General features: G+C 40.1%; 6 protein-coding genes and 1 long non-coding RNA gene across 11 annotated transcripts; 3 read left to right on the top strand and 4 right to left on the bottom strand.

Moving 5' to 3' along the window:
- Positions 1–807: 807 nt before the first annotated feature.
- Positions 808–48,242, bottom strand: LOC119499404 (sodium channel protein type 4 subunit alpha B-like). The gene is made up of 27 exons (XM_037788705.1): positions 47,850–48,242; positions 39,694–40,003; positions 37,809–37,927; positions 35,929–36,018; positions 34,087–34,215; positions 32,832–32,923; positions 32,507–32,749; positions 32,327–32,390; positions 25,430–25,571; positions 23,895–24,092; positions 23,605–23,793; positions 23,125–23,515; positions 22,904–22,975; positions 21,296–21,534; positions 19,503–19,676; positions 18,950–19,306; positions 14,695–15,105; positions 12,295–12,412; positions 12,002–12,156; positions 10,588–10,761; positions 7,878–8,000; positions 6,012–6,284; positions 5,812–5,865; positions 5,587–5,728; positions 4,560–4,660; positions 4,146–4,416; positions 808–2,770 (listed from the first exon to the last, which is right to left on the bottom strand). Exons 2-27 carry the CDS (start codon positions 39,961–39,963, stop codon positions 1,539–1,541), a joined length of 5,823 nt encoding a protein of 1,940 aa, XP_037644633.1. The 5' UTR covers positions 39,964–40,003; positions 47,850–48,242; the 3' UTR covers positions 808–1,538.
- Positions 48,243–52,874: 4,632 nt separating this feature from the next.
- On the top strand, positions 52,875–62,879 carry LOC119498392 (WD repeat-containing protein 48). Of its 2 annotated transcripts, none has more exons than XM_037787243.1 (18): positions 52,875–53,003; positions 54,885–55,025; positions 55,139–55,217; positions 55,325–55,537; positions 55,618–55,706; positions 56,103–56,204; positions 56,287–56,511; positions 57,261–57,335; positions 57,620–57,722; positions 57,805–57,902; positions 58,658–58,765; positions 58,880–58,976; positions 59,078–59,173; positions 59,321–59,426; positions 59,561–59,648; positions 60,899–60,975; positions 61,074–61,266; positions 61,367–62,879. In XM_037787243.1, exons 1-18 carry the CDS (start codon positions 52,956–52,958, stop codon positions 61,460–61,462), a joined length of 2,034 nt encoding a protein of 677 aa, XP_037643171.1. In that variant the 5' UTR covers positions 52,875–52,955; the 3' UTR covers positions 61,463–62,879. The 2 variants fall into 2 exon arrangements, with proteins under 2 accessions (XP_037643171.1, XP_037643172.1); XM_037787244.1 differs by having other exon boundaries at positions 55,142–55,217.
- A 95-nt stretch (positions 62,880–62,974) lies between these two features.
- On the bottom strand, positions 62,975–69,804 carry gorasp1a (golgi reassembly stacking protein 1a). Its single transcript, XM_037787245.1, has 9 exons — positions 69,616–69,804; positions 68,068–68,148; positions 67,383–67,586; positions 67,177–67,263; positions 66,895–67,025; positions 66,063–66,201; positions 65,423–65,531; positions 64,656–64,799; positions 62,975–64,550 (listed from the first exon to the last, which is right to left on the bottom strand). The coding sequence occupies exons 1-9, from the start codon at positions 69,676–69,678 to the stop codon at positions 64,042–64,044; spliced, it is 1,467 nt and encodes a 488-aa protein (XP_037643173.1). The 5' UTR covers positions 69,679–69,804; the 3' UTR covers positions 62,975–64,041.
- A 1,413-nt stretch (positions 69,805–71,217) lies between these two features.
- On the bottom strand, positions 71,218–80,989 carry LOC119499308 (cysteine/serine-rich nuclear protein 1-like). Its single transcript, XM_037788584.1, has 5 exons — positions 80,572–80,989; positions 76,576–76,793; positions 73,798–74,060; positions 73,410–73,712; positions 71,218–72,804 (listed from the first exon to the last, which is right to left on the bottom strand). The coding sequence occupies exons 2-5, from the start codon at positions 76,790–76,792 to the stop codon at positions 71,821–71,823; spliced, it is 1,767 nt and encodes a 588-aa protein (XP_037644512.1). The 5' UTR covers position 76,793; positions 80,572–80,989; the 3' UTR covers positions 71,218–71,820.
- LOC119499310 lies at positions 80,066–91,544 on the top strand. The gene is made up of 3 exons (XR_005209374.1): positions 80,066–80,081; positions 91,300–91,421; positions 91,503–91,544. It is a non-coding gene; the product is annotated as an uncharacterized LOC119499310 (long non-coding RNA).
- Positions 91,545–92,334: 790 nt separating this feature from the next.
- On the top strand, positions 92,335–108,002 carry xirp1 (xin actin binding repeat containing 1). Of its 4 annotated transcripts, XM_037787274.1 has the most exons (9): positions 92,335–92,388; positions 93,445–93,589; positions 93,800–93,854; positions 93,954–94,250; positions 94,466–94,544; positions 99,276–99,427; positions 99,644–99,685; positions 100,809–105,269; positions 105,694–105,831. In XM_037787274.1, the coding sequence occupies exons 2-9, from the start codon at positions 93,465–93,467 to the stop codon at positions 105,694–105,696; spliced, it is 5,214 nt and encodes a 1,737-aa protein (XP_037643202.1). In that variant the 5' UTR covers positions 92,335–92,388; positions 93,445–93,464; the 3' UTR covers positions 105,697–105,831. The 4 variants fall into 4 exon arrangements, with proteins under 4 accessions (XP_037643202.1, XP_037643199.1, XP_037643201.1 ...); XM_037787271.1 differs by lacking the exon at positions 92,335–92,388 and having other exon boundaries at positions 100,809–108,002; XM_037787273.1 differs by lacking the exons at positions 92,335–92,388; positions 93,445–93,589; positions 93,800–93,854; positions 93,954–94,250; positions 94,466–94,544 and adding exons at positions 96,541–96,825; positions 100,644–100,687 and having other exon boundaries at positions 100,809–108,002.
- A 5,352-nt stretch (positions 108,003–113,354) lies between these two features.
- LOC119498027 (solute carrier family 22 member 13-like) lies at positions 113,355–120,855 on the bottom strand. The gene is made up of 10 exons (XM_037786495.1): positions 120,434–120,855; positions 120,248–120,351; positions 119,028–119,182; positions 118,318–118,486; positions 118,113–118,233; positions 117,870–117,964; positions 116,162–116,376; positions 115,949–116,057; positions 115,135–115,341; positions 113,355–114,029 (listed from the first exon to the last, which is right to left on the bottom strand). Exons 1-10 carry the CDS (start codon positions 120,806–120,808, stop codon positions 113,972–113,974), a joined length of 1,608 nt encoding a protein of 535 aa, XP_037642423.1. The 5' UTR covers positions 120,809–120,855; the 3' UTR covers positions 113,355–113,971.
- Positions 120,856–123,406: the final 2,551 nt, after the last annotated feature.

Raw genomic sequence — 123,406 nt, forward strand, 5'->3', positions numbered from 1 at the left:
CTTATGAAAATAATTCTTTTAGAGGCTTATTTAATAACTTCCTTTTGTCTTGCAGGCCATTGTGTATGTCTGTGTCCCCTTCTGTTGTCTTGGTCAATTAAAGGGACTATTTGTAACTTTCAGAAATGCTTCTTAACAGCGACACCTGTGGCCGTGAAATCAACGAAAGTCAGCGTCGGGCTCGCGCTTGCTCGCTTTAAATATACCTGAACGAGCATCACTCAAAACAGTGAGGCGACACACGTCAGCTAAAAGCACAATATCACTCTATATTTCATCTGCTTGGCAGTAATGTTAGCTGACCAGACAAAGGTCTCTCCATGAACATGATTTAGTTGTTGTTTAGTTGTGTTGGCTTTTCCTGCCTAAGTGCAGGCTGAAGCAGCGGGGCTCTGCAGCATGTCTCCTCTGCTCTCTCCGCCCGCAGCCAGAGAGAGCAGAGGAGACACCGGCACCCGGTCGGTAACGAGAGGGTAACATAACTCTCTGAAGAGCTCCGTTACTTCACAAGACACGGGAAAGCTCTGTTGGTCTGGAGGAACTGCAGAATTTATTTCTGCACAAACGTCCACTGTGCATTCACTAGATATTCTCAGAACTACACTAACTCTTCTGCAGTGTGTAGTGAGCGCGCGTTCACGTCTAGAGGTGGAGCGAGACAGCGAGGACGCGCTCGCATTCTGAGTAAAGGAGAGCAGGCAGCGGAGACGAGGCTCCAGCAACGCGCGAGCGCGCATACGCGAACGCGCATGTGTGACGATCCGCTACATTTATGCGCGTACAAAGTTACAAATAGTCCCTTTAAGTGAACCAAATTTTATTTGTCTCTTTATTGTCTCTCCCATCCTCGACCTGGAGGTGATATTTTGCTCCAGATACCAATTTCACTGTACAAGTGCTCAAGAGTTTTTGCAACAAATATATATATATATATATATATATAATAAACTAATGTCAACTGTAGTACAATGATTTGAGTGAACGTCTGCCAGCTAGCTTTGGAGCTAATAACATTTCCAGGAGTGGCAAAATTATGAACTTGGACAAATACCAAGAAGTATGCCATTTGACTTTTCAAACGTTTTGCTGCAAGTTTTACTTAATGAAAATTATATATAAGAATTTAATATTCACAAAGTTTCCTCTGTTGGAGTTGATATTCAGTATTTACTGATATGTAAAAAAAAAACTGCAGATCATGCGGAGTGAATGTAGATAACACATGTGTTTTTCATGTTCAATATTAAAAATAGATTTTTTTTCTATCTTGATGTTAAAAATCGTCCAAATGTAAATTTTTAAGATGGTGTGAGGACAAGTTTCCTCTCATGGAGGTCCTGACTGTGTAACAAAATTGACTTCTTTGTTATTCAATATAAACACAGGCTGATTTCCTTAAAAATATTGCATATTTCCTCGGCATGTACTAATCTATAAAAAAAGGTGTCTCTCTTTGACCATGAGTTATTTTGAGCTATATTCTCTGCTGTAAACAAAACAGACAAAATCCACACAAACACTCTCCACACAATCGAGCCTCAAAGGAAAGTTTCCTCATAGTTTTCACCAGGCTCCCCGAGTTCAGAGTCTCTGGATATAGATCTGAAGACCTCCGAGAGGTCGCTGGCTGCCCTGGTCACGCTGTCGTAAGATGGTGGTGAGGACAGTAGAACGTCCTCTGTTGTCTGTACAATATCCAACTCGACAAGTCCGTAGTGCTGCATCATGGAGGCTATCAGCCCCTCCGTTTCTGGAGCGTTCTCCACATCCACTACAGTCTCGTAGTTTATTTGTCTGTAGAGGTAGGACGCCTGCTTCATCTGCCGGCGCACCAGATGCCTCCTGAAAGACCTCTGGATGATGATCGCGGACACGTCCTCCAGTTTGCGGCGCAGTGTGGAAGTGATGGGCTCGTGGGAGATCTTGGAGGGGTTGGTCATCATGAACTTCTCTTCCATCTGCTGCTTGAGGGCATCCATCTCACCCGACTCTCCCAGGACACGCTTTGTGAAGGCAAACAGGATGTCCAGGCAGTGGATCCTATCCCCGCTGACCATGGGAAGGTCCATGGAGATCAGCTTGATCCTGTTGGGCTTGGCTATGCGCAGCGGCTCCGACAAATTGTCGGCGAAGATCGACAGCATGGAAAACTCAATGAACTGCGTGGCTTCAGAATCAAACTTCTCCCAAACCTCATAAAACATTTCAAAGTCATCCTCGCTCAGTGGCTCTGTACTCTCCTCTGTGGCGACGCTGAAGTTCTCCAGAATGATAGCTATATACATATTCACCACAATGAGGAAAGAAATGATTATGTAACTGACAAAGAAAGCTATGCCCACTGAGGGGTTGCCACAGTTTCCGCGGGTGTTAGTGCCAGTGTTGACGAAGTGAACGTCGCACTCCTCTGGGGGGCTGGACATTATAGGACTCAGGAGGTTGTCCCAACCGGCCGAGGTGCTGATCTGAAAAAGGCAGATCATGCTATTCCCAAAGGTCTCAAAGTTAAACATGTCGTCGATCCCATCTTGTTTTTTCACGTAGGCAAAGTTCGCCATACCGAAGATAGCATAGATGAACATGACGAGGAAAAGCAGGAGGCCAATGTTGAACAGTGCTGGCATGGACATCATTAAGGCAAACAGTAGAGTCCTTATTCCTTTGGCTGCGCGTATAAGTCGAAGTACACGTCCTATCCTTGCCAGTCTGATGACTCGAAACAGGGTCGGAGATACAAAGTACTTCTCAATGATGTCGGCAAGAACAATCCCTGAAATGAGATAGAAAGACATGGTCAGAGTGGGTTTATCTCATTGCACAATGATGCACTTAAATATACTTAAAGCTGCACTAATCAAAATGTTTATATTAGCAATGGATCAAATAACTATGTGTAATGAGAAAGGGGTCGCTCGTAGTGACAAACCCACAAAATAATAAACCAACTGTATGAAGCCCTGTCTACTGAAAATTACATTCCCGTACAACCAAACTCATCTCACGAAGGAAACGCATTTTGCCACAGATTACGTTTGTCTTTGACGTACCACAAATACGTTAGTAAGTCGGCAGACGGCCGCAGCAAGTGACGCCGTACAACGAGCAACGCGCAGGTGACGTAGTATGTCAAGCGACCGTTAATGAAAGTTACGTGAAATAATAACGTTATTTCAAGCCAAAACATGATGTTTTTATTTACTAAACCTAACCCAGTAGTTTTGTTGCCTAAACCTAACTCAATTTGCATTTTTTTGTTTTGTTTCAATTTACGCTAACCATGTATTTAAAACTGTTTAAAACTGTTTAAAACTGCGATCGTAATCCGGAAGAAAATATGTTTCCCTCAAAACGTATTTGACAATGCAGTTTAGTTGTATGGGAACGTCACTTTGTGGGAGACAGGGTTGCTGTATGCTACCTGTCAAGCTAAACTAAATTGCAGACGAAGTTAGCTTCAAGCTGGTGAACATAGTGGAACATTAAAGAGCCAGATATTTTCCTCTGGAGTCGGTGGAGACCAAAACAGAGCTAAAAGGAGAGTGAATACTGGACTTATATTCATCAGGTGGCCAGAAACACAACAACAAATAACTGCTAATGTTGCTCCATGTCTACTTGATGCGTAAATAAGTGACTGTTTGCTAACATGTTAGCCATAACAACTTTACAAGGCGATAATATGTCTATGTTGTATTTGAAGCTTGTTCCACTGCCTCCATGTGGTAAAAAAAAATAACTTAACATATTATAATTTGTTTAACAGCAGCCAGAAGGGTATCTTTTATGACATAAAGTCACAGTCGAGAATACAGCTGATGAATACAACGAAATAATTATCATCAAAGGAACAAAGGACAAAAATGAAGAATTAACTACAAAGCTGTACACTCCTCTGTATCTGTTATTTGAATAATATAACTTCTTAGAGATTTTATTCTGCACCTGGATGTGGATACATCTGCTTTTCATTGAAGGATGTACAGTAATCCAACAGAAAATAGCAAAAATAAAAAATAGAATGTCACAATGTTAAAAAGATATTCTGCTGGTAAACAACAGATAAACCACTACTGGTACTGAAATATATAACGCCCTTGGCAGAGGCAGTAGTTAATGGTGTACTTCTTTTCTGCGTCTCTACTCACCCACAATAGAGAGAATTATCACCACAAAGTCAAAGATGTTCCATGCAACTGTGAAGAAATAACAACGGAGGGCGATGATCTTGATCAGGCATTCGGTGGTGAAGATCACGATGAACGCCAGGTTGATCTTGTTGAGGATGGTTTCCATGCGCTCGGACTGCTCGTCGGTTTCCACCATCATGGTCACCATGTTGACGATGATGAGCATCATGATCATGATGTCAAAGGCTTGCTTGGACACGAGATCGAAGAAGAAGGCTTGGAGAGCGTTCTAGGATTGGGAAATAGAAATGGCGATTATTAGTACAATATTATTGAGAATGTTAGCAGGCAGGGTTGGGGGTTATTAACACAAAATAAAATGTCTGCAAATGTCTGAAATATGTGTTACATTCGAGAATTATGTTATTTTACCGCAGGCCTTGGTATTGGCTTTTGAGGCTTTTTAGATCCTAACTTCTTCATAGCGTTGTAGTACTTCTTCTGTTCTTCAGTCATGAAGATATCCTGCCCACCTAAGTATAGGCAAAAACACCTAACATTATTTTTACAGAACAAGTTAAAAAAATGATTTGTTGGTCAACAGAAGGCGGCAAAAACAAGCTATTTCCTTCCAAATCGGGTCAGTTAGTATTTGCACAATAATAACGCGTTAACGCAAATTAGTTCTAATACCACTAATTTCTTTAACGCACCTTGCAATTTTTAGGTTGTAGCAGGCTCAGTTCCATTGGTAGATCCATTGGTACCAACCATGTCATACTAGCTTGTTGGGAAGGAGGTTAAATAATGCTCCAAACTTGTGCTAAATTTTGGCGAGGAAAAACTGGCAAGGCCATTTTCAAAGGGGTACCTTGACCTCTGACCTCCAGATAGGTGAATGAAAATGGGTTCTATGGGTACCCACGAGTCTCCCCTTTACAGACATGCACACTTTATGATAATCACATCGAGTTTGGGGCAAGTCATAGTCAAGTCAGCACACTGACACACTGGCAGCTGTTGTTGCCTGTTGGGCTTGAGTTTGCCATGTTATGATTTGAGCATATTGTTTTATGCTAAATGCAGTACCTTTGAGGGTTTCTGGAAAATATTTGTCATTGTTTTGTGTTGTTAATTGATTTCCATTAATAAATATATACATACATTTGCATAAATCAGCATATTTGCCCACTCCCATGTTGATAAGAGTATTAAATACTGGATAAATCAGATAAAACAGATAAAAAATGTGTGATTAATTTGCGATTAAATATTTTAATCGACTGACAGCCCTAATTTGCACACAATTCTTCATATTTGGTTTTGTGTATACATGTAAAATATTTATTATCTGTGTAATTCTTTGTTACTGAACTGCTAAATTTCATCTATTTTTTCCAGGTACAGAATTACTTGCAAATACCAAGTTATCCGGGCCTGACGTCAGAGTTGCCAATACTCATCTTTCTTTTCTGCTGATTGAAATTGTCGATAATGACGCCGATGAAGAGATTGAGGGTGAAGAAGGAGCCGAATATGATGAAGACGACAAAGTACAGGTACATGTAGATGTTGATTTCTCTGATGGGTTGTTCCTCCACCTGAAACCAAACAGTTTTATAAGTCAGCTGGTTACTGTAACATGTTTATGATGTAGGTCCTGGAAGGACATGGACATACTTACACCTCTTGAATCAACAGCTGCATGCATTATTTCCATCCATCCTTTAAATGTAGCCTATAATACAATAATACAAAGCATTACTGTCTTGGCACTACATTGCATTGTGAATCATTGTCTTTATCTATAAAAAAACATTATAAAAAATGTCTGATTCCTAAAAGGAAAACAAACTTCCAAACAGTGCAGCAGAAAAAACTCACCACTTGCAGAAGGGAAAGGTAGCCGAGTCCCACGTTGTCGAAGTTGACCTTCACTTTTGTCCAGTAGAACTGTGTGTCGTTCATAGAGAGGCACTCTGACTTGTTGTTGACCACAGAGACGCTGTGGATGAAGCCCGTCTTGTTCACACACTTCCCGAACTTGCCAGCAAACAGGTTGACCCCCATGATGCTGAAGATGAGCCAGAAGATGAGACACACAAGCAGCACGTTCATAATGGAGGGGATGGCTCCTATGAGAGCGTTCACGACCACCTGATGAGCAACAGGGAAGATGCAGGTTAGTCTCACAGCACCGAGGTTCTCTATTAGTCTGGTTTCACATCTCTTATTAAGCTCATGATCTGATAGTTGACTGACTAATCAGAATCAGGTTTATTGCCAAGTAGGTTTTCACATACAAGGAATTTGCCTTGGTGTTTAGTGCATACAATAAACATAGTAAGAGAAAATATAAGATAAACCTAAGTACTGCAACAGTCAAGAAACATACGTCAAATAGAAAAAAATTACAATAAAAATATGTGAAAAATATAAAATATGGACAATATATTTGTTTTAAAACTTAGTAATAATAATTTAGGTATGCAATTTGAACTTTTCAGGCAACAGATTAAAGCTGATTTAAATATCAGTGTATGTTTGTGTTCATGCCTTTAAGTTTAAATGTAACTTGTGTAACTTTTCTCAAACTTCCTAAAGAAATCTCCAATGTTTAAGGGTAAATCTAATTAAGTGGAAATAGGCTATGCCTGTACGATTTGGACTTCAGCCATATCCGTTAGTTTCATAGTTATGACTAAACAAGACAAAGAGTCTTCAGCCATGCTAGCAGCTCTGTGACGATGTATTTAGGCACGGCGATACTTTGAGATAAATGCTAATGTCAGCATGCTCACAATGACAACAGTTTAGCGTGTTAATATTTGCTGATTAGCACCACAGACTGTAAATACAGATGGACGACGCGTCTCCACTTCCTCCCACTGTACAAAAGTGAAGCCAAAATATCCCGGATACAGGAGCTGCCATCTTGAGATTTTTACGTCATTTGGTGCGCAGTAGTGATCAGGGGGCTGCAGCCGCGGTATCAAAGTCCCGCCCACACACCCGCCCGAGCCAATCACGGCTGCAACTTGCTAGCGTGAGCCACCTAGCTGCTATATAAGCACCATGGTTGCTGTTTGGCTAGAAAGACACAACAACTAACCATAATATCTCTATAACTACATTTATGATCAAACTAACACATGTTCTATTACGCAGACTCGTGACGGAAAGTTAAAGTTACATCTCCTTTCTCGTACAAAACCCGAGCCTCCGAGCTGTCAATCATGACGTCTCAGTCCCTTTTTATAGCATTAAATAACTAATTAAAACAAAACTTATCAGAAAATTAACACTTGAACATAAATCAGCGTGATAAGAACTACCTAAAATGACAGAAACCATATTTGGAAAAAAAGTATTTGACAAGTACTTTGACATTTTAGCTTGGCCCATGTCCCATCCGCTAACATGGAAGGGGCGGGGTTTCTGACCTATACTGCAACCAGCCACCAGGGGGCGATCCAGATGCTTTGGCTTCATGGGGATGCTTTTTGGGGAGCTGTCATGTCGCTGCTAGCATGGCTAAAAATCATCAAACAGTAAAATATCCATGGTCTGAAATTAACGTCACTTGCAAATGCAATGGGATTTTTTTTTATATCTTGGAAATTATCCATTTGTCAGGTAGAATAATGAACAAACTAGAGTGAAAACATAATAATCCCGAGATTCATCAGCAAGTTACTAGTCAAAAGAAACTATATGACTTCAGTGTAGTTCAGAAAACACATTTCTCACCCGCATGCCTTCAAATCTGGACAGAGCTCTGAGAGGTCTCAAAGCCCGCAGCGTCCTCAAGGACTTGATCGCAGCAAAGTCGGAATATCCCAGTGAATTTGCCACCAGGCTGATCAAGGACACCTACATGGAGCGCAGAAAGACGTGTGTACTGTCAGAATCATAAAATGGATTAAAATATGTATGTCAGTTCTTGTTCTCATGTTTTAACCTTTAAACCTGGGGGGGAAAGTAGCAATATCTGTTATATAATACAAGCGCAAGAACAAAAAACATTGTGTAAAGGACTGAATAAATAAAGGAACTGCATATATTTTTGTAGTGATTATATAACTTTCGAAGGAACAAATATAATACAATACCACAAAAAACAGGTAGAAACATTTGAAGAGCCATATTTTAGACTTTTTGTGTATTTTGGGACATTCCACAGTTAGGAACACAGTAATTTTTGAAGTTTAGATTTGGTTTGGTTGTAATCTTTTAGCAAATTTAGATCTCCACTCTATTCTACATCCAAAACAAACAAAACTAAATGGTATTCCGCTGTTGAATGACCCGTGGATGGCAGCTATGAATGAAAATGGCGTGATATAAATGAAAGAAATTCATGTCATGGTCGATGATGACAAAACACGGACAAGTATGCACATATGGACAAATAGTGTCTATGAATGCATACTCAGCTATATATGCATATACAATATGTATATATATCAAATAGAGTGAGTTTTATAAAGAATTTACATCTATCTTTGCCAAATTTGTTTCCCAATTTGAATCCAATTGATCCAATAACTTAAACTTAAAAAATAATTTAGGACTAATAACGTCCCAATGGTCTGAATTTCTTTATAAAAGTCTATTGACACGTGTGTTTGTCCAATATATCTAAAGAAGATTCTCAATTTATTCTCGGGACAAGAGAAGTCTTTGGCTCCAAGAAAGTACAGACGGAAAAATAAAATAAAACACTGTAAAAGAAAGTAAGGTGGTAGTTTTCATAGAGAGAAACGAAAGGTAGGTAGTTGCAATTTTCAACAGGATTCGTCTTTTCTTCTGAACAGACATAACTAATAACACTCAGCACATGAATTAGACACAGTTTAGACATGAGCATGCGTGCATTTTCTAAATTGACTAAAATGTCTGTTAAGCAACATTTTTGTATAGGTTTTATATGCTGTAGAAAGTACATCTTCTGTAGATAAACCTTAGAGTAAATGACACTGCATTTGTTTGTGATATAAAAGCCAAGGTCCTGAAGTAACAGATTCAAAGAACGACTGTTGAGGAACAGCCAACATTTTTTTTAAGCACATTTCATGAGAAGTGTTTGGAAACAAGACGGTGGCTTTTGATATCACGACAGAAAGCACTTACGAGTGAAGAAACACAGAAGCATTTGTGAGACAGATGTTTCCAATCCCAGAGCCCATACTCACCTGCGACCTGCTACAGTAACTACAACTTACCCTAACAATAGAGCGGTCTGTCGCAATCTGTGTAACAGCAGGTGAAATCAAAGTTGGATGACCGCTACAGAGCCACATCCATTTTACCCAACAGTTTACATGAAGAGTAACATGACTCCCATCGCTGGAGCACTACTTCTAATTTGTCTGGCAAAATCCTGGCTTAAAAGCAAATGTCAAATTGTTAGGGCTGTCAAAGTTAACGCGATAATAACGCATTAACGCAAATTAGTTTTAATGCCACTAATTTCTTTAACGCATTAATGCAAGTCAATCTTTTGGAGGTTGTAGCGGGCTCATCTTTTAAAGCTAGAGTGAAGATACTGGTATCATATAAAACTAGAAAGCCTAATGAATCCATTGGTACCAACAATGTCATAATATCTTGTCGCAAAGGAGGCTAAATAACGCTCCAAACATACACTAAATTGTTGGCGAGGAAAAACTGGCATGGACATTTTCAAAGGGGTCCCTTAACCTCTGACCTCAAGATATGTGAATGAAAATGGGTTCTATGGGTACCCACGAGTCTCCTCTTTACAGACATGCCCACTTTATGATAATCACATGCAGTTTGGGGCAAGTCATAGTCAAGTCAGCACACTGACACACTGACAGCTGTTGTTGCCTGTTGGGCTGCAGTTTGCCATGTTATGATTTGAGCATATTTTTATGCTAAATGCAGTACCTGTGAGGGTTTCTGGACAATAGTTGTCATTGTTTTGTGTTGTTAATTGATTTCTAATAATACATATATACATACATTTGCATAAAGTAAGCTTACTTGCCCACTGCCATGTTGATAAGAGCATTAAATACTTGATGACTCTCCTTTTAAGGTACATTTTGAACAGATACAAATTGTGATTAATTTGCAATTAATCACAATTAAATAATCGATTGACAGCCCTAAAAATTGTACAATGTAACAACTATTTAGTGTGTGATTTATCTGTATGTTTCTAGTAAATCGGGTCGTGAAACAGTTGTGTGGAGTTTGTTTTAAAGAGGAGTAGCTGATTGATTTCAGTCATGAAGGTGGCCAGCATGTTATGGATTGTTGAAGTGCTTTCCTGTAAATAATGATGACACTCACCAAGCTGTAAATCCCACAAACATGAAAAGCAACATTCAGAGTTACACTTCAACCTCAAATCTCAACATGTGATTTTTTTTTTTCAATTACCAGCATCCTTTCATGTAGTGCAACAAAAACATGCAAAATGTTCGCTTACATCCACGATAAGAAAGTCGAGCCAGCACCAGTAGTTGGTGAAATATTTCTTGAAGCCGTACGCAATCCACTTGAGGAACATCTCCAGCACAAAGATGTAGGAGAAGATCTTGTCGGCGTACTCCAACACCACCTTTACGACTTTCCTCTTCTCGATGTAGATATCTTCAAATGCCTGCAGCAGAAGAGAGACAGCGGTGTGAGAAAACATCACATCACCACACCACACCACACCACATGAAGAAACAAAACTATTTAATTTCAGTTGAACTTAACTATAATACGAAAACAGTTGTTTTAGATACAGGAATTTGCATTACAGTTTTTCAACCATCCTGAGAAAACATGCTGCTGGCAACCAATGTGGGAAGGATGTCATTAAACTTCAGCCTTCAGTACCACAATGGTATTATTATACTGTAATCAGGCACTAAACAGAACTGGGAGCAGACACTGAAGTGAAGAAAGCATTTTCTATTACTTGCAGCCTATTGTTTTGAATTTACATTCAGTAATTACCTCTCTAAATAGCCTAGTAAGTGGCGGAGTCCGCCATTTACGCGCTGAATTTTTTGCAGGAAATGATGCATGTATGTAATCCAGTCTCACTGTTTACTGTTCACTCTCCTACAGTTGTATCAGAGTTGTATTAAAGGAGGACCTATTATGTTTTTGTGTCTTTTCCTTTTCCTTTAATGTGTTATATAGTTTTTTGTGCATGTAAAAGGTCTGCAATGTTACAAAGTCCACACCAAGGAGAGTTACTTTCCCCCACAGAAACGCTGCTCCTGAACTGCCTGAAACGCCTTGATTGAAATCCCGCCTTTTCTTCCGTAACGTGGTGATGTCACCATGTAATACATTTACATAATACCTGCCTAGCGGCTAGTGTGGCACGCCCTCACGCAAATCTAGTTAGAGTGGAGCTTGAGCGGAGTCTGATGAGTTTGGTTCGGCTGACCAATCACAACAGAGTGGGCCAGCTGACCAATCAGAGCAGACTGGGCTTTTCTGGAGGGCGGGGTAGGGGCTCAAACAGAGCGTTTCAGACAGATGGTAAAAAGAGGTGCTGCAGCACAGCCGATATGAGAAAAATAAAGCATTTTTTGAACATTAAAGCATGTAAACATGTTCTAGTAGAAACCCAAAATACAATGAATGAACCTGGAAATGAGCACAATAGGTCCTCTTTAAGTCACTGCTGGTGCAAACCATTTCTTGCTGCTGCTGCTTCACAATAAAAGAAATGAAATGAAATGCTATGCTCATGACATGATGGAAAAAGGACAATTTTTGACTGATTTCATTAATGAAAACAATAACATTTACACACCATAACAACAAATCAGTGCTTTAAATGTATTTCTAAATAAATTGCCTTATAATAAATACATAATAAATAGCGTCTGCCGTACCAGAGCCCCACTGCTGAGCAGGATCATGAAGATGATGAAAGTCTCAAACCAGCTGTGCTCCACAATCTGGTAGCAGGTCTTCCTCAGCCTCCACCAGGCCTGGCCCAGACCACGGCTGGTATCGATCTCACAGCAATGACAGTGCCTCATGCACACTGAGCGGGAAGGCAAACACAAAACCAGCACAGATTACACCACATAAAGGAACTTATAACATGTGAAATGATTAAAACAATAGCTTTGATTGTACTTTATATTAATGGTTTTACAGGGTTACAACTCTAAATTCTCACATTCTGGGAAGCACTCCTCCGGCTCCATACTCTCTTCAGCCAGCTCTGATAAGTTGTCCATCTCTTCTCCGGGCTTCCTCAGATCCACCGTGCTGCCCTCTGATAGGCTGACCAACTCCTAAATAGTGAGAAGTCTCACCATTACCAACAAATTTCTCACTTATATTTAACAGTGTATGAACCAATACTGAGTTGTTAAACATCTGTACAGCACAGAACACAGACGGATGAATTTTGTGGGTGTTTTCCATCCGCTGTCGAAGGCTAAACACCTGCTGTGACATCACTGGTTGGGGTGTGGCCATATGTGCAACATGCTTATAAGTTTAAAACCAAACAGAGCAGCGCAGCGGCGTTTTCCTGCCTTGTATTCAGTGTGGATTCATCCCATCAAAGCTAGCTCACCTAGATGTACTGCCTTGCTTTTCAATCTCTTCTGAGCCTTAATACAATTTTGATGAGATTTCCGTTTGTTGGAACAGCAACATATTTAACGTGATTTAAAGGACAGAGATGCAGCTTCAATCCAATAAAATGGTACAAAGTGTAATCCAGCATTAAAGAGCATCCGTAGGACCTGGAGACCAGATTACCAGCATTACCAGTGTTTGAAGAAGGAGCGGAATCAATGTGCACTGATGACATTTTAAGACAATTATCGCCACATGTATCCAGTTGCGATACATACACACACAGGCTGATTGCTCTTTTAAGTGATCTACTTTAACGCTTTATAAAACTACTTAATGAGCACAATCTTGCCATTTTTAGTGTGTATTCAAAGCTGTAAAATGTATCCTTCTTTACGGCCGAGCAGCTGCTGATGTCCAGTTAAGCTGATGGAGGACTGTTTTTTTTTTTCATTTCCATTTTCCCTGATGCCTAATTCTGATGTGGTGCGGAGCGGAGCACGGCAGGGAAATAGGAATAGACAGACTGCAGCCCGCTCAGCTCAGCCTGGCCCTGCCTGGCTCTGCTCTGCTGTGTCACTTTAATCTGCTCTGCGAGGCCTGGCTCCACATCTGGCCTGCTGCTGTCTGCCTGCCAGAGAGGACGTGAGCAACACACCCTCCACCTCAGCAAATCCCCGGGCCCGACCCACAGGACACTGAGGTAGAGGAATCCAGGAGAAACAGGAAAGGAGTAAGGCAAGAGGAAGAAACAGGGAGCTTGATAGAGAGAAGCTAAGAGAGAGAGAGGGTGAGGTGGGTCAAAGGAGACAATAGTATCTTAATAAATGAAGGTTTGCGTTCCTCCGGTCTGTGAAATTTTGCAGATGCCATTAGGAGGACACAGAGGCACATGATTTTTTTCAGATTACCTGTCTCATGCATTACTGTCAGGATATAGTGACCATTCTATAAAAATAACTTTTTTTAATCATATTTTCAGCTTTAAAGGTGCTAAATGCGACATTGGGAGCATATCTATTGCCTCCGCACGGCTCTCAACATGGCGACAGCTAAACTGGCGGCTCATAAGTAACGGTCGGGACAACCGCCGTATGGGCGCAATGCAGAGCGGCGGCCGTGAGCTTGCGTGAAAGGGGCATGCTCAAATGCACGAACATGCACTAAAATCACGTGCAGCCGGCCAGGCGATGTAAAAGAAAGCATGGAGAAGCTCTGTTTACAACACACACAGAGGGAGAGTGACTTCATTCTCTGCTCAGGTAGACATTAATCCTCTATATCTTTACATAGACAATAGTTGTTTGCTGCTATATTAATGCTCTGGATGCTCGGGATAACACCGAGCTGGACTGATGAATCCTTTGAAAGAACTTTCGAGAACACTTTCTGGCAACATCTTGGGTACAGAGCCAGTAAACAACCTGCCACTAAAATCATGTCCTCCCGGTTCTAGGATCCTTTTCCATGATCTGTAACCACTTATCCTATTCAGGGTCGCGGGGGGTGGGGGGGCTGGAGCCGATCAGCCATAATGCTTTTGGTATCGTATGTCTAACAAAGTGAGAGATGTAAGGCTGCTAGCTGTATTTACATTTGCTAAAATATATTTGAAATTCATTGCAGTTTGTTGCCAGCATGGGATGCTGATGTTTCCAGACAGGAAGCATGAAAACAATCTGGATATGGTTCATTTAGATTCTCAAATCCACAGAAACCCATGTCAAACACAAGGGGGATAAGCACAACAGAAGTAGAATTAACTTGGATTCTTCTTGCTTTGACAATAATGATTCTGATGTGAAATTTCTGACTATGTTGCTTCTGGCTTCACCCAAAGCAGTGATGTAACAGCAGTAGTAGTGGTTTCCTACTAGCTGTTCATTTTATCACAAAAACTATTTTGGTAGATAATACCATCCAAAGACCACTACAATAGTAAACCATTCAGTCCAGTGTAAACACACATATCTGGAGGTGAAAAACTCACCGGTTTGTTGTCTTCATCCTCTGACGACTCCGAAATCTCCTCCTCCTCGAGGAACTCCACATCGGACTCTCCGGGCGCGATGGGAACAATGACAGTCAAGTTGGGGTTTGTCATGTAGCTGTCCCCCTCTGGTATGAGGTACTTCTCTCCGTAGCGTCCAAAAATCCCACCATTGCTTTCCACGTGATTTCCAACCAGCTTGATGGCCTGACTGACTTCTTTGGCCTTCTGCCTCCGACGCTTCAAGCCGCGGTTGAAGAGGTCGCCGATGCACGTGGAGAGCCAGCAGAAACCAGAGTGGATGCGGGCGATGGCGATCTGGATGTTGTTTAGATCGCCGTCTTCGTCCGGAGCAGAGAGGTTGTCGGAGCTGAAGGAGCTGAGCAGCAGGGCCAGAAAAAGATTCAACACCTGTTGACGAACAAATGTTTATGTTACATTGGGAGAAATATCAGAACATTGTTATAATTTTGTAGCCTTTTAGCCTGAATATGGCAGAAAATGCTGTATTGACATTGTGCTTATGTCAACATTTATCTTTCTTTACTAATCAGAGCATAGTTTAGCCTGCAAGCTAAAGCTAAGATCACCTAATGCATGACATGACCTCCTATACCCTGCATTGTAAATTCAGGAGGATATCCTACCCAGATATACTCATGCACATATGGCTTCGGCTGCTTTCAGCCACACTGAACTCAAGGTTCCATGCATCCACCTCCCAAGTAGTCTGTCTACTAGCTTAGAGAGCAGCAGCATCAAGCACATCTCTGTGCAGCAGCACCAGCAGCAGCAGCATGTGTGTGTGTGCGTACTGCCTGTGTGCATGTGTGATGTGCACAATTGGTAAGGATCATCTTTAGCCACTGAGCCAGTCAGAGATGGGGAGCATGAGCAGATGATTAGTGATGAATGCCCTCCGGCCTTCTCGCCCCAAGCATCCTGGATAATCCCTTGGATAAACAGCTTTCCCACGATTCATGTGCAGTGGAGGTTTCTGTCCATTAAACTCTATAAGAAGCGCTGTTGTGATCTTTGCCCTAACAACAGGGTCACTGAAGGAGTTTGTATCCGGTAATTGTCAAACTAGAGAAATTATTATGCGCTCTTTTAGTCTGGTTCCACCCGTTAGCTGCGAGCTGCCGGCTCAAACGTTGCCATGTTGAGAGCCATGCGGAGGCAATCCAATCTCACATTTAGCACCTTTTACACTAGAAATTCTTAGTAATTTTTTAAACAAGTCTTGTGCACAGAAATGAATAAAAACAAGCTGATAAACGTATAAAAGTAATCAGAGTAATGGTATATTATTTACTGTAGAAGCTGTCTCTTTGTTATCATGACTACAGACCACCGGAGCTTAGTTTACCGTAGTGTACCGGAGCTGAAAGACTTTCTCCTGTACCATGTAAAGACATAACTGCAGGTGGGATGATTAAAAATGCTGTGATTAATTAATATTGTCATCTGTCTACTCAAATAAAGTTTGACTGTGAAACAGAAATGTGTTGTGTTGCTTAGAGTCATTTTTACCTGTACTCTTCTACATGCATGACATCAAATATGTATAATATATAAATATCACCTGTTTAAACAGTGTAATTACATGAAGCCTTTGTGAAAGAACATGTTATATTTAGATGATGGGAGTACAGGAGCAGACTTTGCTCATATTTACGAGGTGGACTGAGAGTCAGGCTGTGGGCGGGGTCACCTCTGCAGGTTCTGCTCCTGGTTCTCTACGTTCTACCAGGAAACCCTTACATGGCTTGCAATTCCCTAATGACGTCAGAAGAGAAGGAAAAGCTGCGAAGTGATTTTCAACACCCATTTCCGGACAAACGGAGCAGGAGAAAAAGAGAGAGGATGGTCTTTTATGATACTATGGTGACTTGTAGACACTGGGGACAGATATTGATGTTTAAAAGACATGGAAAAGTGCATTTTGCACAATAGGTGAACTTTAAGTTTGAGCAGATAAACACACTGTTTAATCTATTCCTTACACATCCGCTCTTAGGTTTTTGACATTTTATTATTGTATATATTGTCAGGAAATACATAACTATGCTATTATGTGTCCGAAGATATTTTAGTTTAAATAGCCCCATCTATAGAGCTGCATGAAAAACAGTGTCAGTCATCATCCAGGCAAGGAGTTACAAAAATTGTAGAGTTAAAAAAAAAAAAAGGTTTTAAAACATTTCTGACAGATACATTTCAGAGCATAGGATTAAATGAGGAATAAACTAGCATTTAATGGCAGAGGGAACAGAGGGCATGCTGGGAACAGGTGTTTGAACCATATCCAACACACTCAAAGCCTTGCTCCATTTTTTAAAAAGCCTGTCAGGGTTTTTAAAACAGTTACGCGACAGAACTGAACTGATTGTGGTGCAGATGACGCTCGTATTTCAGTGTATAATACTATTCTAATATGTGCTTAGCAGGAGATGGAAAATCCACCAGCTTGTAGCACAGTTCTTTCTTGTGTGGACTTACATAATAGCTACAGTATCTCTTGCTAATTTATGTTAGGGTCAGGCCAGGAGTCTAAGCGTATCCTTAGTAAAACAATAGAATGGATCAGGGCAAAACTTCATGACAATAATAACAAAATTAAACTAGATTTTACTCGCTAAGGCTGATATAGTACTACAGAAACAAACTACAATGAAACCACTTTTGATGTAAAACTACGCTGACCATAAATAAATGCTGCACTGCTGGCTGGCTGCGCTTCTGGGATTTTTTTTTTTATCTGTTCTGCTCATTAACGTTAGCTTAGGACACAGCTGGACAACCGGTCACCATATGCGTGGACCAACGAATATATATACGTATCTTTGCTATTTTGCCAAGAGTGACAGCAGTTGTGTACAAACAGAGCTGTCATACAGATTAACTCCTTTCTACAGAAACAGCTGCATACAATGATGTACACGCTGCGTTTCATCCCATGTGAAACTCGATACCTGCCTCAAAAGGCTTGAGCAACAGCGAGAGCACTACGTGGCCTTGGCTGATCCTTTGTACGGCACTTAGGTCACAATTTCTCCCATAAGGCTTAGTTCATTAGCAGTGGATAAAACATTCAGCCCTGTTGGACATGAGACCGCGGTAAAGCCGCTCCTAGCGTAGAGTGTGTCGGTTGAGGCTACGGTTTGCACGACAGCATGTGCAGATAATACATATCTTACTTAGGAGGGTAAATAGATGGTTTATATGTCGTCCAGACATGATCTGTTTTGCAGCCTGCTAATGCTAATCTGCAAGACAGTTAGCATGACGCCGTGACACAACCACGCTCTCGGTGACTAGCGCATGTTCAAGAGCACTGAAAAAAAAATGCACAAACCACTGTGGCCACACAGATATCTGAATTTGCAAAAATATATCACGCCAAGGCATCAACAACTGTTCCGAGGATGTCCCATCCTCATAATATGGAATCACTAACCCTCATTGGTAATCCCTGATTACTCATGACATCATCATTTGGATTACAGTGGTTGTATTGATGTGCAATTGCATTTCTCTCTAAGCAGACTTCCTGTTATCATATGCTGTGAAAGGCTGGTGATAGTCTGTATTTTTGTTAATGTCAAACAAATCCGATAAAAAGACAAAAATGCGTTTGTTTGTCTGTCATCCCCCGGCCTGTTTTTGGCTCTCAGTCCCACTGGTTCCTCCTAAAGATGTAAATTGGTCACACACATACAATTTCACTTTAAAAAAAAGGCTAAATAATCTCCTTAAACAGCAGGGCACTGTGGATTTTAGCAAATGTTACCGCAGTAAATGGTGCTTTTGTTTGGGGCCAATTTTCAGCTGCAGACTCTGTGTGCTAGCAAGTATTTTTTTTTTAATATTGAGCTCAACAGTGATCGTCCACTTTTTGAACGGCCCGGTTACGTAAGTGAATTTCGCATTCATTCACTCCGTTGATGTTTCAGAAAATCCTTACATAAAGAGTTTTAAGCATAACCAAGCCAACCACATACGAGATGAATTGTGACCGGGCAATTTAGAGTCAACCATTAACCTAACCTGCATGTCTTTGGACTGTGGGAGCAAGCCAGGGAACCACAGTCAATACTGTTAGTGTAAAATGAGATTTGTTTTTGTGAAGATTTGTGTTCATTGAAAAAATGTACATAATAATAATAAGAAATCTTCACATTCAATGTTGGTTTTGGTGATGGGCTTTGTTGAAAGAGATTTTTAAAACATAAATATCCAATAAAATACTCACCACCAAGTTCCCTATGACCATGACTAACATGAACACCAGGATACAGAGGGGCTGCCCGGCCACTTCCATACAATCCCACATTGTCTCGATCCATTCGCCACACAGCACCCGGAACACGATCAGGAAGGAGTGGAAGAAGTCCTTCATGTGCCAGCGCGGCAGCTGACAGTCGATGGCGATCTTGCACACGCAGTCCTGGTAGTTTTTGCCAAACAGCTGCATGCCCACCACGGCGAAGATGAAGACGATGATGGCCAACACCAGCGTGAGGTTCCCCAGGGCGCCCACAGAGTTGCCGATGATCTTGATGAGAGTGTTGAGGGTGGGCCAGGATTTTGCCAGCTTGAAGACTCGTAACTGATGAAGAGAGCAGAGCGAAGAAAACGAATGACGCTGCATCTTTAAAAGAAACTGTGTTTGAATTTGATGTTGGATTATAAAATGTTCTAAACTTCAGAATTTAATCCTTTCCTTTCCTGTCAAAAAATAACAATGAAAAAGCACAATTTATAAAAAAAAATATACATGAGTGAGAGTTAAAGTTTTCTGTTACCAGTCTGAAAGATCGCAGGACAGACATCCCCCCTACATTGGAAAGACCCAACTCCATCAGGCTGAGGCAAACAATGATGCTGTCAAAGATGTTCCAGCCCTGTTGAAAGTAGTAGTAGGGGTCCATGGCGATCAGCTTCAGCACCATCTCAGCAGTAAAGATCCCTGTGAAAACCTAGAATACATACAGAGGGACATAAAACCAGTAAGATGCGGCAAAAGTAACACAAAACATCCTATTCAAGTGGAATAATACTTATTGTATTTCTTTACTTAACGCTGCACTTATTCATATTTGTACATTAACAATGGGATTATGTGAAAGGTGTCGCTTGAAGTGACCCACAGATAGTTACCACCCGACTCTGCAGTTCCCCTCAGTGTGCGTTTTAGTGTCTTTCATCTCTTTGTTTTAGTTTTTTTGGCCCGCAAATCCACAGTACTGTTTGGTTCAGTCTCACTGCTCTCATCGACCATGTTTCCAGCAGCAGGCAAGCTCTGATAAACCCACAATACACTACTGGCCCAGCATCAAACAGCAGACAGACAAAGTTAGCAACTAGCTGGTGAACATAGTGGAGCATTTAGCAGCTAAAGAGCCAGATATTTCCCTCAGGAGTTGGTGGAGACCAAAAACAGAGCAAGAAGGAGATTGAATATTGGACTTATATTCATCAAGTTGCCAGAAACATGACTCTAATTGAATGATAATGCTGCTAGATGGTTAAATAAGCAACTGTTTGCTAACACATAGCCATAAGAACTTAATAAGGTGATAATGTGCCAGTGTTGTCTTTATAGGTTGTTCCACTGCCCCCAAGTGGCCTAAAAATCAATGAATGCATATAAAAATGGTTGATTGGAGAGATATGACCCCGGGTTTCAATATAATTTTACAACGTAATGTATAAGGGCGAACAACACAAGCATTGGGACAGGATATGAACAACTCTCAAGCCTAACCATATTACTATAAGTCTAAACAAAGAGCAGTGGTTATTACCCAGACTGTGAACTGTTTCTTTTACAATTAATTCAATTCATCAGGTGAACTCTAACACGACTACAAATGAATGCTAATGTTGCTCTGTATTTGCTGGATCTATAAATAGGCAACTGTTTGCTAACAAGTTCCTCGTAACAACTGTATAAGATGAAATGTCATTGATGGTTGTTCCGCTGCCCCAAATTGGGCAAAAAAGATCAAATACGGCAGTTTTAAATGTGTTTAAGTTGAGGTTTAGCTCTGTGAGGTACAGGTCTAGTCAAGAGAGGTACAGGTCCAAGTTCAAGAGAAAATATCAAGAATATTTCACAATGTCCTTCACTTGTTCCTTAGCTACCAAATTTCATAGAAATCTTTTAAGAAGAAGAACTAGTAATAAATAAGAAAGTATTACTTCTATTTATCTTCTTTTAAGTAGGTTTTCAAACTTGAAGACACTAGCAGGCTCTATAATTTACCATTAGGGGGAGATGGCAAAATACAGATTAGGGAATCAGTTCCACCTCCTGCTAAAAATACTCCCTCTTACCAAGGATAATCGCAAATAGTCTAAAGCAGAACGTTTGACAAAGGATCAACACGACTCTATTTGACCTTAAGTCCAGCACAGCACTGGCTATAAAAAACCTGTGCCTGATTTAGAAATTCATTATCTGAATGAATGCTTTCCTCTTTACTTCCTTCTCAGTGAAGCTTTCAGTCCTCTCCACTGCTAACCCAACAGCACTTAGGAGAGAGTGTGTCAAATGCTGGAAACCTGCCCACCCCTATCATTAAAAGCCCCTTACCAGATTGCCCACGAAAAGCATTGTGTTGAACTCATCAGTCATGGGGTAGTGCTCCATGGCCATGAAGAGGGTGTTCAGCACAATGCATATGGTGATACCCAGATCCAGGAAAGGGTCCATCACCATGTACTTCACCCACTCTTTCATCTGCAGCCACCAGGGGCAGGAGTCCCATATCAGGTACTTCTTGGCGAATGTGTACCAGCAGGGATGGCACTTTTGCCTCGACACCTCCAGCTCTGCAAAGAGACATCAAGGTGAGCTATTCATTTGCAGCCTTTCGTTCAATAGGTTGTAATCGGTTGTAATCTCGGGGCTCAACGTAGTGAGAGCTAGAAGAGCGATCTTCAAAGGAAGAGTTTGGGTGTTTTGAAGTGGGGTTGTATGAGGTACTTATCTATAGTCAGTGTATTACCTACAGTAGATGACGGCCTGCATGCCCCCAGCTTGGAGAAGCAGACAGGAGTTACCGCACGGAACCAAATCAATGTACTGCTGTGGATATGTATTTCCTAAAGTTTAAGTGTACGCTATATTTGGAATATTTTCCCCATTTTACCTTGCTGTCAGACAGCTCTTTCGATGGGGAACTGAAGCTGTTATATCCATCCATGTTCTCGCCAAAACCACCAGACCCCATTGAAAAAAACCCAGTAATGTTTACCTCACAGAACACTGGAGTTGCTGGTCACACAAAGGCAGTGGTCGACCAGGAATCCCCGTGTTCTGCAAGGTTAAAATTAAGTTTTTTCCAATGGAGTCTGGTGGATTTTCCGAGAACATTGATAACGGCTTCAGTTCTCTGTTGGAAACGCAGACTGTATAGCTGTCTCATGGCAAGGTAAACCTGCAAAAATATTGTAATCATAGTGTACAGTTAAACTGATATGGATTTCTTAAGTGAGCCTTTCTTTTAGGTGGCTAAAATAAGTTTTGCTGCCGGCCTCGACTATAGCAGCACATTGCTTTGGTTCCGTGTGATAACTCTTGTCTGTTTCTCCATCTACTGTAGGTAATATACTGACTATGGATAAGTACCTCATTCAACCCCACCTCAAAACACCCAAACTATCCCTTTAAAGGAATAATTTTTAACATTTTGCTTTGCTTTAACAAGCTTAGCTTAGTAAAAAGACTGGAAACAGAGGCAATCAGTTAGCCTGGCTCTGTCCAAAGGTAATAAAATCCACATAAAGTTCACTAATTAACACGTTAAATCTTGTTTGTTTAGTCCGTGCAAAAACAGTACAAAAGTGTAAAAATGACAAATTATAGTTTTACGAGCTGTTATAGTGACAGGAATTTAATGCACCCGGCCAAGAAATAGTCTGGCCAATTTTAGACTTTAAATAATTAAACAAGCATGGTCTAACATATTAATTAGTTTTAGAGGTGGATTTTGTTGCTTTTAGACAGAGCCAGGCTAGCTGTTTCCCCTTGTTTCCAGTCTTTGTACTAAGCCAAGCTAACCAGCGGCTGGTTAGAGCTTTATAATGGTACAGACATAAAGTGGTATCGTCCTTCTCATCTAACTCTCAGCACAAAAGCAAATAAGCATATTTTCCCAAAATATCTTTCTTGTCTCCTTTAATATTCAAAAGGACTCACCACCCATGGCATCGCTGAAGAAGCTGACAGAGCTCAGCCCTCTTTTCCGTTGCACTGGAGGAGCCTCAGTCACTGTCGGGGAAGGCTGTAGGAAAAGTCTGTTAGCGGTGTCCTCCAAACTGGTGGGCTTCTGGTAGACAGAAAACACCCAAAAATGAAATACTTTCTTCTCCTTTTGTTAATTAAGATCTTTTCACTCTTGCAGGATTTTCTAATTACACACAGACTTTTATCACTCACTGTGTCTTCCCTGACCCTCTCCATGCTGTGAGCAGGCATGGAGGTGGGAGTATGTAGGCCCAGAGTGGTGACTCCGTTCTGGTCCAGGGAGATGTTGAGCCGCCCATTGATGTTGAGGCTGGGGGTGAAGATCTGGGAACAGTGGCTCCGCACGCTGCCCGTCCTCCTCTTCCAGGGCGTTGCTGTTGAACTGGTGCGACTCCTGAAGGCGTCCCCGTGAGTGCTGTACTCGTCGTCCCCGAAGTCGGCCTCCGAGTTGTTGCGCGCCCGGAAAGAGCTGAAGACGCTGACCTGGCTTCCTCTCCTGGTGCTGAGGGGGTGAGAGGAGAGCGTGGCCAGCAGAGGGTGGACCGGGAGAGGAGACAGAGGAGGCTACAGAAACACAGAAGATACATTAGCTCCTGTGGCTTTTCGTAAGAACATCAAAGATTGGGTTAGAGTGTGAATGTTGGGTGATGTACCATTGGCTCATCCAATGGGTCAATGTTCTCTTCAGCAGCTTCCTCTTCTGTTTCCTCTGACAGCGCCCTGTGCGATCTTCTTCTCCTGCTGCTGCTTCGACGTATGCTGCCTGTCTTCAGACAGAATGGAGACAACTCTGGGGACAACGCTGAGTCTGCATCCTGTGTTTGTTGTAGTCTTTTTGCTAACTTCACACAGAAAGGAATTATGTTTAGGAGATTATTTTTTGTTTGTCCTAAATTAAAAAGCACACATGAAAATCCTTGCTGACTGTCCGTGTTGCACCTACTCTTTGCTCTCTGCGAAGGTGCTCCATAGCCAGCTGAAACTCCCTCTCCTTCTGCCAGGCCTCAGCGATGGTTGCCTGATTCTGCTCCTCGTAGGCCATGGCCACTACAGCCAGGATGAGGTTGACCAGGTAGAAGGAGCCCAGGAAGATTACCAGCACGAAGAAAACCATGTATGTCTTCCCCGCTGAGCGCAGCGTCTGAGGGAGCGGACATCAAATCAATACAATCAAATTCACATGTTTAAGGAAATTTCTGGTCTTTTTAAAACCTGAGTCATGTTTTTGTAGTTTTGGCATAATGTTTGCTCATGGACAACGTTTTACTATGATTCTGTTACATAAAGACATCCAAGATAGAAAGCAACAGGCAGTCTGATAATAAGAGGTAAACAAATCCTCAGTTTTATCATTTTTATCTTAATCACTCATTCTGTCAAAAATTTCTGTAACTAAAGCCATTATAGGTGTTCATTGAATTGTAACTCTATTTTGGTCTCCACCAACTCCTGAGCTAAATTTCCGGCTCTTTAGCTGCTAAATGCTCCACTATGTTCACCTGCTAGTCGCTAACGTTTTCTGTTTGCTGTTTGGTGCTGGGCAGGTAGTGCTCAGTAAGATAATCAAAACAAAACAAGTGCTTGCATGCTGCAAATAAGATTGATGAATGAAACAATAAAGTTATTGGTCGCAGAATCAAAACAACGAGCTAAAAGATGCTGAAACTCTCCGTAGAGCTGAAGGGAACTGCAGAGTCAGATGATAATTGTCAGTGGGTTTGTCACTATGAACGACCCCTTTCACATTAAACATATTAAACACTAACCCACTGTTAATATAAAAACATAGATTTTTTATCATCACTGCAGCTTTAATCTTTTGTTTACACTTAAAGTGGTTTAGATGGTAAAAATAGAGTATTATTATTATTACTATTACTATTAACCTCTTAACAATCCGCCAGCCCGCTGGTTGGCACGGCCGCTATTCTGTCATGCAGAGGTTGTAGAAGGTTTCGTCTTAAAATTAGAGTGAAGATGAAACTAAAAAACCTAAGGAATCGATTGGTACCAACCATGTCATGTTAGCTTGTCGGGAAGAACGCTAAATAACGCTCCATGGAAAAGAAAAACTGGCATTGCCATGTTCAAATGAGTCCCTTGACCTCTCACCTCAAGATATGTGAATGAAAACTCTGAGATGAGCAGAGTGAAAACTGTATCTTATTAAATAAACAGTTATTGACAAACTGCATAATTTGCCATTGAAAAAAGTTAATATATCAGAACGTAATAATGTTTAAAATCACAATAAGATCATACCATGACTTAAGTATCGTGATAATATCGTATCGTGGGACCTCTGGTGATTCCCACCCCTAACACAAACTGAATGCTCCTTTAATCTGCATTATTTGACATTCATTGAGTAGAACTATTGTATTCTACTATGTATTTAAAAGATGGATTATTATTCACCGGGCGGAGCAAACCATCACACAATATTGGTATATTCAAAATGAGATTCAAAAACTGCACCTGGTGAAACAGTTTTTCCCAGTAGTCTTGTGTCATGAGTCGGAAGAGGGCCAGAAAAGCCCAGCCGAAGGTATCAAAACTGGTGTAGCCGTAGTTTGGATTCCTCCCTACTTTTAGGCAGTCAAATCCATCTGGACACTTCCTGTAATGCACAAACAGTTGAAAGGCAGAGGACAGATGATTATGGGACAACACTGATAAACAAAGGATGTGCACAATTAAATCAATGGCAGCTGGGAGCAGATATGGCTTTGGCAGCGTGCGGGCTGCTTTGCCGGAGTTAAAAACATCTCCAGTATCTACATGTATCCCTGTGGCCTTTGACTCCAAAGGGGAGAGGAGCGGATGAGTGAGTAAGTACATGCGCTGCTATCAACACCATTATTTCAACTGAAGAGGGCACTTGAAATTCGCTTCAGGCAGGAGCACTAAAATGCACCGCAGCAAAAGGGATTACGCTGAGCCAGATGGATATCAAATTGCAGTTCAAAAAATGTTTTCATGCCTGCATCTCTGATCTTCATTGTCATGCAGCATAGTGGCATTACAGCAAATATTTAAGTCCAGCAGCTGAGAACAAGCTGGACTGCCATGTCAATCTGAGTGCAGAATAATTTCGTAATGGCTGGGAAACAGCTGGGCGGCATAGCGCTGCTGTGAGAACAGCTGTAGATGTCACCAACCAGCCAGCTAAGCAGGACTGCTCACTAATATCCAACAGGGAGGGCAGAGGAGGCTGCGTGAGGCCAGCGACATCTTCCTGTCAGGCAGTTTTCCTTCCCTCTGCTGTACTACACTCCTCAACCTGTCAACGATCTGTTCACTGCTTATACTCAACATTGAATTGCATATTTTAGCCCTTTAACTATATCTTGTTTTATGAATTACTGTTGGCCATTTTTCAAAGCATAACATGTGTATTTTGATGCCCTACACCTCCTAACAAGGTTTCTTTTAATGAATTCCTAATAATACTAATAAAAATGTATTCCAGGACACTCTGTTGACCTTTTTAATGTAAAAGAATGACTAAATTTACATGATTTCTCAACATAGTTTGTGAGCTTGATCCAGTTATCTTTTCCTGATTTGTTCAATATATTAAATCACCCATCTAAGCAACACCCTGAAACGATGAGTCGATTAATCGAAGAATATTAACAAACAGCTATTTTCATAACCGATTAATCATTTCAGTAATTTTTCAAGCAAAAAGACCAAACATTTTCTTTTCTTTAAATTGGAAATCCTAAGATTTAGGACTGTGTGTTGTTCAACAGCTGGTTGGTTTGTTGTGTGTCAGCATTTTGTGACTTTTTATCGATACATTTTAAGCTATTAATCTGGAAACTAATCTGCAGATTAATTGATAATGAAAATAACCGCTGCAGCTCCATTTATTTACATACTATAATCTAATTAATGGAAAAAAATGGCTGCATGGAAAGTATGAAATCAGTCAGTAAACAGTGAGGAAGAGAGAGAGCAGTAATTATCGAGCGAGCTATAGAGTGAATGAAGAGAGGGAGCGGCGATTCAGTCAAAATACGAGTATGAACCTGGAAATGAGCACGATATGTCCCCTTTAAGTTTGGCTGCCTAACATGCAATGCACAAATGCTGTGGTTGCTAGCCTTATTTACCACACTGCTAGCCGATTCTGTCACTTAAACAAATATATGAATGTGAGACGTCTCTTGCAATTAGATGCTGCTGTAAAAACAAGGCACCTGTCAGGCATATGTCCCTGATGTTTCTATAGTAACTGCCCTGGAGACTGACTCTTGCATGGGTTTATCCGGCGCTAGCGTTCCTCAAGGAGAGCTGCTATATGCCACATGCACTCGCTGTGGGATCTGATCTACCTCCACACAGACATGAACAGGGAACACCAGAGTATTAACCAGTGTTCCTCTTTCTCTGTGTGCATCCTATAGTGTGTTAATTTGTACTCATTAATCACACACTTGACATCCTACAGTGCATAACTCCACAGTGATAAGTGTTAATTACATTTCTTGCGGTGTCCTTTGAGGCAACTTTGGAAGATTTCAGATTTGTGGATGTATTTTTCTTACTATTTAAAGGTGCAGTGTGTAGGATTTGGCGGCATATGGTGGTGAGGTTGCAGATTGCAACCAACTGAAACTTGTGCCAAGTGTGTAGGAGAACCACAGTGGCCGACGTGAAAACGTGAAAACGTGAAAACATGAAAACGTGAAAACGTGAAAACGTGAAAACGTGAAAACGTGAAAACGTGAATGGCCCTATCTAGAGCCAGTGTTTGGTTTGTCCGTTCTGGGCTACTGTAGAAACATGGCGGCTGGCTCCATGAAGAGGACCCGCTCCGTATGTAGATATAAACGGCTAATTTTAACGTAACGAAAACACAACAATTTGTATTTTCAAGAAAGCAAACTTATGAATATTATATTCCATTTCTGACAATAGATCCCCTAAATGCTACAAACTGTTCCTTTAAGGCAACCAATGCTTTTAATTTGTTTCTGTTTGGTGTAAAGTGTTAGCAGACTCTGTTAACACTGTTACACTGTTAAGTTTTCATTGCATTACCTCATAACTATACTGTAACACTGAAGTTTCAAGAGTCTGCTAATTGATTTCAGAGTATACAGAAATTAATGGAAATCAATGGCTTCCCGGAACGCAAGCAAAAATATAGAAAAAATACTAAGACTGACAGCATGCATTTATAAATCATACACGTCATCATACACGTTAAAGGGGAACACCATCCAAATTAAGAATTCCAATATGTTATTTCCATGGTCTCGGAAAGTTCAATCAATATTTGTGAACATGAGCTCCTCTCCCTCAAATCCAGAAACCGGAGAAGTAAGTCTGAAACTTGTGATGTCATACAGTAGACATCAGAGTAGATTATGTCTGTATGTAGAGTATATAGTCTGGATCCGCTCCTTAGACAATGAATGGGAGGCTGATTTTATGGACACACAGAATGTTTGTTTACTTTTTATACCCAAATGAGCTTTATTCTATTGTAGTGTTGTCAGTTGTGAAACAAAAAATGTTCCCATATACTCAGAACATTCCTCTGGGTGCTCTCAGTGTCATCTAGAACATCTGAATTTTGAAAATGGGCGTAGTTCCCCTTTAAAGTATAAATGATTTGTAGTTAAGGAGCAAATATTATCAAATATTATCTCATCTCATGTCACCAAAGCAACAGAGTCTCGGGCGTGTAAGAGCTCTGTGGAAGCTCTTTGCTCACATGTTTACATTATTTATAGGTACTGTCGTACTCTAGAGAGTGTACCACCAGTTCCCTGCACTTCGTGTGACAGAACAGCAGAGGAACATCTGTCAATCGCAGCAAAGTGTTTCCCTCTACGGTGGGCGGGGCTGAGGCGATGGGTCTCCATGCCCACATCAGTCCGGTCAAGGGCAAAAGTCATAATCCTTGATGCACAGTGGCTTTAAGATGTGAGGGGATAAGCGTTTGCCTGAACTCCACAGTGGGCACGACGAGAAACAGCTTGGAACTTTGAGCAAATCATTTATCACAAACTTGTTAACCATCTCGACTGAAAATATAATTTGAATATGTGTGTGCGCGCGCATGCCTGTCCGCTTGTGCCTGTGTATGCATGTGTGTGTGTCATCATAACGTATCCAAAGCTTTAATTTGGAAATCTACTCAGGGATTACTTGTTGGAATACACTCAAAAGATTAAGCATCCTCTATGTTTTACGTCCTCCATCCTGACCTGCTTAATATCTTGCCCGTCTCCACAGCCGGCCTCAGAAAGTTCCATCTAAAATGTCGAAGGAGTTTAAAGGGTGGCGATCGTTTTGACAACAGACACATATGGTTACTTTAACCTATAACCTGGCAAGTGCGTCATTCTGTCTTTGATTTAACATCAATCTAACCACAATGGACACAATAAAATACCACATTCGTGCGCTGTTAGAGCTCCGTAAATGGCAGAAACACAAACAATAAGCAACAAATCTAAAACAGCCCAATGGCGGTGACTTGTAGGTAAAGTCTGGGACAGCTGGATAGGTCATATCGGTGCTATTCTCATCTTACTGACCTACTACTCATGGGAGTTTAGTGACGTCATTTCCCTCTGAATGCCCTCAAATGTATCCTCTTTTCGCTCTGACTTGAACACGAATTACTGAATCAGATTTTACTTCTCGGGAGATTAAGCTCCTGTGTTTTTGGAGGAGAGGTTACAGAGTGAGATTAAAGCTAAAGGGTTGGCTGCGCTCTGATGCCAATAAAAATTTGTAAATACCTACACCGTGTCTATATTTTTTCTATTAACTAATTAAAATAATGTATTAATAATATTATTGGCTTAATCGCATGCATACATACACAATCTCTTATAAAAAGGAGCCCAGGGTCACCTAAATCAAAGAACCCTTTGTCATGAAAAGGCTCAATAATAGAGTTGTACAGAAAAAATAACCTTTTTCTTGCACTTTAACTGTCTCCGTTTCATATATGAGCATTTTAACATGTCAAATCATGCTCTAATGTTTCAGTTATAAGTAAACACTAAATCTGAGAATCTGAAACAAGTGAATGTTTGACATCTTTGCTTGAAAAATTACTTCAACAATAAATAATTTACCAAATTAGTTGAGCATGCTTAATATGGGCACAAGAAAATATTGTGGTAATATGTTTTGTGATACTGTATCTATTCTCAAGAACACTATAGATTTGTATCTAATATATTACATGCAAAGATGAACCCAGTCAATACTTTATTTCATTTGCAAAGAGACGCGCCTTCTCAGTGTATGTGCCCTCTCACAGTAGTGCTATAATGTTGGATTTTACATAAAAATTGCATACAAAAATAATCTTTTTTTACTCAGATTTTATACATATGGTGGTGTGTTCTTTATACTATAACCTAAAATTTAAAACCGCAATATAATTGCATTGATTACAGTATTGCAATATAGGAAAATATATTGAATCGTAGCCCCTGTATCATGATATGTATCGTATCAAAGTAATCAAAGCACTAATAATAATTTGCCTGTATCTGTGTGTTTACCAACATTATTTTGCTCTGTTAGTATTAAAAGTGATTTTGATTACATAAAGTTTTTCTTGTCAAACAAATAAAGTAAGGCTGTTAAAGTTATAATAAAGTGTTAGTGCAAATTCATTTCAACGCCACTAATTTCTTTAACGCAATCGATCTTCCTAGCTAGAGCTGAAGGCATCATATGAAACTAGAAAAACCTAAGGAATCCATCGGTACCAACCAGGTCATACTAGCTTCTCACGAAGGAGGCTAAATAACGCTCCAAACTTGCGTTAGATTTTGGCGAGGAAAAACTGGCATGGGCATATTCAAAGGGGTCCCTTGACCTCTGACCTCAACATATGTGAATGAAAATGGGTTCTATGGGTACCCACGAGTCTCCCCTTTACAGACATGCCCACTTTATGATAATCACATGCAGTTTGGGGCAAGTCATAGTCAAGTCAGCACACTGACACACTGACAGCTGTTGTTGCCTGTTGGGCTGCAGTTTGCCATGTTATGATTTGAGCATATTTTTTTATGCTAAATGCAGTACCTGTGAGGGTTTCTGGACAATATTTATCATTGTTTTGTATTGTTAATTGATTTCAAATAATAAATTTATACATACATTTGCATAAAGCAAGCTTATTTGCCCACTCCCATTTTGATAAGAGTATTAAATACTTGACAAATATCCCTTTAAGGAACATTTAGAAAAAAAAATTTGCGACAAATTTGCGATTAAATATTTTAATTGATTGACAGCCATAAATAAAATTATTATTATGTAATCAAATGGAAAAACAAATTCTTTGCTTTTAAAGAACCCCAAGGGTCCTTTAGGAGGAACTCTGTAAGATGGGTGTATACTGTAATGAATTGTTTAGGGGTGCCATATTTGTACCAAGATATCGAGCCGATAAAAGGTTCAATATAGAACCACTTATTATAAGAAAAGAAAAGAATATCGGCACCAAACTTCCCTGTTAAAATTTAATATCATTTGTTATTTGCTATCATCCATTTCCTTGTATCATTAACAAGAGCACCTAATGGAAGCCATTTGTTGAAGCTGCGGGATTTCAGATTCACACAGATGGGTATTTAGTTCACTATAACCCTTGAACTAGGCCTGGCATGGGCAGAATCTGAGTCATCCTGTTGTGCTTGTTTCAAAAGCATTTTGGATTTATAGGATTATTCAGTGCGTGGGCTGAGTAGCAATATTTGGAAGGTTTCACACTGTGCCTTTGATTGGGAACAAAGTCCACAGATGAAATATTCATCTATGCATGCACGACTACATTCATATTGGTGTTGGAAATTAAATCAAAAGGTGTGTGTGGTCCGTCACAAAGACACAAACTTCAGTACAGTATCCCCTCTCAACAATAACAGAATATCAATCCGAAGTGATCCGGTCCGCTCCGGTCGACCTAATCATGTCATAGAGCTTTTGAGATGATGAAATCTCCAAAGACCCCCCTCTCTCCAGCTGGCAACTCCATGTTTCTCTGTAAAGGGTTCCAGTGGAGCCGGGGTGATTATCCACACCACATGTCGTCTTGTGCACAGCCTCTCTCACGCTACACCCCTCCCTCTGACGGGATCATTCCTCTATACATTACGCCTATAAGTCACAGATTTAAATATGAAGCCTAAAGCACATCCACTATCGTCCTATCGGTCTTTTTTTGTTCTACTGGCACCAAGTCTGATGGCCAAGCTACTGTATCTAATTATAGACATGACGTGCATGGGATCAAAAGCCATTAGATGCTAAATATTTTTGATGTTATGTAATAGCCCGCAGATGATTAACAAGCAGTAAGCAGGACAAACAGTCACTTACCCTGCATCACTTCCGTATCCACATATTAAGGCATCCTTTGCTCCCTCAACTTTGTAAAAATTATCTAAGGAAAAGGGGAAAAAGAAGTTAAAGAAACAATTTTACTGAATGTTAATGATACTGGACAGTATTCAGAGATGCTTTCTCAACACCAGTGTTTTGTTTGTTTTTTTGGCTGACCTTCGCTGCCCAGGAAGTCCATCCTGGAGCTCCAGGTTCTGTTGTTGCAGATGAAGGATGCGTTGGGGCTGTAGGAGGAGTTGACGCAGTGCGTGAGGCTGCGGATGCACTTTTGCCGCAGCAGCCCCATGAAGAGCTGCAGGCCGATGAGGGCGAACACGCTGAGGCAGAAGACGGTCAGGATCATCACGTCCGCCAGCTTCCTCACGGACTGGATCAGAGCGCCGACGATGGTCTTCAGACCTTGACGGAGGAGAGGAGACAATATATTAGCTGCCTGGTAACACGCAGACACGTGAAGCTTTCTGTTGATGTGTCATCTTACCTGGGATGACTGAGATGGTTTTCAGTGCTCGTAGTACTCTGAAGGTTCTTAATGCTGAGACGTTTCCGAGGTCTACAAATTCTGTCACATATCTGGAAATTGATAAAAGGAAAGTTATGAACAGGAATAAAGTATTAATTCTAGTGATCTGCATGATCACTGGGGTTAATAATTAAAGTTCAGACATGCATACATACAGTTTGTATATCATGTCTTTATAGATACATTTTAATCAAATAACATTATGGGTTTGTCTTTTTATCGATTTAGCAACTTGGTTTAAATATGTAGTTCTCATAGAGTGTGTCAGTGGCTTTACTTAATCCTGCAATAACTGATTTTATGGACACCTGGGGGCAACGAAAACAAGCTGTGATCCCAACACTGACATATAGGTTGATGTGGCTAACATGTTAGCAAATAGTTGCCTATTTACACATCCAGCAGAAACGGAGCAACATTAGCATTCATTTGGAGTTTGCTCTGTTTTGGTCTCCACCAACTTTTGAGGGAAATATCTGTCTCTTTAGCTGCTAAATGCTTCACTATGTTCACCACCTAGTTGCTAACTTTGTCTTTCTAATGCTTGGTGCTAGGGACGTAGCGTACCAATGTTAATTTTGGCAGCTATTTTAGATTTAGTCTTATGGTCTAAAGACGAAAATGCCTTAAGAGCAGCAGTTGGGCGGGTTCATCACTTCAAGCTCCATTCACACACAAGTAGTCATGTGATCCATTGTTCATATAAAAACACTGATTATAGCCCTCTTAAGAGGTAAAACAACAGGAACAGCATGTGTTGAGTACCTGTGAGAGGAACTGACTGAACCATAATTAATCAAAAACAAATTAATCGCCGAAGGTGATGACAGCTTTCAGTGTGTCTACAACATGCATTAAAAGGGATTTTGTCTCGCTGTTTTCAAACAAAGCAAATGTCCTATCAGGATGATTGGTCTCGGACAATGCTGAACCGACGCATCGAGAGGTCACCTGTCTAATCTGCTACCTGCATCATGGGTAGTGAGTCATTGCACACAGATCTATGACCTTAACAATAAGCTTATCATCGTCATGATGCTTCAAATCACCACTCAGGATGACTAACTGACTACGGTCACTTTGACACTTTATCATCTGCACAAAAACTGCCCCACAAGACAGAATGGGGAATTAAGGTGGACCTTTTTAATGAGATGTTTCTGCACAATGTAGCTACTGCTATGAATGAAACATGAATGACATCGTAACTTACGCCATGACAATGACGCTGAAGTCCAGCCAGTTCCATGGATCTCTCAAGAAGGTGAACGGCATTATACAGAACCCTCTCGCTAATATCTTTATCGCCGACTCGAAAGTGTAAATGCCAGTGAAAGTATACCTGAAAAATATTCATGGGGGGAGAAGGAAATGCAGTTAGCTCTGAATCCAGTGTTGCACAACAAGATTTACAGTTCAGAATGGATTTGAGTATTAAGAAACACAATCAGTAACAATAAAGACTGAAAGACAAAGCATGAAAAATAAAAGAATGAATCATGTGTAAACGCTCTCAGCCCAAATGTCTTTGAATTCAGCTGTAGTGATGTCACTGACAGATTGTGTGCAAGATATGAAATAGCATGCCTAAGCCGTTTAAAATAACATAATGAGCACATACTGTATATTATAATATGTCTATGCAGTACACACAAGACATGCTGAAGACTTTTCAGTGGTTCATTCATATTCTAATTAGTTTCGCACTTGTAAGCAGTCTTTTAGTTCAGGTCTGCCACAGTCAAAGAGCAAAAATGAAGCTACGGTCAGCCGCTGGTTAGCTTAGCTTAGTTTAGCGTAAAGACTGGAAAGAGAGGGAAACAGCTAGACTGGCTCTGTCCGAACAAAAATGCATACTAACACTTCTTAAGTTCACACGCTATATCTCGTACAAATACCGAAGTGTCAAAACAACCAGACAGGGTTTTAAAGGGACAGTGCGTAGGATTTGGTGGCATCTAGTGGTGTGGTTGCAGATTGCAACCAACTGAGTACCCCTCCGCTCACTCCTCCCTTTCCAAGACTGCAGTAACATGAGCCGCAGAGTGCCAAACCGCGGTAATGCCGGTAGCCTCGCTCAGTGGCCATCCTTACCATAATAACACTACTTTAGGAGCAACGGAAGTCAGACGGCGGCTGGCGGTACCACAGTTTTGCACTCTGCGGCTCACGTTACCGCAGTTTCACAAGCGTGTCGGAGAACTACGGTGGCCTTCAGGTAATGTAAGAACGCGAAAGGCTCTTGCTAGAGCCAGTGTTTGGTTTGCTACTGTAGAAACATGGCGGCGCAACATGGCGGACTCTGTGAAGAGGACCCGCTCCCTATGTAGATATGAAGGGTTCATTCTAAGCTAACGAAAACACAACGATTCAGGTTGCTATACACTAATGAAAACATAGTTATGTATATTATATTCCATTTCTGCCAATAGATCCCTGAAACGTTCCACATTGTTCCTTTAATGCTGAACTATTTCTTAACTGGGGAGCAGTAAGTTCCTAAAGTCATTGTTGGTTACCTGGCAACCGCACTGTGACAAGAGGAACTCAGATTTTGTGACGTTCTTACAGAGCCAGGCTATCTGTTCCTGTCTGCTAAGATAAGCTGATCGGCTATTAGCTGTAGCATCATATTTAAAATATAGATATTCTCATCTAACTCTCAGCAACAAAGCGAACTGCTTCTCTTTTCGCATGTCTAAAGTTGCAAAAGTAAATGAACAAATTCAGTCAATACAGACAGCATGCTGCATGCTAAAAATGCCTTTGACCCACTGATAATGACAACAACTCGGACCCATCTTCCACATCATGCACATCACAATATTTCTGTAGACTTTAAAGTTTCATTCGACGCCACATGCTTTCTTTTAACATGCCTAGGGCGCGTTCTGACTGCAGTAAATATCACATGCATCATATACTTACATGTCGACTGATTCCTCTATCATCACTGACAAAACAACAAACCCCAGCAACGCTCCACATTAGAACATGTGTAGCACAGTTTCAATTTATGTCCAAGACTCAGAGTGTTATGTTAAATACTACTTACTCCAGGTACTTGGTCCATGGTGCCGGATCCGACATGGCCATGAAGAAACAGTTGGTCAGTATGGTGAACATTATGAACAAGCTGAACAACGTGGAAAAGAGGTTAAGGAAAAATGTACAGTGAAATAGTAACTTACAATCATATAAGCTTTTTGGGATAAGCCAACAATGTATCGCACAATGTTTCTTGTAATCCTATGAAATATACCCAGAAGGATAAACCATCACTTTGCGTGCCAACGGCATTAGAACTACAGTAAATGCAGATTAAGGAAAATGCCAGTAAATTTCATTTAACATTAAATCAGGGGAGTCGTATCACTCTCTCTTATGGATGAATGATACAATAATAAAGCTGCTAACTTTAAAATCATTAGAACGTAATCAGAATAATCACCTGAAACTTCAGTTTCTTTAAATAATCTAAATTATTTAATACAAATTTTTATTATAAAATAAAAAATATAAAAAAATATTTTTCTGCTCTTAAAATGAAGTTCAGAGCATGTTGTCAGTTACACTTATTCATGATTTATCAGTTGCAGAAAATCAATAACATTTGATAGATGTTCTTTAATATATAATTTGATCAATAGATGTTTTGTCATCCAGAGGAAACATTCCCTCCAGCATGTAAAGTACGAATCGGCTGTCTGAGAACTAACAGGCCGCCGTCACATGACGTGAAATCTCCTTGCTCTTATTTCATTTCAGAGATTAAAAGAGGGATATGAGGGGATTTGTTTTGCAATGCCAGAGGGGACCATTACAAAGCTGTTTCAAAAATGGGACTATGGAAAAATCCAATAGAAACATTCGGGGGGAAATCAGTAAATATTAGAAATTGGCTTATCTGCCAGTGTGAGATGGAAGGAGTGGAGTCTAGACGTTTTACAGCATAAGATTATTATTTTTGGTCAAAACTTTTCACAGTGGTTTGTTCTCAGCAGTCTGATCTTCATGTTATCACAAAAGTCAGGACTCTGACATCAACACTTTTACTTTGAAGTGAAACACTTTTTGGAGCGCAAAAGAAATACCTGAAATGATTTAATCCTGATTACTAACTAAGGCTGTCAAAGTTAACGCGTTAAAACAAATTAATTTTAATGCCACTAATGTCTTTAACGCATTAACACAACTTGTGATTTTTAGGTTGTAGTGGGCTCAGTTTAAAAGCTAGAGTGAAGATACTGGTATCATATGAAACTAGAAAACCTGAGTAATCCATTGTTGTCATACTAGTTTGTCTCAAAGGAGGCTAAATAACGCTCCATACACTAAATCTTGGCGAAGTAAAACTGAAGGTCCCTTGACCTCTGACCTCAAGATATGTGAATGAAAATGGGTTCTATGGGTACGCACGAATCTCTATTTTTCATGCTAAATGCAGTACCTGTGAGGGTTTCTGAACAATATTTGTCATTGTTTTATGTTGTTAATTGATTTCCAATAATAAATATATACATACATTTGCATAAAGCAGCATATTTGTCCTCTCCCATGTTGATAAGAGTATTACATACTTGACAAATCTCCCTTTAAGGTACATTTTGAACAGATACAAAATGTGCGATTAACTACGGACAATCATGCGATTAATCTCGATTAAATATTTTAATCGATTGACAGCCCTATTACTAACTTTTAAATTATACTCATATCACTTCTATTATCGCTATATTTTTTAAGCCAATAAGGGCGTTCACCCACCAGTGCTTTATCACAAATTTCATTGATATCAGCCTTAAACAAACAAATAAAAGTGACAGGTAATATGGTCTGACAGGAAATAACTTGGCTCGCTCTATGAAACAGTTACATGATTATTTCACATGGCAGGATGAGACACAGGCTCTGTGTAATCAAAAAAAAGGATATGAATGGACTAAAACTTTCATGGCGATTGATCTGATGAAGTGAAACGGAGTAAATATGTAAACTGCAGATGTGGCACTGAATCTGAAGATGACCTTCCCTTTGTTAAGTACCATGAAAGTCTGCAAAGAAAACAGAGAGAAAACGGAAATCATTAGTGAGAAAAATCACATTTTCCAAATCTTATTGCGTAAATTCTGTAAATAAAACAAATTGTAACAAGTCATAAGAATGTAAATACATTTCCCAAACAAATTTTCCCATCATGCGCAGGCTCCATTTTCTTCAGCTCTGTAGAGAAACACAGTTAAGCTGTTCTTTACCCCACAGCGGATGATAATATAGCTGTGTTGAATCCACCACTCAGTCTACCATATGTGTTGACTTCCACCATAAGTACTTCTGCCTCCAAGAAAGTAGCAAGTGCACACACACGCAGCCAGCGAGGCCAGTGTGAGATAATGGAGGCAACTCCAAAGCGGGTTGAACCTTCCCCCAACAGATGTGGCATTTATTTAAATATTTTTTCCGTCTTTGGATAATCCTCCCATCCAGCAGCGCATCACATGCCAAAACAAAGAGACCCTGAGAATGACTGCCACGTCCTTTTTCATCTCTCCATAAGCGGCCCATTAATGGGCAGCGGCCTGATCTACTGACTCTGCAAATCAAAACTTGCTAATCCTATTTCTACGTCCACAAAAGACGCTGCAGCTCTCGTCTCGTCTCGGCTAGCTGCTCTAAAACGCCACTCGATAAATTCAGTTTGGCTGATCAGGAGGATCACTGACATATCATGTTCACGAGTCCAGATGAGAGTTTTGTGTCAGTGAAATAGTATCATAATTGACACTACATTTTCTGAGATGAAAATGGCTGAGAGCTACTCAGAGCACCAAGTTGTACATCGCCAATAGCAGACATCACTTCTGTCTTACTTTTATGGTCCTTTAATAATGTTTCAGCCACCGCAGTCATCACCTCTATTACAATCCCGCCACAGGCGAAGGGCTTCTTGTGTTTCTTTAGGATGTGCGCCACTAAACTAAGCCTCTGTTGCTGCACTGGCCTTCTTCATCAGTTTGGTAAACTGTTGTCTTTTAAGCAAAGTTTTCAGCTCCTTTACCTTCTCTGTTCGTAAACTGCTATCAGTTGGAAAGTCCCATGAAAAGTTGCTGTGGACTTTGTTAAAGTGGAGCTTGACGGTTCATCTTTTACCGACGGTGCAAATGAGACACACACATTTGTCATTAACATTAGTGAAAAAAAAAGAACTCTGTTACCCATTCCTCATGAACACAGTATATTTTTTGCCTTTTATTGGCCTGCATGTTTTCTACGGTCGTTGTCAAATCCATTGTCAACGCTCCCGAGCTCAGCGAGCTGCGGCCGTTTGATTCTGTGCCAAACCGTGGCCAAACTAAAAGTTGGGAAAAGTTTCACTTTTAGCGGCCAGAGAGGACTCGCAGCCAATCAGTAAGCACATCCTGTGACTCCTGTGATGTGTTGACCTACTGTATGTTACAAAGAATTTCTTCCTGCCTGAAACACGTGATTACGCCTCCCGGCCGCAAAACAATTTAGTTATTGCGGCTGGGCACACTTCGCCGCTGCCTGGTGTGAATTCGGCGTAACATCACGTAATGTGTTTGGCAAATAATCCTTTTGTGTCAGAAGGGGGCGAGATGTTTGTGAATTTGATTGGATAGAAATTTAAACAGGCTTACAAAGTGACTTTGTGTTATCAAATGTATGTACATATTCTTTGAGCCATGCAGAAACCTAGAGAGTAGTTGGAGACATTTTCTAGACTAGTTATAGACTTGTTTGACCACCACTGTTTAACCCATCCTAAAACTCCCACACACAAATACACAGCAGCTCTCACCCTCTGGTTCTTGTAGTAAAACGGATCAATGTCTTCCAGTGGCACCCCGATAAGTTCTGTAGGGATGTCACCGAAGATGCGCGGCAGCTGCTTGCCTGCCTCCAGGTCGATCCTGGGCCTGGGTGGCTCTGCGTTCCTGTGAGCCTCGTGGCAATCCTTGCCACGAGTCTTGGCCTGCTCCTCCGCAATCCGCCGCTCCAGCGCAGCCAAGGATTCGCGAGTGAACCGCCGCAAGCCATCAGGACCCGTTGGTAACAGCATGGCTGCCATCTTTTCATCCTGATTCTCCTGTACAAGAATTTACTTACAGCTACAGGCAGAGGAGTGGGGAGGGAAGACATAGGAAAAGCAGAGATGGAGGAAGGTGAGAGAGAATAAGATGTCTAATTCAATCATACAGGCTTCAGAAACAACAGTTTATGAACAACATGGCTTCTTGGATGTGGCACTTCATTCAATACACAGATCAGATAAAAGTATACATATAGCAAAATTATGCTAATAGGGGCTCAAAGGAAAAAAAAGTGAGAGAACCAATTCTGTGTGATGAGAGGTTGTTTTAAGTCCAACTGCTTTAACCATTAACCACTATGTGTTGCGCATATCCTGCAGGAAGTATACTCCCAGTGTAGGAATGAGAGGAGGTCACAGTATCCAGTAGTGTAAACTGGAGTGTGTCTGCAACAAAGGTGGAGAAGTGATCACACACCACACGCTCCATGTATTTACATAGAGCACATATAACTCTATGGGCCTGTAGCCATTTCTGATCTTGGCCTTTTTTTGTTACGGGTATAATGGTGGACTTCTTCCATATGTGGGGAACAAAGCTGGAGTCCAGGAGCTGCTGAAAGACTTGGGTTATGACGTTCCTAAGCACTCTGCCTTTGAGCCTGTCTGTTTTGCTTGGATTTACTCTGGACAAGGTGGAAACCACTTTCCTCCCCTCCACGGTGACTGGTATATGTGGGGGACTGGGACTGCTGGGGCTTCAGCCTTCTTGCGGTTGTGAGCAGTTGAACCTGGGGCCAGTTGCATAAACTTAGACGGGACTAGTCTTGGCCTTAGACTGTTCTTAGATTGACAGGTTAGATTAGTCTAGAGGTAGTAGCTCTAGAGGTAGGACAGTTAGCCACCACTCCCCTGACTAAACCTGTTAGAAGGAAGTTAGCAAACTATTTCAACTCTTCCTATATTACTTTTAGCTAACTATTTAATTTGTTACCAATTACATTTATGCCCTTTACCTTTCCTGTTCTCTTCTCTCATACTTGGTGTGGTGCGTGATATCGCTTTTGCATCCTCCATTTCTTTTCTAATTTCTGATCTAAGTCAGTCTTACATTAGTCACTCATATTAGGGAAGCTTTGTGCAACAGGTCAATTTAAGAGTCTGTGGAAAGTCTGACTTATAAAGTTATATTTAAGACAAAGACTAGGTCTATTTTTAAGCTGTAGAAAATGTTTAGCTGTTCAGTAAAAGACGCAGAGTATTTGTTTGGGGCTGGCCTCTGGTCTCTGCCCATCATGGTGTTGATCCCTTTCCTCCACTTTATTGTTATAGTGGATTTTGCTTTCTGTCTGAATGCTCTCTCCAACTCACTGACACTTTTGTCACCATTTAAAAATGCCAGTTTATTTTTTATTAGGCATATTTTCAGGCTTAAAGCTGCTTTAAATCAATATATTTCCATATGGATCATATTAAGCGTATAATGTCAAAGAGATTGTGACAGAGAATTACCACCCATATCTGCATTTCCCTCAGCTCTACGGAGCGCTTTAGCCTCTTTCAGCTCATTGTTTTTCATCAGCTTCATCTACCAGCCACAGCAGGCAGCTATTTCCAGTGAAAAGGCTCTAAAAAACCCACTGTGTTCTACTTGCTCAGCATTAAACAGCAGACAGACCACGTTAGAAGCTATCTGGTGAACATAGTGGAGCGTTTATCAGCTAAAGAGCCAGACTTTTCCCTCAGGAGATGGTGGAGAGCTGCAAGAAGAGTGAATATTGGACTTCCAGGATTGTCTATTTTTTCTACAAAAAGAAGTGTATAACATCAGAATGATCAAACAAGTACTAACAATATAAAAGTGGTTCTGTAAAAATTCTAATAATCTAAAAGGTCAGATTCATGGAAAACACTATAACTCATTAACACTGCAATTAAGCAACAGGAAATAGTGACTATTCTCTTTTGCGAGGAAAGCATAACAATTCAAATAGAATATGTGATATCTAAAGGACACAGGTATGTACGTCTCCAATCACTGACCCCCTTCTCTTTTTCAAACATTGTGTAATTTCTGGATTGCCTCTGATTTTCTGATTGGAAGATGGTACTGAGGGATGTCCAGAGACACGATATAAATGTTTCAACCTTACCACTGACCAGCTCCCTGTTATCCAACTGCCTCCGTCAAACTAGGGCAGCCATAGTTGTGAGTCAAGGGGATTAAGTCCACGGTCAGCAGCTCTGACCAGAGGTTTTCTACAGCACTGATTTAGGATGGCGGTCACTTGTTGTTTGCCTGCATGGGCCTGGACATCCACCTGAAGCAACCTTAAAGATGTCATTTTTAACATCACACTACAGCACATCCCTAAAAGCCAAAATATCCTCCTCTCTAGTTTCCTAACTAAACTTTGTACCGTGTCAGGTCGAATGACAGTTGGTGAGAGTACAGTAGACTTTATGAAAAAGCTTTCTAGTAACATGTTAATAATGTCACACCTTGGCTGTGGCCAATTTTGAGTGTTTGTTTGAATTAATGCAGAAAATGACAGATTATTCAAACCGATCTCATTACAAGGACATTCCGTGTATCGTGAGAATGCATTTTAGCCTTTTTTCGACTTTCGTCATTTTTACGCTGCGCAACAAAACTACGGTAACGGCTGCAGTTAGGCTTAGGCAGCAAAAACTTTGAAGGCACCAATAGGTTTAGGAAAAGCATCATGGTTGGGCTTAAACTAAGGACGTAAACTAACTCAAATATGTAAGGAAGCAACGCAACAGAAGTAGGGAATACACAAATGTCACTAACGTAACTTCAGAATAACTCAACAACACTTTGGAATACGAACACCGGTCTCCTGGTTGAAAGTCCTGTTTTTGTTGGACCCATCCACCATGAGAAAACTCTTTCTCTCTTTTTATTCTACGTCACTAGCTCTGAGCGTAGCATATTTACACGGATGCATTTACAGTGCAGTCAACACAGACTACATGGCGTACAAATGACAAGCCAAAAGCAAGAACGGCGTTCTTAATGCACACAAAATGACTTGCGATTACCGTGTCATTCATACGCCATTTAGTGCGACCGAGCTGGATTATTTGTACCAGAGATGTTACTAAATAGAATTTGAATAGCTTGAAATGCTGCCTGTGGATGTTTAAATTCTTAATTTCCTTATTTCTTATTGGCAAACTTGGTTCCTCTGGACTTAAATAAAGCATACGGATAGTTTGCAGGTAATCTAATCAGAAACCAAAGCCACTGTCTAAATGAGGACAATACTCAAAACCTTTCCACTACCAAAAAATTCACTCCCCGAGTCTGATATTTTAATAACTGAAAAAGCTTTCCAAAGAGAGGCTTACATTTCTCTGTTCCCCCTTTGACAGAAAAATACCATTGTAACCTTTTCATATTGACTAAGCTCTGTGAGTTCTCCATCTCCGCCTGTCCTGAAATGCATTGATCCCTTCACACGTCCAGCCAGACGCTAGTTATCTGCTTTCACTTGATCTGCTTATTTGGCCCAGGTTGATCTCAGATCAGCTGGTCTCATACACTGAATCCAGCGCTCAAAAGAAATAGGTCCATTTGCAACGTCATTAATAAAGCAGATAAACGGGTTCAAAGCATATTTCTGTCAGGATGAGACGACTCATCCTGACAGAAATAGTCACAGCGTGTCCTCTGTGAAAGGTAACAAACGCTCCAGAACAGTCAGAAGCTATGTGACAATGACCTCTGCTCTGTAGTGTCAAAGTATATATGAATAATATTAATCTACAGTCAAAGAGAGAGAATATCTGCCTCTGTGCACTGCACAGAAAAAATAGTATTTTAGTTGAATGAAATTTAATTCCCATAACAGCCAGATGTGATATGGTCATCATCACTGCAAATAATTATGATAATTAGATTAGAATTAGAGCGAAGCCACGGACCGGCACGCACAAACACACAAACACTCAACGTGACATGTGTTCTGTAATACTACTGTTTTAAATTGTCATAACTGAGAGGTGCACAATAAAAATGGGTGTAAGAAAATATCGAAAAAATTGAATATCACAATATTATGTTTTGTGATACTGCATCGATTCTCAAATACACTATCGATTTTTAATCAATAGTTTACATGCAAAGAGGAACTCAGTCAACACTTTATTTCATTTGCAAAGAGATGCACCCTCTCAGTGTATGTGTCCTCTCAAAGTAGTGCTGTGATGTTGGATGTTACAGCGACTGTGATAAATGCAAATGCAGATCCCACTGTTCTGATTGCATAAAAAAGTAAACCTTACTCAGATTTGATGCATATGGTGGTGTGTTCTTTATATACTATGACAGTTTTCCTAAAATTAGATTGAAATATCGCAATATATCGCCTTAGTTACAGTATCGCAGTATACTGAATCGTAACCCCTGTATCATCATCGTATCGCCAGATTCTTACCAATACACAGCCCTGATAAACAAACAATCTTAATACGGATGCCTTCAATTTTTTTGTGACCAAGATATACTGTATAGCTACTAAGTGGGATATTTTACAGTGTAAAAGTCAACTTGTCAATGCTCTCTGGTGGACAAACTAATGGTGACACACAATGATCTCAAACCTAGTCTGGCGTGTCGGTACTATAATTCTTATCTATGTGCTGACATGTACACAATATGATATATCAGCCTGACTAGCTCTAGTTTGAACCCTTTAAGCAGCTGGGGGGAAAAATGAATGAGTAATACTCTCCTCTCTCTAATCAGCTACCACCCATGAGCAAGGCATTGATCCACCATCACAAGACCATGGTCCCACATCACATTACATCACATTACACCACATTACATCACATTACGTCATTTCACATCACTTCAACTCCTTTCAGCTTTGTGAGACTTTGTTATTTTGGTTTGACCGGCTCAATCTCTCTGGCAAATATCCAGCTTATCTTACTGTAACCATTTGAAATAATCATGATTTAACATCAAATGTACGCTGCCTCTTGAGTGATTACTAGCTCTTAAACAATATCAACTCTCTGCACAAGTATGTTATTATTTTTTCTACATCTGTCACTTTATATTAACTGGACTGCTGGCACTTTGCTCTGTCTCCATGTCTATTTCTATCAACTTATATTCCAACTTTAACAGGAAACGCATATTTTTACATGGATACTGTAGACCAGATCACCTGATCTCACTTTGACATTCTGTTGTTACTTTTTATTCTTCCTCTTGAATGTTCTCATTTAAGTAATCACAATGTGGAACAAGTTGCCTACTAGGATCACTGAAGCACCTAGCAAGGTAAGTTTAAAAAACAAATACAAAAAAATCACATTAAAAATAACCCCGGTGGCTGACCTGAAAAACGATGAATTTTTTTTATTTATTTTTTTTATCTTAGGCAGTTTTTATTTTTATTTATTTTTTTCTCTTCTTTTAATTTTTTTTATTTTATTTGTCTTGAACATGTTTTTATTGTGATTTTTTTAAATGTGTTATATGTCTTGTTATATGTTATGTTTTTGTTGTGTGTGAACCCCAGGAAGAGTAGCTGCTACCCTTGTGGCATCTAATGGGGATCCCAATAAAGAATGAAGTCACTTTTCAAGAGTAGCTCTTACAAACGACAATACGTTTTCTGTTACTCTGTCACCTGATTATCATTCAAAGTTATTAAAATACAGCTTAATCTATTCATTAACATTTTTTTCAAGGCAAAATTTTAAATTTCTGATTCGCTGTAACTGTTTTTTCTTATCAAAATTCTCTTTTCTTAATATTTGAAATGCCAGAAAACATATATTCCATGTTTCCTGTGAATTGTCTGCATTCAATATTACAGATTGTTTCTTTGAAATAGAACAAGTGGGATCACCTTGTTGTCGTTATGGTCATTATGTAATATGTACTTCACTGGCTGTACTATAAAACTTTTGCCAAATATAATAAAGGATATTTATGAAAACAAACAATTATATAACAGTTTATGTAGTAAAAAGAATGTCGTTGTGCTTTTCTCTTACTTTTACTCTTATGTATTTACTTATATTCGGGTTTTATGTTTCTCTGGATTTATGGAGTTGAAAGAAGCTCCTTTCAGAATAGAAGGATAACACAACAAGCATTTCTTTGTTCACTCATGGTGATTGATTATATATAATCTCAAATTAGTGGTTTCATTTAGGATTACTTTGTTTACATTGCAAAGGCCTGTACACTGTGAATGAATCGGTTGTCGCAATATACCGGTATTGATGATAACCGTGATAATTTAAAAATTAAACATTAATATCATGTTAATAATACACATATGATATGATGATGATCACACTTTTGTACAGTTATGATTACAGACTCTCTCTCTCTCTCTTCACCGCTCTACAGTCATATTTTGTGCATAATTAATTTGCCAAAAAAGAGACTAAACGTACAATAAACAAAGTTAAAGATGAATTTGACCGATGGCATTATTATATTATTTGTTTTCTTTCTTAAAATCTTCTATAGATATCGCAATAATATCGTTAATATCGTGAATTCTTTAGGCCACGATAATCGTGTAGTTAATATCTGATATCGTGATTCCAAGTATTTATATGTTTTTAATTTTTATTTCTGGCTATATTATAGGTCTGTTAAGAGTTTTTTCTTTCTTGCATCTTTTCTTTCTTGATCAAGACTTGTTAACTATCTTATAAAAACAAGCACCACATGTGGAATTGTTGACAGAGGGATTTACCATCAAATGAAACTATCTGATTACAAAGTTCCAGCCCAGACTGGGAGTCAGACTGCACACTTATTCTTTAGTGGGCCATGTTACGTGTCTGTGTCCTCTCAGAGCTTCATACTGTGATCCTAGATGCAGCAGACTGAACTGATGACCTACTTCTTCTTCTGCTGCTGCAAAAAAAAGCCTTTCAATGTAATTGCATCACATAGCTTAAATACGTAGGTTACAGAAGGTATAGATCTACAAAACAAGACATTACCAATAGGGGGGATGAATTGATGACAATTACTTTTACATGAGCTGTATAGACGCTTATATGCTGAACTGAATCCCACTCCAAAAACAGGGACATCTTCAAACTTATCATGAGTTACACATCAGTTATACATTTGACAAGAAGATGAAGGTGTGTGATGTCACCAAAAGAGGAAAATAGATCTCAAATGTGCCTCACATTGAGCATTATGTAATGTGTCACAGAAGCCACAAAATTTTGCACCAGAAATGTATGTCATCCCTGTAAGTAAGTAAGTAAGTGTAAGCCTTTAATGCTCAACATTGCATATTAAAACATTACATTTATATTTTGCATTATGCACTTTCTGGTACTGTATAAAATAATGCAATGTTGGTATTGTTTTAAATGATAGATTAATCCAAACACCAGACTTTAAAATATTTTTTTGTTTGTTTATTTTTTTTTTATTATTATTTTATGGAGAATTACTCCATTAACCCATCATAGAAAAACAAAGGAAAGCAGAGGACTAAATTGTTAACAGATGACTCTTTAAGAAGTAATTTACTTTTCTGTCAAGATGAATGCATGCTCAATATTAATTCCAAAAAAATCTGAATACTTACATATGAAACTCTGAGATTTACAGCATCATTTCAAGAATTGAGTTTCTGGTATATCTACTGTATAACATATGCAATGTTGGTATTGTTTGAAATGATAGATTAACCCTAACACCAGACTTTAAAAGAAATAATATCTTTTATTTTTTGTATTATTATTTTATGGAGAATTACTCCTTTAACCCATCATAGAAAAGAAAAGAAAAACAGAGGACTAAATTGTTAACAGACCACTCTTTAAGAAGTAATTTACTTTTCTGTCAAGATGAATGCATGCTCAATATTAATTCCAAAAAAAAATGAAATACTTACATATGAAACTCTGAGATTTACAGCATCATTTCCAGAGTTGAGTTCTTCGGGTTTTAGAAGAAGAAACAGCCAAACTCTCCGCGCAAAATCCATGTCGTCTTCTCCTCAACATTTTATTCTTCATGATGGACAACAAAACTCCAATCAGAGAAAAGTGCGTCTTATCACCACAATCCAAAGAAGAAAAAAAAGTCTTCTATACAAAAGCCGGTCGTCTAATCACCTTTTATGTTGGACATCTTGAAACCTGCGACAGGTGCGTCGTCGTGCCAGCTGTCCTCTTTTCTTCCATCCAGAGTGGCTCTTCCGTATTCATCCCACAGAGGAAGAACAAGGTCCCGAGCGTCAGAGGAGCGTGGAGAGGATGCTGCGCTGCTCTGTCGTCTTCCTCAGACGCGCACCTCGGTTTGCCCTTGAGAGCCAGAAGAGCGTGATGGGAGGGAGGATGCTGGATGCTGCTGGACCTGCAGGGGATTACTGCTCCTACATGGCACACTGAACATGGGACAGAGATATATAGTGAGGCGGTTTAACACATTACCAGATCGCAAAAAAACATACAGTAGCCTATAAGGGACATTGTGAACTTGAACTTTGTTTACCCAAAATTCTGTGCGAGAAAAACTCCCAGGCTTACATAAAATAGGCTGCTTTCATTTTCCAAACTTTTCCAGGACCCCTAAACTGACACGAATTACACCAAGGACCCCCATTTGATTTGTCAAAAATTGCATAATGTAAATGGACTTGCTTTTATAAAGCGCTTGTCTAGTCTTCCGACCACTCAAAGCTCTTTACACTACATGTCAGCATTCACCCATTCACACACACATTCACACACACATTCATACACTGATGGCAGAGACTGCTGAGGTGCCAACTTTTCCCATCTGGATCTAATCTAAATACTCATTCACACACCGATGGCTATGCCTTCAGGAGCAATTTGGGGTTAAGTGTCTTGCTCAAGGACACATCAACATGTAACCTGGAGCAGCCGGGGATTGAATCACCGACCTTCCGATTGGTGGACGACCTGCTCTCTGCCGCCATAGTGTCCAGTGTTGCATAATGTAATATTTCATCGGAAATAGTATGCAATTCGCGTGCTGTTGGTTTCATACTAAGGTTTCAGACATACTAAAATATCTCACATACTGTTTTAGCGTACTAGCATGTTAGTATGGTATTTCGGACACAACCTTTGTCTCAGGGTCCCCCATCTGATAGGATAATAGTCATGAATTCTGTCATTGTATGACTATTTTTCTCACTTATGGATGGAGTTATAGTGAAAATATATTCCCCTTCCTGCTGGGGACCCCATGGAACCCCCTCAAGGACCCCTGGGGGTCCCTGGACCCCACTTTGAAAACCACAGTGGTAGATTTATGGAAAACACTGGGCTAAGTAACCTAATGTCATCATTGAGTTTCTGAGGATATGGACCATATAGGCTGTTGTTTCTTGAACGTAGACTATGATCATAGAATAGGATATTTAATTTTGCAATTGACATAACATTGCATTTCAGAGACAGGCTGCCATGTGTTAACCAAGACCTAGGCCTACAACAACTGAATTCACCTTCAACTACAGAGAGGAATTAATCAATAAAATCATCTGCTGACTCAAATGAACTGTAAAGGGACATGGTTTAACATAAACTGTCAGCATATTGTGTGTTTCCAATGGGCTGAGCCTGGGGTGGTGGTATGGCCTCTTATTGCGCCCTCTAGTGGCCAACAATAGACTTTCTGTGAATAGGATAGTCTGGGAAATGCAGTATGTGCTCTGCTAGATGACCAACCTCTCAAAGACAAGAAAGGCTGGGAATTTTTGCAACCTGGGGGAGTTTATGTTCTACTGTACAATTAAAAATGAACCGATTTTGGGGGCTGGTTCTAGTATTTACAGACCCATTAGATTTATTGTTCCACTGAGACTTGAGATTTCTTCAACAACATTTTATTCCCAGCAGCGTAGAGGGCCTTAAAGGGGAACACTGCCTAAATTAAGAATTCCAATATGTTATTTCCATGGCCGAGGAAAGTTCAATCAATATTTGTGTGAACATGAGCTCCTCTCTCTCAAAGCCAGAAACCAGAAAAGTAAGTCTCAAACTTGTGATGTCATATAGGGTATAAAGTCTGGAGCTGCTCCATAGACGATGAATGGGAGACTGATTTTATGAACCCACAGAATGTTTTTTTTACTTTTTTATACCCAAACAAGCTTTATTCTATTGTAGTGTTGTCAGTTGTGAAACAGAAAATGTTCCCATATACTCAGAACATTCCCCTGGGTGCTCTCAGTGTCTTCTAGAACAATAAATATGTACGGTACACATATATTTCCCATTTGAATTTTGCCATGAATCACACATATGATGTTTGTCAATTTAAAAGATACTTTTGTAAGTCAAGAAAGTCACAGTTTATCGGTTTGTCGTAGTATCATTTAGTTTAGTGTGAAATTGTTCAGTGAACTACATCTCTCGTCTCGCACACTATACGTCGCCAACACTAGCTAGCTAGCTAAATTATATGATCCTCGCACAAATGAAACATTATCTTACCTGATGTATTTTATCCAGCGACTCCTGGTCTTTTTTTATCAGCCGGAAAGCGAAAGAACGATCAGACCGGTTGCTCGTGTGAGTAAATCCCAGTACGAAACACACAGACATCGTAGCTCCAGCAAGAGAGACGTCACTTATGCGACTTTTGTGTGTGTAGTCTTTCCTATTATGCATTTTACTTTCTTGACTTGCAAAATGATCTTTTTAATTGAAAAAACATCATAGGTGTGATTCATGGCGTAATTCAACCTGGATCAAAAAAGTATTTGTCTCTCACCGTTGACTACCGTTCATATTTTAGAAATAAGGTCCCATAGTGGTCCACTGGAAGACTTCGGCTCTCTGTAAGTCTTTACCTATCCATTGTATGTGGAGCAGTTCCACACTTTATACCTTATAGACATCACAAATTTGAGTTTTAGCACTTTTGTTTTTGGATTTGGGAAAGAGTTGTTCATATTTTCTAATATTTTTTGGACTGTCTTAGACCATAGGAATAACACGTATGAATATTATGATGGGAAATAAAATGGTAACACTTGATTTTGACTCATGACCTCAATATTTCCTGGATACAGCCCAGGTTAATGATGTAATATGTATGTTTTGACAGGGAAAGGCTAAAATGATGCACAAGATTGTATATCGAGGTTGAACACTGGGTCAGCATTCGTATTGCACATCCGTGTTGCGTATTAATCGTGGTAGGCTGTAAAAGGAGACCATATGAGAAATTATCCTCTGATATATTCTAAGCCGTTCTTTAAAGGATTAAAGGCCTGCTTGGTGTTTGCTGCCTGCGTGTGTTTGACTTTGCAGGGGCAGATGTAGCACTGATGGTGATAAAAGAAGCACCTTGATTGCAATTTATAAGTTATCGGAGAGTATAAATACATGTTAGAATGCAATTTATATGGTTTAAAGCAGCAGTGGGTAGAAATGGAGCAAATATGATTAAAAAAAGTTATTTTAATAAAATGTTCACTATACCCGGGCAGTAGTGCATGAGACAGATAATTAAAAAAAAATCATGTGCCTCTGTGTCCTCCGGTGCTCCTAAAGGTATCTGCAAGATTTTAGAGACCGGAGGAAAACAACCAATCAGAGCCAAGCTGGAGCCTGCCGTCTCTGAGCAGCTGTCAATCACTCGCGAACTCCGATCAAACGGTCAAACTAGGCAGCGCTGATCAAATATGAATCAATATTCTGTTACCGTAATGCCTATTTCTCGCATAAAATCTCTTCAGAAACATCTTGTAGTGTACTGTTTAGCTGTAAAATGAGAAAGTTTGTGACCCGGCAGCCATGTTGAGATCAATTGAGGAAATACCAAGCACCGCCCACCAGCCGGAGCACAGCCAATAGGAACGCTCTCTCTCTCTGAAATGACCTGTGATCGGCCAAAGTCTCCTGTCACAGGCTGGATTTTTTTAAAGCCTGAAAACAGATCCATGAGGAGGTGAAAAATGGAAATGAATAACTTTTTAAAAACTGTTTTTTGTTTACATTTTCATTTTTATTTATCATTATTGTAGGTCTATGGTACGACATAGTATTAGGGCCACATTGACGAAAAAAAAAAAAATCTGAGGTTTCGAGAATAAAATCATAAGTTTATGAGAAAGAAATTGTAATATTATGATAATAAAGTCATACGTTTACGAGAAAAAAAGTCATAATATTATGAGAATAACGTCATAAGTTTAAGAGAAAAAAGTCGTAGTATTATGTGAATAAAGTCATAATATTAGAAAGCAGTAATTTTACGTGTGATTTTTTTTTTTCTCGTAAAGTTATGACTTTATTCTCGTAATATTACGTCTTTCTTTCTCGTAAAGTTATGACTTTATTTTCGTAATATTACGACTTTTTTTCTCGTTAAGTTATGTCTTTATTCTCGTAATATTACGACTTTTTTTCTCGTTAAGTTATGTCTTTATTCTCGCAATATTACGACTTTTTTTCTCGTTAAGTTACGTCTTTATTACTCGTAATATTACGACTTTTTTTCTCGTTAAGTTAAGTCTTTATTCTCGTAATATTACGACTTTGTTTCTCGTTAAGTTATGTCTTTATTCTCGTAATATTACGACTTTTTTTCTCGTTAAGTTATGTCTTTATTCTCGTAATATTACGACTTTTTTTCTCGTTAAGTTATGTCTTTATTCTCGTAATATTACGACTTTTTTTCTCGTTAAGTTATGTCTTTATTCTCGTAATATTACGACTTTTTTTCTCGTAAAGTTCTGACTTTTTTCAGAAAAGTATATATATGTATATATATGAAAAAAGAAAAAAACAAGAAAAGAAAAAAAAAAAAAGAAAAACTCCTCAACTGGCCGTGATGTGTCTATGTTAAGATGCCTTCTTCTTAACATTTCTCTGGTCTCCCAGGCTCCTTCGTACAGAGTGAAATAAGAAGACCAGTGTAAAAAAAAAACTACATTACCCATAATGCTCTAGTGCTTAGTGTTTTCTTTTTTTTCCGGAAGTAGCATCACATGAATTGACTGTCAACATGCAAGATGGCCACGCATCACAGGCAAAACGCTGCTGGGCGGAGAAAAGTACAGGTACATTATCACAGTTACATTACTACTGAGTGTGTGGCAACAACCAAGCTATGATCTTCATCTTTACAAAGAGCCTCACGGATACTAAACGGGCAGTAAAACCCGTCTGTGAACGAGCAGCGTTACTGTTTATGAGTCATGACTCGAGCCGGCTAACAGAGCTAGCTTAGCTTAGCTTAGCGTCCGTTAGCCTCTCCTGCTAACGGTTGACGTCTAAATTATTACACATTTCTGTAAATAATGATCATATAAATACGTGATAAATGTGTTATAACGTAACTGCAGAGCTCTTATTGTAACACAAATGATGAATGAGTTGTCTTTGCTGTGTTTTATGCTATTAAAGCGTTTAACGGTTAGCTTAGCTTAGCGTAGCTTCACTGTGTCTGGGCTCGGTCTAATTGCTGGTTCGTGTCTTCGCTGGTTCTGTCGTGCACCCTGCTCGTATACACTGATACTAGCACATCAAAACACCCTATTATAAGTAATGCATTTGTGCATTTTTAATGTGACTCAATGGGGGGAATTTAATGTTATTAACCAAATATATATGTGTCATTTACCTTTGGCTATGTGGCTCTGCATGTCCTTGCAATGAAGAGCATGAGACTTGCAGGCGTTGCAGCCTCGGCGTGTGCACAAGGAAGTGGGTGTGTTTGTGGGAAAGCTAGATAGATACATAGATGGATATATGGATAGATAGATAGATAGATAGATAGTTGTATAGATACATAGATACACAGATTGATAGATGGATAGATACACAGATAGATAGATACACAGATAGATATATACATAGATACACAGATAGATAGATACATACATAGATACATAGATACATAGATACACAGATAGATAGATAGATAGATAAACAGATAGATAGATACATAGATACATAGATACATACATAGATAGATAGATACATAGATAGACAGATACATAGAAACATAGATACATAGATAGATAGATACATAGATACATAGATGGATAGATAGATACATAGATACATAGATAGATAGATACATAAATGGATATATGGACATATGGATAGATACATAGAAACATAGATAGACAGATACATAGAAACATAGATAGATAGATACATAGATGGATAGATACATAGAGACATAGATACATAGAAACATAGATAGATAGATAGATAGATAGATAGATACATAGATAGATACATAGATACATAGATAGACAGATACATAGAGACATAGATACATAGAAACATAGATAGATAGATACATAGATACATAGATGGATAGATAGTAACTTTATAGATCCCGGGGGAAATTCAAGTTTCCAGCATCACAGTTCCATAGTGTAAAAAGGCAGTAAAAAAAGTTAGTGCAAAGTACAAAAAAAATATACCAGATATAAAAATACAAGGAGATGAAGAAAACTGTTAAAACTGAATATAGTGCAGGGTAACAGCTGTGATACATGACTATTAAAAAAGTGAATATAGTGCAGAAGAGACTGTTAAAAATGAGTATAGTGCATTATAATCTGTCCTGCAGACCGTCCTCCTTTGTCCACCCCCCTCCCTAGAGAGGTGTTGTAGAGTTTGATGGCTTGGGGGACAGAAGATTTCCTGAGTCTGTCTGTGGAGCACTTGGGGAGCAGCAGTCTGCCGCTAAACGAGCTCCTCTGTTTGGTGATGACGGCGTGCAGAGGATGGCTGGCGTTGTCCAGTATGGCCAGCAGTCTGTTGAGTGTTCTTTCCTCTGCCACCGTCACCAGAGAGTCAAGCTCCATGCCGACCACAGAGCAGGCCTGCCTGATCAGCTTGTTCAGCCTTGAGGTGTCCCTCTTAGTTGTGCTGCAGAAGAAGAAGAAGACCTCAGTGCTCACACTCCCCTCTTTGTGTTGCAGGTGTCCTATGTCATTAGAGATGAGGTGGAGAAGTACAACCGAAATGGGGTGAATGCACTCCAGCTAGACCCTGCGCTCAACCGGCTCTTCACTGCTGGAAGAGACTCCATCATCCGGATATGGAGTGTCTACCAGCATAAGGTAGGACTCTTAATTAAAAAAATACACTCTCAATGTGATCAACTGTCACATGCATCATTTTTTCTTATTCTCAATAGTGTAAGTGCCTTAATTTCTGTTCTCGTTCTTTGTAGCAGGATCCTTACATTGCCTCAATGGAGCATCATACAGACTGGGTTAATGACATAGTTCTCTGTTGCAACGGCAAAACATGTGAGTGTGATTAAGATTTTATTTAGGGTTGTTTAGCATCTAATACTGCTTTTTTATTCTACTATTCTGACTGACTTACCTGATACACTTTCACTCTCTATTTTCAGTGATATCTGCCTCATCAGACACAACAGTCAAAGTATGGAACGCGCACAAAGGCTTCTGTATGTCGACGTTACGAACACACAAGGACTACGTGAAAGCTCTGGCCTACGCTAAGGACAAGGAGCTTGTGGCATCAGCAGGTCTCGACCGACAGATCTTTCTTTGGGATGTGAACACACTAACAGCACTCACTGCTTCCAACAACACTGTCACCAGTAAGTATTGTTTCTGTGTGACAGTTGTGCCCATATATTCTGTACCTTCTGTTGACTCACTGTAATATGTCTCCCAACAGCCTCGTCACTCAGTGGGAACAAGGACTCTATCTACAGTCTGGCTATGAACCAGATGGGCACAGTCATTGTATCTGGATCCACAGAAAAGGTTTGTGTTTTCATCACTGTGACACACACATATGCACACTATTAGTTCAGTGAAACTAGACTAAAACAACTGATTATTTCACCTGACATTTAAACATCTTATCTGGGTTTTTTATAACATTTTTAACCTGAAACTAGATTGGGAATGTACTACACTTGCCTTTCTTATGATATATTCATAAGATGTTTCCTGTAGGCTACCACACATCTGTGTGGACATTAATTAGTGTACAAACTGAGTTTACAGGAGGTGTTCAGTTACTTTGAAACCATGTGAATGCTTCAATTGAACTGTTATCTTACTTTGTTTAGTCACAGTAATCTGGTTCTAGCGTGCATGTAAATATAGTAAAGAAGTGCCCGTCTTCACGCCCTCCATTTTTCTTTCTTCCTTCAGGTTCTGAGGGTGTGGGATCCTCGCACATGTGCAAAACTGATGAAGCTAAAAGGTCACACAGACAACGTCAAGTCGTTGCTGCTGAATCGCGATGGCACTCAAGTGAGTTAAAATATACAGCGATAGGCAGCAGCTGTTACACTAGAGGGATTTAAAAATCTAAACCCGCCGTCCTTCTCCACAGTGCCTGTCGGGCAGCTCGGACGGGACCATCCGGCTGTGGTCACTCGGCCAGCAGAGGTGCATCGCCACCTACCGGGTGCACGACGAAGGTGTCTGGGCGCTGCAGGTCAATGAGGCCTTTACACACGTCTACTCTGGAGGCAGAGACAAAAAGATCTACTGCACCGACCTGCGTAACCCGGACATCCGTGTGCTCATCTGTGAGGAGAAGGCCCCGGTGCTCAAAGTAAGAAGCCAGTTAACCTGGAACTAATTTTCTGTTGTGCAGTAATGGTGTAATTCTGTGACGCACTACAGTATTTGTTGGACAATTTAATTCATTTGAAAAGTTTGTTATTGAGCAGTGACGATCTTTTCTGAATGCTGACCTTTGTTTTCACCTGGTGTCTGCTTGCAGTGTAGATGTAAATACTGGGTGTAGTACTTTGTGTTTAATGGTTCTTTTATTTTACCTGCGTTTGGTGTTTCTATTGCATGTATAATACAGTACAAGTTACGTTGCTAACTGTCTTACAGAGAGAAAAAAACTAAGATTTCTTTAGTCAATTAGTCGTTGTTTATGCTTTTTTCATGCTGAATGACTTATTTCTAAGAAACGTATGAGCACATCTCTCAAGATTCAAAGTGGAGCTTTTGTGTGATTCTTTGTGGAGGAACAGATCACAGATCTGTATTAAATCAACTACTCGATTAGTCGTCAAAATCGTATGAGTGTTAGTCGACTAAGAATTTCTTTGGTGGAGGACAGCCCTACTGTACAGACATTATTGTCACTTGCATGCTCTATTTATTTATAGGCTTGTCTTTTCTGTTCTTTGTTAGCAGCGGCAGAGCTTATTTTAAGAAACGTTGTACTGTATTGTATTTTCAAATGGTAAAAAGAAGTTTAAAATCCATGAATGAAATGAATAATGGCCCTCAGTCATTCCTGCGCTCATAGCTAACCATTTGGAGCCGTCTTTCTCTTTTGCTCAGATGGAACTGGACAGATCTGCTGACCCACCTCCAGCAATCTGGGTCTCCACCACCAAGTCATCCGTTAATAAATGGGTAAGCATGCGTGACACCTCTGAGATCACTGCTCGACCGTCAGCATAATTAAATACAGTGTAGATAGACTTGTGCATGTGGCCACGCCACGCTTAATGCTATTCAGCAATAATCCTGCTGTAATTTCTGTAAGAATTTAAACCAGCTTTGTGACGATATGGGCGATACACAAAAGATAATTGCATTACATTAATCACCGCTATTGCTGCTGGCGAGAGTTAGGAAGCGATTATTTAAATCCAGGACAAGCTCTAATGATAATTATTGTCTGTATGTATGTGCAGTCTCTAAAGGGAATGCACAACTTCCGATCATCAGGGGAGTATGACAATGACTGCACCACCCCTCTGACACCACTGTGTACTCAGCCAGAACAAGTCATCAAGGGTAAACATGGTTATTTATCTGCAGTATTTTTGACATCCTTCTCCTGGACATTTTATAAAGTAGCATTGTGTTGTGTTTGCAGGAGGTGCCAGTATCATACAGTGCCACATTCTGAATGACAAGAGACACATACTCACCAAAGACACCAACAACAACGTGGCTTTCTGGGATGTCCTGAAGGTAAACTCCACGCTGTAGTAGGTTTGAGTGTGATTGAAGTTAACGTTCTTTCGTCCGAGCCTTGAGCCTCATTTCCGCTGCATTGTTCGACTTGATTCGACTCACTTTTGGTACCAGGTCCTTTTCTACATTTCCTTTTTCCACTGGGAATAGTAGTGTAGGCGGGATTCTCAGCTGATCGCCATAGAGACGCCACATGACACTGCCATCATCTTTACCACAGCACTTGCTGGATCCTTTCATCGTCAACCAAACAGAAGAACGTCTGCACTTCGTCAATTGTACGGCGTTGTTTTAATTTAACAGAAATCTGGGTCAAGTGAATAAAAAAATTGTGGTCGCTATTGACGTTAGCGTGGCTATATAAAAATGGCGGTTTGTGCAGGATGTCCCGCGTCGCACAAGTTACGATTCTCTCTGATCAAATCAGTGGTCTGCAGTGTTTTAACTTCACCTTCTTGTATCGAGTTCAGATCGCTTGGAACCTCGACTGAGGTGGTACCAAAAAATTACTATCCACAGTACTATCCACAAGTACTATCCTACTAATGGAAAACGAAAAAAGAGTTGAGTAGAGCCGTGCCGTAACATGCAGTGGAAACGTGGCACTAGTGAATCAAGTGGTTCTCTGGGAAGAGGAAGTTATGATTATTTGATACTCACCTGCCCTCATGATCTACGACCCATGACATGAATCCCTCCAGTTTAAAGAAGACCAGTGGTTTGAATTGACTTCATGTATATATTTACTTCAGGCTTGCAAGGGTGAGGACTTGGGGAAAGTGGAGTTCGACGAAGAGATCAAAAAGCGCTTCAAGATGGTCTACGTGCCAAACTGGTTCTCTGTCGATCTGAAAACTGGGGTGAGTCACAATCCTGGTAATACGAGAGCATTTCATCTGTGAATTTTTCAAACCCAGAAGTCTCTCCTGAGCCCAGCTAGTGGTCTCATAGTCGTGCGTTCTCTTTTTTAACAGATGCTCACTATCACATTGGACGAGAGCGACTGCTTCGCTGCCTGGGTGTCCGCAAAGGACGCTGGGTTTTCAAGCTCCGATGGATCCGACCCGAAGCGTAAGATACATTTTATATACAAATAACCGTTAAATCACGCAGAACTGAAGCTAACTTTATATTGCACCCCTACTAACATGCTAACTTCATCATCCCCGCAGTGAACCTGGGTGGACTGCTGCTCCAGGCCCTGCTGGAGTTCTGGCCCAGAACTCGCATCAACCCCATGGACGAGGAAGAGAACGAGGTGAACCACGGTAAGGAGGTGGTAAACTGCCAAATCATTATGAAACCAAATCATGGCTGCACACACCACATCATTTCCTGCTGCTGTCAGAGAGCGTTCGGCGTCCAAAGCCTCATTCAGTGTGTCTTACAGTAGGATTGTGTTCTGGTGCCCACAGTGAACGGCGAGCAGGAGACCAGGGTCCAGAAAGGAAATGGATATTTCCAAGTGCCACCACACACGCCAGTCATCTTCGGGGAAGCAGGAGGCAGAACTCTATTTAGGTAATGTTTCACTACCGTCCTTATCAACACAGGTGAAATGTTAAATCTTTGTAATGTCATCAGTTTATAGTTGTCTTAAACAGAAATGTTGACTTATTTATTGCACCTCTGATGTGCTGCGTTATGTGTTGCAGGTTGCTATGTAGAGATTCGGGCGGAGAGACCGAGTCGATGCTGCTGAACGAGACCGTTCCACAGTGGGTTATTGATATAACTGTAGATGTGAGTACTATTATGTTACCATCTTGCGTTCATTTTTGTGTTTAAGCACTGTTTGCATATTGGTATGTGTATATCTAAAGCTCTTTCATTCAGAGAAGCCAACAAAATCCATTTTTGTCAATGTTACACTGGGGGTTCCAAACCCACTCTCACTCGCTTTTGGCAAACCATCAGTTTGGCAGCTTGTTGTAGCCTAACACAGGAAATCATGACTGCTGAGCTGAGCAACACAAAATGCTAACAGGCATTCTTTACTCTTATCTAATGTTAACGACGTCATTAACTATAGAGGACGTTACATTATGTTTTTTTTAGTGTGGGAAGGCAACACACGTAGTTCCTGACCTTCCTCACAGCAGACTTGACTTTTCATAGTAGGAAAAGCACAGGTGTTAATGATGGCTCCATTCTATAGAAGTGTCTGAGTAAGCCGTGACATTGACTACATTTACCAATATTCCACTGTAACGAATATGACAATATTGTGAGTTTGATACGGGTCATGTAAACAGCATATTCTGTTTGGATATTCTGAATTAAGCCGTGTTCCGAAAGGAGCATTTTCCGATTAAGACATGTGGGATATGCCGATATTGTTCAGGCTTTAGGAGCGTTCTTTGGACATGTATACAGCGCATTCGGATTTCGGAATATGCATTTCAAATTGGGGTTTTTACCGCAGTTTGCGGCACACGGCCTCTTGCCTGTTTATGGCGTCAGAGTCTGATCTCGTGCATAAATAAATTGCTTGTCTTGATGGTGACAACGACGGCACACCACGGAAGCGACATGAATGCAGTTAGAAAAGGGGGGAAATTAAAGTTATTTAAAGGGCGTAGCCGTAGGACGTACGTCATGGGGGCGTTTTTACGTTAATCGGAGAATGCGCGGCTGCATGTAAACAGGGATATTAGTGGAATATTCATTTTCATTAGCCATGTAAAGTAAGTAATATTGTCTTTTTTGGAATAAGGCCAAAAAACGTAATATTTTGTGCATGTAAACGTAGTCAGTAAGTCAGCAGGCACAATATCAGGACACTAAAACCGGAGCAACTAAATGGGATTCAGTCATCCTTAATGTTATTTACACCTTTTATTTTCTACTGAAAATCAGAATTTAGACTTGAAAGTCTATGTCACTGTTTTTCCAATAGGAAATCTTTAGCATCTGTATAATACAGCATGTGCATTAGCTCCTGTCATTATTTGATGTGTTTGATTTGTATTATCTTTCCTCTTCTCTTCCAGAAAAATATGCCCAAGTTCAACAAAATCCCGTTCTACCTCCAGCCCCACTCTTCCTCTGGTGCAAAAACTCTAAAGAAGTATGTCTCTCGTCTACTCTGGGCTTGTGTTTCCTTTAATAACCAGTACGTCTATACAGACACGGATGCTGACTTTTACCCGCTGTGTGTTTCTGCAGGGACCGCCTGTCGGCCAGCGACATGCTCCAGGTGAGGAAGGTGATGGAGCACGTTTACGAGAAGATCATCAACCTGGACAACGAGTCGCAGACCACCAGCTCCTCGGCCAACGATAAGCCGGGGGAGCAGGAGAAGGAGGAGGACATGGCCATGCTAGCCGAGGAGAAGATCGAACTAATGTGTCAAGACCAGGTGGGGCGTCTTTCTTTGCTTGTATTATTTTGACATCTTGTGCATCCTCATTCATTGTACATTTATTAACCTTTTACTTTTTTTTTCATCTTTTAACCAGGTTCTAGATCCCAACATGGACCTGAGAACAGTTAAACATTTTATCTGGAAGAGCGGAGGGGACTTGACGCTTCACTATAGGCAGAAGTCCACGTGAAAATCCTAATTTTTAAAAACAAGAACTCTTCGTCATTTGCCAATCACCACCCACCTCCGACATGTAGTACCCTTAACCCCATTGTGTGGTCAAGAGTCGCAGTATCAATGAGAATCCAGTAAAATTTGTGAGGACGAGGCTCACGGTGTATCATAGGGAACTGACCAGAACAGGCCGGATCAGCCAAGAGACACCTGGGAAATATAAGTGGTCCGTAGTTAAATTTTTTTTCAGTTTGAAGAAAGGACTGTTTTCTCCAGCACTCACCAATTTCTTTCTTTTTCTTTTTTTTTACTTTGTTTCTTTCCTTCTGATTGGCATTTTATTTCAAAGCGACAGAAGTTGCAGTACGTGTTTGTGTTCGAGTGTGTGTGTGTATAACGCACATGGATGTAGTAGACTGTTTGTTTGTTCTAGTACATTCCAGAAACTGTCCTTGTTCCACAAACACTCCACAACCTGTCTCAGCAGCGTCACCAGTTTAGGGGTACACTCTGTCTGCGGGTAGCGTCGCGGGCCCTCAAAGCAATCCTCCTCCGTTCTGCTGTCATCTTAACTTGAACTTAACTTTAGACATCTAATTATTGCAGAGCTTGAACCTCATTGACAGAAGCACTCGTCTTTGTCATTTATTTTTTAGCTGTGCTGTTCTCAATGGACTGAATGTTCTTTGTTTTTGTAAATATATGTACAACATCTTTTTGATTTAAGTGGCTTTTGTTTTTCTTTTTGGTTTTGCAGCAGTTTTATTTTGTCGTTGTACAGTTTAAACCGACAATTATTTTCTCCAAATCCCTAGAGCACATTCATGGTCATGAAGGTAATTTGACTTGGATGTTATAAAAAGTTGTTGTATTCACTACAACCCCGAAATTGCATTTTAGTCTTAAGAATGTTAGTAGTCGTCCAAGTCATTTTAGCAATCGGGAAATTATATATAAGGTATATATCTTTATTAACTCATGCTTCCCCACTCTGTGCTTGGGTCATGAGCAGTGACTTTGATGACAGTGAGGGCTGTTCCTAATGTATATTTCATTTAGATTTAATAGTTCAAATGAATCATGAATATAACTTGAAGGGGAATCTCATCCAAGAGAATATCTGAATATTCAACCACTGTTGGGAATTCACCAAAGTAAAAAATAAACGGGGAATACCCAGTTCTCTTGGTGTGTCGCCCAAGCAGAACGACAGATCTTTTCATTGTAAATTTTCTGCAGTTAATTTTTGCCAGGAAGAGTGTGTGTGTGTGTATTGCCATAGCGAGGGACGCATCGAGTGAGCTCTAATTGGCCAAAAACATGATGGGTACCATAATTAGGCCACGACACTGCAATATCCCTTGTTGTAATAATTTGTGAAATATGTATATTTTAGGCATTCGAAGAAATAAATTGGAATGGTTTAACAATGACAGATTTATGGGAATTATAAATGGATGTTTCTTGAGTTGTAACGTGTTCAGGTGATGAAATAAGAAAAAACGAGGGACAACTTCTTTCTTTTTCTTTTTTTTTAAAGTCAAGTGATATGATTGTTTAACCATGAAAGATTCACCCATTTCACATTCATCAAAAGACTCACTCATTCCTAATAAAACATACAATTAATTGATAAAATATCTGAAAAAATACTTTTCCTTATTTTACACGCTAGCACCTACTCTGACAGTGAAAAACTTTTAAGAAGCCCCCTAGAAAGACAGAAAACAATTACTCAACGGCAGCGTCACTGTTAACCAGACTTCTTAACATACTTGTCTACTGTTGCATAGATCACAAAAAAAAATTACAAAGTAAGAATAGTGTTGAATGAGACATGGGGGCATGATTCCAGTGATACAAATCGTAAAAATAGTTTTCAAACAGATCACAGACTGCGTGTCTGATTTAATCACATTAAAGACACTGTTTAAAACAAACTGACCTCATCAAATGTGGACTAAAAACGTGTACGGACTAGTATACAAATATTTCCCTCATACCAACACTTAAAAATCCAATGGGCCATAAACTACTGTAAAAGTGTCCCTCTTATAAGCAAGCAATTTTTTTAAAAGTTCTATTTTGGGAATCAAAATGCACCACAGCACTGTGACGACTCAATCTGAGCTGCCAACAGTCTGGTAGCTTCAAAAACTTGGATAGTGTTATGAATATTAAGGTGCAGCTGTGCTTCGCTGTAATAAATGCATGCGTTTGTCTTTGGAAATGTTCAAGTATTCATCACATTAGTGTACTAGAAGCAAAATCTTGTCACCCGTATAATCAGATTTTTGAACCAAGCATGGATAAAAATGTAACCTTGTTGGTATACAAGTTAGCAGTAACTTAAAATTCCCACGTTTTCCCACAAATATAAAACAAATACGATATTCCTACAGTGCCTCTAAGTATTTTTCTATATATATGCTAACGCTTTAGCTGGATTCTGTAGTGTAACTAACTTGATGAAGTAGCCAAACGCTTATTGTAAGACAGCTTTTCCCTCCGTCTGTCCTGTATTTCCTATACAGTGTAAAAAGCCCCAGTGATTGTCAACTTCACTTCGTGTTTTTTGTACGTTCTGGTGCAAGCTTACTCAAGAGGCTCCTCTTCTTCTGGTTCTTCTGGTTCTTCTGGTTCTTCTGGTTCTTCTGGTTCTTCCTCGTCACTCTCGTGGCTGCAGTGGTGAGCTGGAGCCACATCTAGAGGCTGTGCAGGCTCCTCCGCTGGCTCATCCTCGACGGCCTGAGCAGGAGAATCGTCAGCCATCGACTCATCAACAGCAGCATCAGAGGATTGGAGGAGATCAATGGGAGACGGGCAGGGAGGGTCTTCGGCTGGGACAGAGGGCTCAGCAGCAGGAGGATCTAGGGACTCTATAGGGGGACTTGGGCTAACGCTAGGTTCACACGGAGAGCCGGGTAGGTCTGTGGACTCTGCGACCAGGTGAGATGGTTCAGCCGGTGGGACGCCTGAATCTGACGAAGTGTCATTGGAAGCGAGAGCAGAGGTGAGGTCGGCGGCGGCCTGGTAGCTCAGCTCTTGTGGGTCCGCCTGGCTGTCAGCTGACGACGAAAGCAGCACGCTGTCCTCCAGCTCCTCTGCGCAACAAGAAATACAAACATTCAGTCTCTGTTCCTTTTGCCAAATCTATAATCATTAAAGCTCTGGAAACATTTGTATAAACTGCTGCTGTCCTAACTCACCAACTCCAGAGACTTCACCGTCCTTCTCCTCGTGCATAGCCAGTGAGGTGTTGGTCATGTCGATGGACGACACGGACAGATCCAGTCTGTCTGCCAAATCTGCAGGTTCGGGGTTCATCGCCGCCACTTCAGAGTCTGTGAAACCTGAACAAAAAAACACAAAACACTTGATAAGTAAATTATTATGAACCCAATTAGATGCCAAGGACACCTAAGGAATCCATTGGTACAAACCATGTCATACTAGCTTGTCTCGAAGGAGGATAAATAACGCTCCAAACTTATGATAGATTTTGATGAGGAAAAACTGACATGGCCATTTTCAAAGGGGTCCCTTGACCTCCGACCTCAAGATATGTGAAGGAAAATGGGTTCTCTGGGTACCCACGACGACTGTCCCTTTTATAGACATGCCCACTTTATGATAATCACATGCAATTTTGGGCAAGTCATAGTCAAGTCAGTTTGCCATGTTATGATTTGAGCAGATTTTTTATGTTAAATGCAGTACCTGTGAGGGTTTCTGGACAATATTTTGTGTTGTTAATTGATTTCCAATAATAAATATATACATATATTTGCATAAAAGAAGCATTTATCCACTCCCATGTTGATGAATATTAAAAACTTGACAAATCTCCCTTTAAGGTACATTTTGAACAAATAAAAAATTTGCGATTAATCGCAATTAACTACGGACAATCATGCAATTAAATATTTTAATCGATTGACAGCCCTATCTAACACCTCTGCGTATCTGAACTGACCAGGGTCCATGACCCTCTGGATGGGTGGAGGTAGAGGATCTTCCTGGAGGGTCAGCTGCTCCAGGTCTAACACATCTTCACTTTGACTTGACGGTGCCATCAAAGGTGCCTGGAAAACAGGTAACAGAAATAAGCTCTACCGCTACTACACGACTTATAGTTTGACATCATGTAACATTATCAGGAAATCGTTGTGGTTTGTTCCTCAAATCTAAATGTTTACTTGTGTTGGACAAACAATTTGTGGACTGTGAAAACAATGTTTTTTTCTGATCTTGGTAAGAGTGCGCTCGACTGCTTGTAAAATGTTCTCTTACGTAAGAGAAGAGCAAAAATATGAAAACACTGGTGAATTCCAGAAATCAATAACTAATAACAAAATAAGAACAAATCGTGGATACGTACAAAAATAAGAGGACATTTGTTCGTATAACGCTTCCAGCATGAGCCCCAATGTTTGTTAACCATAGTCATTTAAGCAATCTAAACAGCAGACATACTAAACATTTGTTGATTTCAGCTTCTCAAATGTGACTTTTAACCATTTGTTTTACATTTTATAGACTAAACAATTAATCACTTAATTGAAAACATAACCAATCGATTAGTCAACAATGAATAAATGTGCATTTAGATTTACCTCTGTGAACCCATGGGTAGGGGTAGGCAGCTCTGGAGCGGGGTCCTCCTCAGGAACAGGGGTGGGAGGCTTCGCCGGCGATACGTCAGGAAGTGCTGGGATTCGGTGCAAGTAGCCGTAACCAATGCCACAACCCAAACTAAGAGCAAACATTTTAAATGCTTCAAGACACATTTTAAAACATAGAATAATGCTGTATAATCTGAAAAGGCCTAAATGAATGGTAACAACATGACGGCCTGCTCGTAAACTTTCTGTTATTCCATCTAAACAATCAACCAAAATCTACTTCTGAAAACATTTTAAGCGGGAAATAGGCGATACCACTGCTGAATCTTGTATCATTTTAGAACGAGATCACCTAGTTTCACAGCTTGCTCAAAGTTTCGTGAGCCGGACACGTCGCGCTGGAAGGGCTGAAGAGTCTGTATTTACATAAAGTTGAAAAATCGCAACATTATGCAAATACAGACCCTCTCTAACTTGCCGCAACACTCCCACCATGCACTGGGCGACTGCTTCTCCTGCTTTCCATAGGACATTAATGATGGAAATGTGCCGAAAGAGGAGCATTCGTGCCTGTGAGTGAAACCGTTGACACGCCTCCCTGAAAACGTAAACAAAGGACTGTTCCCGCCTTTTCATTTTAAAAGAGCAACGACCAATGAGGAAACTCAAACACTCGGCCGACCAATCGTGTAACTTCATCACTGCGTTTGTAGGGCTGGCCCTCTGCGGTCCAGCCAAGTAGATCAGCTGATTAAAGGTGAGCTGCAGTGGTATACTCCAGTAAGTCACTCTGAATAACTCGTATCTGTGTGTTGTCACGTACCTGCCCTCTCCGCCCCACGCTCCATTGGGTGTGACCACCACCTCTCTGCAGTTGTCTGTCTCTGTGTTGTACACCAGCAGCTTCAGGGGCTTCCCTTCATGGGCCTCAATCAGCGAGAAGAAGTCTTCTGACTGGAAATCAGCAACTCATGAGTTAACTACGAGTCATCTTTCAAAGATTTGGTTAAAAGATATAATTTTGGAAAAATCTCACAAATGATCAAAACAAAATATATCAGAGCCAAACGTTTGCAATCAAGCATTATATGAAAATGAGTCTTACGTCTTGCAACACTTGATCTGCTCCGACAATGTAGTCACTGTGAGGCTCAAGCTGTGCCAGTGCAGCAGGTGAACTGGCCTCCACGTCCTACGGGAAAGCAATAGGAGTTAGCGAGCTAAGGGTGGAGCTGTAAAGGGGGTATAGAAGTTCAAATCAGTGTTAGGTCAGTCGATTTAGTTCTTCTAGTTCCTGATGAAGAGGCTCACCAGTACATGCCAGACATTCTCGTTGGCTCCTTGGTAGCTGCAGAAGCGAACACTGGCACCCAGCAGGCCCTGTCCTCCCCACATGTTATTGGGCATCACCTCCAGCTCACGGACCCTCGTGGTTTTAGTGCTGTACACCTCCATCCTCACCGCTCTCTCCACGTTGGCTTTCAGGAGCTCCTTCAGCATGTCGTTTTCCTCATTCTGGTGAACAGTGAGGGGAGGAGTCAAAACAGTAGGAGTGGGAGGTAGCTCTACTTTTATGTTCCTGTGTCTGTGCACTCTTTGTTTATGACCTGTTTATGACCAAACTGTAGTCAATGACTAATGACTTAAAGGGATAGTCCAGGTGTTTTGAAGTGGGGTTGTATGAGGTACTTATCCATCGTAGGTGTATTACTTACAGTAGGTAGCGTACACTTAAACGGATATACATTTTTTTTTAGGTGAGCCTTTCTTTTAGGTAGCTAAAATATGTTTTTCTACCGGCCCCCTTCCACAACACCGTTTTGTTTTGCTCCGGTGCCTCCTGTCTATTTCTCGATGCTGGGGGCACACCAACCGTCATCTACTGTAGGTAATATACCTACTATGTATAAGTACATCATATAACCGCACTTCAAATCACCCAAACTATCCCTTTAACTACTTACAATACTTACAATAGGACACTCAATACACTTACAAGTCTTTTGTTGTCCAGAGACAGAATGAAGTCAAAGAATGGCTGCAGTCCGGCCACATCTGCAGGGGAATTTGGCTGCACCTGTCAAAACCGACACAAGCATTTTGATAACTTTACCTTCACCAAAATTATTAGTTATTAGAATATTATTTGGGAAATTAATCTTAAAAATTATTAAAATGAATTAACAGCTTGAGTAAGCTGTTTTGGAGCATCTAAATCATAGCCTCTTTAAACAACTAAGGATTATTTTTATTATGGACCAATTTAGATATATTTTGAATATTCAATTAATCATGTAGTCTTTTTAAATTGCTTTTTTTCTCCGACCAACAGTCCAAAACTAAAAAAACATTAATTTAATAACAATATAAAACAGAGAGAAGCAGCAAAGCTTGGACCACTGGCATTTTCACTTGATCTCTCTCAATCGATTCATCAGTTAGCTATTAGCATTAAAGTGGCAGCAGGCAGAATATTTTTGGCATCATTGGGCAAAAATTCCATAATAACCTTTCAGCATGTTATAATTCAAGTGTTCTGAGAGAAAACTAGACTTCTGCTCCTCCTCATGGCTCTGTTATCAGGCTTTAGAAAATCTAACCCGTGACGGGAGACTTTGACCAATCACAGCTCATTTCAGAGAGAGAGCGTTCCTATTGGCTGTTCATTCAACGGAGGCAGCTCTCGATCACTCGGGAACTCCGATCAAACGGTCAAACTAGGCAGCGCTGATCAATTATGAATCAATATTTGGTTACTGTAATGCCTATTTCTCTCCTCAGATGTTTTCAGATTCATCTTGTAGTGTACTGTTTAGCTGTAATCAGCTGCTCAGAGACGGCAAGGCTCCAGCTCGGCTCTGATTGGTTGTTTTCCTCCAGTCTGTGAAATCTTGCAGATGCCTTTAGGAGCACCGGAGGACACAGAGGCACATGATGTTTTTTCTGATTATCTGTCTCATGCACTACTGTCAGGTTATAGAGACCGTTTTATAAAAATAATAATCATTATTTGCTCCATTTCTACCTACTGCTGCTTTAACAGTTAATGAAATGATGTACAATTACTATTTTTTTTTGCAAAGGAATGAAAAAAATGAAGATATGCAATTCATTGGAGGCCAATAGATTAATCATCTTCTTCATTTGCCATGAAGCTGAAAACCATTATCTAACATTAGTCCATAGCAGTAGCTCATATCTAGCCACTATTATGATTCAAATCAATCCTATAAATCACTGGAACAGCTCAGTGGACTATGAGACACGTTACAAGACTCAATTCAAGCCTATTTCTTAAATAATTACACAAGTAAATACCAGTTTCTGTCGCATTGTGTCAGCTAGGAATAAAGGAGAACATGTAAACTGGTAACCAGGTAACCCGGTAACCAGGTAACCCGGTAACCAGGTAACCAGTGCCAGCTCATCGGGTTCTACCGGCTAGCTGTTAGCTCCCTGTTAGCATCCAGTAGCCGTTGGTGATAAGCTGGACAAGCTGTTCTAACAGTCAAAGACAGCTAAATCATCATAATAACAGTCTTACTGCGTGGACATGGTATCCATACGTTCCTCCTTCGGACACTTCTGAACTCTGTGTTAACCCCATGTCGTCTAGGAAGCTTTAAATAAGAGCTAATGAGCAGAAAGATCATCAGAAAACAACAAGAGAGAGAGAGAGTTATTACGGCTGACAGTCCGAGGCCATGTTGTCTGCACTCCAAATCAATCGAGCATCGCTGGTATCGAACAGCACACACTGCGCATGCGCAAACACTTCTATCAGAGCTGCTTCATGTCCCAGCATTGATGCTCATTATTGAAATTGTGTTACTGAGGCCACTACTGGGCAACTAAAATTTAAGGTAAAATATGTATATTAAATTATATATAATATACATATCTAATAATTCATCTTCACCTGCCTTTTTACAAAACAAAACATGGCCAGTACTCCCTCAGATATCGTGGTGTACAAATATGGAACACCAAAATACATGTTATCAAGAGCTCGTTATCCTTAGAACATTTTAAAAGGAAATTATCATTACATTTAATTCATGATGTCTAATTATCTTTTGATATGTTTAGATATATTTTCTTTTCTTCTGTACTGTTTTTTGTATTTCATTGTTTTTATTGGATTGTTTTCCACTTTTTGGTTAGGTTTTTCTGCAAATTTTGTGTACTTCTTGTTGTTGTTTAACTTTTTTAGAAGAAAGAAAGATCTTGTTTAGATCTTTCTTCCTTTTTTGTTATTGTTTTTTTTTCTCCTGGGGTTGGAGGGGAGGTCCTTTGTATAAGCCTGTGGCTTCTTGACTGCTCCTGACACATTTCTCGTTTGTTTGTTTTTTCATTGACTGGATTTTGTGCAGTTTTATATATGTGCAAATAAATAAATAAATAAAAAAATAAAAAAATTATAGTTAGACATATTTAGGAAAGTTTAATTTGAGTATATGTATGGCTCAATAAGGAAACTGGTTAATAATTAACAATTGATTTTTGGAGAAGGGGTGGGATTTAATAAGTTTATACTTCTTCTCACTCCTTTTCGAATATGTAAATCATATTCAATAAATCAATCTATTTTTCTTATGCGTTTCATTGTATGTAAATACTACTTGTTTCTGACTGTCCACTTGTTGGTATGATCATTCTTTTCCTATTTTATTTATTTTATTTTTTTGTATTCTACATGTTCGAAATACATTTTATAGTAAAATTATTATTGAGTATTTAATCATGAAATGGTAATGCAAAGCCCTAGTTCACTAGTAGCAGTAGTAGGCTACATTAAAAACAACCAGGAGAACAGACCCTCAGACAGTTTGACCTGTAAGGTCTCTTGCAGCAATTTGCAAACCATTAGACTGAGTTAGATATCTGAGATTGTACTGAATTAATTCATAATTCTAGTGTATGATAACAGAAGTCAAAAGAAAACTTTTAAGAGGTTCTTCTTCTCAGCTTTGCTTTAGAAGAATCATGAACCACCGTCATTACACCAATACATTAAGCCAAACACTGAAGTGTCATTATCATTATTGCTCCTATAACTTGACGAGTGCCCAGTCTTGGTTTCTTCACATGTACTGGAGATGAATAGACAAACACCACTCATTAAATACATCTGAAATGAAGTGAATAAATTAAAAACAAGTTTATTATATTACTCCAATACAGAAATATTTTAAACATATTGTTTAACAATATATGGGATAATCCACGATCAACCAGGCAGTAGAAAATAATTCACAAATCTATTTCTTTCATTACTGCATGCTTCAAAGTGGATTATCCTGCTCATACCACGGCCAGCTACCTGCAAAATATGCATACTTTTGTGGATTCCTGGGGCGATACTTTTTTTAAATGGGAACTCTTTATTGCCTCAACCTTTGTGATCATTGTAATAAATATTACTTAAAACAACAATGATTCTGCAGCATCAGAGCTGAGTCTAAATATTCTTTGTGGCCGTGGTATAAGAAATTAAATAACATGTCTGAGAGATCATTATATAGGTTCAGGAAATAAAAAATTAAAAAACAAGTCATATATTAATTACTCAAGTGTCTCTTCTTTGACATAAAGGCAAAATTATTTTTAAGCAATAGAAAAAATATCCAGCTAGGAAAAAATATTTAAAAAATCATTCTTTGTACATTGAAATATTCTTACAAATACATAAAAGCAGTGCTTTATACATTTAATTCTCTTGATACGTCACTAGAATGCCTTGAATGAGCTATAAAAGCTGGGCATCGCTGACTGCACGACCCGGCTCTGGGCTCGGCTCAGCCAGGCCGATCAGAGACTCCAGGAGGTAGGTGCTCGACTCGTACTGTGGCAAACTGACAGAGCTGAACAGCTGGAGGTGGCACAAGCTGTCTGGCTGTCTGTGTACTTTGAAAGAGCTGTGCAGAGGTCCGGAGGAGTAGTCGCTGTCGAAGAACTCGATGTCGGTGTCAGACGACAGGCTCAGGTCTATGTACCTGCCTGAGAAATAGTCCATGGTGGGCGAGGGGGTGCTGGGGAAGCCCTCGAGAGAGTCGCTGTCGAAGAAGTCTCTGGCTTGGTTTGCATTCTCGTCGAGGTAATCCGTCAGCGAGGTCCTGCTTATGTTGTCTGTGAATGCGTTGGCTGGAAGTGGTCCTGTACTGTCAGTAGGTGTGCTGTAAGTGGCAGAGTTGCTGCTGTGCTGCGTCAGTGGTTCTCCTATGTGCCTCGAGTAGTTATCGTTTTCAGAGTCGCAGATGCTGAGGGCACGGGACAACTCTCCGTCGACATCAGGGAGGAGATTCTGACTCCCGTTAAGGCATCCCCCCGCATCAGAGTCAGAGGAGGAGCAAGAGGACTCGGTCATGTCGCTGCTGCAGCTGTTCTCCTCCACCACTATCCGGTCCGGGGTGAAATGAAAGGAAGGCGTGGCGGGCATGGTGAGAGGAAGACCGTCCTCCTCCATGGTGAACCCGAAGGGGCAGCTCTTGTCCTGCACACTCTGCTGCACTGGATCGGCCTCATCCCGGTCCGCGTACTCTTGGAGGTCTTCTGGAAGCCCTGTCTGGTCCTCTTGGCTCAGGGTTTCACCTTGCAGTCGCCTCTCCAGTTCGAGTTTCATGACGGTGTGGATGTAATGAGTCTGCACGCGTGTGGAGTTGAACTCGACGCGGCCCTGAGTGTTTCCACAGCCGTCCTTAGTGCAGCCACATGGGAAGTTGAGGCGGTCCACCTGTTGGCAAAACATAGCAGAAAGAGAGACTCAGTGCTGTGGGTACTCAAAAACAGTTCAGTGTTGACACCAGGATCTGAAGTTAACAACCACTAATGGATGGGTGAAATGATCAAAAGGCTATCTGCACGATTCCAATACAGTTATTGTAATAAAAAATGTTTACATCATAGAGTAAACAAGCTCTACATGATGTCAGATTCATCATCATGATGTCATATTCATCATCACATATATCAGAAAATATATCACCTACATTTAAAAATATTAAATTAAGTTAGAGTTAAAAGGAAAGAAGAAATCTTAAATACATCTTCAGAAATAGGGTTTACAAAGTTATTTATATCAAATCTTTTCATCCTGTTAGTACATTTGTGTGAAATTGTCATAATTAGCAAATGAATTCTTGAGGTATGGCCAAAAAACATGTTTTGTGAGGTCAGTGACCTTTGACCTCGAAAATCGAATCAGTTCATCCTCGAGTCTGAGTGGACGTTTGAGCCAAACTTGAAGAAATTCTCGTCATGACCAAATCAAGCTCATAATCAGCCCTTATGCAGGTTAGAGGTTGAAGTAATGTTTGTTTATGTATATAAGTGTCGTACCTGGCACTTGATTCCTGCCAGACTGCATGCGCAGGTCTCCGGCTCACAGAAGCCTTGGCAGTCACATCCACAGTCCTCTCTGGAGACACGCAGGGCGTGAAGCTGCCTCTTCTCCTCCCTGTCGACACGCTTCACCCCCGCCGCCTGGAGGAGAGCCTGCCGCTGTTTGGAGGAGTACGGTTGAAGGAAACCTCCGTCTTCCAGCTCAGCATCGCTGATGTGGACGTCGGCGTCTTCATCCGGGATGTGATCCACCGTGAGCCTGTCTGCCTCTCTCTGGTCAACGGCCCCGCTGGTGATCAACTGGAACCAGCACAGATAAAGTTAAGGACACCGTCGGCGTAGACGAGCGACGCAGCAATTAATGTAGAAAATGAAGTGCACTCACTTTGTGTTTCAGCGACTCCAACCTCTCTTTCCTCCGTCTCTCTCGGAGCCTCTCTCTGCGTCCGTGCCGCCGCTCCAGTGCGTGCTCTGCCACTGTGTATCTTTGGAGGGCGCTGTGCCTCTGCATCATGCCCAGGGTGGCACCTCCGCGACTGGGCACACTGGTGAAGCCCTGGCAGCGAGGGAAACTGAACACCGTCACTTGGTCAAAGCGCACGCTGCTCTGTGCTCCTGCGAGCCTGGGCCTCTTCAGGATGGACCGAACTGTTAGAAAGAGACAAAAACATGGGAAAAAGTGAGGCACTGTCGGGTCGGGTTTTACAGTGAGCATCTGGTGCTTTAACAAGTAGGACCATAACGATATACTGGGAAACATCGGCACGTTTGTCAGAGCAGTCCAGTTCTAGGCCCATATTCATCAAGAGTAGAAAATCAAATCATTCTTCAATCATTTTTTAAAATTAATTCTTTTTTTTCTCCCTTGTTTTTATCTCTATTACTACCTTATTTATTCCTTTATTGTTTTTCTAATTTTCAATCAATTTTACTTTTTCACTATAAAATAAATAAACATTGTAGGAATGATATAAGTTAGAACAACATCAGATGTAAGCAAATGTAAATTTATGTTGTCACTGTCCCCTCATTTATCAATTTAAATCCCAATTTGTATATGACTGTCTGAAGATAATATGCAAGATAAAGATATCGTTTGTTTTTCATGAACGACAGAATGGCGCGTCGCTTTAAATGTTGCGGCCGCAAGGAATTGTGGGATGTTATTATCTCCTTTCCTCTGGGGAAGGATGGTCCAGTGAATCCTTTGCTAATTGAGATAAGAAAGGAAGCATTGAAGCATCTTTCCTTAGCATTTAGAGAATTCAAACAGCTCTCATCATTGCTGCTACTTAGATATTTCCGGGTCATTTCACTCCGTTAGGAACCTTCCTCAGCAGAAAAGACTTTTTGACCTCAGCCCTGGACACTTAATAAATACAGGCCTTGAACTTTGACACAGGCTTTGTCTCCTGCAGGTCCGTAAGTGGCCACTAGGTGTCACTCTGCAGGTGCTTCACTGCAGTGGCCTGGGTCACATCAGTTTAACATACATGTGGAGAGGAAATACCAAGCAAAGGGTCTACGGCAGCAGTGGACACATTAATAGTACAGAGAGAAGAAGAAGAAGTAAACCAGGGTCTGTTCTTTGGAGGTTTACCAGAACATAGTCAGACTCTTTCTGTTCAGTTTAGTCTTCAACATCCATCAGGTTACTGTTGTTTACAGTTTGGCTTCAACAAACTGTCTAACCTTCACACATAACTGAGGCTGAACTCCAGCTCCAAAAGTCAGTAAACAACCGAGACCAGCTGACTAAGCTCGTCTCAGCCGCTCTGTCCGTCTGAAAAGCTCCACACTGGGGCACTGTTTACACTGTGACTTTAAATAACAAATCTGAAACTGTTATACATGTGTGTTTCTGCAACTACGGTCACTTTTCACTCTATTAATTGTAATTTGAACTATCAGAGTATGTAATACACATAAACAGGTACACAAAATTACATATAGTGGTTAAGATTTTAATATCTTGCATGTTTATTTTTTATAGATTTTGTCACTTGTTCTTACAAAATGTCCTTATCACGACATTACAATAACGTTCATTTTAGATATTTTGCTTTTTAATTTCTATAATATTTTTTAAGACACTTAAATTCATTTTCATCAAGCTTTCTGCATCACTGTAGATATTGATATAAACAATTTTTGTTTTTCATGTTTCAGTAACTGTAGATGTCAGTGTTCATGCACAAAAGAAATATAAAACATGTTGTTTTATATGACGGATATTGCAATTTTAATGTCTAACGTCTTTACCGCAACACCTAAAGCGGCTGCGGTGAAGACACGTTGCGGACATTTTTGCTGATATTGTAGATAAATGGCAGCAAGCGAGGTCTGCTACGTTTGCTTTGACTCTTAGCATCTAATATGCATGAATTCAATAGTAATATTAAGTTATTTTCAAAATGTAGTTCAAAATACATAAATACGTTTGTTTTGGTTGACGGACACGTTACTCAGACTACAACAATAAAACTTCCTTCTACTTCCACATACACTCAAATGAAGCAAATATATCGATTCTGGCATTTAAAAAATCGTAAAAAATAAATCGGTATACATGTGTGAATCGATTTTTCTTCCCCTAAATAATGACATATTGTAATTTAATTAGCTCATTATCTAATCATTGAGATTTAGGGACATGAAGAAAAGTGGTCTTTGGACCCATAAAATGCTTCAGAAATCATATTATTTAGTAATTGTTTTTATGTCAACATGGGTAATAGCACTGTGTATATGTTTATCAAGCATTGAACTGCAAAATTGAACATAAATTTCATTGCTGGGACTTAGTTGCAGGACATAAGGTTTAATAGACTGCACAACAATAACTGCAGAACATCCCCCCTTGTGCAGCTCTGTGATATCTTAATAAGGCCATTTGATGTGACTCGTTTAAAGGGACCTTGCTATTCAAATTGATTCCACAACATCCTATTGCTCAGGCAAATGATCTTCCACTCCAGCGGACGGCCGGACGGTCCAGAGGCGAGTCATTCACTGTGCATTATCTAAAGGTTGGCGTTTTCATATTGACCGCTGGTGCGGGCTGATAACAGACACTCCTATAAAACGCCAATAGGGGGGGTAAAAAAAAAAGAAAAGCCAGATAAGGAGGTGGTTTGCATTATTTGAAAGTGGTTAGACTTACTGGGTAAACTGGTGGGTGAAGGAGGATCGTGAGGTGTGAAATCCGGGCTGTCGGAGGGGCCGCTCTCCCCGTCCGACTCCCACTCTGAGGAGGCGGGGGAGGAGAGGGAGGACGGAGAAGAGGAGGAGGAGGAGGAGTAGCAGGGGTTGTCATCTATCTCTGCAAACTTTCTCTTAAGGATGCCTCTCATTGTTTGGCCGTGGTGGTTGAATGACATTCTGCATGAACACAAAGAGAAAAAGGGCACATTGGTTTAGTATCAGTAAATATACAGATCAGTCATTGTGCTGCTTTATCCACTCGTTTCAGCATTCATAACCCCGCAACACAAAACCAAACGTTATGTAAATCAGTAGTGGAACGACAATGATGCGTTTCCTCCTCTGTTTGAGAGACCCACAGTCAAATGATACGTCTTTTGAACATGACAACCGGAGGAATGAGAGCTCCTTCCTGTCGAGAGCTGCCGGTCGAGCCGGTTTCAGGGCCCCGAGTTTGTTTAGGCTAATTACATCTTGATAGTGATTATCTGACAAACTGGTGTGTACAATTGTGAACCGCAATCCTACTTTCGCTTGCAAACCAGCTGAGTACTTGAGAGAGTTTAAAAAAAAAAGAAAAAAAAGAGGCTCTTTTCCCTGCAGAGTGATTAACATTCCAATGATTCCTCAAGTTTTTTTGTGAAGAATACGTGGAAACGGACCGTCCAATGGCTGCATGTTGAGGACTGGCAGGGTGGTGGTGGTGGGGTGGGGGGGGGGGGTGAAATGGTTCAAGTGGCTGCTATTTTTGGATGTGAACATGGAAAATAAGTCCAAACACGAGTAATTTCAGGGTTACAAACCTTAGCGGGGCTGCTCAAAGCTGCTGAGTGAAAAAGAGAAAATCTAAGCAGAGCGGTGTTAAAGTAAAGAAACGCTGTTATCAGTCTGTTAGACAGTTAGCAGTATGTGTGTGTTTGGACACTAAGGGAGCCTATATGACCTATTGGATGCCAGGTCAACTGCTAGGTTTGGTTTAAGGCTACAACAAACAATTACTTTTATATAGATTCGGAAGCAATTTGGTCCATAAAAATACTGAAAACGTACATTACAATTTCCCTAAAGCCGAATTCAAATTTTGTCTGTGCAACAATCCCAAACTATTTTAAGTTAAATATCATTCAATATCATGAAAGAAAACCAGCAAATATTCACAATTGCACTCTGAATATTCACTTAAACCTGCAGTAGGCAGAATATTTTTGACATCATTGGGCTAAAAAAATCCATAATAACCTTTCAGCATATTGTAATTGAAGCGTTCTGAGAGAAAACTAGACTTCTGCACCTCCTCATGGCTCTGTTTTCAGGCTTTAAAACATCTAGCCTGTGATGGGAGACTTCGGCCAATCACAGGTCATTTCAGAGAGAGAGAGAGCGTTCCTATTGGCTGTTCATTAAACGGAGGCAGCTGTCAATCACTCGTGAACTCAGATCAAACGGTCAAACGAGGCAGCGCTGATCAAATATGAATCATGTTTTCAGAAACATCTCGTAGTGTACCGTTTAGCTGTAAAATGAGAAAGTTTGCTCCGGCTGGTGGGCGGTGCTTGGTATTTCCTCAACCTGATCTCAACATGGCTGCCGGGTCACAAACTGTCTCATTTTACAGCTAAACAGTACACTACAAGATGTTTCTGAAAGCATTTTTAAGGCGAGAAATAGGCATTACAGTAACAGAATATTGATTCATATTTGATCAGCGCTGCCTAGTTTGACCGTTTGATCGGAGTTTGCGAGTGATTGACAGCTGCTCAGAGACGGCAAGGCTCCAGCTCGGCTTTTGCAGATGCCATTAGGAGCACCGGAGGACACAGAGGCACATGATGTTTTTTCAGATTACCTGTCTCATGCACTACTGTCAGGATATAGTGACCGTTGTATAAAAATAATAAATCATATTTCTACCTACTGAAGCTTTAATATAAAACTTGAACTCTTCTTTATGGCTCCAAACAATCAGAAGTATTTGACCTCAAAGTGCTTTAAACTCCATCCTGGTCGGATAAGTGACAGTAATACAAGCAGCTGACCAGGATTTAGACTGACCCCCCCCCCCCCCCCCCCCCCCCCCCCCCCCCCCCTCCCTCCTCCTCCTCCTCTCCAAGTCCCAGAGAGAAAGGAAGGGAGCGTTCAACTTAACACGAGCCACTGAAAACAGAACAACATCTGTGTTTTCTAAAAGAGAGAGAGAGTGCACCACGGTAAAACAGTAACACTGCTTCTGGTCAGGCAAAAAGCAACGTAAACCTCTCCACTGACTGACAAGTAAAGGAGCTTCTGATTGTCTGTAGTAAGCAAATAGTTAAACCAGTCAGCGTGTGTGTGTGTGTGTGTGTGTGTGTGTGTGTGTGTGTGTGTGTGCACTCGGAGTGAGCAACTTCCTGGATCCATCAGCAAATAAGAGGTGAAACAAGAGACAACTTCTTGCGCCATTACACTGTTTACACAGTAGAACGCTGCGCTGCATAAGCAGTTGGGTGTAAAGGGATTTAGCTCTGCTGAAATACATCTGCATGACTGTTTAATAAAGAAATTCCAATTAATGCTGCATTGCAGTATTATTATTATTATAGCTGTCTCTTGTCCCAAATGATTTCACATTTATTACATTTAATATCTGACAGAGTGGAGAGACGTTCTACTGTACACGTGGGCATCCACTGAGACCATATCAATAATTTAAAGGTTCAAAGCAGCAGAAGCACATAGTGCATGTGAGCGTCAGTGTGAAACAGGAGGTGGGGGGGGGGACTATACTGTATTACTCTAATGTACTAGATGGTTAAGAATAGGCTGCAGGGCATACTACCATGATGCAGAATGAGCTCACAATAATTACATTATTGTTTTCAGACACTTTAAAACAGCAATGGGTAGAAAAGGAGCAAATATGATTTATGAAACGGTCACTATATCCTGACAGTAGTGCATGAGACAGGTAATCTGAAAAACAATCATGTGTCTCTGTGTCCTCCGGTGCTCCTAATGGCATCTGCAAGATTTCACAGACCAGGAAAACAACCAATCAGAGCCGAGCTGGAGCCTTTACGTCTCTGAGCAGCTGTCAATCACTTACAAACTCTGATCAAACGGTGAAACTAGGCAGCGCTGATCAAATATGAATCAATATTCTGTTACTGTAATGCCTATTTCTCTCCTCAAATGTCTTCAGAAACATCTTGTAGTGTACTGTTTAGCTGTAAAATGAGAAAGTTTGTGACCCGGCAGCCATGTTGAGATTAGTTGAGGAAAAAACCAAGTTGCCTCCGTTGAATGAACAGCCAATAGGAACGCTCTCTCTCTCTCTGAAATGACCTCTGATTGGTCAAAGTCTCCCGTCACGGGCTACATTCTTTAAAGCCTGAAAACAGCCATGAAGAGGAGCAGAAGTCTAGAATTACAACATGCTGAAAGGTTATTATGGAATTTTTTAGCCCAATGATGCAAAAAAAATATTCTGTCTACTGCAGGTTTAAACTCCTACAGGAGTGCAGGAGTCGTTTCCTGTTTGGCATAATAACAGTTATTAGACAGCTGACCTCTTCACCCCTCATGTCGGCTACAATGCCAACACTGTCCCCCCTCCTCTGTCTGTCTCTACAGCAGAGACACCAGCAGTCCCATTCAAACCAGAGCAAACTTCCTCTGCTGGAGCTGCCTCCGAGCAGCACAGACACACAGAGAGAGAGGAGTCCTTCTCATAGGAAGTTTCTTTAAACATTTAGTAATAGTACTACAACAGATACTACTTTTAGGCTGTTTGGGTCTCCATAAAACACAGTAACATTAACAATAACAGTGTAGAAACTAACCACATTTCACAGAATTATACTCTAGATAAACAAGTGATAAATAGGATATGGTCACCATATATATAAACCACTATAATTAGTGACAGAAACCCTACAGGAGTAATAAGACAGTGATTTGTTTTCAGTCAGTTACTCACCAGGAAGTAAAATGCAGCATAATAACAAACAAAAAAACAAAAGCTGGAATTGACACGAAGTTATGGGTCCAGCCAGCTGAGCATTGTGAGACTCTCTGTGTTTATGTGAAGCTTCACTGTGTAGTATACCAGTGTGAACATGAGAGGGCTGGCTGGCAGCTACCAAAGAGTACAATCAAAAAACAAGATAGTACACCCCCCTTGGAATTTCCTGCTCAGAGCTTGCACATGCGTACATCTGTCAGGATAAGCTAACAACTCCCTTATTTAGCTTGATATGGAATATACTTTCTGTGAATTAGAAGAATAAACATTGTTTTCTAAATGTATGTAGAATATTTTGGGTGGATGCTGAACATTATTTAAGAAGGAAAACTGGCCAAACAATTACATTTAAGGACATTTGTATGTGTTTTGAAGGTGAATGAGAACAATAAAAGATATTATATGTTCTTTGTACAGTTTATTCTATTTTTGGGAAAATTCCACATTCACAAGAAGAGATGGTTGGACTCCAAACCTCTTAATTTAGATTTTTTTTTATCAAGAACTGAGACAGTATTGCACCACAATTAAAAACATTAGGAATAATAAGGCAATCAGAACTAACTATGTCTATTTTGATTTTGTATTTTTCTCTATATAGATGTATATCTTTCTATTGTTTATTGTATTTTATTTTTTTATTTTTATTTTTCTACTTTTTTAATGTACCCCTGGAAGTTATGTATGCACATATTATTATTGTACTTATATTTTGTAAGATAAAAAAATAAATAAAAAAACCTCCCTTATTTAGGTAGGAAAAGTCAGACTATTAAGATAAGATAAGATAAGATAAGATAAGATAGAACTTTATTAATTCTTGTGCCAGAGTTTGCTCAAAAATACAACACAAATTACAACAAGTTCAAGTGTATAAAATAAAAAAGTACTAATTCTAGCACCAGTGCCTAAAAGAATAACAATTAAGTAAGATCAGATGAAATTAGTAAATAAGATAAGTAAAATAAAGTATAGTATAATAGGTCCTCAGGACATTACATGCATAAATGAATCTGTATAAAACATTATATTATCAAGCAAAGTGTCCTATTTGCTATTTGAAGATACGTCACGTAAAACCTTAATTAAAAACTACCTCGAACACTGGAAAAAAAAGAAAAGGTTTTTAACCACTAACACTTCATGTCACCATGAAATATAATGATTAGAATCCTTCAGATATATTATTTATTTTTTTACTTTTGTATTATTGTGTGACTCCATTTCCAATTTAGACATAAAATACATTTTTTCATCAGAAATGTATAAAATGTTGTTAAAAATACACATTATTGTTGCAACTAAATATAATATTATATAATATTAAAATATATATAAATTACAACAAAACGTGATACACGCTAACTTAAATAAAACGAAGTAATTTTTACATTTATACCTCAGCTTAAAGTAGCTAAAACTCAAAGTTAACCGGCTATGAGTTCTTCTGCCAAACGTAACCGGAAGTGGTCGGAAGCGGTGTATCATCTCGCTTCACATCCATCCTCTCTGAGGCTCCCCGGCTGTCTTGACGCAGACGGTGACACACGCAGACGCAGGAGACGCTCTCGTCACTGCTGCTGCTGCTGCCCACAGACTCACTCCTCTGTCTGTCTGTCACAGGTCCAACCAGTGATGTGGTAAATAAATAACTGATAAACCTCCAGCATTATCTCTTTCAATATCTTTATTTTCAACATGCTAAAATGACACAATACAAAGACCTACAATTAGGACAAGACAAAAACACACCCAGGTACACACACTAATAAACAAAAACAAACACAACAAATAAATAAAAATAAAAATTAAATGAGCCTGATATATTCGTTAACCCCATACTTAATATATTTGTATGTATATTTTAATACCAAATTGTAAATTTTTACCACTACCGAAAAATGAATGTGGGAATTTAAACACAACTGAATTTATATAATTGAAATCTTTTTATTTTGATCGGAACTTGTGTGCTGAGTTCCCCTCTGAAAATTGAATTTAAGAAGGCAATTAAATAAATAATTTAATTAACTAATAAATAAATACTGAAAAAAAAAAAAAAAATATATATATATATATATATATATATATATATATATATATATATATATATTTTTCCCTGATTGACAAATTCAACATTATTGTAAATATGTAGTGGTTAAATAAAAAAACGAAACACGCATTGAGTTTCTGATAAGATTCAAATCCTTATGGCCTTCCTTTGCATCATAGACTGTCTGGTCTTTTGAATCATGTGTAAATGTCCCTCTGATTAGACTTCTATTAAAGGTGACACATGCTGCCAGGTATTCATCGTACATTACTGTAACATGACTCACTGGCATTCCTCTGAGATGGTGATTTAAGTCAGACACTCCTAAACTCCAGGAAGCTCCCTGCAGTGAAGAGAAGCTGCAGGATTATGGATTTGGCTGTAAAATCCTCTCCCTGTTATATTCTATTTCTTGTTAACAGATGTTGGCATTAGTTAGAAATTGAAAATTTCCTTTTGCGCAAACATGCACACGCTCATTTTGAACTGTTCAAAACTGTTAATTCAGTGTTTTTTGGGAAGTGAGAAAAACGTAAATGGACTGGATTAACATTCCAGCTTCTCTCTGCTTTTTAAAGATAATCACAGTTTACTCTGCATGTGTCCCCGACTGGGAGGAAAATGAAGCTCAGAGAGGCGGACAAACAGAGCGACAGATTAACAGATGAACGGAAAGAGTCCAAACACTCTTGAACTTTGACCCCGTGTTGATACACAACAGTGCTTCAGTTTGAAGAAAAAAAACTGCAGTAATACCTAAATAGCCTGTTGGTCCAAATACTCAGGTCAGAGGACGGGCTGCTCGTCCTCCCCTGTCCTCAGCGCTCGGTAGAAGTGTGTTACGAGTAGTGTGATCCATTTTGGCTGGGATCACTCTAGTGCATGTTTCTTTTCCACTGACCTGCGTGGGGAGTAAACACCGAGCCGACAGTGCTGCAAGAGAGGAAGGAAGTACTGATATAGTTAAACAGCACAGGTTTGTGAATAAGTGTGTAAGTATTTGATGTACGGCACATTTAGGTACGTCCAGTCTGTGTATCCTCTCGGTGTGACATCTACTCATAACACATGATCAAAGTGCTACGCCAGGCTACGTGGCTATTTATAGTGCAATCACGCAGCCTGTCCAGAAATACATTTATGCAATACAGTTGGAGTTTCCTGTTCCTTTTGTGATTTTTTCACATGTTTCAATGTGTTATTCTCAGACCACACCAGTGCAGCACTAACAGAGTCATGGAAGAAAATTAAAGAGGACCTATTACACTTTTGTGCTTTCCCCCTTTCCTTTAGTGTGTTAGATAGTTTTTTGTGCATGTCAAAGGTCTGCAAAGTTACAAAGTCCACGCCAAAGAGAGTTACTCTCCCCCACAGAAACACTGCTCCTGAACTGCCTGAAACGCTGTTGAGTTAACGTGGTGATGTCACCAAGTAAGACATTTGCGTAAATACCTGTCTAGCGGCTAGTTTGACACTAGGCTTGCCGCGGTAGCCGGTGTTACCGGTGTTACACGATGGTCGGGCACCAGCGATTAGATTACTTTGACCACCGCCCCCACCGTCGTTTTTTCCAATGAATAAAACCCATTTAATTCATTTTCGCGTATCAGTGCAGTGTTATCAATACATAGTCGGACAACAGACGCTACAAACGTGAAAGTGAAAGTGTCTGCTCTGTACAGAGTCTCAACACAGTAGCAGGAGTCAGATTTCACACACGGGACGAGAGAGAGTTGACAGTCAAGACGATGGCGGAGGATTTGGTCTCAAAGCGAAAAGCAAAAGCACCTATTTGGCAATATTTCGGATTTAATCCCAATACTATAAGGGAACCATAACGTTAATGAGGCAATCACAGTGTGGAGGACAGAGCGGTCACAGCCGGTGTGCGCGGCGGAGCGGCGCCGGGTGGAAACCTGCGTCCCTGTAGCGAAAGCTCGACCTGAGAACGGCCATCCAACCAAGCCCCCAGGAAGTGCGCCGGTCGACGATCCGGACTTTCGTAGTGGCCAAACGGCGGTACTGCAACTTCTGTGTCAGTCACGTGATGCATTGGGCCCAAAAATACTTTTTCCCGTAGACTACTACCACGCCAATCGTCTTGGATGCTACTCCGCCAAGATCCAGATACTTTTCCAGACGGAAGTCGAGCCATTTAGGCTTCAAGCGCCAATGAGCAACTCTCATAGGAATGAACGGGGCCCCGCCTCCAACGCAGTATCCAGTTCTTTTAATACCTCCATGCATCCAACGGTAAAGATCAAAATAAGCGCGCTACAGATAATGAGTGTCATTTCCGCAACGTCACATCCCTATTTGGCATGCAGACAAGCAAAGCTAGTTAGAGTGGAGCTGGAGCAAAGCTGACCAATCAGAGCGCACTGGACTTTACAGGGGGCAAAAGAGGGTGAGGGTGAAAAGAGGTGCTGCAGCACAGCCGGTATGAGAAAATAAAGTCTTTTTTGAACATTAAAACATGCAAACATATTCTAGTAGAAACCCAAAATACAAGTATGCACCTGAAAATAAGCACAATAGGTCCTCTTTAATGTTTCACTCAAGTAGCACTACAATGATTGCTTCTAGATTGGCACGATTTGCTGTATCCATTCACTTCATCAACGCAGCCATTAAAGTCAAACTAACCCAGATTCCTAACCTGTTTTTCCAGATTTGATTCCATTAACACGTCATGTAAATAACAATGAAGTAGTGACATATTGCGGATTACAGATTCATGTCAGAGCTGCTCTGCTCGACGTTGTCACCGACTCATATTCTGTATCTGACAGATGATCCCCCCTCATATATCTGCTCGTGTAAGGACAGTGAGAGTTAAACCCTCTACTGTGCTCTCCGTCCACAGTCCATGTTACATAACATTATAGTTAACCTACATTTTGGCAGCCTCTCAGGTTGCTGCCACTGGCTCTTGTGGCCCAGTTTTCTCAGTCAAGCTGTGCCAGCGATGGCCCACATAACAGCAATATACTGACGGGGTTTGACAAAGCTTCAGGCATGTGAAACTGTGGCCCAGTTCCTCCTTCCGTCACTGTGGATACGATCTCAGGGATTTACCCCTCTTTTTACAGTAAAGATCACTCTCTGTTGTCCTGGGCATAACAGGAAGTATCAGGTAGCGTTTACTGCCTTCCAGTCAGGTGGTAATGTAAGGTGCCAAAAGGAGCCATATTTCCTTGAAAACAGAACTAGATAGATAGATAGATAGATAGATACTCAATGAAATACAATAAGATACAATAATAAAAGAAACTGAACATGATTCACTCCCTCACGATATTGAGAAATACTCCCACGTTCTCTCCCTGAGTCGTCGGTGTCTTACTCCGACTCCTCCTGTGGAAATGTCATAAGCACACATGAGTCGGCTCCTTTATACATAGCCTCTGATGTCATGTTTTGACAGTCGTCACCATGGTCGCAAGGGCAAATATAGTCCAGCCGTTTCTATTTTAGAGGATGGTAAAGCAGTGAATCATTGTGTTTGTGTTTGTCTTCGTCGTCGTGATCAGCAGCAGCAGCAGCAGCGTGACTACTATCATCAACATCTTGCATTATTTCACAACAATGACCGGCTTACTGTACATTATCCCTCATGTAGAAGTCTATGAGAAAATGAGCCTACTTCTCACTTGATTTATTACCTCAGTAAACATTGTAAACATGAGTTTATGGTCTCAATCGCTAGTTTCAAGTCTTCTTCAATACAGCATGATGTTCATTTAGTAAATTACGGTCACATTTAGAGTCAAATAGACAATAAAGGCTTCGGTACGGCAGTCCACAATCCAATGGGTAACGTCACAATGACTACTTCCACTTCTTATATACAGTTTATGGCATCAACGTAGCCAAATCCCGGGCTCTTGTATCAGTTCGGTTGTATTGGTTAATATTTACACCCCTTCTGTACTCAACAATTGTTATCAAATTTAGATTAAAATGTTACTAAATGCTGGTGCACAAAAACTTTGAACTTTGGCAGAATGTTGTGTTCATGTTGGACCTCATTGTTCTCAGTGAGAAGCTGATTGCGAAAATGTGTTTTCGGCCCCTTTAAACGCAACTGTGTGCCAAACTTCTATCAAAGAGACTTCAACCTCACTTTCTCCACTCTGGAAAATGCCATCAGATAAAGACTTTGGGTAAAATTTCACAACAGTGACACCTTAAGTGATGCGTCAACTGCCATCCTTTTGTCTGTGCGGTGGTATCAGTTCAGGGGGGCGACACCAGAGAACTTCCTGTGACACCCTAATGGCAGACGCTGGCCCTGTGCCCAGTGTACGCCGGCCTAATCCTGGGGCCGGTCCAGGGGTGATATCGTATCTCTGTAGCATCGCCACTCGGGCTACAGCAACATCCTGGAGCCCAAGGGTGCTCTCTGTGCAGCATGAAGGGTTGAAAGATTTATATGAGAGAGATCTATGCTGTAATGCATGGACTGAGATGAACCTCAATGTATAATTCAAATGCCTTCACTTAACAGCTTTGCCATTGCTATAAACAGTAAGGCTCAAAGCTGCTATGTAACAACATTGTAAAGCAATGTACAGTAAGTCGTTTCATTAACTAATATGGGTTTAATTAGGGCTGTCAGGGTATTAAACACCACTAATTTCTTAAACGCATTAACACATCTTGTGATTTTTAGGTTGTAGCGGCCTCAGTTTTAAAGCTAGAGTGAAGATATTGACATCATATGAAACTAGAAATTACACTAAAGTTTGACGAGGAAAAACTGGCATGGCCATTTTCAAAAGCTTCCCTTGACCTCTGATCTCAAAATATGTGAATGAAAATGGGTTCTATGGGTACCCGCGAGTCTCCCCTTTACAGACATGCCCACTTTATGATAATCATATGCAGTTTGGGGCAAGTCACAGTCAAGTCAGCACACTGACACACTGACAGCTGTTGTTGCCTGTTGGGCTGCAGTTTGCCATGTTAGGATTTGAGCATATTTTTTATGCTAAATGCAGTACCTGTGAGGGTTTCTGGACAATATTTGTCATTGTTTTGTTAATTGATTTCTAATAATAAATATATACATGCATTTTCATAAAGCAAGCATATTTTCCCACTCTCATGTTGATAATAGCATTAAATACTTGACAAATCTCCCTTTAAGGTACATTTTGAACAGATAAAAAATGTGTGATTAATTTGCGATTAATCATGATTAAATATTTCTATCGATTGACAGCCCTAGTTTACAATAATTTATAATATAATTTATAATATATTTTTTTATTTACAATATTTTCTTATAAGCACATTTTGTATCCCTATCACTATATATAACATCATCCATGCATTATCACTTTTACAGTATTGTTGCAAAAGCAAATCAAGCTGCAGCCCAGAGTGCAAAGTAGGTTACACAACTTTCAACAGCAGTGATCTTATCTCGCTGCATGTGAGCAGCGCAAGCTGTAACAGCCAAGCAGCTGTGTGATTGGGTTTGACATTCCCCCCTTCAACAATGAGCCTCTTGTCAACATTAGCCAGAGAGCTGTGGTGACCTTTCTTACAAACTTACAAACTGCTCTGTGTGATGCAATGTGGACCCGAAAGGCGTGTATCTTCCCCTGAAGGAATGTAGTAAAGACGAATTTCTCTTTACGTTTCTGCTGTGCGTCCATTATTACAGACTGACAAAAGTTGTGTGTACGGAAGAAGAAGTGTTCCTGTTCTCATCTACAGCCACTTATTTCATCTGGCTGTCAGCCGTGCAGTGGGAGCTCCCGTGCTCCTCCAGCACAGTGTACTCTGCTGTTGGTGTTGGCTGTCACATGTGGCTCCATGTGAGGCGTTTGCAGGAGCACACACAGCAGCAGCAGCAGCAGGAGGAAGGAGACCTGCTCTGTTCTCAGCTGTTGGGGCCAGTACTGAGCTGTGTGGGTGAGACTGTCTGACTCCCTCCCTCCCTCCCTCCCTCCCCTACATGCTCAATCACCCACTGATTGCCTCTCTTTTCTTCCATTGCAGCTGGCAAAACACATGCATTAAAAGGCTGACAACACAACTGTTAGATACAGGGTGGGCTTCTCGCTTCTCTTGCTGATGTCTGACTTCCCTGGTCATGTATTCATGCATTCACGTTATATTTTTTCCCTGTTGACTTCTGCACTATTTTATTCCTTAAATTATTATTTTTTTTATTTGTGTGATTTTTTCTTTTTATACATATTTAATGAGCATTGTTGGTGGGAGCCTGAGGAAGATATGTATTACCAACGACTGCTCTCTCTGTAATTGTGCATAAAACAATAAATAACTTGAAACTTGAAAGCATTAAGGTGCGTTGTGATACTTTATAAGTGCATCAGAACTATCCTTTAGTAGGGGAGACCGGGGTCGGTTGACACACAGCTAATTTCTGGTCCCTTTGAAGGTCACAGAAACAAAAAGGGAGAATTAAAATGTTTGCTTTCTTGACCTGCACTCATCTACTATGATAAAACATCAGAAATTTTTATAGTATAGAAAGTAAAAAAAATGGTTTGTGGACTAAATGTATTATAATACTGAGTTACAGATAGAGATATTGGAAATGTGTTACTAGTTATGTCTAGTTAACAGACAGGAATCAGCAATATTTTGATATAACATTTGAAAATCTATGATGACTGATGGTAGCTGGCTAACATCGTTTATCACAGAGTTGGGCGGGGTTGGTTAGCACACTGATTTTGAGTTGGTTGTGTCCATTAATGTAACTGTTAATATATATTTTGTTGGGGTATTTTGAGAGATTAAAAACATTTTTTTTATATATTGTTAGTTAATTATTATTATTTTGAATGGTCAATGGCAAAAGTAATTATACATTCCTACTGATGAATTGCTTAAAAATGTTGTTTTTGCTGTTAAAATAGGCAGATATTCTATTGAATTGTTCATGTTTTTTGGTTCTTGTTCTTTGTTTTTGAATTAAATGGTCAAAGTGTTTCTATTGGTTGCTTCATTTTTTGTAAATATAGCATTTTAAAATTGTGCCAACCGACCCTGTGATGGTACAAATGCACAACATGACTTTAATCACCTACAATTTTGAAAAACATTTGCCACAAAAGTGTGCCAACCAACCCCGGTCTCAAATAGCTGCCATGTGCACTCACCTGCCTAACTGTTAAGTATAACAACAATGTTGTGTTCAGCAGTTCCAATGCCCTTTAACCACATTTGATGGAGGCAGGCGTGTTGCTCTGGCTCCATCTCCTGGCTGTTAAATGATATTAAGGCCAAAAAAACAGCAGTGGTGTGTTTTTCTCCATGAGGAAATGAATCAACCATTTTCTCCTCCAAATGCCATGTGAGTGAAGTCATGTGGTCAGATGAAAGCAACATTACTTGTGATGCTGAATGAAAACAATTTAAGCTCTAATGTGAAATGCAACCACAGCAAAGAACAGTCTCAGGCTACAGGCCTCGTAAGAATGCATAACATGAAGCGGGCAGCAAAGCACTAACAAAATACAGCCCATATCCGCCTATGCTCCATGTCAGCAAAATAATGCGAAATGCAAAATTTCGCTGCTTGGGGGCAGCAGAAACAAGGGGCAAACAACCTTTTAGTTTGAAAAGGCAAATGTGCTAGCAAACTGTTTTATATTTACACATCCAGTAGTTACAGAGCAACATTAGCGCATTTGGAGTCGTGTTTCTGTACATGGGGCAACTGTAAGTCTAATATTCACTCTCCTTTAAGCTCTGTTTTGGTCTCTACCAACTCATGGGAAATATCTAGCTCTTTAAAGGTCTTATTGATAATATTTTTATGTAGACTATTACGTTCCCTAAAAAAACTAAAACCTGAATGACACAGGTCGCTACTGGGAAACTAACAAAATAAACGGACGCAGACAGAAATAATAATAAAAGGAGTCCCTTGGCTTCTAAAAGGAAACTGTGGGAATATAACAGCCGCTCACTAAATTTACCAAAAATGATAGACCAACAACAAAGGTATTGGACCAATATGAAATGCAAGTCGGGAGTTACTGAGGGGGGAAACAAAAGAGAAGTAGAGGCTGGCTAAAGATGTGCAGCCTCAAAATCAAAACCACCAAAAACACAATGCAAACACAGAAAGCCAACTGAAGGTGTTGACCCTCTGCAGACACACAACCAAATGAGCAGGGTGCAGCCAACCTGCATATATAGCCTCCCAGCCAGGCTGATTATCAACAGCTGAGGGTGATCACAGGTGCAGCCAATGGCTCCTGATGAGCAAGGCTCAGAGAAACCTGCTGCCCAGATCTGTCATGATCCCTCTGACCATAACAAGACGAATATTAAAAAAAAATAATACATCCACAGAGCCGTTAGAAAGGTCCAGAATAAAAGTTTGTCTTTTCTTGAAAATAATTATGACTGTGAATTAATCATTTAAAAAAATGTTGGCGTATTGCTTCTTTAGGTTTAGGCTACAAAACTACAACTACAACTTCTTTAGGTTTAGGCAACAAAACTACAACTTTTTTAGGTTTAGGCAATAAAACTAAAACTTCTTTAGGTTTAGGCAATAAAACTACAACTCCTTTAAGTTTAGGCAACAAAACTACAACTTCTTTAGGTTTAGGCAAAAAAAAACACACACTTAGTTAAGTTTAGGGAAAAACATTGTGTTTTGGGTTTAAATAACTACGAACATTAACACAAGTACACATTGTTGATTTCACACAGGATGTGAACTCAGGTCTCCTGGGTGAAAACCCTATGTTTAGTGTGCCATCCATCAATCTGTCTATACTACAGCACCTGACTTCCACTTCTGCTCCTGTCATGATAACTACAGTCGCTAGAGGTCGCTGTCGTGTTCTTTTATACTTTCTTTCGGTGATCTACCATGTGAATAGATGATAAAACCTAATAGTGGGTGTAGTAGGCCCCTATTGACCCACATCTATGGGACTTATAACAACTGATAACACCTATTAAGCCTATTAAAAAGCCTGACAACAGTCTAATCGACTGATAGTAAAATGTTGAACACAGTTAATGATTACTTCATGTTGCCTGTGTCGAAGAAAATTAATATATAAAGTTCTCTTTGACTTATTGATGTATATAATTCATGTGCCAACTAACAGCTATGCTGAATTGTACATCCATTGATGATTACCACCAGACTGTAATCATCATGCAGTGTCAGCATTTCCTGTGCATTGGATATGTCGTGTATTGGCAGAATAGCAACTGAATAGCAGTGTGTGTGAGGTGAATGAGTGTGACCCCTGCTGCAATAATGAAGTGGACAACATGTGAGGTGCTGATAAAATGCCGCTGCTCTGAGTTTTGGCATGAAATACAGTAACAGAGCGGGAATGCCAGGCATTTTAGCACTGACATCTGACTGGAGCAGCTGTCACAGAACAGGCAGGTCTGCTCTCTGGTTTCTCAGTGTTTTTTAATGCATCACACTGTCATCACGGTCATTAGCACTTAAATACCAAACAAAAAAAACAAAAAAACTGAGCGATGAATTTTATTTTTATGATCTGCTTTGCATAAAAAACTTCCATCAGAGAAATGTATCAGGTGAATTTATGGTGGCAGATCACGTATCCGGAAGCCTTGAATCACAAGGTGTTAAAGGACTTTGGCCACTAGAAATTGCTGTGTCTTGTGAGAGATGCTCCTAAACCATAAGTGACAGAGATGCCTAGGTGACTCCTGCTCCTTCTCTTCAGGTATGGGGCTGAATATTCTTTTGATTTTGCAGACAGAGCAGCAGTGCAACGTTATTTGCATTGATTATATTGTAACTGTATTCTAGTTTGTAGCTTGTTTATTTACCATGATGCATGAAATTATGAAATATGAATTTTAATGTAGATTTCCCTGTTAAAAATGTAGATCTTTGAACTGTTTCTTCTTTTAATTGAGAGTATGGCAGGTCTTTTAGCAACAGAATAATCATATATTGATTGTACAATACAACATTCGTACTGAGGAGCAAATTTGGGTTTGCTGTCTGAGTGCCGGAGTTCATAAACATTAACAGAATCACATGACTGTCAGTGTGACAATCTGTTATATAATGACTCAGATGAAGTTGAACTTCAGCAGTATGCTTGAATCCTAGTCAGGATGTAGAAAGAATGAATTTATGGATTTCATCTTTTCTGCTTATTAGCATTTACAAGTCCTATACTTTCTGTTACGAATCTTTTGTATTTTGCATTAAAGGAGCAGTGTGTAACAATTACGGGGATTTATTGGCAGAAATGGAATATAATATTAATAAGTATGTTTTCTTTAGTGTATAATCACCTGAAAATAAGAGTTGTTGTGTTTTCGTTATCTTAGAATGAGCCGTTTATATACAGAGTAGGGAGCAGACAAACCAAACGCTAATTTTTCCTGCTTGGGCCGGAGTTGATAACGTTAGACCACTCCCGTTGCTCGCTCCTGTTACTCGCTCCCGTTACTCGCTCCCGTTACTCGCTCCCGTTACTCGCTCCCGTTGCCGCCGCTCTCTCTCTCTTGCTTCACCACTCACTTCCCACGTACACACACACTCTACGCACTCTACTCTTAAAACAACTGGCTCTAGAGAGGGTCATTCGCGTTTCCGCGTCGGCCACCATAGCAATCCTACACGCTTGGCACACGGGAGAGGTTGTAACCTGCACCCTCACCGCTAGATACCCGCCAGATCCTACACACTGTTCCTTTAACACACAATAATAAGGCGATTCAAAGTTGTTGCCACAAATTGTTACTGTACGATTTCCTTATTTTAGCTGCTGTCAGAGGGACTGCTATGGAGACATTTGGCCTGAGGAGGACCCAGTCTCTGAAGAGTCTTTCTGGGGTTCAGGAGAGATCATGGGTCATGCCCGCTCCCACCCGCTGGGACAAGAAGTCTGTGTCTCAGCTGGTGCAACAGTAAGTCCTGTACAATATGTGCACATTCACATACACACATATTACATTTTATTACACTGTTTTGTTGAACACTCGATTCTGATTTAATTACGGTGTTTTACGGTCTGTTATTTCTTTATAACAGACTGTTGTTATGGACGCAGTTCTAATCTTGGACTCTGGAAGTACCATTTCTGTGTCAAATTATTGATTTCTTAATGCTTCAAACAGATACCAAAGCTGTGCTGACCTGAGGAGTATTGAAAAAGAGGAGCATAAACTCCAAGTAGTGCATCTTTTTATTTTTATTATTTTCATCTTGAGTAATAAATGTGAACAACAACACTGCCTGAAAACACAGATAAAAATCAGCCGTTGCTTCCAGGTGTCAGACAGCTGTGTGGACAGTCGATGGAGGAGGCTGGACAATGTGGCCCTCTGGGGCTCTGGAAGAAGCTCTAATCTATCCAGGAGTCGCTCCATGGACTTCCTCCCTCAGAAGGAGTCTTCTGGCACCAAAGCTTTGTGTGCCATGTTTGAGTCCAAGGCCACCCTGCAGCAAAGCTTCAACAGCAGCCCTCGGCTCAACTCGGCCTCTGCTACTGGCAGTAACACGGGGAGAGACTGCTCTCTGCAGGGCTGGACAAGTCACAACACCGCTTTAAAGGATACAACCATTCAGGTGTGTGAGGTTAATACGTGTTATTGTTTTATACCAGATTTTACAACATTGATTGTGCTCTGTGATGCAATCCATGAGTCTTTATGCAAGTTTAAGGCACTTCCACGTCTGCTTCACTTTTCAGACCCGGAGGTTGCCCGCTGGCCGGGACACTGGAAACACCAAAAAAACAATGTGTTGTAACTGTCTTCACCAAACTATATGTTTATCCACAGAGAGCCACCCAAGTGGAAGGAGTAAAGGCCATGAATGGACTCCCAGAGTCTTCTGCCAGAGCTTCCAGATACTCACACGGTGAGGAGTGGTGCTGGGTTTCATGGTTATCGTCACTGAGATCTGATGGGGCAGATGGGGTCGTGCCAGGGTTCCCTCAAAGGCATGAGATCACTGTTGTATTTTGGTGCCACAGGTCACAATCAGTTGTCCTCACTTCATAGGAACATTGAAAACTTTTGGAAAATTAAGATTGCCGTCACTGATCTTTGAGAAAGTCAATGTTTGTGTTTATGCTGGTTCTTTGAAATATGTGGCGGAGATATTTATCCGTCTGTCAAAAAAAGTGCTTGATCATCCCCACACATCGAGTATATCAATCTAGATTGAGTTAAAATGCCAGGATCAAGGCCTCAGATACTTAAAGTGTACATCCTGTGTCACAGCCCGGCTCTAGATCTGTGACAAAAACAGGAGACACACGGGTATACTGAACAAATAAAGTGATTTATTAACCAAAAAGTACTTAAAAAGTAAGTCAAAACAATGTATGGGAGAAATCTGTAGAGTCAGTAGTGTAGGGCATGGATGTTGTGCTGAAAAAAAAAAGGAAAAGAAACCAAAAACCAAGACACAGAGGTATGACGTGAGAGGAAATCTGCCGACCACAGAATGCTGCATGCTCAGGTTTTTAAGCACGGAGCACACTGCGACCAGGTGTGTCCCATGTTGCTGATTAAACTCATCAGGTGTGCAGCCCTTGAGAGAGAAAGCTCTGACACAGCAGAGAATCCAAACATAGTAGGTGTCGTCACACCTGACAGAGTTGGGTAAACACTGACCTCTGTGTCCTTTGGCCCTGGGAGTTGCAGGGAAAACAGCTAAATAAAGACGAGGATGTAGCAGTCTAAATGCATAACTATGCGTTTGGCTTACGCGCTCAAGATAGGAGTGAGGGCTGTTGCTGACCGTCTCTGACCGTGACGCAGACCTTGGCCCTCTGAGCCATGCCACACTGTGTCCTGGAACTGATACCGAGGCAGCTTATCGTACTTGACACTGTGACCCTGAGATGTGTCGGGTGTGAATAAGACACAGAGAGGAATGCGAGTGGACATTTACGATATTTCTAGTAGAATGTCTGAGGATGACAAAAATGATGTACTTTTCTAAACACATGAAAATATTTTAAAACTTCAACTACAAATTATAAACATTAGATAATCATTTTATAGTCTACTAGCTCAAGATATGTGACAGTACTAATATGAAATAGTCACCTTAGCAGCCTTATCAGTGCACCACTTTACCAAAATAGAACCTTCAGTATGTCTTTGGTAACACTTCATTTTAAAGGTCCGCAAATTTCATGGTAATTAGGTGATAATTAGCAAGTAACCTATTTGAAATGTCTTTTGAATTACTGCCAAATTACCCCAATATTTACCTCAAAATTCATCGAAAATTACTTTGTTTGGTCTTGACTTGGAACTCCTCTCTGGACTTTTATTATTATTATTTTATATCTAATATAAATTTTATTAATAATTATATTCTGCCATTTTCCAATAAGCGGTAATAAATAGCTGTGAATTAATTTAATAAATTTCCAGAAAAAGAATACAAAATTAATTGATATGCTTTATTTCTGGTAAATAAATGATAATTATCAAATAACTTATTTGAAATCTCTTAAAAAAACTCCCTGAATCATTACATTAGCTATACCAGGTTACATTTGTGTAAACAATAAGTCACACTATGGGGAGATTTGAAGAGGTGTCTTCTATTAGTGTTTCTATTTATACTATTTTAGCATATAATTATTAAATAATGTTTATAATAAAGTCATTTTTAATATTTTTGTAGGTAAATATTGGGGTAATTTGGCAGTAATTCCAAAGAAATTTCAAATAGGTTACTTGCTAATTATCGCCTATGAAATGTGTGGACCTGTAAAATGAAGTGTTACCATGTCTTTTTTTGATGTTGTCCACCAAACAACCGCTGACACACATACTGCAGGTCCCACCCTGTGCCCGTTATAGTGGGTGACAATGTAGCTATGGGAATGGGAGGTGGAGGGGTGCCCCAGTCCCTCAGTGACTAACAGAGGTGATTGACTCAGCCGAGTAGCAGCAGCCGCCGGCCCACCCTCCCAAAATAGCCAAAGTGTTCCACTGGGACAGCGGGCTCTGATAAAAATCAGCTGTCACAGAGGCCACAGGAGTAGAGAGAGTCCAGTCACAGTGAGGAGCAGAGAGGAGACAGGCTGTATCACACATCACAGGGGCTTTGAGAGTATCCAGCACAGCGGAGATACACAGGGAAGAGACAGAGATCAATGCTGGATGGTATTTTAGTGAGTATCATGAGTATTAACTTTATTGAAATGGAGGAAACTCAGGCAAATGTACAAGATACTGTATAATAATGATTGAGAAAGCTATTTAAATCAGTATTTTTTTGTTATTCTGTCTGACGTGATTGATCTGTATAAGATATGTGAATGAACGTGGAGTGAAGTGGATGCTCTTTGCTTTTATTTAAGTGTCACAATATTCAAAATTTGAAGTTAAAGTTTAATATTGTCCAGTGTGTTGATGATGTCACTGAGAAACAAAATACTTTTCCAAAATTAATTAAGCTAAGAATAAATTATTAAATCACCGACTTTGATCAAAAAGCAAAAAAAGAAACTGTGATGATCTTTCCATTTTGCTCTTATTTATGTCTATTTCTTTATGAGTGATATCAGAGCCAAACAGAGTCCCAAATTGAAGTGTTGTGACTACATTGCTGGCATCCTCATTACGTCTTAAGTGGCTATCAATTTTCAGCCCTTTATCCTTAGACATGTCTGGAATGGGAGGTCAGACAACAGGATCACTCAGTCATTATCTTTCCGTCTTTCCATCATCACAGGAGTCCTGATGAACTACAATATAATATATGCATATCTGTCGTAAAAGCAACAAAGAAAATACAGATACATTTTTTATTGACTGGTGTAACACACTCAGTGGTGAGATGTGCTGCTTGGAGCCCTCCTGTGTGAGCAGCCTTTTGGCATGCTGGCTTTCATTGCAGTCTGTGAATGTGGCTACGATCGCCAACAGCTGACGGTGGTGAAGGTGGTGGAGGTGGTGGTGGTGGTGAGGAACAAATACCAACTGCATTTCACCATCATTTGTACAGCTGCCCGCGGCCCAAAACGCCCCCGCATTACTGCGCCGCTAATAGCTCCTCTTCATTCCTGGAGAATGAACCAAATGATCAAAGAGATGTCAGTAGAAATTGCTTTGAACGTGTGGGAATCACAGAGAGAGGTGTCAAACGTCAATGACGCTTTGAGTCACTTTTGATTTGGCAACTGCTGTATTTTACAAGTCAATATTTCACCAGCTATTGATACAAGTGTGTGTGTGTGAGTGTACCGTGTGTTGATGATAAGTGATGAAGTTGACCTCTCAGTTTAGTGGGTGAGGACTTCAACGGGACACGCACGGCGCTCGGTTGCCTCATTCTGTCTGCTCACCCATCTATGAAAATAGTTTAAGTCCGGACTCGTGAGAGGCGCCAGCTTGCTGGTCCATCCTTTGTCCTGCGAGGGCTTACGGTGTGAAAAGGGGAGGCGTGTGTTCAAATCTGGCCATTAGTTACAGCCGGATGGCCTGTCCAGCACTCTGGGCTGTTGACCTCTGGTCATCGCAGTGCTGTTGTTGTTGAAATACGTTCTGAATTTAACCCAGCTGTTCTCATACACCGTTCGTAGCTAAACCTACGAATAGTAATGCACTGTAATTCCTATATATCCCACTGGATAATTTCGTATGTAATCCAACACCGAACTTTCACCAAGGAGGCTGGTGTTCACATCCCGTGTGAAACTAGAAGTCAATGTTGATTTATTTGTCACAGACATTCCATATTTCACTTACGCCTTTTCCAAAGTTATTTTAACCCAAACAACGATCTTTTCCTAAACCTAACTAAGTAGTTTTTGTCACGCAACTTCCGTACTTAAGTTAAGTCACTTCCAGTGTTATTTTAATCCAAACCACGATCTTTCCCTAAATCTAACCAAGTCATTTTTGTCATGCAACTTCCGTACTTAAGTTACACCACTTCCGGTGTTATTTTAACCCAAACCAAGATCTTTCCTTAAACTAGGTCATTTCCATGTTTTTCATGGGGTCAGGCAGGCACATTCCTTTAGTCAGGTGTTGACTGTTTGATGGCAGAGAGCTCACACGGAACAATGTGCAAACAATCTGTGTCACTCCAGCTGAGCTAGCAGTTGCTGTTTTTTTTTCTGCTTGGGCGTCATGGTCAGTCCATGGCATGCAGTTTGGTGATGGTCACTGGCAGCAGGCAGGCAGGCTGTGTGGGCCTATTTGTCCTGTCAGCTACTAGGATCAAAGCCTTCGTAAACTCACTATCATATATAGGTTCATTTAAATAATTAAGTCCCCCAAGCTATTCAGTATCCCTGTTAGGACGCCATAGGTCTCGTTGCAGATGGAATAGTTTCCACAAGTTAACAGGGAGCTGCAACAGTGATAAGAAAGATTCCTACATCACTATAAATATACACACACAATGCTATCACTTGTTGCTGGCACCTGACACATACTTATTTCGGGACACATCTGAGTCCTACTTTTACAAGTGTGCGTCAACAAATCGAAACTATAGAAAATAAGATACCATCCAAAAGTTATTTTACGTCAGTTATTGTTATGTTACTGATATAAAAATCTAAATATTTTAGGTAGATATATTGGATTTATTTTGTCTTTTCTGTTGCAGATGACAAATATAGTCCATCGCTGACTAAGGGGGGCACTCCGACAAGACAAGGCAGAGACAGGATATCTACTTCCTCCTCAGTGAGAGACAGATCGGCTCTCTATCTGTCAAGAGCAGCAGCTATCGACTCCACAGGAGACTCAGCACAGCCAGTGAGTTCCTGAGATGCCTCTCATTCCTCCCCACACACTCAGGTCAAGGGCTCCACTAGGGAATGACCGCAATGCTCCGTCTCAATGGGAGCGACTCGACATTTTACGATAAATCTATTGCATGCTTTATGTGATAATATATACTTTTACATAAAATAATGTAACTTCCCCATGATCCAAACTGATCTAAATGATTATTTTTCTGTTGTTCAACAGGAATCCGTCAGTACTCCAGGAACGAGGGCTAAAAACAGTAAGGTAATGTATAGTTCACTTAGCATCCTTTACTACAGTGTGTGGGTGCTGTTAGTGTGTGTGCTGTGTGTATAACTGTCTCTTAATTGGTTTGTATGACCAAAGACACAGTTAACCTTTGACCTACATTCAAGAACTCATGACACAACATAATAGTACCATATCATTATTCTTTTCCGACGGCCTCGGCATTACCACCATGTGAACATTGGTCCTCATGCAAGAACCGTACGGACTGATTCGTTCTTAAGAGGCTTGTATGAGTGATTTAGGAGAACTTCAATTCAATTTATTTTTATTTCAAATCATAACAGAAGTTATCTCAAGACACTTTTCATGTAGAGCAGGTCAAGACCATACTGTTTAATTTAGAGACCCAACAAGAGATCCCCCATGAGCATGCATTGTACTTGTTTCATTCACCAATTTTCTCGTATTTTTGAATTTTCTCTTCGGTACAAACACAATTTACGAGTGGTCCAGACCTGTCGTAGGAGTCATGTACAATTAGTCTGCTGTTATCTTTTAACTATTTTGGTTCAGTCGCATTGCTCTCATCAGTGACGATTCCAGCAAAAAATCTCTACAGAATCAGATATTCAGAACCACATATTCAGGAGTTGGTGGAGACCAAAAACAGAGATAAAAGGAGAATGAATATTGGACTTAGAGTTGCCAGGCCACCAAACTTCAAATTAGCGATAATGTTGCTCCGCCTCCACTGGATGTGCTTCTGTTTCCTAACACGGTTGCCATTAAAAAGGTGATAATATATCAGTGTTGTGTTTGCAGCTTGATTACGCTGCCCCCAAGTGGCCAAAAAAATTAAGTTAATGAGATTTATATTTCCAAAGGCAGACATTTAGTTATTAACTTAGTGCACCTGCAGTATAGACTAGGTGTCTGTGTGATGTCTGCTTACTAACAGCTATGAAGTGTTTTGTTAACCCTGGTGTGACAGAGGATGGTTTGCTGTGAAAAACATCAAGCGAGCATAGACAAAAGGTAAAGTATGGCTTCACTTGCTAAAATGCATGTTGTTCTAATATTTGCACGTACCTTAACTAATACGTTTTTTGATTACTGAAACCTAACAATATTACTCCCATCTGTCTTTCATTTAAAGATGGCCGAAGCAGCCAGGAAAATAACAGTTTCACAATCATCTCACGATGAAGAGGACCTGCCTCCCCCCCCACCTCCTCCCGTACCACCGAGACCCCTCGACTACGAAGGGCCTTCAGCATTAAGTAGCCTGCCTCTGCCTCCACCCAAAGAAACCTTTTCCACGATCTACCAACAACGGCAGAAGAGTGAGCTAAAGAGGCTCTTTAAACACATCCACCCGGACCTAAGGGCAAGTCTCGATGACATCGCTGACGATGAGATAATGAAGGCAGTGCAGTCACAAAACATTCAGGCAGCGGACGCAGCTTATCAGGGTGAAGTGCAGTCCATGAGGTGGATCTTTGAGAACTGGACTATGGACAACATTGGGGATCCTCATGAAACCAAGAAGCTGCTGGATGATGAGGAGTTAAAAGGTGGAAACGTCAGAGGCACCTCCTCAATGTTTGAGCACGTTGACAGCACCCAACAAATGTCTGTCAAAAGACAGACTTCTGTCAGAGGGGATGTGAGAACATCAACGTGGCTGTTTGAGTCCCAGCCCTTAGATTCTCTAAATAAATCAATAAGCGAAGAGGGTGAACTGGTCGAAGCAGTGCTGAAAGAACCCATCCAGCCAGGAGATGTGAAAGGGGCTCGGGTGCTTTTTGAGTCCAAACCATTGAGTGACTTGGGACGCTGCGACTCCATAGAAGACCATAGCTTCCTCAAACTGAGATCTGAGCTTCAGGAGCAGAAAGGAGACGTCCAAAAGACTTTAAAACTCTTTCAGGCAGAACCTTGCTGTGCCATCAGAGACAACAGTGGCAATATCCATGAGATTAAATCCATCTGCAGGGAGGAGATCAACAGCAGCAACATCAGCACTGCCCGTTGGCTTTTTGAAACCCAGCCTTTGGACCTGATTAATAAGGGAATTGATGGGGTGAAAATTATTCGGGGTATATCTCTGGAAGAGGGGCACGGAGGAGGAGTTGACCAAAAGAGGTGGATGTTTGAAACTCAGCGATTTGACACAATACAAGAGATCGTGGGAGAGGACAAGTTTGAAGGAACGGCGACTGAATGCGCCGGAGAGGCCGATGTCCTGAACAAGAGGAAGCTCTTTGAGATGCAGCCCTTGGCCGCACTGAAAGGAGACTCCGCAGAAAAGTCTTTGGAAAAGGAAGAAATTATTGCAGGAGATGTCAAGACTTCTCTGTGGTTGTTTGAAACTCAACCCATGGAGACCCTTAGTGATAGCTATGAAGTTGGGCGTTTGAAGAAAGTTACCCTTTCAGCTGATGAACAAGGAGAAGTAAAAGGCAAAAAACAAATATTTGAGAGCTGCAGTATTCAAAAGAACACCTCATTCAAGGAACAAGAGATTGAAAAAGGCGATGTTAAGGGATTCAAAAATCTCTTTGAAACAATTCCTCTGAGCAAAATTGCTCATTCTGATGAAGAGATTACTGAGGAGGAAAAAGCTATTGCAGCAGGAAACGTAAAAGGTAACAAAGCGCTGTTCGAGACAACTCCTTTATATGCAATAAAGGACAGCTCCGGAAACCTCCATACGGTCACAACAGTCAGCCGAGAAGAACTCATCAAAGGGAAGGTCCAAAACTATAAGTGGATGTTTGAGACTAAGCCTTTAGACGAGCTTGCAGAGGGAAAAGGAAATGTTGAGGTAATCAAAGGCATCACCAGACAGGAGGATACGATGGGCGACGTCAAGACGGCAAAGTGGCTTTTTGAAACCCAGACAATAGATGGGATCCATTCCAAGTTCAACCAGACCGAGCAGGATGCTTCTGTAGAACTGGAACATCGTAAAGGTGATGTCAAGAACTGCAAATGGTTATTTGAAACAAAACCAATGGACATCTTGTATGACAAATCAGAAAAAGTAAATGATAAAGAAACCATTGACAATACCGATGTCAAGTCCATTACTTGGCTTTTTGAATCACAGCCTCTAGACAGCATCAAAGATGGCGAAGAGTACAATCTGAAGCTGTGCAACACCATACAGGATTCTGTCAAATCGGAGGTTGGTGTTCAAACAGTCAAACATGTTTTTGAAACAGAAACCTTGGATAGAATAAGAAAGGATGCAAAGTCTGAACAAGACGTGAGATGTGTCAGCCAGGTCAACTTTCAGTCTGGAGATGTCTCACGAGTCAAAGAACTTTTTGAATCCCAGTCTCTCGATGAAATTGGATTAGAAATGGCAATAACATCTGATGAACAGAAACAAGACGAACACCTCGAGAAAGGTTCCGTACATAAATTTACCTGGATGTTTGAAAATCGTCCCATGAACCAGATGAATCAGGACAATGAAGATACAAACATTCAGAGAGACAGTGGCGCAGAGGGTGGTGATGTACAGAACAAAAAGTTTATATTCGAAACATCCTCACTGGACAAAATCCACGAGCAACCCCTTGAACAGAAGCCAGATTCTGTGGAACAGCCTGTGAGCAGTGTTGACGTAAAGTCGAGCACCATGATGTTTGAATCCCTGCCACTGTATGCCATCAGAGACAAAGAGGGCCAGTTTCATGAAGTCACAACTGTGAAAAAGGAGGAGGTAATGAGTGCTGATGTAAGAGGAGCAAGGTGGATGTTTGAGACAAAACCCCTTGACGCCATCAAGGCAGAGAAGGAAGTTTACGTGATCCGAGCTGTTACCCAAGAAGATGTCAAGAAAGGAGATGTCAAATCAGCCAGATGGAAGTTTGAGACACAACCTTTGGACTCCCTCACCAGCCGCGATGAGCCCACTGTCAGGGTCATTGAAGACTTGGGAAGCAGTAATGTGCAACTCAATAAACAGATATTTGAATCTGAGCAGTCATGCGAGAAGTTCATGCGAATGGTTAGCGTCACTGATGTCCAGCAAGGTGATGTCAGGACCTCCACCTGGCTCTTTGAGAATCAAAGCATTGACAGTCTGAAAGGGGAACCTCAGGAGCAAGGTCCGGTAAAAACAGTCCACAGAGAAGACAGCCAAAAAGGAGATGTGAAACGCTGCACTTGGCTGTTTGAATCACAGCCACTGGACAAGATCAAGGAGCCTGAGGACACCTCGGTGCAAGGTACTGAGGAGGAGATACCAAAATCTGATGTGAAGTGCACTACCTGGCTCTTTGAGACCACTCCACTGGACAAAATCACTGCCAACACTGTTGCTGACACCCTGTCCTATCTGTACCAAATGACTTTTGTTCACTCAAGCGGCATCATAATAGAAGCAAGTGAGAGCAGAAATGTTAACATGGCAAAATATCTGCTTGAAAGCAATGAAGGTGTGCAAATCCAGAATGAAGAGGCTGTTGGGGGTAACATCAGGAACATCATGTTACAACTCTTACTCAAACCAACGCTAAAGCCACAAGTTAGTCTTCTTAGAGAAGTGGAGAAGGGTAAAGTGAATACCACAGTTGTAGAACTTCCAGTCTACCAGTCAGACACAACTATCAACATCGAGAGGGATCAACGAGTACAACACATTGTCCAGATGATCGATGAATTGCTTGTCGGAGATAAGGATTTGAAAAAGGGAATCATAATGCAAGAGACTGTGGACGGGCAAGCAGAGATGTCAGTTTATTCACTCATCTGCAATTCTGAAGCCAAAACCGAGAGTCACATTATAGAGAAGGGAGACGTAAAGTCTACGATTGGAAATCTATTAGCTACTGCCAATAGTCAGAGGACTGCAGCGTCGTGTAGAGTGGATGAAAATGAAAAGGGAAATGTGAATCTGTACAAAAGTTGCATTGAGAAAGGAGACCTGCGCTATCTGCAAAGTCTTCATGTTGAAGCAACAGGAGATGAAGTTGATCACAGCCTTCTGGCTGAGGAGCACGTTGAAATAGTTCAAGGGGATGTGAAGGAAGCAAAGAGAAGTCTCTGTCAGCAAAAAGAGCAGGTAGAGCGAACCATTTCTGATGTTTTGCCAGGGGATGTAAAGAACACCAAAAAAGTGTTTTCGTCAGAGTGCTCTCTCAGCGTTGAAAGCTGCGCTCCAAAAGAAGAAATAATCCCTGGGGATATCTTATCAGCAAAGCAACAACTTGCAGTAAAGCAACCTGTCATGGTGGAAAAAGAGGAAATTGTGTCTGGAGACATCAAGGCAACAATGCAGTCATTAGAACGTGCAAAGCAACAGAGCATGTGTGTGGAGCGGGAGATCATTAAACCTGGAACTATCTATGACATGGACTTGTCAGGTCCTGAAATAGAAGGAAGCCAAGCACAAAAAGAAGTCATTATATCCGGAGATGTGAAAGCAGCTAAAAAGTCCCTTCAAATGGCTAAGCAGCAAAGCATGAATATGGAGCGCGAAGCCGTTGTCCCAGGAAAGATATACAACCTAAATGTCACGGCACAAGAGGAAACCTCCTCCACAGTGACGCAATCTACGTGTTCATCTTCCTCCAGATGCCAGCAAATCAAGACTTATCCAAAGGTCAGTGATGCAGAGAAAGATCAGGAAAGCCATGTTTCCTTTGAGGCTTGTCAACAAAGTGCAGTTATAGTCAATCATTGTGCACCAGAATCACTGCCATCTTTTGTAAGCTGTGAGTGTAATGGTCAGACAACAGAAGATGAGACAGAAGAAGTTATCAGAGGAGATGTGAAGGCATCTATTAGGTCTCTGCAGAGCGCAGCTACAGAGCAGAAGCTCCTAGATAAAGAAGATATTGTAAGAGGTAATGTCCAATTGGCTCTGCAATCTCTTGAGAAGTCTAGTGTAAACATATCCAAAGGAGACTATAAAGCTGCAATGATATACAGGAATTCAGGGAAGGCTTGTTCAGTGAGGAGCAAGAAGCAGTGTGTTGTGGTGTCTATGCCTCCATCTGACACAAAATTGTCTCCTTCAATTTCAGTAACCTGTGAAGGACAACCATCCCTTACAACACAGAATTCAGCACCCAACCCTGTAGCAAATGGGAACTCTAAATCATCCAACTCTGTGAGTGTAACTCCACCTCCACTCCCTCAAAAGACAAGTGAGAAACCAAAGGAGCAGAAGCCAGCTTTACCGCCAAAGCCCCAATGGACAAAGTCAGTAGTTGTAGAAGAACCAAATATTTTAGCTGCTCCCGAAGTCGCTTGCCACATTAAAGACAACATAAAAAGCGCAGTGATTCCTCCAAAACAAAGCACACAGTCTCCTACGCCCTCTCCTGATAAACTACAAGGAACCACAACATATGGCAAAATCAGTAAAGAGACCTTACATGAAACATCCCAAAACTCTACTAAAGCGTCGCAAGACTCAAGTCAAACAAGTGAACGTCTACCAACGGACTCAAAAGATCAGGAAATTAAGAAGAAAAAGAAAACCCTTCCAGTGAGCAAATCAGACTGCCAAGTCATGAAGTCGAACAGCACTGACGTGGAAATGGAGAGAAATGTGATACAGAAAATCAATGCAGCTGAGGAGATAGAAATGTGCATGAAGAGTTATGCAGAAGATGGTAAACGTGAAATGAACATGAGCTTGCAGGCTGCTCTACAGAACTTTGAAAGAAAGGAAAGTGACGCTCTAGACAAAAGAGCCCCTTTGTTGTCCAAGAAGGTAAAAGTGATAAATGACAGTGTAAGTGACCATAAACAAACCAACAAAACCACTGCTCAACAACACAAATCCCCTCCCAAGATAGAACATGACGCACAGCAAAGGTCAAAGACCAATGACATCAATGAAAAGCAACCCAAACTCGAGGATAAAGTTGTTTTAAGAGAGAAGAAAGTAAAGGAGACAGATGATGAAAGACTACAAAGGCTTTCTGTCCACAAGGATGAGATCATGAAGGGAAATGTGAAAGAAGCCATGGAAATCTTTGAAAATCTGAGGAAACGAGAGGAGCTCAAAGAAATCCTGTCTCAAGTGCAAGATATAGAGGGAGAGACCAGCAGCGTAGACGTTAGCTCCTTTAAGACGTTATATGAGACTGTCCCTGCTTGGATGGCTACACAAGGTGGAAATGCAAAGGAAAGTAAAACGGAGGAAAAGAAAGTTGAAGTAGAGACACAGGACGATGATCTGGAAAGCATCTCGTCAGTTGAGACTGCATATGAAGATCTGGAAAAGGCAAGCAAGGAAATAATGAATCTGAAGGAACAAACGTTAGCAAAACTTCTTGACATCGAAGAGGCCATTAAAAAGGCTTTGTACTCTGTCTCCAATCTGAAATCTGAGGCTGACATCGCAGGGTTGTCAGGACTATTTGATGAGTCTTTGAAATCTGAGCAAAACTTTCAACCCACCAACAACATCAGGAAAATAAGTATTGTGTCAAGCAAGGCCAAATCAGTTGAGACCAAAGAGGCATCTGGCGTGAATACACATTTGGATTCAAGTCCTCAAGTGTGCAGACAAGTGCAAAACAAGCCACTCATCAGACAGTCCTCTTCCCAGTCTTCCCCGTCATTCATCTCCATTCACTCAGCTGCCAGAAAGTCTGCCGAACAACCAAAGTCACCCATGTCAACATTTAAACCAAAACCAGAGGGTAAATCTCAAAGTTGCTATGATTCAAACAGTGGTCTCGGACAGGAGTCTGCTGCTGCCGAACCCTCAAAGAACGGTCACAGTCCTCCACAACGCAAGGTTAGTGTGATCGAAGTGAAAACGGTTCCAGAGCAACCTGCAGGAATAGTTGGCAAGAAGACTGTCAGTGAAACATACGAAGAGACCGACGGCTTTGGCAACGTATTTTCTTCTTCTGTGACTTCAACATTTGTCACCAAACAGTCTGACAGTAAATCATCAACACTGTTCGAAGTAGTCGGGAGTCCAGCCAGATACGAAGTCATGACGTCCCCAATAATTCGAAGATCTGGTCGCCCTTTTGAAGATAAAGTGCTGAGCAACGCCAACGAGGAAGGGACGGTGTTTGTAACATTTAGCCAACCAAAGGAAAAGCATTAATTAAGACAAGCAGTGAGTTCTTTAGGAAAGCAGTTATTCCATTTGTGTATTTATGACAATATGTTTTCATGAAAAGTTTTTGTTAGTCATGAAATTGATCTTATGAAATCATGAAAATGTTGACTTTTAGTTTAAAAAAAGTATTTGTCTTATAGATTTTATACTGTAACCACATATTAAAGTTCTTGTATTAAAGATAAGCAGTTGATACTGTATGTTCTGTTGTGTAAATTGTCTAATAAATAACAGTTAAAAAGATGTGATTGTAAAGATCTTGTTTTTTATCATTATTTAGCCATGGTAAAGTTGTCTTCTTTTGTTTGCATTTCATGTTTTTGGTATATTTTGCTATTAATTTCACTAGAACAGTAGTCATGGAGTTACAACACACATCCAAGTCGTCACTCACCTTTCCTGGAAATGTATTAAATAAATAACTAGCTACTTATTACTGCTTATTGGGAAATAGCAGAATATAATTATTAAATGATGTTTAAAATAGATATAAAATTATAATAATAAAAGTCCATAGTCAAGTCCCAAGTCAGGACAGCCAAACAAAGTATTTTTTGATACATTTTGAGGTAAATATTGGGGTAATTTGGCAGTAATTCCAAAGAAATTTCAAATACTTGCTAATTATCACCTAATTACCATGAAATTTGCGGACCTGTAAAATGAAGTGTTATCCAGGACTCCAGTGAGCAGTCACCAGCCTCGTTCTGTTTTTTTTTCTGTTTTTTGGAAATCAAAAGAACAACAATAATTTCCATTTTTTTTAAACCATAATAAATCATTCCAATACAGACTTAATGTGTGAGAAATAAAAAGGATGTCAGAAAGGCCAAATTAAATGAAATGTTTAACATACAACACCTTGAAATTAATTTGTTTTATCATCATAGTTCGGGTCACCTGCCAAGGATATGTGTTCCGCCTGTTTGACTCCTGTCTATCCAATGGAAAAAATGGTGGCCAATAAACTTATCCTGCACAACAACTGTTTCTGCTGTAAACATTGTAAGAAGAAGCTCAGGTGAGATATTTTTTCACAGTATGATAAAATGACTCAAATCAACAGTTGTAAAAAAAGATATTCACCCTAATTAACACTATTACTGGAATGAAAATTCCAATATTAATGGTAAAACATTGTTGGAGGGGATTTTAGAAATTATTTTATGATTATTGCAAATCTCCAATGCACTGAAATCATTCGCAGCTAATCAACACATATAACTAATCATATGACAAATTAAACAATATCTGATTTTTAATTTAATTTTATATTACAAAAGACTTTGTTTTACTTTATTGCAGCATCCACAACTATTCATCTCTGTATGGAGAGTTCTACTGCATTTCTCACTACCAACAGCTTTTTAAAAGAACAGGAAATTATGATGAAGGATTTGGGCACAAGCAACATAAAGACCGCTGGCTTCAGAAGATTAAAGACATAGATGAGCCAGAAACCGCATCCACTCCCAAAATGACAAAAAGCTATTTAAACATGCCTGATGGCTCCAGAGAGTCCTCTGCTAGTGTGTTTGTTAAAAAGTTGTCTCCAAGAGAGGTGAAAAATAATAGTGGTGCTGATGTTAAGGGCAAACTAAAAATGAGCTGGCCACCAGAGAAAAAGAGTCCTGCAGGGGTTAATCCAGCACAGGGAACGTATGTGAAAAATAAGATATCTGACAAAGCATCTTCTTCAGAGCATCACAAAAGTGACAACAACCAAAAAAAGATAAATCATGGTGGAGAAATGAAAGATAAAGCGAAGACATCGTCCAGCTCCTTCACTTCAGGGGTCAATGAACGATCCAAAACAACGGGTTATACCTCAGCTGAGAAGTTGCCCTCAGAGGAAACAAAACACAGGAGTTATCCAACCAAAGACAGCATCTCCGTACGAAAGGATAATACTGTCACAAACTGGAAAACCGGACAGAAAAATGTGGCACCCACTTCAAAAACAAACTGCAATCCAGCATTTAACAGGCTGGACGCTTATCAGAATAAAGCTAGGAAGTCTGTACGGTTTGCTCCAAATGTTGATGTTGCTCAGTATGACCTGTCCTCCCAACTGACCAAAGAGGGAGCCAAAGGCGACGAGCACGGTATGCTGCTTTCACACCAAACTGAACCCAAGGATACAAAAGATGTCGCTGACAAAAATAACTCTGATCATTTGTCATTTGAGTTCGGCAAAGAGCAGCGCCAAAGTGAGGTGTACCTTGAAATCCCTGAATATAAATGCCATGGAGAAACAAGCAGTATGTCGAACAAAGAGCCTGACGTTGAAGTTGAGAGTAGTCAAGAGGTCCCACAGACTGATATAACAGTTCTGAATGAAGTTGTAGACAAGGTTGAGGAATCAGTTGATACTCAAGAAGTTGTGGAACACCAAAAGCCATCTGAGGTATCGCATGTCATTCCAAGAAACTCCGTCGACCCGTGTGAATCAGAAAGTGCAAGTACTCCACGCAGTCCCGCAGAACATATGACCGGAGAGGAGGCCAGTCTCGAGAGGAATGAAAATCAGTTTGAAAAGACTAATTCAGCCGACAACCAAGAAAATGGCAGTAGACAGAAGAAGCCCGTTGCAAGATCAAATTCCCTGCAGGGTTCTGCAAAACAGTCTGAAAAGACAAAAGTAAAACTGGGATCCTGGTCCAAAAGAAAGAGTCCTTTGTCAAAGCTCTTCACATCAGGTGGAAATGACAAAACAAACAAGGTTGAACCAAAAGATGCCAAGAAAGCAGATGTCAAACCTGGCGGTGGACTCTTAGGAAGACTGTTTCAGTCATCCTCGGAGAAGGCTGAGGACACCGCAAAATCGGCTGCGCAAGATAAAAGAGATGACAAAACACACGACGATGACAAAAAGACAGAGGAGGTAAAGGATGCCGCTACAAAAGAGATGCAAAAGGAGAGTGACGTGTCTCACGTACCAGTTCAGGAACAAGAGGCTGGAGAACCTATAAAGGAAAAGTCACATTCTGCTGAGCCAATGATGGGTAACATAAGTGAGGCTGTAAGCAAATCCACAGAGCCATCCAACCTGCTCAAGACTTCAACAAGTGAAACTGGAGATGACCAAACAGCTCCAGAACAAACGAATGATCAAGAATCAGATTTACAAAGCAGTAGCCTGTCTGTAACTGATCCGGGAAAAGCTGAGTCCAAAGATCTCCCCAATACTGAGGAATCAGTGAGCCAAGCATCTGAGGAGTCCATCAATCAGTTAATAGCTGAGAAAAGTAGTGATGAAGGTTTGAGTGCTCCATTTAATGGTGATATTTTTGGGGACAGTGTCAGTCCTGATGACCCATTGGCCATTCAGATAGATACTGATGAATCTGCTCAAAAGCCAAATGAACTGCCTGATGCAACAGACATAGGAGGAGGAGGAGACCTGTGCGGAGGAGCGCTTCTTGATCTCAACCCTGAACTTCCTCAAGATCTCTTTGGTCCGGAGCTTTTTGTGAACACCCCCGGTGATGCATTTTTATCTTCTTTCGGTGACACAGCTTTGCCCGAAGCTGCTCCCACTGATACTTTAAGCCTGCTTGACTCTCGCCCAATATCGGCTGTGAATGACGTTATGCTTGGCCTGACAGATCAGCTTATTCCCCCCCTTGCGTCTGCACCCGTAAACCGAGATGAGGATCCAACCTCAAGTCCTTTCGGTACAAACAGCCAAACAAGAGAGCAGGTCGCAGACTTTGACATATTCGGCTCAAATGACGTTCTGTTCACTCAGCCGCCTGCTGTTGATGCGCCTCATCAAGGAGGAGCCGACGCTTCCTCAAACCAGTCTGCCTTTCCCGATGACTTCTTCGGAGTTGGCGATGTGTTTACGGTGCTGCCATCCAACCCAGCCGCTTCTAACTCGCTGAGTGATTTACTTGGTTCAGATACAAACACTGCCGCTCCTTCAGCTCAGACAGATCTTTTTGCAGCTGACATCTTTGCATCAGAACCACAGTTGCTGCCCGTGTCTGAGCCGAGTGATGTCAATTTATTTGGGGGCAGTCTTTTAGTGTCTGATAACAACAGCGCTGAGCAAAAAGCAGAAAGCACTGTCACAGATAGTAGCTGGATGGATGATTTGCTTGGGTAACTGTGTTTACATGATGTAATACACAAAGATTACAAATTATATGTTAAAATGTTTTTAAAAAAGCACTTTTTAAAGTGCATGGATATGATAACCATTTCACATTTGATGAGTTAAAAAACACAATGCTTTCATTTACCCCAGCATTTTATTTAGCAATCTGCATGAAACACAATCTGTAACATAAATGTAATTTCAAGTTCATGTGGTAAACACAGCACAGTATGTGTCTCTACATTACAGCTGCAAAATCAATGCATTTTATGACATGGATATGATTTTTTTTTTGTCAAAGTTAACACAAAGAGAAGCAAAGGATGTAACGTTTGTGACTTTATATTTTAAACTGATTTCATATGAATAAAATAGTTGATAAAAGGAAAGATTCAAGAGTAATAACTAGGTTTAATTTGACTTTGAAATGTTTGTATACATTCTAGAAAATGAAACTGTAAATAATCTGATATGAAAATGCTGCGATTAATGTTTAATCTGTAATAAAATTACAACTTTGAGCTCTGAGGCAGTTTTGTTTGATGACACCTTGAAGTTTAACTACATTTTAGATGCCAGACAGTATCTCATATAGTTCATACTAAAAGATCTAAAAGCGATAGTTTGACATTTTGGACAATGCCCTTGCTTTCTTGCCAAGAGTCAAGGTGCCTTCACATCTTATGCCGGGTACACTACATGAGAATCAAGCCGATTTTGAGGCCGATTCTGCCCTCCCGACAATCGTAAGCAATGCCCGATTTTTTGATGGTTCTAAAGGTTATCTTTCCAGATATTCCTGTGGTGTGAGGTAAAGTATGTTAAGAGTGTTTTTTTACATCCCCCAATCGGCTCGGAAGTCCATCCTGGCTGCACCGATCTCAAATCGCAAATATTAAACATGTTCAATATTTACGATCCGATATCCTGTTGGGTGTGGGGAACCCCGAGGACAGCCGATGACGGCAGTTGTGAACCAAGCTGACTGAAGCGGAAGGACAACCACTGGCGTCATTATATATTAATTATATATTAAATATATTAATTAATTATATATTATTATTAAAGGGCCCATATTGTAAAAAGTGAGATTTTCAGGTCTTTTATATTATAAAGCAGGTTTAAGTGCTAAATAAATGCTGCTAAACTAGCAAATACATACAGCCCGTATTCAGAAATTGTGCGTTTGAAACAAGCCGTTAGGATTTTTGTCCATTTGTGATGTCACAAATATACAATATTTAGACCATTACAGGGTTTGAAATGTAAACATTCTAACTGTGTCCCAGTTTGTTTCCTATTGCAGTGTCTGTGAATAACATCAGTTATTCAGTTAGACAGGAAGTAAACATGGACCCAAACTGTTGCCTAGCAAATAAATTCCATTGCAATTCCATTGCAATTCCTTTGCAATTCCTTTGAAACGCACTAAAACGGAGCGTTTCAGACAGAGGGTAAATACAGGTATATTCAGGCCGACAGTATGAGGAAAAGTATGTGTTTTTTTTACGTAACAGGATGTAAACATCTTCTATTAGAAACACAAAATACAAGTATGAACCTGAAAATGAGCATGATATGGGACCTTAAGATATTGTTCAGTTGATATGTACCCACTGATTATAGTTAATATAATACTTTTTACCCCCTTTATGCTATCAAATATAGAAGTAAATAGCCAGTCTGTAATTTTGATGATTCGTCTTGTCACATTTAATAGAAGACAGTGGTGTTTAGCCTTATGATGGGATATTCATATATATTGTGTTAATTATCTTGGAAAGGCATGTGGTTCGGTATCATTTAAAAGACAGTTTGACTTTTTCTTTTGCAAACACAAAATTTATGAACAATATTTTATTTTTATCATGTTTATATGTAAAGTGTACACTCAGAATAATAATAAAACAAAATCACACTGTCTAAAAACAATATAGTTCATTAATAACAGTTTCATTTCAACTATGTTAATGACAAAAGAAGCCGAATAACAAACCAAAGCAAATGTTAAGAGACCTTTAAGCGTACACCACTTTATACTCTCAACTTCTACAGCAGCTGTTTATATGATGTAAAGTGATGACTTGGGTGCAATTAGAAGTAAACACGTCTACAGCTTGGTTTCATTTGGAGTTGAACAACTTGCTGTTTTTGTGGAGGTCTCGTCTCTGAAAGACAAAAGGACAGATGAGAGATATCAGGGAACAAACGATGAAATGAAACAGACGTCAACATATATAGTAGGGCTGTCAAAGTTAACGTGATAATGCAAATTCGTTTTAGATATGTATCTTTACAATGATTAACATAGCAGTTTTCCACCACAGTACCAAACATGTCATACTAGCTACTTGGGGGCAAGTCATCGTCAAGTCAGCACACTGACACACAGCTGTTGTTGCCTGCTGGGCTGCAGTTTGCCATGTTATGATTTGAGCATTCATTGATTGAGAGTTACTCATTAATTAATAGTTCACTAGCATTTAGATCCTCATTCGTTTTTTAATTATGTCATCATTAACTAATCATTGACTTATCATTACCTACTGTATAAAATTTGATTGGGAGTTACTCATTAATTAATGGTTCACTAGCAGTTAGTTCCTCATTCGTTTTCCAGTAACTACTCATATTTTTGTGAACCTGAAGGAACTGGCCTTCTACCTCCAAGAGGTCAAGGCCCAGTTACGTGCTGGTTAATCTTGTGTGACAAAGAGAATTTCCAAACAGATGAGTTAAAGCATAATGATTCAATTTGTTCCGAACAATTAATGTTGCATAAGTAAAAATAAAAGAGTTTACAGATATCTGGATCCAATCTACGTGTCCCTGACAACATACAGTGCATGGGTCAGTTCGCGAAGTCTGAACCCCGAGCTATCCCTGATCCAGCGTTTTTATGGTTTACACAATATCAATAGTCATGAGCTTATGGCACGTGATGTTTTTGCTGCATATCTTCTTCTTTGTTTCTCCTTCTGACTCCTTTCTCTCCTTGATCTTGCAAAAAGAACAGAACGTGCCATCCTCCCTGTCCTCGTAAACACTTCATGCACAACAAATCCAACAATCAGGTTATTGCAGGTCATTGTAAGCACTTTTGTACATAATAAATCCAACAAACCTTATTGTAAAGTATTACAGACAAATCTCTTTTTAAGGTACATTTTGAGCAGATAAAAAATGTGATTAATTTGCGATTAATCTTGATTAAATATTTTAATCGACTGACAGCCCTAATATATAATGATGGAACATATTTGCGACAGTCACCTGTTGTTCTCGGCCTCATCGGCTGACTCAGGAAGCTCTTTTCTTCTGGTCTCAGGAAGCAGGAAACTGAGAGCTCCACTGATCAGTGTGAGGCCGCTGAAGACTATGGTGGGTATGACCCAGTGGTACATGGCCAAGATGTTGAGCAGTGGAGCCAATAATCCACCTATTCTTCCTGATATGGCTCCTAAAGCTGTCGCTGTTTGTCTGAAAGCAGAGGAGTGGAAAATTAAAAAACATTTCCACATTTGGGTCGAATAGCACATTTTTTAAGAAACGCTTGGTTTAAACATACAGGGGTGGAGCCTATTACTCTCTAACAAAATATAATAATGATAATAATAATAATATAGCACTTTTAAACACACAGTTTACACACTGCAAATACCCAGAAGGCAACATAACAACAGAAAGTCAAATACAAGCAAGACAAAGTTAAGGTAAAGTTAAAACAAAAGACGCAAAAACATAGTAGAGAGAAGACAATGATGATGAAATAAAAAAGCAATAAAAACATGTCAATACAAAGAAACACAAATAAAAAAACAATAAAAACACGACATCACATACAAGCAAGTCTATAAAAATGTGTTTTAGGAGATGATTTAAAAGAGGTCACAGAGGACAAAAGCACGGCCACCTTTAGATTTAAGCCCCACCTGAGGATCTAAGGCTGCGGAGTGGCTTATATTGGGTCAACATTTCCGCTATGTACTATTAATCCAAGCAGGTTAATATGAACCATTTAATACATCTTAAAGTGCTGTTTCTCCAAGGTTTGGAAAGTTTACAAATAAAGCCTGTGAACACCTACCTAATAGATGTTGGAAACAACTCTTGAACAAAAATATTACATATAGTGATACCCCAGATCAAGAAAAAACGTCCTGTAACGACTAAGGACGTAACAGCAATGGCATATCCTGAAAAAAAAAAAAAAAAACATACAAAAACAAAACTTGACAAATTAACAAACAGGACAAAAACATTAAATTATCCTTTTGATAAAATGTGCCAAGGGGTTTACCTCGAGGAACTGCAAGGACGAGTAAACAAGAGAGTCCTCCGGCCAGAATTGTTGCTACGAATAATATTTTTCTACCAAAAACCTCCAGCAGCCAAAAACACAGTAAATTAGCTGATATTTCAACAGCACCAAATAAGAACTGTGTCACAAAGACGCTCAAGCCGAAATTTCCCAAATTGAAGTACAGGCAGAAGATGGAAAGGCTCAGTGAAAACCTGAGTATAAAGACAGGAAGAAAACACATTAGTCATGCAGAGGATGATACCCTGAATATACTACATTATATAGCATCATCAACATCTGCACAACAGCTTTTGAACTTTTGCATCGTTGCAAACACGGGATGAACATGCACGGACGTCTGTGAAGCAGAAGTGCTATCCATGTTGCCATGTTGTGTCCAATAATATGTTTAAATTAAAGCTCTATAAAACAATATGTTTGATGTTTAAATTAATCAAATGACTTCTTTAAGGCTAAAATAAAAATAGTTTGTCTAATCTCGTTGAGAATCAGCATACATATTTTGTGGCAAAACAATGATTTCAGCGTTTAATAAATAAACTGCACTATTCTACTCGTATACTATGAAATGACCTTGAAACCTAATGAAAATGTGCAATGAGAGCAGTTGTTTTCATGAGTGTATCTGGTGGCTGTTATGTTCTTTTTAGTAAAAAAAAAGGCCTAGTACTTTCGTACTAAAAACACATTGGATGCACATAAGGAAGGGATTTATTGGCGGCTAGTATCAACAGGAAGAATACAGTGATAAAAAAAAAAAGTCAATGTTTATATATGGGCATTTAAATGTCCCATATCATGCTCATTTTCAGGTTCATACTTGTATTTTGTTTTTTTACAAGAACATGTTTACATGCTGTAATGTTAAAAAAATAAATAAATAACTTTATGTTTATAAATAAAACTCTGTCTGAATATAACTGTATTCACCCTCTGTTTGAAACGGTCCGTTTTAGTGCATTTCAATGGAATTTCAATAGAACTGCAACGGAATTTAGTTGCTAGGCAAAAGTTTGGGTGCATGTTTACTTCCTGTCAGCTGATGTTATTTACTGCAACAGGAAATAAACTGGGACACATTTAGAATATTTATGTTTCAAACTGTGTAATGGTCTAAATATTGTATATTTGTGACATCACAAATGGACAGAAATCCTAACGGCTTTTTTCAAACGCGCGATTTCTGAATACGGGCTGTGTGTATTTCTCCGTATATTGAGCGTTTTTATAGTTTAACAGTATTTATATAGCCCTTAAACCTGCTTTAAAATGTAAAAGACCTGAAAATCTCACTTTTTAAAATATGGGACCTTTAAAAGAAACTTGAAAAATTGTGAACCTATCCTTAAATCATGTTGTTCTACTTATTCACCCATTACTTAAAGCTGTATTCATTTGTTATTTTGGGCCACTTGGGAGCAGAACTCCACAACAAGCTTAAAAACGACACACCTTTGAAATATTATGGACTTAAACACGTTAGCTCACAATTTACATTTTTATTTTCTGGCTATGAAACCAAAACAACAAGCTAAAGGGTGCTAAAATGCTCCGTAGAGCTGAGAGGAACTGCAGGGTTGGGGGTAAATCTCTGTTGGTTTGTCACACAGTCATTTCAGCCAATATTTGAAAATATTAGTGCAGCTTTAAGAAGTTAATGGAGCTCTTGTAAATTTCAACTCACCATGCCAGTGTCATGATGACGAAATATTTAGTCAGTGCAGGTGATCTGAAAATAACTTTAATGCCTCCTTTGTTCCCAACATCCCTCACAGCAATCTGTAACAGAAATATACTTTAGTGAAACTAGTCATCGTTAATAGTTTACTGGGATTGGTAAAAGTAGAAACAAATCATTTTAGGCAGCATGACTTCTTAAACAACATTATGAATAATTGAAAGAAAAGAAAAGGTGAGGGATCAGTACATCGTCCAACAGAGAGTCTGGAACAGTGCGTTTGTTGATGGCCGCAGCCTTCACAATCAGTTGTTTAGCCTCTTCTGTCCTTCCTCTGCTTAACAACCATCTGGCTGACTCTGGAATAAACCTGATAGAAACAAGGAAAATGACTATAGTCTATAATTTACAAAGGAAAATGATAAAAAATCAATTAAAAATCGTTAATGCACACCATATGTAGATAACAACCACTGCAAGTGGAGCTGCTGTGATCAGTTGAGCCACTCTCCATTGTCGGATGACGTAGATCATACCAGCGACGGCGCACTGTCCAACAGCACCAAATAGCTGAACCACACATGCTCCCAATGATCTTTTGGACGGTCCGATCCATTCAGTGGCTGCAATAAGGAAAATATTCAATTTCATATTTTTTAAGTTACAAGTTTTTACTGGGATTGTTTTATTTTTCAACAAAAAAAACAAACATATACCATAAGAATAATTGGAAAGATGATATAATGACATACACATTTTATAGTAACATTAACTAACATTGAAACAGCTATTCAAGCCAATTGGTGGTATATTATCATATATTTTGTTATACATATATTTTACCAGTGGATAACTTTGTATCATCAATATCTGCAAAAACTTCATACAATATCAAGAGATTCAAGATGTTTATCATTGCTATCAATTTGCTATTATGCCACTGTCTTTAATATGTGTATTGTCTGTAGTCCCATGTTAGTTTGATTTGGATTTTAATGTCCTGATGAAGGTCCTTGTTGACCGTAACGTTGACTAATAAAGCAGAGAAAAGTGTGTGAGGGAGCAAGTCATTTTTTTGAAAAAGTTTTATTTGGATAACCTGAAGTTTCTGATAGAAATTTAAGCCACACATGATAAATATTTATACCTGTATACAGTACATACCCAGTATAACAGAGTTGATTCGATAGCCTCCGTTTCCAACTCCCACCATGAACTGGGATGCTAAGTATAAGTAGACATTGGGGCATAGTGCTGTTGTTACAGTAAATACGAACATTATAACTGCTGTAATTTGAGTTGCTCGTTTGCGACCAAACCTGCAACAGAAAGAGATGAACAAAATGATACAGTATAGAAAAAAAGACCAACTTCTGTTATGGTCAACACACAGAATTGAAAGCGCCAATGGTGCTAATGAAGAAAAAGACAGAAATAGCTACAACCATATGCTTATGGACACAGGGAATATGAATGAACACTAGAAATGAGCAGCAGCTTTATGTTGCACGCTCTCTTCTTTATCGTACGGAAATGGAAAGCAGCCGATACTGGAGGTTTGCGGGCCTCTAACAGGTCCGAACGACGGGAGTGCACACTTTCAACCCAACAGAAAACCAGAGAAAAGAGATAACTGATAACTAATATAGTAAACGATAAAACACATAACCTAAGCAGCAGGACGAAACATGACATAAAAAGGTTGACTTAACAATTTTGTTCGTACAATTTTGATAATAAATGACTTATTTCTATAGAAGAATGCCACTTTTGCTTTTAGGGACTTCAGGGAGTCAGTTCATTTATATGTTTTTTGAAGCACAACTTGTCATCGAGCCAAAAGAGAATACTCTTTCAATTGGTGTCCCATTAAGAGTAGTAATACTCATTTCAGGAGAACTGTTTTCTAGAGAACAGCATGCATTTTGTTTTATGTGAATTTAACAGTAATTTAAGGTCAATTAAAGTTTGCTGTACAGCACAGAAATTGAAGTTCTTTTTTTTTTAGGTTTGTACATGTGTATTTGGGTTCATGTACTTGGTATTCATCACATTGTGGAAACAAAAATGTAGTCACACAGCCAAAAAATCTTTTCACACATTCACAGCTACATCAGGGATACTCGCCTCCCACCTGACCTGGGACTACAAGCACAGGTCCCCACAAGGATAACCACTTATTTTATTTTTACCAGGGTTGGTAACAAACTAGCAAGAGTCCGAGTCCATTATTTAAGACTTGCAGATACCCTGCTAGTATTTAATTTAGTGTTGCAACTAATTGCATATCATTGGAACCGTGTGTGAGGTTATATATTATTTCTTTATCTTCACAGCATAGATCAAAAATACCGTTTTTTTTTTACTACATGAAATACACTTACGATTCAGCAAATGGTCCAAATATGACAGAACCAACAAGAAGACCGGCCATTAACACTGCTTGAATCACTGCCACCAAGTTAGCTTTGTCACAAACGAGATCAAACTGTAAAAAAACAAAACAAATATTTACTGAATGAAGGATTTCATGAAGGTTAATTTCTCCAGTTTCTACACTCATTACTTACATCAGTGATTATGGTGGCATCATACATCAGGTTGTAGTACTCCCATCCATTTTGGCACCCTGTGGTCTCATTGAGTCCGTACTCCCTGATGGCATTAATTTCCCAGTCCACAGGGACAAACATCCGACACCTGCTGAAGGTCCCGTCCTCCTCCCGGGGCAGAGTCAGGTTCAGCTGCTCCTCTGTGGTCAGGTTAGAGTCGGCCTGAAGGATCCAGTCTGTCTTACAGTGTCGCTCTGGATCGGACTGGACAAATAGAAAGCTTGCTAAGATAAAAGGCTGTGCGAAATTTGGAAAGCAAACTGCAATCAGAGTGACCTGCTGGAATAATCCAAATTCTCCAATGTTCCTCAAGATCTCTCCAAAATCAACCATGTTGATGTCAGTTATCTCACTTTGTGTTGGTTGGAAAGGGCTGCAGCACTGCTTTTACCAATATCCATTAATGTTTAACCAAACTGAACTCTGAGATTTTTGGAGGCTGATGTCCAATTTACAAATCTCAGTGAATTTATGACTGATTATTTCATTCAACTGGTGAAGACCTGACGTGCACTAGAGCTTTATTATTCTCTGAAAGCATTATGATGATGAACTCTTATGAGCCTAAAAAACATCTCGATCTGTTCATCTTGTATTTTGTTAATATGGTTGAAAAAGGTTTTCTCAGAGCCATGTGTTTTGAAGGGTTGACATGACATGTTACTGACACCTTGCTGTCTAAACAACAGTATAGTCTGTAATCAGTATAGATTACATTTCATTGGTGCTTGAAGAGATTGACCTTTGTAGGTTATTACAGTTATAGTCTAATAAAGTCTGCGGCGTAAAACACATGCTCGTAAAGTTCAGTTCAGTTCAGTTCAGACAACTGTAGTTGACAATAGTAGCCTCTGTATTGTGCAAATAATCATAAAATAATGTTTGCACAGTCATGGATGGAAGTAAGGAATTACATTTTGTGTACTTGTGCATTTTGAATACGTTTAAAAATCAGTAATTTTACTTTAAGGTACTACTTGGAAAAAAAAGTAATGTGACAAAACTGTGCAAGAGTGGGCAGGATGCGCTGAGCGGACAGATTGACAATCAATCAAAGAAGCTGCTTGAAGGAATCCTGACACTCGACTGCTTTTCCCCAAATAATGGAGGAGACCTGTTCTGCGGTGCCAGTGGACCCCCCCCCCCCCATCAAATTTAACTGAAGCGAGACAGAAGAAAACCCATGGTCACAATTACAGAAGCATTTCACCTTCAAGTCGAAAAACCTTTCAAAGCTATGTCATTGCCAACTGTGTTTGCCAGGAAATGTTGAGATAGTGGCCTGAAAAGGGAGCATCCAATCTGCGCAAGCATGTGCAGGTAAGTTAACCCTCTGAGACCCCTTTTTGTCTTTTTTATAAGGGGTCTTTAGGGGCAGATAGCAGGTCAACAGTAGATGTCACATAGAAGTGGTGAACATCATCTGAAAGCAGGGAACATGAAGATTAATTTGAGATGCAGTTCAGCACTGTGTGACAATTTGTTCTAGTCATAAATCAGAAATAAACAGATTAATTAATTATTTAAAATTAATTGTAAAAGTGTGTAAGGGTTTAGAACATGATTATAGAAGTATATGATGATCCCCCCATGCTCTATTATGTCTCATAAGTTGTTGCCGCAATTTTTGGGTTGATAGCATTTGTTACACAGATTTGGTGCTAAATTTAACCGTTTTTTACCACTCGAGAATTGATAAAGATGATCAATAATCCCTCCAAAATACCACATTAAGACACCAAGACCTTGAGGAACAGCATAGAAAAAGCCATGCTGTGATTTGGTTTCAAAAACTTTTGACATTTGGAGATTTCTGCAGGAATTGCATTTTTCGGCGATTGGATGGCGATCACTTCTGTTGTGTAAACCCCCTTATTGTTAATATACCTAGGAAAGCCATCCATCCTCTGAATGCTCTAGGTCTCTAGTTTATGGCTGTAAAGTTGCATGAGGCTGTGATTATCCTAGAGGTCACCACAGGTCATTTTATACAGTGACGTCAAGTTTCAAATGGTTTCACTACAATGAAATGGCCTCTATGGGGACTAACATCATCACACATGAATACAGTTGGGCTCATTGGATCCACAAGAGTCTCAGCTTTACAGTGATACCTGCTCTGAAGCCTCTGAAAGACAGTAAAGTCGGTCGGGTGTCTTAGGGTTAATTAGTGGGCTACCTTAGCTTGCCACTGTAATTCAAATTTAGCGTAATAGCCACTAGTCATTAGTGCAGTATCCTGTGACAGGTTGCTAATGGTTTTAACCATAAACCGTTATAACTCTGTTTTAAACTTAACGTTAGCTTGATATGTGAATAAATAATCAAATTTATCCAAGTGAGTAACTTGTAGTAATGCCATTTACCTTAAAGGTCCCATATAGTAAAAAGTAAGATTTCCATGTCTTTTATATCATAAAGTAGGTTTAACTGCTGTATAAATACTGTGAAAGTATCAACACACTCAATCCACAGATAAATACACACAGCCCGTATTCAGAAACTGTGCTTTTGAAACAAGCCGTCAGGATATTTGTCCATTTGTGATGTCACAAATCTACAATATTTAGACCATTTCACAGTTTTGAAGGTAAGCCTTCTAAATGTGACCCAGTTTATTTCCCGCTGCAGTGTATGTGAACGACATCAGCTGACAGGAAGTAAACATGGACCCAGGCTGTTGCCTAGCAACGTAATTCCATTGAAATGTACTAAAACGGAGTGTTTCAGACAGAGAGTAAATACAGGTATATTCAGGCAGACTATATGAGAAACAAAGTTTTTTTTTTAACATTACAGCATGTAAACATGTTCTAGTAGAAACATAAAATACAAATATGAACCTGAAAATGAGCACGATATGGGACCTTGATAATGCAGGCCTATTATTACTATAAGACGTTTTTTTGTTGAAAAATTAGCCGCTGAGTT

The sequence above is a fragment of the Sebastes umbrosus genome, chromosome 12, assembly GCF_015220745.1.
Source record: "Sebastes umbrosus isolate fSebUmb1 chromosome 12, fSebUmb1.pri, whole genome shotgun sequence".
Taxonomy (NCBI): Eukaryota; Metazoa; Chordata; class Actinopteri; order Perciformes; family Sebastidae; genus Sebastes; species Sebastes umbrosus.

Excerpts from the sequence above, each read along its gene's own strand:
- LOC119498027 (XM_037786495.1), bottom strand. The coding sequence starts at position 120,808 with ATGGTTGATTTTGGAGAGATCTTGAGGAACATTGGAGAATTTGGATTA. Across the intron at positions 119,183-120,247 it reads TTTGGACCATTTGCTGAATC|GTTTGGTCGCAAACGAGCAA; the intron begins GTAAGTGTATTT and ends TTTCTGTTGCAG. Across the intron at positions 114,030-115,134 it reads GATGAGGCCGAGAACAACAG|AGACGAGACCTCCACAAAAA; the intron begins GTGACTGTCGCA and ends TTTGTCTTTCAG.
- gorasp1a (XM_037787245.1), bottom strand. The coding sequence starts at position 69,678 with ATGGGGTTAACACAGAGTTCAGAAGTGTCCGAAGGAGGAACGTATGGA. Across the intron at positions 65,532-66,062 it reads CTACCCATGGGTTCACAGAG|GCACCTTTGATGGCACCGTC; the intron begins GTAAATCTAAAT and ends CCTGTTTTCCAG. Across the intron at positions 64,551-64,655 it reads CGGTGAAGTCTCTGGAGTTG|AGGAGCTGGAGGACAGCGTG; the intron begins GTGAGTTAGGAC and ends CTTGTTGCGCAG.
- xirp1 (XM_037787271.1), top strand. The coding sequence starts at position 93,465 with ATGGAGACATTTGGCCTGAGGAGGACCCAGTCTCTGAAGAGTCTTTCT. Across the intron at positions 93,590-93,799 it reads GTGTCTCAGCTGGTGCAACA|ATACCAAAGCTGTGCTGACC; the intron begins GTAAGTCCTGTA and ends TGCTTCAAACAG. Across the intron at positions 99,428-99,643 it reads CAGGAGACTCAGCACAGCCA|GAATCCGTCAGTACTCCAGG; the intron begins GTGAGTTCCTGA and ends GTTGTTCAACAG.
- LOC119498392 (XM_037787243.1), top strand. The coding sequence starts at position 52,956 with ATGGCCACGCATCACAGGCAAAACGCTGCTGGGCGGAGAAAAGTACAG. Across the intron at positions 55,538-55,617 it reads TTCCAACAACACTGTCACCA|CCTCGTCACTCAGTGGGAAC; the intron begins GTAAGTATTGTT and ends GTCTCCCAACAG. Across the intron at positions 58,977-59,077 it reads CGATGGATCCGACCCGAAGC|TGAACCTGGGTGGACTGCTG; the intron begins GTAAGATACATT and ends TCATCCCCGCAG.
- LOC119499308 (XM_037788584.1), bottom strand. The coding sequence starts at position 76,792 with ATGTCATTCAACCACCACGGCCAAACAATGAGAGGCATCCTTAAGAGA. Across the intron at positions 73,713-73,797 it reads TGGAGTCGCTGAAACACAAA|TTGATCACCAGCGGGGCCGT; the intron begins GTGAGTGCACTT and ends TGCTGGTTCCAG. Across the intron at positions 72,805-73,409 it reads TGGCAGGAATCAAGTGCCAG|GTGGACCGCCTCAACTTCCC; the intron begins GTACGACACTTA and ends TTTTGCCAACAG.
- LOC119499404 (XM_037788705.1), bottom strand. The coding sequence starts at position 39,963 with ATGGCAGCCATGCTGTTACCAACGGGTCCTGATGGCTTGCGGCGGTTC. Across the intron at positions 36,019-37,808 it reads ATGAAAGTTTTAGTCCATTC|GTTGTTCAGCTTGTTCATAA; the intron begins ATATCCTTTTTT and ends CCTCTTTTCCAC. Across the intron at positions 25,572-32,326 it reads GGATACGGAAGTGATGCAGG|GAAGTGTCCAGATGGATTTG; the intron begins GTAAGTGACTGT and ends TGTGCATTACAG.